The following is a 102,518-nucleotide window of genomic DNA, read 5'->3' on the forward strand; positions in this document are numbered from 1 at the left end:
ACAAATTTTTCTTCTGCTACTTACAGTCCCTCTCAGTTTCAGAGTGCTTGTGGGTTTAACAAGTGTACTTATTTTGTGACCAAGGTGATTAAAGAAAACAGTGAACAGAATAGGAATAGTACATTGTTGTTTAGACCCTCACTCAACACACTTGTTTAGACACAGAACTGTTGGTGATTACTGTCAGGGGATGGATATTCCACACGTTTTTTACTCCTCTTACTGAGACTTCACCATAGATATGCTTCCCTTGTTCACTTGTGAGAACCCCATATAGGTACTGCCCCAAGTCTTATAGTAAAGATGTTATTCTCCCACTTTTCTTCTGTCCGTAAAGCCTGTTGCTCTAACATAAGAAATCAATCAATGTTACGTGCTTTGTACAGACCTGTGTTGGCTGCTAACTCCTTTCCTTGTTATCTTCTAGATACAAACTGGTAATTTGGTTGGTAATTGGTTATCAAAGTTTTCAAGGATTTGAAGGGAATTTCGATAAGGAGTGACTGGCACATTTGCTGCTTCTGATCTTCAGGTACCTCCTTACCCTCCAGGAATTTTGGAAGGTAACTGTTAATGCTTTGTATTAATACTCTGCCGGGGCTGCTCTGCGTCCCCCGGGTTCCCCCGCAGGAGACGGCCCGAGCCGGCTCCGGCCCCGCGGGGGCGCAGCCGCCGCGGAGCTGCGGGGAGAGGCGGTGTCCCCCTGGGAACGGCGCCGGCGCGCGGGGCGGGCCGGTCACGCGCCGCCAATCGGCGCGCGGCAAGATGGCGGCCGCGGGAAGCGTGGCTCCGTGAGGCGGCCGGGCCGGGCGGTGCGGGGGCTGCGCCGGGCGTCCCGCCTCCCGCGGGGCGCTGCATGGAGCGCGGCCTCAGCCAGCTGGACCCCGGCTTCTCGCAGCAGGACACGCCTCGCCTGATCGTGGAGGACTCGCAGCCCGAGAGCGCGGGCGCGGCGGGGGACGCGGAGCAGGCCTGCCTGGGCGTGCTGGCCCACCGGCTGCCGGTGCGGCGCGGCCCGAGCCCTGTGCTGGTGAGCGCCCGGCGCGGAGGCGGCGCGGCCCGGCCCGGCCCTGACCTGATGCGGACCGTGCGTCTGTCTTGCAGGAGATCGTCCGCGGGGCTGCCGGCAGCCGGGCGGCCGCGGGGGGCGGCGCGGCTGGGGAGCGAGCCGCAGGTAAGAGCCGCGCTGTGCTTGCAGAGCCGATGGAGGGCCCTGCCCGCCCGGACCCCGCGGGCCGCCGCGCTCGGGAGATGCCGCCGCCCAGCGAGGAGAGCAGGTGCGTGGAGCGGGCCGCGGGGCCGCCTTCCCGGGCCTGGGGGGGCTCTCGCCCTGTGGAACCGCGGTTGGGCGCCGGGGACCGGCTGAGAACACGGGGCGGGGCGGGCAGCGGCCGCGCCCGTCCCGCTGCAGCGCCGGAGCCCCGCGCTGCTCGGGGCTGGGGGAAGGAGTGTAAACCCCGGAGCGATGTGAACTGGCCTTTCTCTTGCAGTGCCCTTGCTAAAGCTGGGGGCAGAGCTGAAGGTGATGCTGAGGACCGGGCTGCCTCGCCCTGTGTGGAAGGTAACGTCTCTGTTCCAAGGTTTCTTAGGGCTGTGAATCTGATCAGCTGTCTGTGTCGTTTTGCAGTTCAGCTGCCTCACTTGTCTCACTAGGCGTTGTGCCGGTTATAATGGGTCAGAGACTGGTGCCTTTTTCTGGAAGGTGATCTATATGCTTTGGTGTTTGAATAAAATAAAGAAGATGAATTCATACCGTTTTTAACAAGGATCTTGGAGGCAGGGAATGGCTGAGAAGAGACATGGATGCATCATGACCATTAGGAGATGGAGCCTTTTTATGGCAGAGTAAAGAACTCCTGGCATAGTGGTTGTTGTCGTCAAAGGACTTTCAGGCATGGGCTGCGTTATCAGGATTGTTTTCTCGTGACGGAATCCAAATCTGCTGCAGTACCTAATGGTGTTACATAAGACCTTGCTGATTAACACTGGTTTCTGAGTTAATGGCCACTGTCTCAGTTCTATTACTGTATTTTTAATTAGTATAGTTGAGATCAGAGTCTGTTAGTTTATTCAGATTTTCAGCAATGGCCTGAATACTTTTCTTGTTAGAGGGTGTATATTTTGCCCTTGTAAAGTGATAGATGGCTCTTTTATTTATTTATTCAATTTTTTTTAGGGATATATATGTTAGTTATGGGTATTTGTTGTTAGATACAGGCATGTCACAGCTGCATTTTGAAGCTCTAGAGCTCTCACAGAGCCAGGACTTGGAGAGTGACTTTGTGCCCAATGAAGGAGACACGAGGCACCAGTTTCACCCTGGAGCTGCTGTCCCTGCTTCCAGACTTGTGAAGAATGATACTAAGCATGGTAAGTGAAAATCATCTGAGCTGTCCTTTTGTTGCTCTGTCAGTTCTCTTTGGTTTCTTTAAATTATAGATGTTAAGTTTCTTTGTCAGGAAATACAGTATTAGTAGTTTTCAAAAATGAGTTCACAGCTCATTGGTAGTTGAAAATAGTTTTGCCTTCTCTTTCCTTTCTGCTAGTTTATTTATTTTCTTGTACCTGTCCAAGTGTTGTCGGTGATTCTTGCACGTCTCCTTCCTAGTTTGTTTCCAGAATATTCAGAAAATCTGATATTGAATTTTCTCCCTGATGAAAACTTCATCCTGTCCTTTTTTATTGTTGTTTTTATCATTGATAGATCAAGATTATTTTTTCCATGTACAGCTTGTGAGAGTTACAGAACTACATTTTCTTCTCTTTATATATTAATGCAGGTGGCCCAAGTAAGAACTTTTTTTTTTTTTTTTCCCCTCTTTCTTGCTAGAACCGTGTGGGGACAGCAGAGAAACTGCCTCCAGTGCAGCAGCACATGCTGCTGTGGAAGACCAGCCAGAGGAGTCTGAAAGGTAAAACAGTCCCTGTTCCTTGTAGGTCTCTTGCTGACATACTGGAAGTTATTTTGTGTCTTTTTTTTTTTTTTTTACTAGATTTTTAGGCGTAGGAGAGTTCAGGCGTCAACACAAAAGAGAAAAGTGAAGATGAAGTAGTGATGAGACCTTTTTGCAGTAGTGCTGACTAAGGAGTGTCAGACTCTTACACACAAAGATATCAATAGGTTTATTTTTAAGGGAGATTGCACTGGTTAAAGTATACTAATAATTTTCTTAAATAACTGGAATATATTAAAAGTTATAATTCAGTTTAAGTCACATAAGTGATTTCAGAATAACTTAATTACTGCAGCACAGGCTTTGGCCTCACAAGAGAAACCCAGAGGCTGAGTGGTGGCTATTCCAGGATGCTTTTGAGTATATACTATTGTAGGTTTTATAGTTTTAATTATTTTTAAATGTGAAACTTCAGTTTGTTGAAAATTCTCTATATATCTTTTATGCCAGACAGAATAATATTTAGCACATGTTGTATTGTCATATTCTGCCACAAAATAATATTAAAAAGGAGGTTAAACAAAATTCCTAGAATCCACATTGAACAGAACAGTAGAATGATCTTAATTTCCTTTAAGCATCACTTAGATATGATTCTGAAAATGTAACTTGTCAGGGATGAACATGGTGTTTTGTGAGGAGAGGTCGATCTTCATTTTAATCTTTTTTTCTTCCTGTGGTATACACAGATTAACTCCTTTCATCTGTGCCAATACATCATCTGTACAATGTTGCAGTATTACTTCCAGTTTCTCAGGTCAGTGAACGTGTCTTGCTTTTCCAGGGCTCTGCAGGAAGCAGAAGAGCGTATTGAGAAACAAATGCTTGTCTGCAACCCCACTAAAACTGAGAAATCCCTTGATTCTGACCATGAGGAGCTGGATATCTTGTCAACTCAGGAAGAGATGTTTCCTGAGAATAATGCAACAGGTAACAACAGACAAGCAGAGCCAAAATGTCCATCCCAGAGATCACCATAATCTTCATCCCTACTTGATCTTTTTAGGCATGTAGTGTTTTAGAGTGAAGAGTGCTATGAATATTTTTCACATAATTTCTGCTAAAATCAAGGGATGCTGTGCAAATGAAAGGCCATGAGCTCTTTCACTGTACCATGGAGCAATGCCTAAATGCCACTTCTTGTTAGAACAGTTACACTGGCTTGTTAAATAAATTTAATTTCCTTTCCGTCTGTGCCCACTGAAGAACAAAACAAAAACCCTTTTACCCTCTTCTGAAACTGGCAATAATAATACTTTTTGTAGAGACCCACAGTCTGAAGTGTGGTTGAACAGTGCAGGCAGATATCATTGGCTTTCTTATGCTGGGTACCTTTGGCAAAACATTCCACCTTGCTCCTCTGAACTGGCCTTCCTGTTGGGACAGGACAGGCCTCTGCAATCAAAATCTTTGTTCCACGATTTTGGTCAGTCTTATTTGTCACCTAGGTTAATGTTCCTTCCTTGTAAGAGAAGAAGTTACATGAAATAGGATCAGGATCAGGTCATCAGTGTATGTCTTGCTAGGATTATATCTCTGTCTGGTTTTAGTATCTGCAACTGAAAGGCTAATAAAGAAGTAGGTTCTTGACAATCCTAATAGTGAAAGGCCTAGAAAATACCATTTTGAAAGGTATTTTTGTCACAGTTTATCAAGCATGAGCTAAATGAAGGCTCGCTTTATGCCTAATGTTTAGTTTTAATGTGTGCACAACTGTGGCTCTACAAGTATGATCTTGTGTGTGAAGGTTGAGTAGCAGCCCCGGCTCACAGTGGGCTCTCAGAAGAAACTTCCCTGGATTTGCATTCTTGTGCTGGATCAATTGTGCTGCTACTGTAGCCATTGGGGACTTTTGTCTTAAAATTCCCAAGTAGGGAGCCTTGTACAGTTTGGCCTGATAAAAGTCTGTTTTGTAGGTACAAACTTATCTTTTCCATCTGAACTGTATTATACTCACATTTCACATCCTGAGCTTTCATGTGCTGTCCTCCAGCGTTGTGAGAAAATCAGCTTGTCCTTGCCTGCCTGAGAAGTAGCTGTGCAGTAGTGTGAATGTCATTGCTCAGAATTTTCTGATCAACTTGGTTATTGGCCACATTTCTAATCCCGTTTCCTTTTGTTCCAAACCGCTCTAGAGAGTGGCTGTGCGATAACCCGGGTGGAAGAGGGAAGTTCTCTGGCGTGCACCCCTGCCCGCAGCCTGCACCTCCTGCAGCTCTCTGGACAGGGATCCCTTGTGCAGGAGAATCATTCAACGTAAGTAAAAAATCCCCACACTGCATTTCCACCACTATTTATTAGAGGACTTGTGCTTGGTTTTAAGCAATCAGTGCTTTAACTTTGCACTATGAGGGGGTCATGGCTTTATTTTGTGATGAAATGAGCTAATGATTCCCATGGGGTCAATGGCCATTTCTCAGGTCTCTTGCTAATGGATGCGTGACACTCTCCTTTTATGAGAAGACTCATAACAAGCTGGAGCTACATTTGGGGAGAAGTTAATGCATTTTTGAATGATGTATGGTCGTCTTTTCCTTGTTCCCTTTTCTTGGTCTGCAGTGTCTCTTCAGGCCTAGTTATTTCTCCTCCTGTTGCCTTTGGATCCAGTGCTCTTGTCCCCAGCAGTCCTACTGAGCAGGAGCAAGCAAAAGGTGAAATTTTCTGCTTACTGCTCTGTGGTTGTGTTTCTGTGCTCTCTGGTTTAGTCTGAGCATGCAGCCTTTTCAAAATCTGCTAAAATTATATTTAAAGCAGGACTGAGAACACTGAAAGAGATAGGTGAAAGGAGATCTATATTTTTGACTCGGATGCTGACGTGCTGTCAATATTTCCTATGTAGCTGTCATAGTTAGTACTGTCAGCTCGCTCCCCTTCATTTGAAAGATGGGCAATACTTTGTCTGCAATACAGATTGCTACTTGCAACTGTCTTCCATTCTTAGGGACAAGCCGTGCTGGCTCCAGGCAGATATTTGTACATACTCTTAGGGCAATAGAAAGGACAGAGGAGGACTGCATCCTAACAGTTGTTCTACCTTCACTTGGATGACTTACACGGTATTTTTAAAAGCTTTTGTGTGTTATATGTGTGTATTCTAGAACATCATGCCAAAAGAGGGATTATTCTACGTGATACCTTGGTTCTTAAATGTTTTCTCTAAGCACCCGTTCACCATCAGAGGCAAGGTATCCATCCACTCAGACTTTTAGTATAATACAAAATCACAATTCCTTTCTGTGAGATTCCTCTCACAGAATGTGAAATAGTAATACTTTTAGAATAGATGTTTTGTTAGCTGGGGTCTGAATTTGGTTGCATTTTAATAAAGATGGCAAAGAAAAAAACCTCAGATAAATGCTTTCTATAAATTTCAGATACCTTTTTCTAGTTGTAGAAGTTCAAGACCTGTAGCAAAATAGTTAAGTGAGTTCCTAACAAAACACTTTCCCCCCACTTAAAGATATGGATGTTTTTGTTTATTTTTTTTTTTTTTTTTCTCCAAAAAGAATTCAGCTGGACAGAAGATTTTAGGTTCACCCATAAAAGCATGAGGAAATTGCATATGCCACTGAAGACAAGTCTTTTAATAGAACATTGGAAACTTTAGGTACAGCACAAAACTTTGCTAATGATGTATATTTTGCTCTTTGAAAGCAGCTGAGCAGATGGATCCCCCTGTCCCCCCAGAGGAAGGAGAGCTGCAGCAACAGGGGGGGGATGCGCTGGGGGAGACGACCATCCCCTGCCTCCCACCAGCACCGCTGGTCCTGCCACAGGCTTCAACCCCCATGTCCCAGAGCGCCCCAGCCTTCTCTCCTGGATTGTTACCGGTGCCGTCACAGCCGGAGTTCTCTCACGTAAGGGTTCATGTCGCTGTCTTTTCCGAGGTTTTTATGCGGCTGGTGCAGGTGTGTGTTGAGTCAGCCTCGGCTTCTGTGCTGAGCTTCCCTGCTAAGCTGGTTCTCATGAGCTTCCCTGTTCCCACAAGTCATGGTTACATATTGATCATACTGTGTGGTGGTTTATCCTGCAGAGAAAATGTGGAACAGCTTAAGAGGGCATAGTGAATTACTGTATGTATAATTTGATATCTTTTAATCTATGCTAGAAACCTTTTTTGTGCTTTTTTTTTTCCTCTCATGAAGCTGTTTTGTAATAAAGCATTTGTATTCTCCTATAAGGCTAGAATTAATTTACTGCATTTTTCAAATTGCTTATTCTTATTATCTGTTGTTATCTTTGTGCTTTCTGATTCTGGAAGTTATTACTATTCAAAGGGTTTTAACAGACAGTTGGTGGCTTTATAGCTTAAAATTACAAATTTCATCACCTTAAGGCAGAAAATAAAGATTGTGCTAGAGACTTCAATAGTCAAAGCAGGGCCTCTCCTTAGCCAGCAGTGTCATGCTAGCATCATAGATTCCTCTGGAGAATCTTTCTAGAGCCCCTGGTTATTTGACTAAAAATAGCTACTAATTTGCCGTACTTGCCCAGTACTTCATGGTTTGGTAGTGTGAGAGGGGTACCAAGGGTTGTATCTGACTTTGCCACAGAGGTGCTAAAAAGTAATAAGTGGTGATAATTTTTCTCAGCAAGAACAAGGCAATGATGACTCTCATAAATGGGGGAAAAAAAGTGTTGTGTTTTGTGGTTGTTGGTTGCTGTTCTGTTTTTGGTTTTTTTTTTGTTTGTTTTTTAATCTATAGTTTTGTGGTGAGCTTGCTCTGCTCCATAATTCAGTGTAATGCTCTAGGAATAACAAATTAACAGTCCTACTTGGGATGCCCTGATGCTCCATGTCCCGCTTTTTTTGTTTTAGGATATCTTTGTTCCAACTCAGAGCCCTGAGAAGCAGCATGAAGGAGAAGAAAAAGCTGCTGCTTTAACCCCGTTGTGCTTAGCAGGACCTAGAGATGCTTTGTCAAAGATGTCCACAGGTGACTCTGTGTCAGAGCCCTCTGAGTCCTGCCAGCTGGTGCTTTCTGCAAGCGAATGCAGCCAGGCCACAAACCCAACGGTCAGCGCAGGCTCTCTGAGTGAAACCACACAGGTAGAGATCACTCCTGAACACAAGGCCTCGGACTTGAGACTCTGTTCTGTGGAGAATGAAAACCTAAAACTCAGGCTGGTTGCAGGTGATCAAGACGTCTCTGAAAACTCTGAAAAAGCAAACAAGGAGGACTTGCAGACTGCAGGGAAGCCTGTGAGGCAGTTAGTTGGTGCAGATGTAGCAGGAGATGGGTCGTTGGCTCCTACAGCTCATCAAGAGATCGAGCATGTTTCTGGAAGTCAAGATGCTGCAGATCAATCTGCACTGCCTGGGATTCCGCCACACACTGGAGGTAGAGAAGCACAGTCTGGAGATAGTCCATTGGATGAGACTCCTGAACCTGAGGCAGTTCCCGAGACTCAGTGTGAAGAACAAGAAGAAAAACTGCAAGTAAAAGAGAAGCAAATAAATGAAGATGGGTCCCTTGCTGATACAACGCTTTCTCAGAGGTTTATTCTTGAAAATGAAGTAGAGTGTCATGAAGATATGGAAGTGGAATTTGCTGATGGTTCTTGTAAAAATAGCAAAAATTTGTCTGATCAAGAATTAGAAAAAATCAAACCAGAAATCCAGGGAAAAGAAACTTCAAAAGATTGTACTTTTGGTACTGGAGAGGCAGAGAGCCCAGATAAACTGTCCCTCAAGGCTGCTTTGGAAACCATGCCACAGCTCAGTGAGGGTCTGTCCAAGCCTCCTGCAGAGGAGTTATTGCAACAGCACAACCATTTGTTTCCAAAGTTGAAGAGAGAGGTTCCATCAGAAGCGATGTGTGCCAAAAAACATCCAGGTTGTTCGGAATTAGGACAGATAATGGTAACGGGGAATCAGCCACCACTTCAAGGGAAAGGGCTTGACATGCTGGTGACTCAGGAAGAGAATGAGGTGCCAAAGGACAGGGAGGACACTGTTAGGACAAGGGATCTGGAGCAAGAAGAGCAGATGCAGGCACAAGAGGAGGCAGCTGCTGAATCTCCCAGTCCCTGCAGTGGTAAGTGGGTTTGTGTTGGTAGTTCACAGGTGTTTATTCTGAATAATATCCAGGATAGCTGTATGTAATCTGCAGTGTTTCAGGGAGCACTGATCTGGGGTGTGTTGAACAGCATCTCTTCAGAGCAGTGCTGTAAGTGACTGTGTTACAAACATAAAGTGCCTTCATCTTCTTCCCCTTTGTCACAGTCCTGCAGGCAGGGATGGTAAGTCTTGTTCCACAGACTCTCTCTGTTTTATGACAGAAACACAGAACAGCTTTGAAAACTGAGAATGTTGTGACCTTGACAATGCTCAAGAGTTTTTGTAACTTTCTTTTGTTTCCCAGAAACAACAACAGTGGAATCTTTGAAAGGAAAGGGTGTGTGGTAGTCTGTACTTTCCCTCTTGTTCTCCTTATTGTTTTTTTTTTTTTATTTTTATTTTTTTTCATCCTCGGAGGAGAATTTTCTTTGTGGGGATGTATAGAGCTGCTTTGAGATAGAAAGGAATACAGCAAATTTGTCTTGAGATTATTTTAAAGTAGAATGGCTTTTTACTCACATGTAAGCTGTGACTCGGCAGGTATTGTCCTGATACATTGAAATCCCTTTAACATGCTATGTGGTTATACAAGAAATGTGGGATGCTATATCTGAGTTTTGTGGAACTTTTGCCTCTTAGTTGGCTTTGTTTTCAAACATAGAGTTCTGTACTCCTCAAAAGAGAAAGATAACCTTTGAATAGTATGGAACTGCCTGGTGAGAAGAAACTCAAGTTACTGAAAAATAGAATGAAGGTATTATCTTACACTATAAGATAAGAATCTATCGAGGGTTAAGATTGCAGGGTGACAATAAAACCCTGGCAGATGTATTGTTAACCCCCTCTCTCCCCTCACTTCCCCCTTTTTGCGCCTCCCTCTCCCCCCTTCCCACTCAGGACAGGCGATCGGGAGGAAAAGAAGGACAGAGAGAAGAGAGTTGGAAAAATTAACAATGTTTTACTAATGCTACTAATAAGAATAGAGAAAATAATACAAAATACACAAAACCAATCTTGAAAGTCTCAGCAACTGCAGAGCTGGCAATCAAAGTCCTGGATTAGACTCTGCAGCCAACCGGAGCTGGATTCAGTCTCTCACTAGGCCTCAGTTCACAGGGACGACTGGCAAGATCCTCTCCTAATGTCGGCCATAAGCAGAAGGAAAAAAGCAAAGGCAAAAGGGAAAAGGGCCGAGATCCTCGTGATCTCCCACTTTTATATGAAGTATTCACGTGAATGGAATGTTATACACAGTTGGTCAGTTTCTTGGTCACTGGTTTCTCGTCGCCCCTCTCGCGAGATGTCCATCCATGCTTATCAATAAGTTTGCATTCCATTGCTAGGTTTACCAAAACATGTGTCTGGTTCTCCAGGAAAATGCAGTTAATATGAAGGCTTTAGCTGACAGGCAAAATTCACTGAAAGAGAAACTTGTTTTTAACAAAACCAGGACAGAATCACAGGTAAATATTGATACCTTATTGAGAAGGTTGCCTTTTTAACATTGCCTCAGGTGTGGCGAGAGTGATGATTCTTAATCTGAAAGACTTCTGGAAGTAAAGTTGTTTCTTGTATTCTAATGGGGTCCTTTTGATATATCACAGCTAGATATGAATTACCAATGGAGAAGAATGTATGTCATCAAGCTTTTGTCATGTCTGTTAAATAGTTGTGCTAGTGAGAGCAGAGCTAAGAAAGGGCTTTTTGGAAGAGAAGGCAAAACTTAAATGGAAGACATGGGGTTCTTTGGGTGGTGGGGTTTGGGTTTTTTCCCCTCTGTTCTGCATGCACAGAAAACAGTGGCGTGCACTCCCGCTGGCCTTCTCAGGAGCTCTTGGTGTGGTGAGAGCCACGGTGTGTGTGCTGCAGCCGGTGTGCCGTGACTGGTGTGCTGCATGCCATGCAGAGGCGGTGGGTAGGAGAGAACTGGAGCAGAGGGAGCAGCGCTGGAGTGGCTCAGCGCTGCAGGCTGGCTGCCTGGACCAGGGCATCACATGCAGAGACATGGTGGGACGTCCCTGTCCCCTGGCAGAGAAGCAGTGACAGCTCTGCATCCCTCAGCCTGACACAGAGTTGGAGGCTCCTTTGTCCCTTCCATCAGGAGTGCAGTTCTGCACTGTGCTGGTGGTTGCCGTCTGTGTCGTGCTGGGACGTTCAGCTCTCCCCATGAAAATGTTACCCAAGCAAATGGAATTTTTTTTTCCTTCAGCATTAGCAAACTTGAGAGAGACAAAGTGGGCCAAAGAAAGACTTGGTCTTTTGATACTGAAAGATGGAAGATGTTATAGGATGGTGGTGGCTACCTGAACTGTATCTGTTGGCCTTCTATCTAAGGCTGTTTGATGATAAAGCATAATTCTGGGTAAGTTTTGGATTATTAATTCAGGCAACACGTAGCTCTGCTAATTCACTTCTGTCCTAACCTTCATTTCTGTTTCTGGCCTCATCTCCCTTTTCTGTGGAAAATCCTGAGCCATTCTGAAAAAAGCTGCATTCTGTAAAGTCCTATTCATTTCTGGATATTTAGTCTCACTTTTGTCTAGCACCTGGAGAAAACTGTGTCAAGTTGATCACAGCCCACATTTTCACCAAGAGATTTTTAACACAAAAGGTGAGGAAGACCAGTCAGAGCAGCTGTCCTGAAACTAGTGACTGTTCAGAGGGTTTTGTACAGGGCAGCCCCAGGGTCACGCTTTTCCCTGTTTCCATAGCACAGTGAACCTGTGTTTTTGGTATTTGGACCAAACGAGTCCCCTAAAATGACTAATCCTGGCGTGCTCTGTCTTTAGGAACCCCGTTTCATTTTCCGGTGCCAAAGGAGGGGGATGTTGTTCAGCCCTTGGCCAGCACAACGCCGCCTCTTCTGGGGCAGCTGAAGATGGGACCCCGTAGACACAGCACCCCAATTGGTGAGTTCCACCAAAGGGCTCTGGTCTGCAGTGGAAGCCTCTTTGAAAGCTTTTGATTATTGATGCAGGATCTGATGGGAAAACTCAAACCTACCTTAGCAAAAAACACTGGTATTCCTTGGGGAGGGTTCATCCCTTTTCCACACTTCCCTTGCTATGTTCTCTCCTGATTCTCTGCTGAAGGTGTTTGCTCCCTGAGTCTGGAGTGGCATGGAACATGTCTTCCTTGCACTCATCTCATTCCCACACACAACTCCATTAAAGAATGCAGAAGACCCCTCTGAGTGGTGAAAGAGCTTAGACTAAAACAATCTTGTTTCCAGTATTCATCATCCTTTAGCAAGATTTTCTCTGCTGGTTTCACAAAACAACACCCTGCCATTGCTGGATGAAAGGAAGTGTGTATTTCTGCTTGGGTAACAGTAGAATGTTCTGTTGCAAGCTGAGGATGAAACCTGTGCTACAGAACTTTGAGGCTTCAGAGCTCTAGGACTTTCCACTACTGCACTATTACTAATAACACATGCAATGGAGCGTCTTCAGAACAGAACTCCAGCAGTGTGAATGACAGCAGCTACTTTTTGTTTTCCTTTTTTTTGTTTTCCTGTCTTCAGTGGATGATAGCTGCCCAGACAGCACTATAGCGACTAGTGATGTTACAGCAGAGGGCACAATGGGGACCAGCAATGTCACTGTGGAAAGTGCGATGGTATCAGCAGATGTGTCAGGAGTGTGCGAGAAAGGAGACTCTCCGGTGGTTCCTGAGGCTGATGCAAAACTCTCTCTGCGAATGAACCTTGTTACCCCTGTGAACGATGGGAGTGAGGAGTCCCTGCCATTCAGCTTGGAAAGTAAGAGGATGAAACATGCAGGTCCTGCTAGATATCAGCCCTAGCTCAAAACCTCTTTGTGGCATTCCCCAAGATAGTCTGAGTGTTTTTAACTTTTCTCATTTTTCTTTTTGGGCAGTGTCACTTAGTTTCTCTGTTTCTGCAATGCTCTAAGCAAGGATGGAGTGAGAGGAGGTGCCTCTGTTGTGAGGGAAGTTCTTTCCAGCAGACTGAAAATTGTGATGTATAGCGGCAAAGTCACAGGATAGGAACTGAAGTTTGATTATATTGGGAGGGAAAATATTTTACAAGTAAAATCTGAACAAAAAGGTTTGTCTGTGTTTTAATCAGAACAGTCACATTTGCTCTAATAGTCTAAAACATGCAGAAACTTAGGGCCATGCTGAGAAGTTTGGTGGGGAGGCCCAGGCACCCTCTGTCTGTGTTACTCAACCTCTCTCTTCCCTGAGTTTGGGGCACGGGGAAAGGGCAGGAGAGTGACAGGTGACACTGAAATCCTTCCCTCCTGTTTCAGAGCCTGCAGCCAGCGACAAGAAAGATGGATCTTCTGCTGCTGCCGGGGCTGTTGCCAGGTAACTGGGCTTGTTGCTGTGCACACTTAATATGAAGGTCCAGGTAGATCCTTCTGCTTGTTACTAGCAGCAGGTTAAAAAAAAGAAAATGAGACACAGAAGCAGGGAACTCTTTTAACAGTAGCCACAACATTAACTCTTTGGATTTTGCACCAGTCTTTAAAGAACATGGGCAAGGTCAGTGCCACACCTGCTCTTTCACTACAGGCTTTGTGCTTCCTACTAATGTCATTTTGCCTCCTGGTTGCAATCAAAGCAGAAATTCATGTCTTCAGCAGTCTGGAATGCAATATCCACCTCTTAAATTTCAAATACATGGTTTCCTGCTTACTTTCCTCATTGTGCAGTTTTCCGCGAAGAATCGCTTGGGATCTCTGAAAGAGAATTTTGGTTTTGATATGAAGCTGATTGAAAGATAGCCATGTCACCGACACACTGAAATCACAGTTTAACATGTTGACTGAAGCAGAAGTTACTCCCTTGGTCTCTTGATTTATGTGTATCTCTCTTACCTCACATTTAAGGCCTTACTGGATTTTTAGCTGTTGGGGAGTATGGTTTGTATGGTTTGAAGCAGTGAGAAAACTTTGAAATAAGCTCAGAGTCTCTTGTCCCAGGATTGCGTGCGGGATGGAAGTCACGGCTCAGTGCTGAGGAGGGGTGGCAGCCATTCCTCACTGCTGGAGGATGAGCTGCCTTTGTAGGTACATGTTGAATTTGGTCTCTCAGGGTCTGCTTCATGACTGCCATTCCCAATACTTCGCGGTGTCATGAAAATCCTGAGAAGTAACCATAAATGTCTGTGTGCCCTGCTGGGTACCAGGGGCAGCAGGTGGTGACAGTCCTGATGCCACTGTGGTTTTCCACACTGCGTTTTCTGGAATTGTTACGTTGCTCTTGGCTGTTAGGGTGTCTGCAGAAAGGACAGAAATGCTTCTGCAGTTGCAGTTTTTTTCTTGACCTCTGAGGCTGACCACCATATTTGTTCTGTGGCTGTCTAGGTCAACAAGCTCAGTACCAGTTGTTGCATTCCCAAGGGGCTGGGGAACTCTTGTTTTGCTGTATAAGGGATTTTCTCACTCCCTGATGCTTTTTTGTTTGTTTGTTTGTTTGTTTGTTTTAAATCTGCACTGCTAGCTCCCAGAAAGCATCATCTGTGTTTAGTCGTGTCTGTGAAGTTCGTCGAGAGGATGAGGCCAGAGGTCATGCTCTTTCCGCTTCTCCATTTAGGTAACTCCTCACAGTCTTTGCCTGCCAGTCCTGGTTGGATTTATATGCACATGTGCATTTTCTACATCAAAGAAATTGCACAAAGTCATTGTCTTTGGGTGACTTAGAAGGTTGGGGACAACAGGGTAAGTATGATAAGTACTGTATGTTTGTACCTCACATGGTCATCAGACTTACCTTTTGACTGAGCAGCGATGCGATTCCAGCTGGCTAATGTGCTTCAGTAAAACCTGGGGCTTTAGAGAACTGACATCATACTTGCAGCTTTTTAAATGTATTTTCTTTCTCCTCCTTCGAGATCTTCTGAACTACTGTTTGTTATTGTTTCTGCTGTTGTATCTTTTCCAAGTCCATCAATTTTTGCTGTCTTTGCTTGCTTTGAAAAGGACTGTCCTGCTGTGTATCTTATGGTGATGAGGGTGCTGGCTGGAGGACCAGCTGTAGAAATATGCTTCTTCAGCGTTAGCCACTCTGTCTTTGGATGGGGCAGTGAGGTCCTGGTCTACGGAGAAACAGTAACCCATATTTCAGGAGCACTGAACAGTTACACTAAAGACCGTAATGAATAGGGAGTTGCAGTGCTGGGTGTTGTGCAGACAGAAGGGCACTGCAGACAGTCGCTCTCTAAGCCCAGTGTGTGCATCTAGGAAGGCTCAGCGTACGGTCCTGTGTAGTACCTGATAGCACTGCTGACCGGCCAGACAAGTTCTAGTGAAAATATTGGACAGCATTTGTGTTTATGCTCCTGCCTCTTCTTGCTAGGTGTGATTTCCAGTTTCAAGCCAGTAGTGCTTTCAGTTGAGTGGCAGCATATTGGTTGTCTTGCTTTTTTAATCAATAATTTTGATCTGTGTATAACTGGTTTGCAGGGGGAATCTCTTCGGTTTTTCTGGCACACAAGAAGGTGCCGAATTACATAAAAATCCCAGTGGTTGGCAGTACCAGCAACACAAGGCCACTGACGGCGGTGGACGCGTCGTGGTTTCTCAGAGGCCACAGCAGGACTGCGATCAACAGCCTGGTGCAGAGGATGAGGAGTCTGTGGAGACCGGTACCCTGAGCACTCAGACAGAGGAAGGGAGAAGAACGCAGAAGAAACTAAGTAAGGCTGTTAAGACTGATGAAAGCCAAGAGAGGAGGGCAAACACCAGGAATAAAGGGATCCAAACTACAGCAGACTGTCTTTTTACCCCAACAACTGTTACAACAGCAACACAAACCTCAGAAGAAACCTGTAGGCAGGTGGAAGTGGGAACCAGTATGTCTGGGCAAAGACCTGGGCGGCAAGATACTGGCGTCCAAACCGAGAGTGGGGAGAAGCTCGTGAACGCCTCTGCCGAGGACACGGACTCTCTGCACAGCCAGGTGGGGTAAAGCTGCCTGGATTTAATGTTACTTGTTTAGAATGGTAAGGTGTCCCTTCAGCCAGTACATTCACTAACAGTAGGTTCTCTCTCAAAAAAAGCCAAAAGACTACTGTAAAATGTTAATGTCGCAAGCTTTCCTGTGTCAACTGCACACAGCTGCTAAGGCAGCAATACTTAGTGGGCAGCATAAGTTTGGGAAGTAAATGTCTCCATATTTATTTTCTGGAAAAATATGACAAAGTTTGGTTCCTTGTGTTTTTGTTTTGGTTTCTTTTTGTGTCTAGATGTAGTTAATGCTGTAAAAAAAAAAAAAAAAAAATCACTTTTTGCTGGATGAGGATGGGAGTTGCAGGACATTTTGAGTGAAGAAACGTTCTAACAAGATTAATAACCTTGAATTAGTATTTCAGAAAGTATTGCATACTCTAGGAAAACTCATTGCCTTGCAGTTACAACTTGTATATTGTGAACACAAAGACCAGAAAAATAGTTTTTTCTAAACTTGAGCTAAGAATAGGGTGTCCTCGGGGAAACAGGAGATGAACAGGGCCATAAATATGCAGAGCAACATCAATGTGATATGTCTGAGTCCATTGAACGAAAGACTATCAGAAGCCGTGCTAAGCAAGTTTGCTTTTTCCTCCTTGCACTGCTGTGATTTCCCTTCCTCTACCTGTTAGCAAGTCAGCAAAATATGTTCAGTTCTCCCTTGTTTAGGTTCTCTTATGTTCTGATTTGTAACAAGATGCTGTAAGGTTCCCTACTCCAGTACTTGAATGTGTAAGGAGAAACTGTACCGCAGAGATGGCTCTACCCAGAAGTGATTTGCTTTTCTTTGTGGAATGTCTTGGTTTTAATTTGTCCTGTTTATTACAGGGAGAGGAGGAGTTTAACGTTCTTCACCCACCCAAAGGCCGAGTCCAGCATCGCCACACGCGAACTATTCGTGAAGTGCGCACTGTTGTTACGCGGGTTACAACAGATGTTTACTACATAAATGGTGTAGAGGTGGAACGGAAAGTAGTTGAGGTAGGTTCCTCCTTTCAGGGATAAATGTAATGATATGTTTGCTGAAAAATAAAGTTAATTAAATTAAAAGATTATGTGTTGCGGCTACAGAAAACAAGTGAACAAGTCAGCATGGTGTGATGACGATGCGCAAACATGCAGACCATTAGTGCATGATGAAACCTGGTGCTGTTGTGTTTCATGCTTGTTACAGGATTCTGAAAACACACTGAATATTTTTTTTTCCTTCCCAAAGAACTGGACGGAAGACTTTATTATGTGTGTCAAAATAGATATCAGAATGGGCAGAAATTCTATTAGTAAGCAAAAATCACTTCTGCCTGTAAAATTGAACTATACGAGGTAGTTTAGCCTGTGTTGTAGCTCAGTGTCATTTTAAACTATAGTCCTGTGGACCAAATTCTATAAGAGGTCTACAAAAAGCAAGTTAAAAACAAAAAACAAACAAAAAACCCGAAGTCTATTGTTAGTACACTTGTGTTGATGTATGTTCATTCATTAATTGGAAAATCTTTAGGGAATCTCAAAAGATAGCTGCCAAATGCTGATTTGATGTGCATGGTAATGATATCGTCCTGCTGGCAATAAAATGTTACTGCTATTCTATTATAAAAGTATATAACATAAGAGTCTTGTGCTGTGTTGCTATAATGAGAAATGACACAAAAGTATAAATCAGTGCAAAGCTTATACTTTCACACCTGATACTGCACATGAAACTGCTTATTGTAACATTAAAATAGAGAATTAAGTGTCCTGAAATGTGCTTACATAGGTTGTGCAGTCACAATCATATAACCATTTCCAGTTTATCTACCATCATTGGAAATCGCTATTTTGTAGATACATATTTTTATATCCATAAAACTGTAATGGCTCCAGAGGACCAGCTGTCTGAAACTGGTCTTGGACTTTAGTAACCAGAGGCTGCTGGTGTCTCCTGGAAATGTTGCACTCTCAGACTCGCGAAGGGTGGGAGTTATTCAAAGCCAGACTAATTTGACACCAACCAAGCTCTGTCCCGTTGACTGGTTTCTTAAAGTGACTTCTCTGTACAGAGCAGCAGTGAGTGCCGTGAGAGACACTGTCTGCCGTTGATCTGGCCAGACTTGGATCTGCTGGGCTGTCTTCAGTTTCACTAATGTGCTCTCACCTTGGCTGTGCTTTTCCCTCATGGCTGTAGAGCTTCCATCAAGCAAATGCGTTGGAGCTTCCATTGAGCAAATACGTCACCCTTGACAAACCTTTTATTTTATTTTTCCTTTCAAGGAAACTGAGGGGCCTGTGGTGGAGTGCCAGGAGTCTGAGACTGACACATCCTCCTCTAGAACTGCAGTGGGCTCCTCACTGACCTCTGGGGACCTCGGTGATGTCAGCTCCTTCTCATCCAAGGCCTCAAGCCTCCACCGCACGTCCAGCGGAGCCAGCAGTGGTCACTCTGCCACGCACAGCAGCAGCAGCAGCTCAGGGCGAGGAACTGGAGCTGTCAAGGGGAAAGTGTGTGGGACAGAACCTGGAGAGTTTGCTTTACCCATTGGCAGAGGCGTCTTAGGAAAATTAAGGTATGTGCAGAGCCTTGGGAAGGGAAGAACAGGTATTTTGCAGAAGTGAACAGTTGGCTTGGGCGGAGTGTGAAGCAGGGTAGACCCTAAACCAGTTCTTTTCTGGGAAGGATCTTGGCTTGACGAACAGAAATAAGGAGGTAGTCCTTGCTTTTGCATCTGTTCTTCCTAAAGAAGTACTTCGTTTCCATGTGAGGCATTGCTTTGCTTAAGCTCTTAGCGATGATGAGGCAGACTTCTTGACCAGTATTGATCACAGATAAAATGGGGGGGGATCCTAATGGCTGCCTTCTCTTTTCAGAACAATTAACTCATAAATTCTCCAGCCCTAGGAAAGGAGCTGGTCAGCCAGTGTCTCCAGTCCGCGCTAGCCAGTCAGGGGCGCTGCCCTGCGAGGAAGAGGAGGACTCTGTGCCTGGCGCTCGCCAGGGAGGCAGAGCACCCGGGACACCTCGGGGGCGAGGCAGAAGAGGCCGCCCACCATCTCGAACAGCAGCAACAAGGTACCCTGGAAAAAAGAGACTATAACTGTAGTTTATTGCTAAGAAAGAGAATGGGGAGCTGCTGTCTTCATGTGACAGAAGAAGGAGTACTGATTATTTCAGGAGCTGGGTTTTGGTGATAGCATGTAGCACGTGCAAGCATCTTGCCCAAGTATTCTTTGTTTAGTAACTGTTTTTCGTGAACTTTCTGCGAGTGCTTTTCTCTTTCTTCCTTCTGGGACTGCTTATCTCTTTTCTGCAGAGATTCAGCTGGACTGCCAGGTGTGGAGGATCTCTCAACTACACCATCAGCTGAGGAGAAATCATTTACTCATCCAGTTCGCCTGCCAGAGGGAGGGGAGAAATCTGACGCTTCTGGCTTCTGTGCCTTACGTAGTGACTCTCCAGAAATCCCATTACAAGTGGTGACTGGTCCTTCAGACGGTGCAGACTCATCCTCTGGGAACAGCTTTGTAGGCCTTAGAGTTGTAGCAAAGTGGTCCTCAAATGGGTACTTCTATTCTGGGATGATTACCCAAGATGTTGGGGCAGGAAAGTACAAGCTGCTCTTTGATGATGGATATGAATGTGATGTGCTAGGAAAAGATATTTTACTCTGTGATCCCATCCCGCTGGAGACGGAGGTGACTGCACTCTCAGAGGACGAGTACTTTAGTGCAGGTAGGAGTGGTGCCTGAGCTCCATCAAGGGTTTTCTGAGTTGCTGAATATGGTAGGAGATGGGTGCTTGTCCAGGAGGACGAGGAGCCAGAGCATAACGGGTGTTACCTGCTGTCTCATCAGGTGTGGTGAAGGGGCACCGCAAGGAGTCTGGAGAGCTGTACTATTGCATTGAGAAGGAAGGCCAGAGGAAGTGGTATAAACGAATGGCTGTTATCCTGTCTCTGGAACAAGGCAATAAGCTCCGGGAGCAGTTTGGGCTGGGTCCTTATGAACCTGTCACCCCTCTGACAAAAGCAGCTGACATCAGTCTGGGTAAGGGAGGTGCTGTTCAGCTGCTGGCTGTGCTGTTCTGCGTCCTGTGCCTTTGACATGCGTCTAGTTCCAGATACAAATTACTGATGCGTAAATCTGTCGGTATTCAACCATGCTTTTGGTACTTAACTTTGTAGTGGGATCTTTGCTTTGTGTCCTGCTCAGAGACTTAGTGGTGTTATCTGGTTTGTGGAGAGCGCTCTGCTTCTAGGACCGCAATGCTTGCTGTGCTCCTTCTCACTTGGTGCACGGCTGCTGTGGTACAAACTCTTCAGCAGCACTGGGAGGAAAAGGAACAGTCAGGGTATGGAAGGAAGATACCCAAGTGAGAGATCTGTTTTCTTGCTCTTCTCTGTCAGAGGGTGGTCGTGTGAACCTTCGCACTACTGTTCAGTTTAGCCACCTCTGTACAGATACGTAGGGTGGAAGCTTGTGAAGTTCAGTGACAGCCAGTGACTAATCTATGCATACTGTATTACAGATAATCTTGTGGAGGGGAAGCGGAAGCGACGTGGAAACCTTGGCTCTCCCAGCACTTCCAGCAGCAGCACAACTCCCACTCGCAAAGGGCACGAGAGCCCACGTGTCCCACCCGGCACACTGTCTGGGAAAAGGAAACTCGTTGCTTCTGAAGATGAGAGATCCCCAGCTAAACGTGGCCGCAAGTCAGCAACGATAAAGACTGGTGAGAACCCTTTTTTCTGCTCTTAAACTTGCATTCAGCTATTTTTTTTCTGTAATTGATCTTTCCACTTCCCATAAGCAAGAAGTAGATGAGATTGCCTGTTTGCCCTGCAGGTTTAGAGACTGATTGTCCCTGGATGCATTCAGCAGCCAGAGACATTTTTAGCATAGTTTGAGTACTTACCTGCCATCTTTTCAGTTGTACATTTTAGAAATGTTCTGACCTTAATGTTGTGATTTGCCTCTCTCTTATCTGTTTAGTCAGTCCCGAAATGTCTACCTGTTAAATGGACCCTTCACAGCCGTGGGTGGTGTTTCAGGATAGCCTGGGGAACATTGTCCCATTAGTGACTCAGAGTTTGATTTGAAGATTCTTTGCAAGCAGAAGAGTAAAAGATCCAAACCGATCCTAGTGTAATCCTAACACAATCCTGACTGCCTCCCTCTGTCTCCTCCACTGCAATAACTGAAGTTGAACGTATCCCAGATTCTACTCGTGGTCTTTGTGCTGAGCCTGACTTCTGAGACTCACGGTGCATCTGTCTCTGCAGGGGCTGTCAGAGCTGAGGAGTCTGTAAGCACCCATGAAGGTGTAGATGCTGTAGATGCCCCAGTCCTGGAGGACCAGCATGGACCCCTGCCCCACAATAAGACCCTCTTTTTGGGCTATGCCTTTCTCCTCACCATGGCAACACCCAGTGACAAATTGGTCAATCACCAGAAGCCATCAGATGGTCCTGCAGGGAGCAGTGAGGAGGAAGAAGGTGAGGCAAACCTTACCCATTGCATTTCCAAGTGGAATGCTGTGGCTTTAGGAAAAATGCTGGATGCTGTCTGATCAGGCATTCGTGTGAGTGCTTGTTTTACCGTTTTGCTCTTTGATCCTTTGCAGAAAAGACCTAAGACTCAGTCTTTGTTTTAGAGAATTTACAGTCTGAAATGTGGCAAAGATCAATGATGGTCATAGGGCAAGTTAAGAAACATATGAAAACTACTGAGAACCGTGGTGTCAGAATAGTATGAGAAGGGTGGTTTTGAGAGAGAAAGGATAGTGCTGGAAACACAGTACTTGAAAGCCTGGATGGGTTGCTCCAGTTTGCCTTTACTAGGGTCACGTTTCACGCAATGAGCTGCAGCATGAACAAGTGATAAGGTGCTCACTTGGCTTGTTTGGCCAGTGCTGCGCTTCCCTTTCTGCTGCCCCCCCCCCTTTTTCTTTTTTTTTTTTTTTTGACTCTTTCAAGGGTATTTTCTAGATATTCTTGCAAGAAAGGCTAAGATCCATTACTGGAGTGGATAAGGGCTCTGTAGACTTGAGGACCTTATGGACATAAGCAGATAAATTATAGCCAGAAAATGAACTTTCTGTTTCTGATGTAGAATTTTTAGACATGACTCCATATGACAAACATTACATAGCACGGCAGCTGCGAGCAGGAGCTGGCTATATCCTGGAAGACTTCAATGAAACCCAGGTAAGGGCTTGCTTACTAATCTAGAATGATAGTCACTGAATAGCTGAGATGGGAAAGAACTTCTGTAGCTGATTTTGTCCACCCCCTGCTGAAGGCAAGGTCAAACCGAGCAGAATGCTTAGGTCCTTGTCCAGTTGGGGTTTGAGTATCCTCAGGGATGGAAACTTCACAGCCGCTCTGGACAGCCCCATCCTGTGTTTGACCACTTCCAATTAAAAAAAAAAAATAAATAAAGGAAATAAAATGAAATGGAATTTCCTGTATATCATTTTGTACCTGTTGCTTCATGTCCGCTTAGTGGATAACACTGAGAAGAGTCTGGCTCATGTTCTGTATACTTTCCTATCATCAGGAATATGCATTGATAAGACCACCCAAGCCTTCCCTTCTGAAGCTGAAATAAGCTCAGCTCTCAGTGTCTCCACCACCTGAACATCCCAGTGGCCCTTGGCTGGGCCTGCCCCAGTGCATCGTGTGTTTGTGCTGCAAACCTGGGCTGGTTGCAGCACTGCAGACGTGCTCTCACCACAGCTCTGTGCCTGGGAACACTTAGAGGCAGAGCTCTTCACTTGCCAGCTTTAGTTGGGTAACTCATCTCATTTAGTGTCACTTTTACTTATATTTAGATTTTTGATAGAGAGGGTAAATTGTTCTTTGGGCATCTTGCCTGAGGATGCAGACTCTTCTGTGGTGACTTACTGAGTCTCAAACTAGAAGATTCACTTGTCCTTTGTCTGAACTGGAAGAGACAGTTATGATACAAAAACTACTAGACAGAGCTTTTGCCTGTGAAATGCATAGCGTGGAATAGGTGATTTTTATAGGTTCTCCTGATGTCAGAATTTACCTAATTCACCTTTCAAATAATATGGATGTGAAAGTCAGGGTGTCCGTTGTTTTCTTTAGAGTGTTTAGTAGCAGGATAACTTCTGGGTGTTTTTTCAAGCACTGTCTGCTGTTTACATGTCTTTTTCTCTCCCTCAAGTGTAATGCAGCATATCAGTGTCTCTTAATTGCGGACCAGCATTGTCGAACTCGGAAATACTTGCTGTGCCTTGCCAGAGGGATCCCTTGTGTGTCTCACGTCTGGGTCCGTGACAGCTGTCATGCTAACCAGCTTCAAAATTTTCGGAATTACCTCTTGCCAGCTGGTTATAGCCTCCAGGAGCAAAAATTGCTAGAATGGTAAGTGCCAAATAGCCGTGATCTGAGTCCACAGACCAAGGGTTTAATTGGAGACAATTTTTTACATTTGGGAGACTCTTGAATACTACAAGTACTGGAGGTGTCCCTAGTTCTGGTCCCCATGCTTTCCATTTTGTATAGGAGCAGCACTTACACTTCTTTCCTTGGATTTACAGTCACCTCTAAAGCTGAGGTACATTTGGGTGCCATATACGCAAAAAAGTCTCCTGGGAAGTAAGAAAGATGTCAGTCTCCTCATGAGGAATATGCAATTCAGGGGAGGCTTCCCACACACTTGGCTGACTTCTGTAATTGCTCAGAAATTACCTGGATAAAGGAGAGCAATACTGCTGCGATTTCCTTTTCCATTGGTACGTTGTGAGCCAGCTGCTGCATTTTCTGTGGAGTCTAGTCCAGTAGGTCTCTTCTGAGAGAACAGTTGTCAGGTCAGGCTCCCCAGGCAAGCAAGGTGAGGGGTGGACAGAAGCAGTTTGTAAATCTTTGTGGGCTCTTGGGCAGGTGCCCAATGCCTGCACACTCAGCCCTGTCCAAGTGGAGGCATTTTGGATATGCACAGAAAAGGTGGTTCAGGATTAAGGAGGAACCTAGCCTAGCTTTGGATTTAGGCTGCTGCACACACACCCCACCAGTTGTCTAGCTTTCTTTTACTATCTATAAACAGAGGATATTTGTTCCAAATATTTCAGGAGGGGTGGTAAGACAGGTCATGGTACACAAGGTATTCAAAGAACCAGTATGAGAGCTAATCAGCTGACTAGAAGTAGATAATGGTCCTCAAAGTCTCAAACTACTGGGTATTCTCAGCAGTCTGCATTTTTCTTCTTTGTTCTACAGGCACCCACGAGAAAACCCATTCTATAACCTGAAGGTTCTCCTGGTGTCAGACCAGCAGCAGAACTTCTTGGATCTGTGGTCTGAAATCCTCATGACGGGGGGAGCAGCATGTGTTAAACAGCATTGCTCAAATGCTCACAACAAAGGTACTTGCTGGCCAGTTTCTCAGGGCTAGTAGTTGGGAATCCCTTGCCCCTGTGGTCTCTAGTATGGTTTGAAACCTTTTAGGATGGCTTACTAGGTTGTATGTAAGCACAAAGGAGGGCACAGTGCAGGCACTAGCTCTGCTTGAATGTAATCGAAGATAACATCTAGAAAACCTGCTTTCCAGTGGAGATGCTGCAGCCATTCAGGACATGAGCCAGCAGCTTCCAGCCTATGTTGAAAGGGAGGAATAAGCAAGAGTTGCTCCTGGACCTTCTGTAGGCCACTAAAATTGTGCTTCCTTGTCCTCCTGAGCTCATCTGTCCCTCCCACTCCATATGATGTGGGCCCCAGGACTCACAGCCTGAGGTCTCATGGTTTCTAGTCCTACCTGTGGTGCTGGCTGCTGGTGTTCTGTTCACTTCTATCTGGACTAGAGAGAATCTTTTACTTGCAAGGTGCAGTGTTGCTGTAGAGCTCGTCTTGGCTTTTACAAAGAGAATTCACTGGCTAGGAATGAGAGGACATGAGAGATTGATAGTGGTGAAACACTGATCTGCTGCTGCAGAGAAGATGATTTTTCTTTTTCCACCTGACAGATGCCTGTCTTTCCTCCCGTGCAGATATTGCTTTGGGTGTTTATGACGTGGTGGTGACTGATTTTTCCTGCCCAGCTGGTGTCTTGAAGTGTGCAGAAGCTTTACGGCTGCCTGTTGTCTCGCAAGAGTGGGTGATCCAGAGCCTGATTGCTGGGGAGAGAGTGGGCTACAAGCAGCATCCAAAATACAAACATGACTACGTCCCCAACTGAACTGAAACTTTGCCCTGCTGTCCCACTGTTGTGCAGACTGTGTTTTAATCAGGTTTTAAATGTTTGTGTAATTGGACAGTGTGCATGGATTACTGTATATAGTTTTATCTGCTGGACTTTTATGATGAAATAAACGTTCAATCTCTTGTGGTAGCTGCTGGGACTCATTTATCTAAACTTATTCCAGGGGTGTGCCTCCAGAGGAGGGCAGAGAGAAAAAAATGCTTTCATTTCTGTGAACTGAATAGCACTAACATTCTACTTTCAGAAAGGCTGGCCTCAACACAAAGTCAATTATAAAGGAAGGGAAAAGTGTTCTCAACCAGGAGCCTGTGTTTGTGGAATACCCTGTGACCCAGCTCAGGGAAGCAGCAGCAGCAGCACTTCTGTTTGTTCTCCAGCTTGCTGTTATTTTCTATGAATTTCATCAAGATGTTGCTAAAGTGACTGGTAAGAATTTCTAGGATGAAGTGCCGTTTTGTTTTGGCTACCTTTTTTTTTTTTCTGCTGTTGTGACTATATAGGTATTGACCTGCCTTAGTGCAGACATGGGACCTGGGACAACTGAAGTGCTGGGACACTGAGGGACAGAGTACCTGAAGTGCTGAGCACCTCTGTGTAAATGTGAGGAGATAAGGGAGTAAATAATGTCCTGAGCTGCTGCATTCACAGCCAGGCACTTTATCTTAGCAGTCAACTGGTGTAAAGACCAAGCCCAGGTTTGACAGCCCCTCACTCTAACAATGCTACAGGCTGGAGGGGCCCAGGCAACAACCCAACAGCCCAGCTTCAGGCTCCTGCTGCAGAAGCATCAGTTTTTCTTGATGGGTATTTTTTCCCTCATCATTTCGTAGCTCAGTCATGTTCTGACTCTGTTGGTCTGTAAATCCCACATCCAAGCTTCAACACCCTTTCTCCAGTGTTCGAGATTTTTTTTTCATGGTCACAGGATTTTAAACTTTGTGTCAGGCACAGTCCTACCGCAAACACCTGTAGTGCACTGAAGATGCAACACCTTACACTCACTGTCTGTTGTCACTGTGCCTTTCTGAGCGAGCAGAGGATTTCCCTTTCCCCTTCCACGCTGGGATTGTAACTGTCTTGAGAGCTGCAGCTTCAGACACTGAAAACACCAACCCTTGGAGGGGAAGGCTGGTTTCCTGGCAGCCTTTGTGTTCAAACTGGAAAAGACTAAGAAATCTTAGTAACATGCAAGAAATTCCTGCCAGATACCACTCTTCACTGAAATAGGATGCTGTGCCACTCTAGTCCCTTTGCACCTGGATACAGACATTGACAATATTCCACATAATTTCATGACAAGGTGGCTTTATTTTGGTTCAGTAAAATAGTCACTAGTAGCATCTAAAGTCTTGAATGAAAACAGTACATTTAGAACTGCCATCGTAGTTAAACTTCTCCTTAGTTTTAGTTCTAACATGCTTTTCTGCCAGCAGAAGAGCTTTATATTTTGAATAGGGCAAAGCTCCTACTTCTGTCTTGATGAGCATAATTTTAGCACACAAAACCTACTAGGCTTTATATAGAAAGCATGTGATATCACTAGTGGCTCCATGACCTCTACAGCTGTGCTAGAACAGTGTGCTGTATGAAAAGAGATTCTTCAAATCTATTCCTTCTTCTCTCCCCCTTTACCTTAAACTGCTGCTGCAGGTGTTTCATTTACTTGGTGTGTATTTGAGCAGCAGACATGGTGCACTGTAGATCAGTTTACTGCACAAGTGGAACTTCTTGAATACAGTTCATAGTCCAGAAAAACAGACTGCTTCCCCCATCCTCCAGGATCATGGTTCTTATTGCTTTTCCACTTTATAGAGAGGCAGAGCTTGTTTTCCTAGAAGCATTTCAAACTATGTGCAGGGCTGCAGAAAGCACATTTTTACAGGTTCAGAAAAAATGGAGTAGCTTTCTGCCATCACCAGGCAGCCAGACAGCAGCAGCACCTCCTGCCAAGTCCTTCTGAAACGGGGTTCACCAAGCAAGAGCTACAGAGAAAAACTCAGTTCAGAGCAAACTCTCTGAGAGCACCAGTCTCTGTTGCTTCACGCACTGTTGGTCACAGCCTGAAGAAAAGGTCTTAGTGCTTAAATCCCAAAGCTGCAAGAGAAGGGTACAATATGAACCACATGTTGAAAGGAATTCCCTTTATCGACCCACATCAGCATTTTTCAGATAATATGAACTAGCAGCTAGTTCAACTTCATAACAGAGCAAACTTGAAGGGGAGAAAGCGTATGAAAACAAATTAACTCATGCTGGTTTGTTACTTTTCTGTTGTAGTATTCACCAACACTTTGCTTCTAATTATTTTGGCTTACACAATCAAGAAAAATTACTTACAATCGTTTAGATCACTTTGTACTCCAAGTACCTCAGGAAAAGGCTCCAAGCAACCCTGAAAATATTCCTACCTGCCCAAGGTTCCTCCAGCCTGGGTGTAGTATTTGTTATAATCCAAGCGTAGCAGCAGTTGAGCCAAGTCAGAGTTTATCTGATGGTTGCGAACACTAGAGAGGATCTTGAAGAGAAGTGATGACTGACGACCGAATCCCTACAAATTTGAAGAAGTGAGTTCTGGGCAGTCTCAAGAGAGAAAGAAAGAAAAAGCAAGCAAGCCTTTCATCTCTGTTCCTGCCTAAACAGTCCTTTAACGGCCTGATGAAAAGAATCACTGCAAGGGTAGTACAAGGGAAACTGTCAGCCACAAGAATTATTAGATGTCAGAGATCCAAAAGCAGAGGTAGAGGCACAGCCTGAGATCCACCTCTTTCTGTTCCAATGGAGTTATTTCTGCATACCTGTCCACATTCCTCCTTTCTGTGCACAAAGAATTTTCAACTTGAGAACAGTTGATTAATTAAAATAATTGTAAGGACTCATGTAAAAGGTCCTGGCTTAAACTCTCTGCTGTCCTACAGCTGTTAAAACCAACATGACTGCTTAAGCAAAGGTTTGCAGGGGACAAGAACAGATCTGTATAAACATAGATTCACCTTCATCAAAATACCAAGTTGTGCAGCTCCTCGTTCATCTAATGGGCCCAAATTCTGACTGACCAGAGAACAAAAACTGTGGCAAAGATCCAGAATTTCATTTAAGCAGTGGAAAACCTGCATGGGATAAAAAAATAGTAGTTTAAACAGAGCTCAAACCCAGAGAAAGTTGTTCCCAGTACCTGAAAAGCTCTAGCATTCATACACAAGATGTTGCTGGTGCCACAATTTTCAGTCAGTAAGGAAGATGTTAAAGCACCTGTAGAACTTTTGTAAGGCTTTCTATCGAAAAAGGACTTGGATGTTATGCTGCACCTTTCCCACCGCCCCCCCGCTTGCAGACATTCTGGGGAAGCAGCGATTGGCACCGGAGCTGAATGCTGGTGTCCCTGTCCCCTGCAGGACAGCGCTGCAGCTCCCAACAGAGAACAAAGAACAGCAAGAGCTGCACTTCGACGTGCTACTGTTCACAAAACCTGGAATCTCTTTAGTATCAGTTGGTCCAAGAATTGTAAATTGCATTAGAGAGTGTTAAGAAAACCCAAGTGCCTCACAGACATAACTGATGGAACACCGAAAGCTCCAGGCTGGATAATTCATATTCTGCCACATTTTGCTCTGGCCTCATAGAGTGAGCAGAATAACAACACAGACAAGACCTGTGGTCTCACTGTGTTTCATTGATACCAGCCTTCTGTGGGAGTGTGTTTGTCGACGTTACACAGTTAATAAAAAGTACTGGCACTGCTTTAACATATTTTTGACTAAAACAATAAAAAACACCCTTAAAGTCTACTTGGGAACATTTCAACTATTTTTATCCTGTAAACTATAAGACGGAATTTTTCCTAATCTAATGCATTTCAGAATGAGTCCCCCGGCAATACAGTTCCTAGCACTATGCTAATTAGTACTTCTTTAATAAAACTGCTTGTGAGAAAAATAGTGACAAAATTTAGTTAATAAGGTTAACTGAATGCTGGAATAATCTTGATTTTAAATTGCCAGGAATGCAGCATCCACACTCACCAACTGCAAATTAAGTGCTCTTAATTCAATTTTCAGTTCTAGTTTATACCTGCTATATTCCTAGAACTGTAGTGTGTGCTCTGCAGATTATCACTGATGTGGTTTAGAAGAGATGGTTTGTTGCAGCTGTTCAAAAAGGTTCTTAGGGCAGCTGGAGAATTTGTAGAAAAAGGAGAAAACAAGACCTACTTACAGGTTTTAGGAGAATGAAAGACTGAGCCAACAGATTACTCAAGAAATGATCGTGAGCCAGTCGAATACTCTCGAAATCTCGCGTGGCATTTATCTGCTGCAGCAGCTGTGAGAACTGAGACTCCAGTACATCCACCTGACAGATACGTAAAGAAATGTCATTAGTATCTTGAGGAACTGGAGTACTTCAGACCAGCCAGAAGTTTTGTGTAAGAAGTTTACGTTCCTTATTGCTACTCTTACCTTAGAGGCTGAGGATCACCCTCCCTCAGCGTCCTGAATGGGGCATTATGTATAACAGCAGTACAGAATGGGGGCAAGGGGGAAACAATTTCTGATGGCTAAGTATTGCCTAAGTAGAAAGGGAAATGGTCACTTTTTTTAACTATTGAAAAAGTATATAGCTAGCATGTAAACAAAGGCATTTGACTGTAGTCATATCTGAATTTTACATTGGCAGGTACTGTCTGGAGTCTCAGCCAGGTTGCCCGGGAGAGCCAGGCCTCCTCAGTTCAGCTCTTACGGCTGTTAGCAAAACAGTATGTAATTCTTACAAAATCATGCTACTAATAACCGGTGTTTACATTTGAAAAGTCTTGGTTTTACTTCAAATGGTCAGAACATGGCTTCTTTCAATTCTTTAAAAAAAAAAAAAAAAAAAAGCAAAAACAAGCAAAAAAACCCCACAAAACCAACCTCACAACCAAAACACAACAAACAACAACAGCAAAACAGCAACCTGTCACTGAACTCAAACTGGAGTTCACTGAAAGGGGCAAGGGAAGAGCTGGGATGGGATCTTAATGATGCCACTTAAGAGGCTTCTGTGGCTTCTCACAAATGCTTAGTAGCAATATAGAGCCAGAACTCCTGGATTTCCAGTAACACTCACTGGTTCACAAGTCAAAAAACTTTATAATTTTAGCACCAAGTCTGGGAACTCCAAGTTCTAGACTTGTTCCAAAGGAAGTTTGACCTCCTTAAAGCACAAAGCACCCAAGCCCTGAAAGACAGGACTTCAGAGCTCCCTCCGGGAACTTCTTCCAGTTCCTAATGAACTAAACAGTTGGCCTTTCTCTGTTATCCTGACCTGCAGATAATACTGAAGATTGTCCACAAGGAAAGCCATGTGATTCCTCAGCCGCCACTTGATGGCATCAGTGCTGTTGGATTTCAGGTGTTTGCGTTGCATCTGGAGAGCCCAGCAGTGCTGCAGCTCAGCCTGGACTCGTCGCACACTCAGCAGGTATTTGAACACAACATTGTACCTACAGTCAAAAAATATAAAATTGTTTAAGATTAAAATCCTCCTTGGGTGCAGGTACCAGAGAACATAATAATACAAGACTGGAAAAAGAAACAGGAGGTGACTGCCTGACAACAGGTGATGGCCCATAACAGATTATGGACCTAAAAAATAGGAGGTTAATGTTACTGCAAGCAGGCAAGAGCTGACAACGTTTGGTCCAAGTAGCACTGTTCGTAAAATCGTGCAGATCTGTCAGCATCTTGCAGGTCTTACTGACATTACAAGTACTCTCAATGTGAATATGTGGACTCATTTTTAAGATTCAAGGAGCAAGCTAAAGTATTATAGCTCTACCCTCCTCTCCATAGAGAGGAAAAAACACCCCAACACATTAGTGGGTGCCTAAGATCAGGGAACCTATAGATGAACATGCAAAGACCATACCTAGTACTTACTTCTCCAGAACAGCAGGAGTAAAGAGAATGTGCAGTGGCCACTGAACTTTGTAAGAAAGGCCCAGAGCTGCCCATCCAGATGTGGGGGCTTCACGTGGAGATAACTCCCGGGAGGGCCCTTCACGAGTCTGAGAAGTATCTGAAAACAAATGAGGGGCTGAGTTGTCTTCTCAGTCAAGACAACCATGGCGAGGAAGAAAAGGGGAAAAAGCAGAATAAGAAGAGCCAAAGCAGGCTAGGCCGTCACATAGGGCTGCAAAGGGAAAAAAGTTAATGTTTCTTTAACATCAGAGAAGCATATGTAGTAGGACTTGAAAACAAGGTCCTCATCTCCCCTCTTAACTCACTACTAAAAATGCAAGTAAATACCTTTATGCTCCTTTCCATGATACTCAATGGTTAAGTGAAGCAGAGGGAGGAGGTTGTCATCATCTAACAGCACTTTATGAGCAGACTGCTGAAATGCAACGTTGACATCTGACAAAGAGAGAACACAGATACCAGCACGAAATGATGCAGCCAATGCTAATTTTGCACTCATCAATTATTTATGCTTGGCCATAAAAGACAGCACTGACATGCTACATCCACTAATTTAATTTAATTTCAGTTTCAATCCTGGAGAGAAACCTGCCACCTGACAGTTTCCGAGGTGTTATTTTCACCCACTACGTGAGACATTCTAATTCACAAGAGCTGTTATTTCAAAACCAACAACAACATCTGGAGGATAAGGCAGAGCTCTTGTGTACTGGCTGTGGATAACCACTTTCCTTCTGGATCCCAGGGAGGACAGGCTGGTAAGTGAACAAGCAACACTCACCATGTTCAGTTACAGCTGTCGGTGGTGTTTTCAACATGTGCTGTGCAGTGTCAATGAAGGCCTGGAACAGCTCTCCTCTTCCCAAAAGGTAAAAGTCTTTTATAATCTGTGGAGTTTTTTTTTTTTAATATAAGCATATCAAAAACTGAGCAAAAATTTTAAGCATCCTACCTGATAACATCCATTTTTATTATTGTTTGGACAATTTCTGCCATTTCAAAACACAGTTGGAGAGCTATGGATTTCATCCAGGGCCTAAAAGTCTACACTACCTTTACTTCACACACCCCTCTAACTCTGTCTCTGCCCAAGTTCTATCACTCTGTGCTCATTCTTGAGACCTGGAAAATGGAAACAGCTTTTCCTAAAAGAAAGTGCAGAATCTAAGACAGTTAAGTACATAATGGGAAAGAGGAAGGGAAGAATTTAAGTTGCTTTAGCAGAAACAAGCTAGCAGTTACATTACCTTCAGTTGTCCTAGTAAATCTGATTCCTCCACCATCAGTTTCCAAAGATGCTAGTGAAGAAACGAAAAACAAAACAAAAGAAACCTCCTCTCAGTGAGAACAGTAGCTGTCTTAAAATACTTGTGAAGCATACAAAAAAGCACTTGTATGAAAGAGAACACACTAAGAATCCTGTGTGTAGACAGCCCATGCTACTAGTTAAAACACTCTTGAATGTTACCAGCAAGGAACTCTGTCCAAGAAACATAAAGACCCATGACAAAAAAAATAAGTACATTCTTATGAAATCAGTTCCAGCATAGCTTTGTTCTCACTTCTCTAACCTCCCTGTCTTCTCAGGTGTCCCTCCTGCTGCAAATTAAGATTTAAAATTGCCAAAGCAAAGAATTTGTCTAGTGAGACACCATCTGTGATAGTGAAAGCATGATGAAAAGTTCTGAAGTTTTCACATGTGAAATAAAAAAGCATATCTAAAGATTCCCTTCCCTGTCATTACACAGTATGTGTTGATGTCCTTTTGTCACTAGAAGTTGGGGTAATACTAAGCTCTGGGCCCCATACAAACATGGAAGCACAAGAGCCCCCGTCTCCTCTCAGTCGCCTCAAACCCGAATTGCTGCTCAGCCCGTACCCCAGTTATCCCACCAGGATCTCACCTCAGCAACCGTGCTCCGGATCCAGTCAACCACCGATTCAAAGTCCACCAAACTGAAGAGCGGCTGCTGCTTGAGTCGATGGAGTTCTGCTGCAAAAGTGTCCTCCTGGTTTTTTAGGATGGAGCCTGCGCAGCAATGAGATTACTATTGCAAGGACGTTTACGGTACTGACACGGCAGTGCTGTGGTATCAGTAAAACCTCAAGTATCTTCTCTGTAAATGATTGCCACTAACGGCCCTTCTCCTAGGGCTGAGCTCTGTCTTTGAACCCACAACTGTTCTGCCACATTAACCAGTCGGTTTTGCTCTCCACCTGCCGCCACGCCTTTCAGATCTACTGCTTGAACTCAGGATTTTTTTTTTAAAACTAATTAAGCTAGAAGACCAATTTCTTTTCACCTCTCTTCTACTAAGGCAAGAAAACGGTCCAATTTAATCGGTCCTTTGTTCTCTGCAATGTCGCTCAAGTTATTTGAGTACTTTTGCGTAGACAATCTCAAGATAGAGCCTCCACAACACTCCTCCCCAGTTGGTGTAGGAATGTTTCACAAAACCGTCTCCAATGTAAACTTATCGGGCTCTCAAAGAGAACCACCAGCTGGAATTCTCTCTTGCTGTCTTAAAGGCTCCATCCTGGTCATTTGTCTTCCACAGTGACCTTAGGGACCACCTTGCAATGAATCTCTTATGTTTGTGGGTGTGTTTTAATCCTGTGACACCATTCTGCAACATAGACAGAGAGCAAGATGTGCCCTCACGTCTGTCTGCACCCCTCAGGGACCGGGACACAAGCTGGAAAGAAAACCTGCCCTTTGCAATCACTTTATTTGTCCAGAGAAAATCACATGGTGACTTGTTGCTGGACACTTGGAGACTATGTTTGGAAAGTGTTACTATTTACTGATCATGTTCTTATACCGCTCCCTTGGGATCAATTGAACACTGGGACCACTGCTCTGTCCTGGCACAACCACCCACATGTTCTGAAGAACATCAACCACCAGCCAGTGACTGCTGAGGAACTCGATAATACAGCATTTTGGAAGACACTTGTCAGCCACTCATAACTGAGCAAAGGCCACAAAGATACCCCTTACCTTTTCTGGTCAGGTTAACGTTTTGATTCTCAAACATCTGTACAGATTCTCCCACAAAGAGGATTTTCTCAGCAACCCGCACAGGAATGTATGAAGGCAGCATTTCTACTCGCAGAGAAAACTGTTTCAGAGATGGAGCTAGCATGTTCTCCTCCTCAATCAAGCGCTGTCAGAGACCCCGCGGAAAAGAAAACAAGAAAAAAAAGTGTGAGAAAAACAGAGAGAAAAGGTGTCCAAAAGTGTGTGTGTCTGTGTGGGGGACAGGCAGTCTAAGGATGCTGGAAGCAGAAAGGTAGCAGAGCTCATGTGCATCATTTAAGTGAGCCTGCAAACTTGTTTGTACTTGTGGTCCGCTAGCAGATCTCCCCAGAGAAGATGTTGCTTTCACTTGTGATACACGCCAAATGTAAAGACCTCCACTAGTGAGCACGTAGGTTAGAGATCTGAAGGCTTGCTAGCATGAATTAGGCAAGTTTCTCAGTTCCTGCCAAAGGTGTTTAAAACAATACAGTAAGTTATTAACTTTTTTCCTGAATGTATTAATAAAGAACTCCAGGTACAGAGGCAAAATTTTCCTTCAGAGAAGCAATACTGATTATTTCATTTGGCTTTCTCATTGTTGGAGAATTAGGTTCATTAGTACGCAACTCAAAAAACACCATGCTAATAAATTTTTGAGAATGTTTGCCATCTACAGAGTTCTTAGTTTTAACAGGAGAGTTCAGTACAAGTGTGTACACTGATGTTAACAGCTTGGCAGTTCTTTTCTTAAGATTCTTGTGACACTTTTAGATGAGGAAATACCCAAGTATTTTATCAGTCTATCCCATCAACGCTCAGCGTTTCTTATTTTACTGTGACTGAAGAATTCCCAACACTGTTAGTCAATACTACTGAAGAAGAGAGTTAATTGGGCTCTCTTGCTCTCACCTTGTAATGCCTACGTTCTCCACCACAGATCTCGAAGACTCAATAATTTTAACATTCTTCCTATATCAGACATAGTGAAATAACAGACTTTTCACTAACTGCGTTTTAATGTTTTCCCTTGTTTTTGCCTGTGTGCAATCTGTCCTCAGCAGACACTGTACAGGGCATTAATTAACATGCACCACGAGGTGTTTCAGGGTGAGTCTCCTGCCCACTCACGCTGCACTGACACCACGGGGGCCCAGGAGATGTTCCTCACAGCAAACTGAAGTGTGAATGTATGGAGTCGCAGTCGCTCCTCATGGGTCCCTAAAGCAAACACTATGCAGATGCACGAAGTGTGTAAATTACTCCATTGAGAAAGCTCCTTTGCACAAGGGCACGCCTAGTGGTCTGCCATCTACGTGAGGAGTTACCTCCCACCTTTCACCAGTGTATTGGCAGGTCGCTCCCTTCCTTAGCTTAGCACCCTGTTCTTCGCAGCCTCTCGACTCTCACATAGCACATCTTCCCCAGTAATGTCAGGAGTATTGCCCAGTCAGGAAACACTTGCACAACAAATGGCTGTGCAAGAGAGGTACCTGACCCAGCTGCCAGGAGAAAGGGTGCAAACGAACACCCCAGCTCCCCGCACCCTCCCCTCACAGCTGCCCACACAGCCAGCAGTGTGAGGAATCAGAACAGTCAAGGCCAGGGTGTGTACAGCAGTTCCAGTTACTTGACATCAGTGTCTACAGATTCTACCATAGGGCTTTCTGCCCCAGATTATCCAGCTGTGCCAAACAATATGTCTGTGTCCTTTAAGCCTGGCTGCAACCTACTGCAGTGCTCTGTTCATCTGCCAGGTCTCAGTATATGCCTGGTCTAGCACAGCTTGCACTGGAGTGCAATTCCCGAAGGACCAAAGGATTCAGTTCCCGAAGGACCAAAGGATGCAAAGCTATGACTTGCAGTCTTACCAGGTCCTGCAGTTCTCGGAGCTGTTTTCCTGTAAGTCCCCCAATTCCTAGGTCATCATCATCTTCCTCGGGCTGGGTGGGGACATTCCCAGAAGAGGGGCCCTGTTTGATAAAGAACTCTTCATGTTGGTCAAGCAGCAATCCGTGCAGCATCCAGGCAGAGAGCTGCTTGTACATGACTCCATGACACACAGCCAGAATCCTGAGGTCGGGAGAAACAGACAGTGGGGCTTTCGCATGCAGTAATCAAAACCTCATTGTACATGATTCTGGACAGTCCAGTTAGTCAGCCAGGCAATATGGCAAGTGTGAAATGGCTACTGTGGAATTCTATATATACATATTTTTTTTAACAAGGAAAGGTGGACCCATCACTTGCAAAACTAAACTAACATAACTTCTGAATATGTGGCTTCTCCATGGAGATCTGCCAGTGTACCAGAAATACAAGTAAGTTTGCAGTGGCTTCCTGGTCCTGCTGTTTCTACTTAATTACCATTTCAGCATGAACACAAATTATCTTTTAAGTAGTCTGACTTTCTGCCCAAGGACATCCAAACCTAGCAACACTCACCCAGTCACATTTATCCTTTTGAAGGATCAAAAACCAATAGCAGGTCTACCATATGCAAACAGTTCATCTAGACCTCAAAGGAAGAAAAGACATAAGACCTGAACTTTCCTCAGCCCTAAGTCCAAAGTGTGGAGAAGGCCTTAATTCCTGCCACAAGCCCACTTTAGATAAATATTGGCGACTGTAACAGTTTTTCCTACTTTTATATCATGCAAGCCTGTTTTGCATGTACTGTTTTCACAAGTCTGACAAACACTTTGACACAAACTCCAGTTACTACAGAGCAATTAAATAATAGCTTTACTGTATGTACATACTTTTCAAGAGCACTGCGAACAGGAGGCAACCCCCCACAGCTGTGTTTGTGGACTGTCTCCAAGATCTGACATCCATGAATCTGCAGAAAGAAAACACAGTCAGACTAGGTCTGTTAATTGGATCTGTACTGACCTTTTCAGACATTTAAACAGTACACTTTTGGCTAACAAGAAAATGCCGTAACAAGCTGCAAAAGTCTTACAGAAAGAAAGATGTAACATACTCCATGTAGTGAAGAAAGATGCTGCCTATCTGTGGCTCTATACCCATGCTTCTCTCAAAAATTTCCCTTAATAAAAATTAAGCATCTCTGGATGCTGAAAACATAAGCTTCTGCCTTTAAAACAGACTCAGAAAAGAAGAAATTCCAAGCAGCAGCATCTTGTACAATGAAATGTATTGAGATTATAAAATGCAAGTCATCAAAGATCACACTGATGACGAAAACGTCAAATCCAGTGTAGATGGATTTGCAACATCGTTATTCAATACTTATAAGAGTACGAGAAATAGGACACCTATTACTGAAACCACATTCTTTCCTAGTATTAAATGTCTGGAGTGAAGGCAGGAAGAACTTTATGAGCTAAAGAGAAACTTCTAAAGACAAACTATCTACAATTTTACTGTACCTTCTGAGTCTTGATCTGTTCCACCATGACCATCACAGAGGGGAAGAGTAACTGAAACTGCAGAATAAGGAGCAAAATAGTGAATTAGTTTGCTATCCATGGGTGAGAGAAAAACTATACTTGAGTAAGTGTGGACAGCAGCTGATTACAACAATTTAATGGAACTGTCATCTGGCTTTCTCCACAAATTAGAAACATGACACGAAAATCTCCAGGAAGAAAATCCTCCCTCTGCTGGACCAAGACGCACAAAGTTATTACATCCCAGCAGCAGCTCAGGCTGAACACAGGCAGGGAGGAACATGCGAGGGGCAAGGTGGGGACCTAAGCTTTGTGTCAAAGCGCAGGAGATCCTCTGACCATGAGTAAGGGACCACAAATATAGAGACGTTGAAAAGAAACGGCACGACATGACAGACTAACCCTTATTTATCCCACCCACTTTCTTATTAGACTCAAGGAGTGCTAAGAGGAAGCAAAGATCACCATCTGTTTATTAACATGGCATACCTGGTCCAAGGAATAATTAACATGCGAGATGGAAAGATGCGGGTCAGCCAGAAACTGTAAGCACAACAAAGCAATTAATGAAAATTAAAATAAGGTAGGGATAAGTAAAAAAAGCATGTTTGGCTCTATATTCCAAACCTTTAGTTCCCACAGCTTTTCCTTCCACACAAACACTTTTTTGGACTGTGCCCCATTTTCGGCTGTAACGACCACTGGATGATGACAGTACCCAAGAAGTGACAGCTGCTGATCTGGCAGGTTCTATGATGGCATTACAGCCTTGGCGGAGAAGAGTAACTGGTGCCATCTACCTGGACTTGTGCAAAGCATTTGACACTGTCCCACAAACACTCGTCTCTAAATTGGAGAGACATGGATTTGACAGCTAGACACTTGTCAGACGAGGAACTGGCAGCATGGTCATGCTCAAAGACTTGTGGTCAATAGCTCACTGTCCCAGTGGAAATCAGTGACCAGTGGTGTTCCTCACAGATCAGTACGGGAACCAGCGCTGTTTAACATCTTTGCCAGTGACATGGACAGCGGGACTGAACGCTCTCAGAACATCTGCTGATGACACCAAGCTGTGTGGTGCGGTTGACATGCTGGAGAAAAGGGATCCATCCAGAGGGACCTTGAGAGGTGGGCCCATGTGAACCTCACAAGGTTCAAAAAGGCCACGTGCAAGGTCCTGCACCTGGATCAGGGCAACCCCAAGCACAAACACAGGCTGGGCAGAGAAGGGATGGAGAACAGCCCTGAGGAGAAGGACTTGTTGCGGAACAAGGGGTAACAGTTATAAACTGAAAGAGGGGAAGATTCAGACTAGTCACAAGGAAGAAATTCTTCCCTCAGGGTGGTGAGGCATTGGCACAGGCTGCCCAGAGCAGCTGTGGATGCCCCATCCCTGGAGTGTTCCAGGCCGGGCTGGAGCAGCCTGGGCTGATGGAAGGTGTCCCTGCCCATGGCAGGGGGTGTAACTAGACAGGCTTTAAGGTCCCTTCCAGCCCAAACCATCTTGTGATTCTATGACTAATCAAAACCTTTACAACTGAAAACAGAAGTCACAATAGTCTAAGACAGCACTGGGCTCTGAGACAGATGTGGCACTTACTGAACTGAAGGCAGACAGGATTTAATACCTATTAGAATGAAGAGTCATTTACAATGGCACCTCACAAAAATAATTTGGAAGACATTCCTAATATGGGAAGGAAAATACCTTGCCTCCTCTTTAGCTACTACTACTTAGCACATTAACTCTAGAAGTGACAGCTTCCCACAATCTGTCAGCAGCAGGACAGCCTCTGGTTCCAAGTGTCTGTCCTTACCTCTTGTTCTAGGTCAAGCAGTGCCTGTCGGTACGGCTGCAGCACTGAATCGAGACCTGTGCAGAAGGCTTGCAAATAAATGCCATGTAACCCACTCTGGTTTGGCTGAGATGGATGATGGTCCTGAAACCAAACAACAAAATCTGCATCAGCTCTCCAGCACAAGTCTAAAGAGTAATGGAATTTCTGTGCACTGTTATGCCAGCAGCCAGTGGCCCAAAAACATTGAAATGCACCTTATCCCACCAGAAAGTGCCTGGAAAAAGACCCTAGAAGTTTGTCACAGGGAATGTTCCTCGAGCAGTATGATATTCAGCTCTTCTGGGGACACATACAAGAGCTGGGAACCACTAGTAACTTCAGTACTTCTTTGTACTCATCCGCAGCTCTTGGATCTCAAAGCTCTTCACAAACCGTGAGAAGGACTCATGACAACATAAGGATGAGCATCCTGTACAGTTCACAAGCCCTGGCGAGAAATCATTACAGGATGCTTGCCCAAGAATGAGACTTTACAGTGGGCCCACGTGTCGCCGTTCTGCGCCCTCCCTTATCTGCACTGCACGGAGCCTTTCCAGAGCTCTGCCTGGGAACGCGCATCTTCTGTGCTAACGCCGCAGGAGATCCCGGCGCCTGCCGCGCTCTGCACGGGGCCCACCTGCTGCTGGACGTGTCCTGTGTACTGCTCCACGAACTCGGTGAAGCGGATGTAATCGGTGCCGAGGCGGCAGAGCCGGTTCAGGACACTCGTCTCGCTGGGGTGCAGGAACGGCAGCTCCTGGGACACCTGAGGGGGAAACAGCGCTGGGACGGGGGGCAGGGTGGCCGTGCCACGCTCTGCGGTACCTGCAGCCTGTATTTTACTGGCAGGCTGTACCGTGCCGTACCGTTGTGTACCTGCAGGCCATACCGTGCCATACCATACCAGCAGACCATTCCGTACTGTACCATTCCATTCCTGCAGGCCATACCGTACCGTTCTGTACCGCACACCAGCCCGTACCTGCACACCGTTCTGTTCCACACACCGTTCCGTACCTGCACGCTGTTCCGTACCCGCACACCGTTCCGTACCGCACACCGGCCCGTACCCGCACCCGTTCCGCTCCGGTCCGTACCTGCAGGCCGCCGCGCTTGCTCCATGTGAAAACCGCCCCCGGGTACCCGCTCAGCGCCAGCAGCAGCTCGTGGATCATCCTGCCGCGCGCCGCCGCGCGGGCTGCCGGGAACCGCGCGAGGACCGCCGGGAAGGGCGGGGGGCGGGGCCAGCGCGGAGGGGCGGCCCGGGACGCGCGGCGGGAACGGGCGGGACGGAACACGAGGGCGGGGGCTGGGCGGCTGGAACGGGCACCGGGAGCGCCCGAGCGGGGCGGGGCGGGGCGCGGCGGGAGGGAGGGGCGCTCCGGCCCCCGCCGCTGTTCGCTGCGGTGCGCGCGCTGGCCCGGAGGGGGCTCCCGGGACCGCAGAACCCGCAGGTTCTGTTGGTGTTCGGTTTGGGTGTCCCTGAACAGGTGTCCTTATCAGTTTCTCTCATCATTCATCAGTGTCTTATCAGCGCCATTCTCCATTTATTATCTATTGCTTCCTTTCACTCTCTGTCTTAGCCCAGCTAATCAAAACTGGCTACTTTCAAAATTGTGCAGTTACTTAATAAACTGTTTTTAGCAATATCCTTTTAATTTTATTTTTCCTATTTTTGGCACAGGGGTTTTTATGTGCATTTTTACACTTCATTTAGAAGAAATGAGTGTTAAGTGTCATATGATGCATGTCTGTTAACTTTCTATTTTAAACGTGTATTTGGTTCATGATTGGCTCGTCACAATGAGGTTGAAATGTAGGAAAAAGCTGCTGTTATGTTCTTAAGGGACGAATAAGCTCCTGGCAATCAGAGCAAAAAATCAATAGGGATCCAAACCTTATTACAGACATAGAGGATACGAGCAAAACTCAGCTGGGAAAAATGGGTTTAAAGGGAAAGGCTGTGACTGGCTGTCGGTGACTGAAGTAGAAAAACAGTACTAAGAAAAAACCCCTGTTAATAAGAATGGGATGGATCATCAGATGCCGTGTGCTCAGACATGTTATGGCGGTGTTAACCACAGCTGCGTGAGCTGCATGTGTGCTGCAGAGCAAGTGACGGCTGCAATCCTGATGGCAGGTCCTGCTCATCTCCAGGCTTTGTCTGGCCAGAAATGAGGGTACATGTGCACACCCGTTCAGGGGAAGGTTGTTTGAATGTGCTGTTATTTCCCAACCATTTATTGACTGCAGGACCGTACTGCTTTGGAAAGGCAGGTGTAAAAACTGCCAGTCCTGTCCTGTTTGGAGGAGGATTTGAAGAGGTTGGTGGTTCCTTGTTTCAGTGGTAGATGTGGCCAGGTTATCTTCAAGTGACTACGGAATCACAGCTTCAGAGTCTTCAGGTGTGTTAAACATGATTTTTTTTTGCAGCACCATTCACAGAAATAATCTTTCTTTTAAAGGAAGCTGCCAATAAATACCTGCAAGAGAACAGATGACAGCAATTTAAATGAAGGGCTGAGTTTTGGAGGTCCTGTTTCCCCTGGGAAGCCTGGTGACGAGGCGCTAAGGACAAGTACTTAAAGAATATTTTTTTACAGAATTGATAGCTCCAATTTTGAAACTAGAAAAAGACAGGTACGTCTGTAATGCTATTTGTAAGGCCGACTAGTGCCTATTCAACATTAAAAAGACAAGACAAGAAACAGGAGAGGCAATAAGTTAAACATAGATACACAAACCCTAACAAACAACAGTCAGCAGGGACAGTAACAAAGACCAGAAATCTTAAATCGGGAGCTATTACAGAAGCCGCTGAAATATAACCTTTGATGTGTGATAATCATATTTATTTTTCTTATCAGAATGGGTCTACAGGAGAGTAAGTTTATGAGTTTTTTTGAGGGACAATTGTGGGACTGTGCAAAAAATATGGGATTTTCAGGGGGGGAACAAAACCAGTTCCACACTCCACAAGCTATATATAAACATTATTTTTAATGTCTTCTCATCATATAACTGCAAAGTGGCCACATGTGAAGTAATGCAAATAGATGTTAATAATTAGAACCATAACCGTTTGTTACCAAACCTTTTGTTTTGTAATTTATGTCTGGCATTCACCTGTGTAGTTATTTCTGTAACTGTTGAACTGTGACATGTAACCCCTATAATCAACAAAACCAGCTTTCACTTAAACAGACCCTTTCAAAAATTATGTAAATATACTTTTCCATGGACTCCCAGAGTCACAGAGGTTGGAAGTGAGCTCTGAAGTCTCTGGTCCAGCCTCACTCCCCCAGTGCAGGGTCAGCTGGAGTGGGTTCTCCAGGGCTGTGTCTGGTTATGTTTGAAGTATCTCCAACGACAGAGACTCCACAACTTCTCTGGGCAACTTTTCCCAGTGTTTGACCACCCTCAAAGTCAAAATGGTTTTTTGGACTTTTGTGAATTTCAGTCCACTGCCCATTGCTTCTTGTCCTGTCCTCTCAGCCTCTCCTCATATGTCAGATGCTCCGAGCCCTCAATGAGCTGCTTCATGCTTCACCAAACTTGTTCCATCCCGTCCACGTCTCCCTTGTCCTGGGGCAGAACTACAGCTGTGGTTCCACCAGCGCGGGGAGGTGCAGGCTCAGCTCCCTGACCTGTGGTGAGGCTTTTCCTCACAGAGCCTTGTCTACTGAATTACTTCATTTGTGCTTATGCTGTGCCAGTAAAATTCATGGGACTAATTAAATGGACACAGGGTGGCATGTTCTATACCCTCACTCTTGAACAAGAAGTAGGCAAAGCAATAGTATTAGATGAGCTTAACACAGTGAGGAGAAGGGACCTTTCAGGACGTGGTTACGTCCTATTGCAGTGCTGCTGGATGTGGCTGTTGCACTTCACCCTGCTTCAAACTGATGACATTTCATGTGTCACCATGGGCGGCCGGCAGAGCTGTTCCATGGAAGGGCGCAGCTGCGCCCAGCAAGGCCAGGTTTTGCTGTGAGGGAGGCTGGTGCGGCAGGAAGCCTGGCAAAGGAGGGGGTCTGCCCAAGGGGCTGTGTCCCCTGCCGCAGGGCTGGCAGAGCTTGGCTGGGTGTTAGGAACGGAACTGACAGGAACGCTCACGGTCCGGGCGGGGCAGGGCCCCGTGAATGGGACCCCGGGGCGGGACACCGAGACCTGCGTGGGGCGGGCCCGGCTCTGTCGGGGCTGAGGGCCGGGCCGAGCTGGGTCGGGCGGGACAAGCCGCCGCTGCAGCAGCGGACGGAGGTGGCGGAGGCGGCGGGGCGGGGACGGGCAGCGAGCGCGGAGCAGCGGCTCCTCCCCCGCCACACCCGGCGCGGCAGGAAGAGGAACAGCCGCGCCCAAGTCCCGGCCGGGTCCGGAGCAGCGCAGCGCCATGGCGGCGGAGGAGGCGGACGGGCTGGCCATGTCCCGGCCACACTATGGCTGTGAGTATCGGCCTGCGGGGACCGCGCGGCCGCCAAGAAGCGACCTGCCCGGCGACGCCCTGCCCGGCCCGCGCAGCCCGGCCCTCCAGGGGCCGGTGCCGGAGTGGAGGCTGGGGCGCCGCAGGCCCGGGGGGCTGCGGGACCGCGGCTCTGGGACTGGTCCGAGGGGGCGGTTGGGCCGCGGCCGCTCTGCGGGGGCTGAGCGCCGTGGGCGCGGGAGCTCGTCCCGGCTCGACGTCCCTCCCCGCGCCTTAGGGAAGAGCAGGGGGCCAGGCGGTAGCCGGGCAGTGCTGGGGCGTCTCCCGGCTCTCCCGCCGTCGTCTCCCGCAGGCGGGCTCCGCGCCTCGCCCAAGATGTCCGCCGCGGGCGGGGCGGCGCGGGGCGGGGCCGCGGTCGCTGCCTCCTTCCTTCCCACGTCCTGCGGCGGCCACCCGAGACTTACCGGGCGGAACGCGCGTTGCGATCGGACTCCTCCGCCTCCCTGTCACAGACGGGCTGTGCACCGGGAGGCCGAAATGCGCGCTCGCTTGTGCTGCGGCACCACGTCAGAAATGAGCGGAGGCGGGAGAAGCGCGGAGCGGGCCGGGCGGGGCCGGGCGGGCCGGCAGGTGCGGGCGGGGCGGGGCCGGCGCGCCGCGGAGGCGCGGAAGGGTTGGGCTGGGGAGGGGGTGTTCCCGGCTCCTGGGCATGTGCCCGGCTGCGGGCGCTGCGCTGCGGTTTGGGACAGTTTCCAGCTCTTGTAGCGTTGCGAGGGGTCGGAGTGATCAGAAGTACGCGTTTGTGGGGCTCCAAGCTGATTTCTGTGTGACCCTTTGCAGTTTGAACCACGATCTGGCGTGATCCGCAGTGCTGCAGTTGACGGGTCGTCACTTGTGTGTATTTGTTGAAGGCATGTTAGGTGTAAGCTAACCTCGGATGGCATGAGACATTTCCTATTTGTCAAGTTAGTCCACAAAACCTAAAAAGTTGTTTGTTTTTTTTTCCTTACATGAGCCCATGGCTAAGGTATTGAGCTGTAAGAGTGGGAAGAGTGGGTTTTGTCACTGGGGCTTCCAACACATAGAACCTGAAAGATTTAGCCACATATCCATACACAGGTCCTCAGATTGTTCCGAAGATGACAGGCAGGTTGTGGATCTGAATTATTCCCTTCCAGATGAGGACTGCAAGTAGCATTTCCATCTTTTTTTAGAGATGGACTGTAAAGATATAGAAGGCATCACGTGATGTGAATATATACTGTTGTCTGTCTTTAATCTTTGACTGCCAAAATCAGAGGACAGATGGAGACACATGTGGCCACTGATGTGCTTTTGAGGAAAAGAAGGGCAAAGCTAGAAGATGGAAGAAGTTGGATCACAGTTAAATTGAGGAATCGGAAGGAGGGAAGATGCAAATTTATGTGACAAGACGGGAGGGATAAGGAAACAGGGTCTTTTCTGTTGCTTGTAGAGAGGAGATATATTTGTTCCTTCATTTTATGAATCACATAAAACCTGTGACAAGTTTCAGTGGGAAAGGTCAGGTCTGATTTTTGGTGTCCCTGTTCAGCTATATTCAATATTCAAACACCTGAGAATTTGTTTTGACTATTTGCAGCGGTCTTGGATAATGAGAGATTAACAGCGGAGGAAATGGACGAAAGGCGACGGCAGAATGTGGCCTATGAATACCTGTGTCATCTGGAAGAAGCAAAGAGGTAAGAATAAGTGGGTTTGAAACTGCTGGTGCTTTAATGGAGTTGTGTTTGGTAAGGGGAATAACATGGATGTCGCTTACCTCTTGCCTGTGTTTCTTAGTAGGTATATGGATTCATTTTTAAAAACAAACAAAACACAAAACAAAGGAAAAAACAAAACACAGAAAACCCACAAACAAAGAAAACTCCCATCTGACCCCTGATGTGCTTGTCTAACATGTTCTTAAAGATGTTTTGTGATAAGGACTCTGGAGCTCCAGTGCTCACAGCACTGACAGGTTCTCTGTTATCTGACTTGGTGCAGTGTTACCTCTCTACGCATCAATGGACATGAAGAACACGTTGTTCTTGTCCTCTTAACTGCAGACCTTTTACAAATTTAAATTATAACAGTGTATTTGCCTTGCACTTCTCTTCAACTGAAAACCCAATTCGTGCATATTTCTTTGTGGTCCTGTTTAATAGAGCTGTAGTGCTTTTCCCTGGGTTGTTCCGACTTCTCTGTACTCACTCCATGTCTTTCCAGAACTGTGCTGCCAAAACAGAGAAAAGTTTCCAACGGGGCATGAACGTGCCTGCTCATGGGAGCACAAGGATTATCTCGTGTACCCTGATAGATATGCTAGTGTTGTACATTATGGCATGGTATCTACGTTTTCATAATGGTATGATGTAGAGTTTTGCTGAGTTGCCACCTTTTCCTTGAAGGTCTACTGCTCAGATTGGTTCTTCATCTCGTGTTTGTACAGCCTGTTGTGTTTTCCCGAGTGTGTTACCTTTCACTTGATCTTCCTGAATTTGATTTTTCTTGACCTTTGTTTAATATATTGAAATAATTTTGATCTTATTTCTGTCCTCTAGCATGTGTGTAACTTTTTTTGTCATCTCCGTGTTTAATAAGCATGCTGTATTTCTTCATTCAGACAATTAATGAAAAGTATGATCAGAACGCAGTAGATGCTATATATCTGCTGTTAAAGGAAAAAGAAACAATATTAAAAATGAATGCATGAAGTCTTACTGTTGGTATTTTAAAAATCTTTTTGCAAACATTCAGTCCTCTGTGCTGTACGTAGAGAGTAGGAATGAGACCAGTTTGTCAGCTGCTTCCCTTCATGACAGTTGGGTCTTTTCATGCCTTTGTATAAATTGAATATTTTACTTGAAATTTAAATTTTTTTGTTGAAGCTGAGATTGAGACCAAAGACTGGTTTCCAAGAACAAAATTAAAAAGAGGTGAGGCGGTGTGCATGTTGGTGACTCCTGGGCCCCTACACTTGACAGTCAGGCTGGTGTTCCAGTTCACGTTTTGTAATGAGTCAGGAAATGGATTGTGAGCGTTTTGTAATTAGTCGGAAATAGATTGTGAGCTTAGACTTTCCTTGTTCCCACAAATATCTAGGCAAACTGGCTGATGTGTATGCCACAGAAAATAGCCTCTAGAGCAGCAGAAAAGTACGGACCATGCATAAAAACGTTCTCAATAGCCAGCAGCGTGTTTTGTCGTGGCTCACTGAGTACTTCAGTCTGCCTTTGTCCCTCAAAGATGATACAGATTAAGAGCCAGAAACCTTTCTCTTCCACTTGCTGGGTGATCAGTTTTGGGTAAGTCTGTGTAAGACTTCCCCAGCAAGACCAGACACGTTCTGCTGGAGTGATTTTAATTGGGAGCAAATGCTGAGTTTGTACAAGTTCACTCCTGGCGGAGTATAAAGGAAGACCTGATTCCAGGATTTTAATAGTTTGTGCTGCTTTACCAAGAATGTATAGTATATTTTTGAAGGGGCAGGGAGCACTGAAGTTTATGCTATAGTCTTTCAGATGCTTCATAACAATCACCTCTACCATAGAGTCACAGAGGCTGCTTAGTTACTAGCAGGTAATAATTTTCTGTCCATACAGATTTGGATGAGGTTTGAAGTAATAAGTAATGTGTCAAAATAACTCCTTCCATTTGAATCTGAAATCTTTAGGCTCAGATGCGGCGCAGCAGGAGAGGCTGGTCACTATTGCATGCTGGAAAAGAGCTGAAGATGGAATTAGTTCTATTTAGAAAACATCTGCAGTAACTTAGTCAGTAGTGTGTAATGTAGAACCAACGATCGTGTTCCTGTTATTGATGAGCTCTACAGACAGATGGGAAGCAGCCTGAGACTGCTGAATGTCTGTCTGGTTTGCTGGTGTTTTATTTCAAAAGTACAACTCCTTCTTGGAGATCCTTTATTTTCTAATTTTAGAATGAGGCCTTTTTAAAAAAAAAATAAATATCGAAGTATGATTGGATTTTTATAGTTGCAGAGTCAAGAGAGTTGTTAGTTCATTCATGAATTGCTGTATTTGGAGATGTATTTGTGTGTGAGTAGTCTCAATATCTTGATGTATAATCCAAGTCACACGATCACGGGAACCGGCATTTGGCTGAAAATGATGTGTATAATTCCCAGCAAACCTGACTTCTCTAGGTCAGGTGAGTGGGCCAGGAGGACACGCATCGACATAGCAGAACTTACTCTTATGTGTCATAAACAGGATTCCTCTTTTTATTCCAGGTTAATCAATACTTTTAAATTCATTTCGTTGTATTGCCATTTTATTTTCACTTGTAAATTGGGTCAGGTACTGATTTTTGGGTTGGTTGTTGGTTTGTGGGGGTGGGGTTGTTTTTGGTTGGTTTTGTGTGTTGTGGTGTTGCGTGTGTGGTTTTGCACTTTTTTGTTTGTTTTTCTGCTTCTGTCAGGTAGAAGTCCCATTTTAGATTGTAATCCATTAATATTCATAGGTAATGTTTTATTAGCAATAGTTGTTTGCTGACGTAGCTGCTGTTCAGCTCTCACGCCTCCGTCGGGGGTTCTCCCCAGCTCCCGTTTGGACCTGAGCAGATGTTGCTCTGCAGTTCTGGGCTGTTCGTCCATGGACTCGTGCGGCTGGCAGGGAGTGGCTGCCCGGGCTGGAAATGGTTGGAATGCACATTCAGAACTGTATTTTTCTGAGAAGTGGGTGGAGAGAGGTGGGGGAGGACAGTGCTGGAGCCCCATCAGCTTTGCCTCACTCTGAATGCTTTTTTTATGACTCACTGGAAATAGTAATGAAAGGCAGGCCAGGAGAGAAACAGCTGTTTGCATAGAATTCAGTTCGGAGACCAGGGGTTTGCTGTTGGGACAGTGGTTTCTGAAGGAATACTGTATGTGTAATGCAAGAAGAGAGCAGCCCAAAATAACCACAGTGAGTAGTTGTCACATAGCAGTTCTTGATGATCGGGTACTGGGGAGGTCTTATAACCCTTATTTGCAAGAAATCAACTTAGTTTTGAGGTATGGTAACTTTAGTGATGTTCTACCTTCCAAGCATTTAAGCCTATTTCGTTTCTAATGGTAAGTGATCACAGCAATTAGCTTTGGTAGCAGAATGGTTGAATGTGCCTTGAAAAAGATTTTTGCATATGTGCTAATTAAGTTCCTCATTTGAAAGTTCTTCAGGACTGATCTTTTTGGCAAACATGGCAAATGTGATGGGATCCCCATCAGCAAGAGGAGCTCAGGTATTGTTACCAGTTGTTGGCAGTGTTTGAAATGGAACAAAGAGGAACCTCGTATTTACTTCGAGGTGGGGGGAAGGAATATTAATATGGTCTTTGGTTCAGCTGCATGTTGCCAGGGAAAAATCTGGCCTGTGTTGCTCACTAATCATTTGCTTTCTGGTATCCTTGAGCTGAAATTGTCTCTGTGCATGAGAAGAATGTTTCCAAGACCCTGTAGCTGTGGGCAGTTCTCATTTTCCCAGCCCTTCATTTGAGACGCCTTGTCTTCCTGCACAAACTACTGAAATGCATTTAAATTTCCACCATCTTCTCTGGAGGAGAACACTCGTGATAAATTTATCTTGCTCTGTTGTTGTTTCTTCTCTGAGAGGTCTTTTATTTTCTTGGATGATTCCTTGATTTGTTCAGAGTTGGTAGGATGAGTTATTTCAGACACAGGTTTTTGTTTGGGGTTTTTGGGTGGCTGTCTAATGCCCTTGCGCAGGTGAACTGGATGAGGAGTGGACGTTGTCTGCAAGTTTTCTCTTCTGATCCTCTACGGGAATGTGCCAAGTCTGTGACTGTAACTGAACTAAAAATGTTGGAGATAGATATGTATAGGCAATGATCTGCTGGAGTGTGAGATCCCTCTTCTTTTGATAAAATGCCATGCCTGTGCTGCTGGCAGTACTGAGTAGTGCCAAAGCTTTGAAGCCATAGCTTCCTACATTCTTTTAGATGGGTTATTCAGATGCTGTCGGGAAAGAAAAAGGTGCTGCCCTTTCCCTCTGGCTGCTTTTCTCCCCTGCCATGTCCATGAGTGTTTTCCTTGTCAGCTGGTAGGGAATTACAGTGGAAGGGCTGCCTGGGTGTGGGTGGGAGCACCTGGATGTGGAGGCCCCATGTGCAGCTGTGGGATTGACACGTGTTTGAGTGCCTGGATTAGCAGCTGGTCGTTGAGACCCCAGCACGTTTGCATTCAGTCCCATGAGACACCCTTTGTAGACAGAGCACCCTGAACAAATCCCGCTGGGTCATGGGGGTGGCACAGGACAGAGACAGTGTTGCCAGCTGGAAAAGGGTGTGAAAAGGCCTGTCTGCAATCTGTAAGTCGGCCTGTGGTTGCCCACTGGGGACGAGCCTGGGAAGTGTAAGGAGAGCTGACAAGCGCTGCCCTTCACCTCCCGTGCTGGGGCAGCGGGTCCCGCGCCTGGTGCTGGTTTTTGGGCTGGGTGTGACGGCCCATTGCTGGGCGGGCAGCTGGAACATCCGCTGGTTCCTGGACAGACTCCTTGGGCACCAAATACTTTCTGATGCTTGTGAGTATGAGATTGAGCAAAATGAGTTTTGTTTTCATTTTTTATGTTAAATACAATCAGCTTCCCACTTCTGTAGTCTGGTGTGTTTTACTATGTTGTTGGGACAAGGGTCAAACTGCATTCCCTGCTTGACTGTCACCGTACAGGTTCAGTAGACACTGGCCTTAGACCTAATTTGAATGCAAGAGCTTTTCCTTTTCTGGGGCAGGTGCCAAAGATTTAAATTTCTATTTCAGCTTGTTAGATTTCTCAGAAGTATCTAAGTTGAAATTGGAATTAACAATGCTGTTTTTGATAGAGAACTAAAGAAGATAATTACAAACCAATGAACAGTCAAAATGTGCTTTAGGAAACGGATCTTTCTCCACAGAATGTTTCAAATTACAATTCTGGTTGTTTTGTGGTAGTTACTGGTGTAATTTTGATATTAATAAAGGAACGTGACTTAATACTGATTTCCGCAGGGCCCCGTGTGTTGCAGATGTCCCTCCGTGGAGGAGCTCAGGGGCTGCCCCGGCGCTGTCTCTGGGTGCTGATCGTGTGTCCCAGCTGTTGCTGTCACCGCTGTGGCAGGGACTCGCCTCTCCCCACTCCATGGATTTCCATTTGTTATCTGAAGAGTGGAATTGTGAATACTGTTCATGCGTTCCTGTAGCTCGGACACCTGCTGTCCGGAATGTGTCCCTTGGTCTGAGTTTGGGAGCCTGGTTTCTGTGGGATGTGCTGTCGGGCAGAGGATGGTTGTGCTTGAAACGGCATGTGTCAGTGCAGGACACTGGACGGGATGGGGAAAGACGGTGATTTGTCATGCAAATACCGACCTTGAGGATGAGCAAACCTGGTGGGTGTTTGGGAAAGGGAGACGGGTTTTTTTTCTTGAGATTTTGTTCTGAGCAGAATTCTTGGTGTTCTGAAAGTCTCTGCATGATGTGATTTGTCGTTTTTGCAGTGTGAACCCAATGGCTGCTCAGCAGCGTTCACCGGCTCGTTTCCAGCTCCTGGTGAGCGGTGACGCTGCGATCACTGAAACTCGGTTTGACAGAGGGCTCTGCCCTCTGCTCCCTGTGTTTTTTTTCCTATCTACCAGATTCTTGCCAAATTTTCCTGTTACAGCAGCTGCATGAATAGGATGTTTTCGCAACCTCTATTGCTTGAGGAAGATGAGATCATTCACTGCATGTCAGAAATCCTTTGAAGCAAACTGCTCTCCACTAAAATAAAAGTCCTTTTCAACACAGGGACAGGTATATTACGTTACAGGTCCTTGTTTTTCTAAATGTAGATATCCAGGAATTGTGAAACTAGCTAATTAACTGCCCAAAACTGAAGTCTGTGAACATTTTTGGGTCTCTGCTACAGCTGTTTTTCTTTTTGGCTCTGGTAGATCAGGTGCAAATTTTCCATTTATTTTCTTGTGGACAAACCTGTTATTCTAACTTTCACTTGCCCTTTGCAGTCTTTCCCCAAGAACTCCTTTAAAGTATTAAAAAAGCCTGTACATCAGCAATATACGCTGGGACAGCTTTTTTTTAATGTGACTTTTATATCAATGTTGCGACATTTGATGGAATTAGACTGTAAAGATACTCACTGCTGATTTTTTTAAGGCTCCAGATGGTGAGAGATCAGCCAAAATCTAGGTGGATCAATCACTCCAGTGGATTAAAATTTGTGTGTGTTTTCCAATAAGAGTTTTTCCTGCTTCAGCTTCTGTAGCTTCTAGCTGTTTTTCTTATTGTCGTTGTCCAGTTGGGACTCCTGCTCTCGTAAATATTCTATTTCTGTTAGTACTGATTAAGAGTGCTTAGATATTCTCTAATAGCCATTTTGCTGGCCTGGCAAAAACCGTGTGTTCTTTTCCCTGGACGGAAGGTGGGACGTTCTCTGTCTCTGTCGGGGCTGAACCGGCTGCTGGGGCAGAGGAGCCTCCAGGACACAGGGGACGCAGCTGGGACAGAGCAAGGGATTGATCTTGTGTAGCTGTGCCCGATATTGCAGCTTTTCTCTCTGTGCAGTTTTACCGTCTGTGCTCAGCCAGTTGTGCTTGTCCCTGTGTCCTGCCAGGGCGTTGCTCTGGTTGCCTCTCTCTGGTTTCCCCTCTCTAGTTTCCTTTTCCCAGTACCTCAAATTCGAGCTTGTTTTAATTTTCAACACGTTATTTAGCTGTGTCATGAGTAATAATTTTATCACTTGCTGATCGCTGCTGTCAGTTGGCCAAGAACAGTAGCTTTGATCAAGTCCTGTTCCGTATCTTCCTCAAATAAGGTTCCTCCTGAAGATTGTTTCTTTTACCCCCAGCTGGTGTAAAGCTGCTGCCTTTTCCTCTGTTTATTGCCTTCCGCAGCAGTGTGTACTGTCCTCCACTGGATTTCAGAGTGACAAGGTAGGGTGGCTGGTTTTGTGTTTGGTGTGTGGTTTTCAATGTCTTTTTTTTTAGTATGCATTCTTTGTGCAGTGCCCACCTTTGATTTTGGTTGTCTTGCATGTTTTATTGCATGTTGTGGGCTGTCTGGGGCAAGGGATGGCTTGGACAATAACCTGCTGAAGCACAAGGAATTGTTTGTGTATAAATGGGGTTTCTCTGTACCACAGTAAGTAATAATTTCCTTGTTTGACTGCCCTGGAGGACCGTTTTATGTGTCTAGTGGGTGGGAGGAATTTCAGAGAATATTCTCCGGTTGTGGTGGGTTGACCTTGCCTGGCTGCCGGGTGCCCACCAAGACACTCTCTCATTCCTCCTCAGCTGCACAGGGGAGAGACAATAAGACACATTTTGCATATTCTGGGGTTTGAAGAAACTAAGTGTATTAGGTTGGTGCAAAAGTAATTGCAGTTTTTGCATTGTTGAAATTTGCCATTTGATATTAGAATACATTCTTAAATGTGGTTATGATACACATATTTAATGCACTTCTCTCACTTTTTTTGCTACTGACATTACTTGCAGTTTATTTGATATTTTAGACTATGGAAATGATGTTAGACAAAAAAGCAAAATTGAGTTATTTTCTTATTTGAGTTCAAAATGGGTTGTAAAGCAGCAGAGACAACTCACAACATCAGCAGCGCATTTGGCGCAGGAACCGCTCATGGACGCACAGCAAAGGAGACAAGAACCTTGATGATGGGGATCACGGTGACAACGACCAAACAAGAGTGACCATCGAACTGATCCTTTTACAACTACAGGAGAAGTTGCCAAAGAACTTGACCTGGACCATTTGACAGTCGTTCGGCATTTGAAGCACATTGGGAAGGCAAAAAAGCTCAGTGAGTGCCTCGTGAGCTGACCAAAAAGCCAAAAAATTGTCGTTCTGAAATGTCATCTTCTCTTACTCTACGCAACAACAACGAACCATTTCTAGATCTGATTGTGACGTGTGACAAGCAGTGGATTTCATATGACAACCGGCGATGACCAGCTCTGTGGTTGGACCAGAAGAACGTCCAAAGCGCTTCCCAAAGCCAAACTTGCACCAGAAAAAGGTCACGGTCGCTGTTTGCTGCTCTGCTGCCGCTCTGATCCACTGCAGCTTTCTGAACCCCAGTGAAACCATCACATCTGAGACGTGCGTTCAGCAAATTGATGGGATGCACCAAAAACCACAACGCCTGCGGCATCGGGCAGCGGAAAGGGCCTGATCCTGCTCCATGACAGTGCCCAACCACACGTCACACAACCGACACCTCCAAAGCTGAACAAATGGGGCTACAGAGTTCTGCCTCATCCACCATATTCACCTGACCTCTCACCAACCAACTAACAGTACTTCAACATCATAACAACTTTTTGCAGGGAAAATGCTTCCACAACCAGCAGTATGCAGAAGATGCTTTCCAAGAGTTCATTGAATGCTGAAGCATGATTTTTACGGTACAGGAATGAACAAACTTATTTCTTGTTGGTGAAAATGTGTTAATTGTAACGGTTCATATTTTCATTAATAAAGATGTGTTCCAGCCTAATTATAATGATTTAAAAATGACAGTCTGAAACTGCAGTTACTTTTGCACCAAGCTAACAAGATGTACTTTTTGTTTATATGTGGATATAGCAATAGACAATGGGTGAATACCCATAGGATTACTTTGAAAGTGCAAAAAGATCATCTTGTTTAAAAAATTTGTACCCACAGTGTGTGAATGCACATGACGATCACATCCTGAAGATGTGTTTGAAGAATAGTTTTGGGCAATTAGCTTACCTGTTTGATGGTTATGAGGAGATGTGTAAGACAGTGTAGCTGTGTGTAAGACAGTCAAACTGTGTTAGTAGAGCGCAGGTTTAGGCAGGCTTATTTTGCTAGTTAAAATACGTTGGCATAGTATACAGTGTTATGGAGAGTGGAGGATAATGTCATATGTGCCTGGAAAGAGAATCAGGCTCTGGGCTCCTCAGGTCTCCCTCTGTGTTGTCCCAAAGCAGCGCTTGGTACCTGGTGTGCAAGCAGCTGAACACACAGTCAAGACACCGTTTTATGATGAGACCACACAATGTCGGGTACTAGGTAGTAAAACCACAAAGCTAACACAGCTTTTTCCATAACTTACATAATCTATATTTTCAATTTTGTTTAGTACCTCCCCATGTCTCCACCCTCTTTCCAGGGCCTGTTAGTAATTTACGTGTGGTTCACAATCATTTTCTTGTGCTATGCATGCTCATGGGTGAGGGTATTCAGTTGGGCAGGGATCTTCATGCCTGTGGGTGTAATTTTTAGTATCATAATGAGCTAAGTTCATCCAAAGGACACTCTGTCTGACAGTCTCAATATATATGTTAAACAAATTCAACTAATTATGCATATTCCGGGATGTACAAACTGCAAGGACAGGAGCGCCTGATCAGGAGTTCTTCAAATCACTCTCTGTGTAAGGAGCAGACTGACCTGGTGACTGGTCCACTGCTTACGTACCCTTAGGTCAGTAACTGCTGACAGGATTAGTTCTTTTAGTGTTCCTGTGGACAACTGAACTCCAGCCAACACTTGGCATTGGAACCAGAGTCTGATAGGAGTGATGCTGATTATCCCTTAGCATCCCTTGTCAGTGTTATGTACTTTATCTTCTTAGGGATCTCAAAGGCTGCAAGTACTGACGCATTGCTCTGGAGGCCAGCGCGGTGGAAGTGACCACCAGGGGCAGAACCAGAGGGTGTGTTGGACCACACTCTGGTCTCACAGTTGGAAAATGTCACTGACCGGTCTGTGTACAAAAGGAAGAGCCTTTGTCTGGAAATTCTAGGCCAGGCAAAGATTAGAAAAAGTTATTTCTGGCCTCTGCAAATAAAGAATTTTACTTTGATGTCACTACTGCTTACTGATGACCAAGAAGTGAACTTTCCTCACTGGTTGATAAAGATCACTTTTTTTTTGACTGTTAATGACTTGTGTTTTCTATGCCATGTTATTTTTTTCTTTTTGTGCTGGAACATATGGCATGGTATTCCTGTGATGGAATGAGCAGTAGTTCTTATAGGTTTTGCCCTTTTTTTTAATTGTCTGCTCTACTATTTTTCTTTATTAAATTGAGTATTCTTGCAACAACTTCTAGACAGATGGATTGCTAGTTGTTCTTCCTCAGGCTTATCTGTAATCAGTCTGAGAGGAAAAGAGAGACTTTTTTTTCTTTGCCATATTTTTTCCATAGTCTTGGGGTTAACTAGACTTTTGACATTTTTGTGAGTGTAAGAGCAAAATGTTTGCTGTGTGATCAATGTTAAGGTTCTACCATGTCTAAACTCCACGCCTGTGATACTGTTGAAAAATAACACCTATGTGTAACTCGTTTACTCTCCCTGAATACAGCAGTATCAAGGGTTGTGACCAGTTGGCAGCTGAGGTGACTGATGTTTTTTCCAGTCCTTGCTAATAGAGCAGTGTTTCCTTTGAAAATGCGAGGGCAGCATTACTTGAGATTGGCTGCCTGGCAATACCCAGTGTTGGGTTTTTACTGTGGTGTCTTCTCAGGGAAGGCCTCAATTGCAGCTGATGGCAGTAGCTGCATGTGGATATTCAAGGGTATTTTTCTAGGAAGGGGCTTCTGCATTTCATAGCTATAGGACTGACTGATGAGAAAAGTGCAATTACTACTTTAATTTGAGCTAGCTTCAGTAAAATTGGAGAGTGTCCAACATTACCTGTGCAGTCATGTAATGAAATTTGAAGAATTAATTTGGGGCTAAAAATTTATCGTTCTGTGCTGGTGAGAGGGAGTGTAGTGGAAACTGCTGAAGTAGTGAAAAATAACTGAAGGTTTCTGTCAAAAGCTTCTTGGTGGCATACTGTTCTAGTGCCTGGTGTCCAAAGCGAACAGGGTTGCTGCCCATCAACCAGGTTCCCCCACCCCTTTCCCCGCCACCACCTGAGACTTGAGAAATATTTTCTTCTTGTTCATCTGGAAATTCTACATTTCTCTCTGCCTTTAAAGAATTATGGGTGTAAATATTAGTATGTGAGGCTTTAAATGTAAAAGGGACTGCGTAATACTTTTTGAAAATGTTGCTTTGTCCTCTGGCTTAGACAGTGGTTAAGCAACTCCACAGTAAGGGCGAGCGGTATTATATGCAAATTGCCTTAGTGTTGTAGTTACAGTAACACCCACTTAGGAACCTGTTGAAACAGGTATGAGTACATTGAGGCAGCTTGTGTTGTAATTACAGGCTATTTATCTTACTTTATGGAGATGCTTAAACAGAAGTTGCTGCCTTTGTCCTTCGGTAAGGTGTTAAATGATTCGTCCGCATGTCCCTTCTACTTTCATTTTACATCTTCCTAGGTTGAACAAGGTGGGTGGGACTTTGGTTGCCCCCGTGAGGTTCTTGGGAGGGCATTACGAACCCCACTGCTAGCATTGGGACTGCTCCAGGGTCTGAGGAGCTGTGTCCCCTCAGGAGGCTGTGGTTGCAATGAGCCAGGGCACACCAGTGATTTACAGTGATTTATAATGTTTCAGTGATTTACAGAAGGCCGTGGCTGCTGCGAAGGCTGGGGAAGGGGTTGCTGGTGTGGCAGGCAGGAGCTGGACTGGATCTCAGAGGTCCTGTGAGGTGGGGTGGACCCAGCACAGGAGATGCAGCTGTGTGGGACAGGGAAGAGCATGATCTGAACAGCAGCATTTCACTTGCTTTATGGGATCTTTTGGGTAACGGTCCAGAATTTTTAAACTTATCTCATGTTTTCTAGAAGTTGAAGTTCAAGAACTAAATTTCAGAGACAAAAGTAGCAAAACCCAGGAGAATACTAGTTTGCAGAAAAATTAGTTTCTTTTGGTAGCTTGTGTGTAGAAGTTGGTCAGGTGTTCCCAGAAACCTTTTTCTTCCTGGTAAACTCCACTCCTTTTTGCTTTTCCAGGCTCCCTGTCCTGGTTTGGGCTGCAAGCCTCCTTTGTCTTGGGCTCAGGGTAATGGTGTCTCATTTGGGATTTAAAATGCTCTCCCAGTTTCACTATGATCCACAATTCTTTATTTGCAGTAGAGGCTTCTTTGAGAACATTCCATTCAAGAAGCTGTGACAACCAACTTGGTTTTTAATCCCCTTAGGAGAGTGTTTGCGTTCCTATTTATAAAACTAACCTGAGGAAATATGACAGTCTAAGTCACAAAACACTGTATTTATGTCACATTAGAAAGGAAAGTATGGTAATAAGTCCCTTACTGTAGGAGACTGTTGAGAAGCTGATGCTTTCCAGGCGAAACGAGGCTCAAATTAGCAACTTCCTGTATTTTTCCTACACTTTTTCCACTTCACATTTGTTACTTACCATTTAAGTGCACTATACCTGAAATACTAAATACAAGGTCCATGAGACTTTCTTAGATTATTAATACTGTTTCACTTGGAGTGGAAGGACTGAGCCTCCTTTGCCTTGTGGAAGCTTCTCTAGTATAGGGTGTTTTGATTTATATCTTATTTGAAACTCTTCTGACATGTATCCTGTGCCATCTGTGACTTGTATGTGTCCTGAGTTGATACCTTCTGCCCTTCCATCCCTTTACTGCATAAAATTTGCAAGCTGTTCCCATTGTATACTGAGCTCCTGTCAAAACTTGTTGAACTGGTTTGCTTTCTGTAAATTGTACTCTGACTCAGTTCCTTACTCCCTTAACATGTCCTTCGGGTTGTATTTGTTTTCTGTACCTTACAGGCTTTGCATAAACAGGTTTTCTATTGTTTTCCCAAGTTAGATGGCAAGGATCTCAAAGACAAAATGGGAAAGAATGTGTCTGTGCATCATCTGTTGTTTGGTGGATCACTGGTGACTGTCTTGTGTGTGAACAGAGGGTACAAGGGAGGGCCACAAAGATGATCTGACTGCTGGAGAAGTCGCCCTGTGAGGAAGCACTGAGGGAGCCAGGTCTTTTCATCTTGGGAAGAGAAGAGAAGAGAAGAGAAGAGAAGAGAAGAGAAGAGAAGAGAAGAGAAGAGAAGAGAAGAGAAGAGAAGAGAAGAGAAGAGAAGAGAAGAGAGAAGGGAAGGCTCAGGAGGAGCCTCATCATAGTTTTCTAGTACTTAAATGGCAGCTACAAGGAGTACAGGAGCTCTGTCTTCACCAGGATCCATGTGGAGAGGCTTAGGGGCAATAAGTGCAAGTTGCACTGGGAGAGGTTTCGTCTTGATACAAGAAATAAATTTTTTTTGCAGTAAGAACAATCAACCACTGTAACAACCTCCCCAGGAATGTGGTAGAGTCCCCACCACTGGAGATACTCAAGATGCAACTAGACAGGGTGCTGGGTAATCTCATCTGGGCTCCTTCTCCCATGGGAGGCTGGACCAGATGGTGTTTCAAGGTCTCTTCCAACTTGCACTGTTCTGTGGTTCTGTGAATAAACTGGGCAGTGGGGCTCATTACATTTCCAGTCAGCTGCTATCAAAGGGCACATAAATCAGTCCTCTGACTTCCTGCAGATTTTTAGGAAAGTGAGTAGAATCCACAGAGAGTCTGTGAGACAGAGGCTTGGAAATGTGATTTTTATATATCTTTCTGAACAGTGTTTTAGGTGCTTCTCCAAAACATGGTCTCTGCAGAGCACCCACTCTTTGGGCAGTGGGGAGGGAAGTTTTTCTGCCTGTGCCCCATCCCTATGTGGTGTTGCAGTGTCCCCTTTCAAGTACACTTTCTTCAACAGTGCGGGTCACACACCTGAGGGATGGGATCCATCCAGATGGACCTAGACAAGCTGGAGAAGTGGGACCATGTGAACCTCATGAGGTTCAGGGAGGCCACAAAGTCCTGCAGCAGGGTTGGGGCAACCCCGGTATCAGTACAGGCTGGGGACAAAGAGATGGAGAGCAGCCCCACGGAGAAAGGCTTGGGGGTGCTGGGGGATGAAAGACAGGCCACGGGCTGGCAGTGTGTGTTTGCAGCCCAGACAGTCAGTCGTGTCCTGGGCTGCATCCCCAGCCCTGTGGGCAGCAGGCTTGGCGGGAAATCTGCACCCCTGCCCTGCTCTGGTGAGACCCCCCTGCAGTGCTGGTCCAGCTCTGGGTCCCCAGCACAGGACAGACCTGGACCTGCTGGAGAGGGACCAGAGGAGCCCCAGAAATGACCCGAGGCTGGAACAGCTCTGCTGGGAGAACAGGCTGAGAGAGTTGGGGTGTTCAGCTGGAGAAGCTCTGGGGAGACCTTATTGAGGCCTTTCCGGACTTAAAAGGGGTGGATATGAAAGATGGGGACAGACTTTTGGGCGGGGCCTTTTATGACAGGACAGGGGGTCATGGTTTTAAACTGAAAGGGGGGAGATTCAGACCAGACGTGAGGAAGACATTATTGCCCCTGGGGGTGGTGAGAGTGTCTGGCCCAGGTTGCCCAGAGAGGCCCAGTCATTTTTGTGTAAAGTTTGTCTCAGCCATTCCAGCCACCTGCTCATTTGCTGATTGAAACTTTCTGCACGCAGAGCTTTTGTAATCTAGACATTCAGAGAAGAGACTATGATTGCCATGTTGCACATTTTGTAAAGAGTTTTGTGAGATGTTAGGAAATTTATTCTAGTTTTGGGGATTGGGAAGGACTAGAAGGCAGTGAGAGAGCTGGAGAATAAGAAGCCAGCAGAAGCTGGAAGAATCTGGTGTGTTGCCTTTTTCCTGCAGAAAACCACTCCCTGTTGTGGGCGGGTGTCAGCAGGAACATAAAACTGCTTGTTGCTGTTGATTTTTGTGAGCGTTAGTTCCTGAGAAACGTGTAGTTTCCGTTTTCTCTTCCGACTCCTTCCAGGATCTCCTGAAGTCTCCACTGCTGTCTCTGTTGGAGATGCTGGTTGCTGAGCTGTTTCTGTGATGTGGCAACTGCGCTGAAAAGCTTTGTTGCACCTTTGTCTTGCTTGTGTGAACTTTACAAAGGTGTCACCTCTGCTGCTGGGAGCTGTAGAGAAGCCAAATGAGGAAAAGCTTTTCCAGGGCAAAGGGGTTTGGTCTTAAAATTGAGTAGTTGTCTCCATTCAGGTGGAAGAATCAGCTGAACTGAGATTTGGGGACTGTAATAGTGGCTGATTGTAGGTACATTATGATGAGCAGCTATGGAATGTTAGTGAGTTGTTTTTTCTTTTGAAATAACTTCACATTTTTCTGTGTTATCCAGAGAGGAATGCAGGTACTGAAGACAATCCAGATAACCCATGAAACAGCAGTGAGATGAAGCTGTTTGAAAACCCCTATTAACTCATGAGTATTCTTTCAATAATGAGGCTGTCAGTAACTGTCTGCAGCACAATCCACAAATTGGAAAACAGCATCAGGGATTAGGTCTTTAAAAAAAAACTCAAACAGATGTGCAAGAGGGATGAATTAAAAATTTGAGGACTTACGCTGCATTTGCTCTACAGTGAGTTTTTAGGTGCTCTTGGCTGTAGGCATCTGAATCACTACAGCTGATTATAACTTGTGTTAATAGAAAGGCCATTTGAAGATTAGTAACAGCTGAGCTGAATAGATGTATTTGAATTACCTTGAAGCAAATGCAGAATTAGAGCAAGGAACAAAGCACTAGTGTTACACTTTTTTGTTGGTTTAAGAACACCGCCTTGTTTATCTTGACAGATGTCTACCTAATATACTATGAGACCGTGTTGTATACCAACGTTTCAAGTAAAGAGAGATGGAGAAGTAATAGATTCAGACATGAAAGCTTGAATGGCATTCCCCTTGAGTTTGGGTAGCGCAGAGGTACATTCATCTGAAATGGATGTTTTAGCAGGCATTGTGTTTATGGCGACAGACATGAAAATGGAGGAGCTGTGGCAGAGTAGCAGACTGGCCCTGTGGCAGGGCAAAAATGTAAACCTTGGCGTTTACGTTAAGAAATTTATCTGAGACTACGTATCTGCACTAGTCAAAGTTATCTTTTCTTTGACTGTTAAAATATTGCAGTCTGTGAGATTATGTTTATGATGCTTTTGTAAATAACTGTAAAGAAATCATCACATATTATTTTCTCATTATGGTCAGGAAGAACAGTCATTCCCTCTGACATCTTCTGAGATATTGCAGGTTGAATAATTTTCAGCTCTTTTTGTTGAGTCTTGCATGCTGGACTGAACATTGGTTGTTCAGAAATGGATTCGTGTGTAGTTCATATGGCCCTGCATAGACTTGGTGCTGTTGATCAGACAAGGTGGAGCTGATGTCAGCGTGTTGTCTGATTTCAGTCTGCTACCAAAGGGCTGCCCGAGCACGAAGCTGCTTCTCAGACTTGGTTTCAACAAACTGAATGTACAACTGAATGTACTCCATTGTTCAGGCTTCTCACTGTGAACTATTGACTTAACTAATAAAAAATTCTTCCCTATCCTGTTCCTGCTCTGCAGTTTGAAAAAATGCAGACCACTGAGACAAGGTCAGTGTCATCAGAGCTGTATATGAAAGAACAGTCGTGCCTGACTTTACCGTTCCCCTTCGTATACACCCCACAACAACAGTAGGTCCTAGAGCCTTAAACTTTGAGTTCATTATGTCAACTGTACTCATTACACATTTTTCTGTGTCACAATTGTCTTTTAGGATACAATTCCCAGTCTGTAGATAAGCTAGATCAATAATATTTAACCATGTCTAAAGCCTCGGTTATTTGAATAGTCCTGTTCTTACTCAAGCTGTGACCACCCGTGTGCTAATTATAGGTTACAGTTGCTGATATTGGTATTATCCTCTAATTCTTCAATTTTGTCAGCCTCAGTTTTTGTGTTTATTTAACGGAAGACTGAAAGGGGGGCATAGCATGTGTCTATGCCAGAATGCATTAGAAACAGCACCGTTCGTGAAGCCCCATGGAAACACTGCTTGGAGATGCTTGTTAGCTCTTAGTGTATATGAGCTGGTTTTTGTATGTATGTACAGTGCTTGATTTTAATCAGAATATTGTGAGGCATGGAGCCTCGTACCTCATGGATGTGGTATATCTGCAGTTTTAGTTGGTGAACAAAGCCACATATTTTTACAGGTGTGTTTTTCAGGACTATTTTCTGTGAAATTGTGTTAATTTACTGCCGTTATTAATTTAATCTGTTATCATTTGCATCAGTACAGAGTTTTCCTGTTATTTTGCTGGATTAATATGAAGCTAAATAGTTCACAGTTATGTATGCATCTGAAAGAGTGTTTAGAATACTAAAATTCTGTTCATTGGGTTCAAGCAGGATCCTGTCTTTAAGATCAGCCCCAGCAACATGGACTCATCATCCCTGTGAGCCGAATCACTGACCTTGCTTGTGTTACACTGTTAGCTCTGGTGTATAATATTGGCTACTGCTGTTCTGAGCCACTCTTGTCTGGAAGGCAAATTTCTGTGATCTTTATTGATCCACGTCTCATCCATCCCCTAAGAGCTTTCGGGTTCAGCTGCAAGTGAGGCACGATGAAAAGGAGACGCTTTAGGAGTGGCCCATGGCCCTGCAGCTCCTCTTCAGAGAAAGAGCAGCTGGGAGCACGTTGTGTGTGGGAGAAGCCGCCCAGCTGAGCTTGCAGCACCAGCACCTGGGGGCTCCGTGCAGAAGAAATGTCGGGGTGCACCTCTGTTTGAGAACAGGGACTCTTCAAAAGTATTTGCTGTTGTAACCTTTGTTTTTGTCATCAGGATCTGTGATAACATTAAATGAGATGGAAGGAAAAAAGTGAAGGGAAAATCAGGTGTTATGAGGAGAGGAATGCTTGTTCCAGTATTCTCCTGCTGTTCTTGAAATGTGTAGTAAGGTGGGAGAAAATATATAGGTCAGGAAGGGAGACTTAATGATGACATTTCAGGGCCTCTCTGAGGTCAACTGAAAGAACTTGAATAAATGGTACAAAGTCATGAAATCACTAACCAATACTTAACGAGAGCAAGGAGATGGTTGTGAGATAAGCTTGTACTCAAGGGGAAGATTTAAGTTGGTTAAAAAGACAGATTGGCCGCTGTGTCCAGACCAGTACCAGCGGTATCATGGGCTGAAGGAGAAACAAGGTGGTGAGGCGGTACCTTAATTACTTGTGAAACTCTGGCTACTGAACTCCGTACTTCTCCGTAACATTTTGTCTGGAGCGTTACTGACCAGCGTTTCAATGACACTGATTGTGTCATAGTGCTGTACCTGCTTCCCACCCCCAATGCTGAGTGAATATGCTAGAGTATGACAGTAGTAGCAGCGTGAAACTTGTTTAGCATGGGGTTGTGTTCACACCTTGGAGATATACTCACATAACCAACTTTGTTCTTCTTGCTCTTCCAGGTGGATGGAGGCCTGTCTGAATGAGGAGCTGCCTCCCACAACAGAGCTGGAAGAAGGACTGAGAAACGGAGTCTACCTGGCCAAACTGGGAAACTTCTTCTCCCCTAAAGTGGTTTCAGTGAAGAAAATATATGATAGGGAACAAACTAGATACAAGGTGAGACCTATTGGCCATAGATACTGCTTTAGGTAGACATCTAAAGTAGGAAAATGTGCACATGGAGGTACTGTGAGCAAGTAATTAGAAGGTTAGTTTATATTAGTATTACCTGAAAAACTCCACTGTCACCCTAGAACAATGGTTAATTGGGGCAGGGGAAGACTCAGCTTTGTATCTGAGCTTGTACTTATGTGAAAGAACTTTCATAAACAGGCACTATAATTGTATAGAGAAGACTTCTGTTTTCTTTTCTGTAAGGGTATTGTTTTCCCTCTCTGTGTCAATGAACTTCCCTGCTGTTCCTGGCAGCTGTGATATTTTGTTTCTTACTGTCCCCCCCACCTTGTTCCTGCCTATTTTTATTTCAGGCGACTGGTCTGCACTTCAGGCACACAGATAACGTGATCCAGTGGCTGAATGCCATGGCTGAGATTGGTCTCCCCAAGGTAATTTCTATGTTCCACGTACATCTCAGAAAATCTTTACATTCCACGGAAGCATTTGCTATTGTACAAAAATCAGCAGACTTCATCTAGTTAATTCTTCATTTACTAGATTTGCATCCCTATTGTCGCGGTTTAACTCCAGCCAGCAACTAAGCACCACACAGCTGCTCACTCACTCCATGCCACAGCAGGATGGGGGAAGGGTTAAAGTGAGAAAACTCATGGGTTGAGATAAGAACAGTTTAATAATTGGAATAAAATAGTGATGCAAATGAGAACGGTTGCTCACCACTGACTGACCGATGCTCAGACAGTCCTTGGGCAGTGGCCCCCATGCAAACCTTCCTCCTAGTTTTATTGCTGACCACAGTGTCATAAGGTCTAGAATATCCCTTTGGTCAGCTGGAGGCAGCTGTTCTGGTGTGTCTCCTGGCTCTTTGTGCACCCCCAGCCTACTCACTGGCAGGGTGATGTGAGGAGCAGGAAAGGCCTCGACTCTGTTAAGCCCTGCACAGCAGCAGCATCCTGGCTGGAACCAGCACTGGTGTGGCCAGCAGGACCAGAGCAGTGACTGCACCTGTTCTGGGCACTGGGGAGGCCAAACCTCGAATCCAGGGGGCAGTCTTGGGCCCGTCACACCAAGACACACCTTGAGGTGCTGGAGCGAATTGAGAGAAGGGAACGGAGCTGGGGAAGGGGCTGGAGCACAAGTGTGATGGGAGCGGCTGAGGGACCTGGGGGTTCAGCTGGAGAACAGGAGCTGAGGGGAGACCTTCTGATCTCTGAACTGCCTGAAAGGAGCTTGGAGCCAGGGGGGGTCAGGCTCTGCTCCCCAGGAACAAGAACCAGGACCAGAGGAAACGGCCTCAAGTTCCACCAGGGGAGGTTGAGGTTGGATCTTGGGAACAATTTCTTCCCCAAAGGGCTGTCAGGCATTGGAGCAGGCTGCCCAGGGCAGTGGTGGAGTCACCATCCCTGAAGGGGTTGAGCAGATGCGGAGATGAGGTTCTCAGGGACATGGGTTGGAGATGGACTTGACAGTGTGAGGTTAGCAATTGACTTTGATGATCTTAAAGGTCTTTTCCAACCAAAACAATTCTGTGATTTGATTATTTTGTTAGCATACATGCTTGCAAGTTGAACGGTTTATTTTTGGCAAAGTTTTTCAAATAACTTGTTGAGATTTCCTAGTGAGTATTGCTGGGATTTATGACAATCTTACTGGAACAAATTTGGGATTAGGAAATACTGATATATGCTGTTAATGTTACTAGATGAAAATAAATGAGGAGGGAGCTAGACAGAGAGAATTGCCAGGTATGAGGCAAGATTTTCAGATGTAACTGGGTTTTGAAGGAAAATAAATGTGTGAGGAGATGTTAAAGAAACTGGGCTGGAGTCCCGTACATTGACAGAGGTATTGGTACTTGAAGTATTTTCCCATGCAGGAGAGCCAGGGAACTGGCGCTGTGGAGTTGTGAGGGTCCCTGAGTTGCTCTTGCCTTTACAGAAAGAGCAATGCTATTTGTGCTCATAGGCAATCGCAAGGAACCTTCTGATAACTGGAATGTAACGGCCCTTCACCTCTCAGCTTCTGTTGAAGTCCTCGCTAATAGCTCATGAACCAGTGTCTTGGTGGGCACACAAAAGAACGGGTGTACTCATCCACGGGTGTAGAATGTGCACAGGAGAAGGGGAGCCCTGGTATGGGTGGTAGAACCAAAGAACTGGCACTTCAAGCAGGAGAAATGTTGGGACAGGGCAGAGAAGCTCGAAGAGTTTTGTTCTGTGGGCTGTTTCATTAGTGTACTGCAGAAGAGTCAGGCTTGTCGCAGTTATGTGATGTGGCTATATAGTGTGAGTAAAATTCAGAATGCTAATTTTTTTTACCTTTAGATATTCTACCCAGAAACTACAGACATCTATGATCGCAAGAACATGCCACGCTGTATCTATTGTATACACGCACTCAGGTAAGGCTCGCTAGGCAGAAATCTGTTTCTGAAATCTTTCTGCAAGGCTGAAAAGTGAGAGGGCTGAATGAGGATGAATTTTCTAGCAGAACAATCTTACCAGGTCAGAGCAAAGATGCATGAAGCCAGTATTTTGCCTTGGGCAGTGGCCAAATCAGATGCTTAAAGAAAAAGAACCAGTCAGGTATGTTGTGATTGCTGCCTTCCGATCCCAGTTCTCACCCTCCCTCTCTGCTCTCTGAGCAGAGCTGAACATTTTGGAGCTTAAAGGAACACCTGAAAAATTCTGTTTAGATTTATAAAGATTGGAGATTTAGATTTGATATGTTAAGGTCATGTGAAAGGGTGGAATTGCTTACCCCTCTATTTTCTACTCACATTAAAACTGAGTTTACCAGAGTAATGGGTATTTGCTTCAGTGATTGTTTATTTTTAATATTCCTGTATAATGGTGTATTTTAATACAGAGTACATGATCTGTGCTGAGCTGGCACGACAGGCAGAAAGGAAAGGAGTTGCTTCTCTTCCCCCAGTCTCGTTTGTCCTTGGGTGTATGGGTTATGGATTAACCTCTCCTCTGCAGCAGTTCCGTTTCTCGGCAGCTCCAAGTGAAGGCGTTAGCACTATTGCAGTAACCCAGATCAGCTCGGTGGATCCTGGGGAGGTCACACCCGCAGTGCTGGGGCCAGTTCTGGGCTCCCAGCATAAGAGACACAGACGTGCTGAGAGGGCTGGAGGGAGGTCACCGAGGTGGCTGCTGCACTGGAGCATCTCCTGTGAGGAGGGGCTGAGGAACTGGCGCTGTGGGCCTGGGGAAGGGCCGGCCTGGGATCCCAGCAGGTGTGCAGCTCTCTGGGGTGGCTGCCATGGAGATGGAGCCGGGCTCTTTGCAGCTGTGCCCAGTGGCAGGACACAAGGCAGCTGGCACAAACCAAACCCCAGGAGAGTCCCTCTGAACATCAGGAAATGCCATGTTTGCTCTGAGGGTCACCAGGGAACGGTATGAGTTGCCCAGAGAGGTTGTGGAGTCTCTACCCTTGGAGATATTAAAAAGCCATCTGGACATGATCCTGAGCAACCTGGTCCTATGTGACCTTGTTTGAGGAGGGATCTTGAACAAAACAAACTTGAGAGCGCCCTCCTAGCCTCAACCATCCTGTAATTCTGTGAAGACTTGAGAGTGATGGACAGTTATGTGTAGCTGAGGACAGAGAGGAGTCTGCTCAGCCTCTTGGTGATTATGAGCTGTTACATTAGCTTACCCGAGTGGCTTCTTAAGTCCCGATCTCCTAAATGATCTATGTCCTTGTCAGAACCACAAGGAAAAATTACTGTTTCTAATTACTTATTTTCTTTTCTAGCCTGTACCTGTTCAAGCTGGGTCTTGCCCCCCAGATTCAGGATTTATATGGGAAGGTGGACTTCACAGGTAAAAAAAAAGGAAAATAGTGCTGATATGTGTGCTGCCATATTTCCTACCCTCCTAGACATTGTATAAATCAATTAAAGGGTTGTTACTGTTGATATCCTAAAAGCAAATTAAATTAAAAGTTAATGTCTGTGAAGAGTTCTAGTAATTTAAGAAAATGGTTTGATTTGGGTACTTCTGAGCCAGGCTGTTAAATAGCTATTAGTTTGCTAATCATTACTTTTGCAGATAACAGCCCCTTAACTTTTTTTCCACTGTTGTAAGATGCTCAAACCTCACCTCCATCCCCCTGGGAGAGGTTTTGATTTGAAACTCAGTAAATGGTTCTGACTTCCCTTGACAGTTTAAAGTAGAGGTGCTGTCAGCTGAGGAAAGGTTTGCCAGCTGATATGCTGCAGATTTCAGCACAAAGTCTCATGTCGACTTGCCTCCTTGAGGTTCCTTGATTTTTGCAAAAGTGTCAAATTCTGTGTTTTGCGTTAGTGAGGTTCTTGCCTGAGGGCACACATCTGATTTTAAAGGTATATAAACTTTATTTTTCTTCAAAAGAGTTATTGAGTGTACCTATAAAATGCTAAACTAACAACTCTCTTTTTGAGTTGTATGGTATTTGGCAGCAGCCTGTCTCAATATCCTCCATTCACTTTTCTCACCATGGGCTCTCTATGGGGGAACAGGAATGCCAAAATACTGCCCGTGCATTTCCTGACCTGTTGGCAGCTACAGTTGAGGCTCCTCAGAATGATGGAGTCTGTTCCCAGCTCCTCATGAGAGTCATGTGTTGTTTCTAGTGAGAAAGGCTACAGAATATTCCCATATGAGTTTCTGGGAGAAATGTAGATATTTATGAAAGGTGTGCAAAATGTCTGTCAGTTTTCATTTATTTTGTTTCACTTACTGAGTTATGTTCAAAATATTATTTAAACAGTAGTTGTAATTTATTGTAGTTATCCTAATTTTTTTCATAGCAGCAATTGGTGTAGCAGTGCTGATTCCTGATGTGTTCAATCCTGTGTAACAGTGTTTTTATGTATGTTTCAGAGGAGGAAATCAGTAACATGAGGCTTGAACTGGAGAAGTATGGCATTCAGATGCCTGCCTTCAGCAAGATTGGAGGAATTCTTGCAAATGAACTTTCTGTGGATGAAGCAGCATGTAAGGAAAAATGGAGTTGTGTTTTATGCGATTATTCTAATCAGCAGATTAGATTTCCTTTTTCTGTTTAGTGTTGATTTTAACACCACCTCTTGTAAGATAGTACAATGCTTTTGATACGCCTTTTGGAACCCTGCAAAAAGGGTTTTCTTCTTTCCCTTTTTCTTTTGTTTCTGGAACATGATGATTTGACTAGCTAGGGTATCGTACTGGGAAGTAGGCTGCCATTTCTTGTCAATAACACAAAGCTGTGGTGGATTGAGAGGTACTTCAATAATTCTTTTGCTTTCCAGTTAATTTCCAGATAATTCTTCTGCTCTTTCCAGTTAAGTTCTCAGTTTTTAATGGAGCTATTGTGTTTGACACTAACTGGCAGGCTGTGACTTATTTTTCAGTACATGCTGCTGTCATTGCCATTAACGAAGCAATCGACCATCAGGTTCCAGCTGACACTCTTATGGCAATGAAGAACCCTAACGCCATGCTAATAAATCTTGATGATCAACTGGAATCCACTTACCAAGACACACTCTACCGAGCAAAGCAAGACAAGATGGAGAATGCTAAAAATAGGGTAGATTAATTATTCTTTCAAACCACCTATTTGCATGCACTGCAGTTTTGTCTTGCAATGTGAACTGTGGGGAATTCACAGAATGTGTGTTCCAGTCCCGTACATATGCTGTTAGGCAGCTTCACTCCTGGGGTGTTCTCATGTGTTCCCCAGTAACCTGTTGCTGTAAAGACGGCAGCAGTTTGCTGTGTTCTTCTTTTTAGCTGTCTGAAATATGGACTGCATAGAGAATTCATGTCAGCCTGTATATGCTGGGAATGCTATCCCTCTACTTTCATATGACATAGTTACATTTTCTTAACAATGAAATGATGAGCAAAACTGACTGATGCTCTCAGAAGGGGTTGGTTTTGGTTTAGGACGTTATATATCAGATGCCTAGCAATGTGTACTGCTTTTTATGTTTGGGAGCTCTACTGTGTGTTCATATAGAGCCATTACATTGAAATAAGGTGTTTCTAGGCTGTTTCAGAGTGTGAGTATTACTTACTTTATATGTGTTTACTTTTAGGGCTTCATTTTGCATGCGTAGAGGTAGCCTGTCTGTTACAGCTCTATATCGACAGTTAACCTCTCTGACCTCTTCATTGAGAAGATCTATGAGGGCAAAGGTAACTGTAGAAACACTGATTCATTTTTGTTTCATCTTCAGATTGCCTCAGAAAATTCAGAGAGAGAGAGAGATGTGTATGAAGAACTTTTGACTCAAGCTGAGATTCAGGGAAACATCAATAAAGTGAACAGTAGGTGTCATGCTAAATAATAGTCTTGTTTAAAAGAGCACTTAAAAACGATACCTGTGCTCCTCCTCACTTTCTGCAATGCTAACGAAAGTGAGAGGCAGCTCCCCTGGTTTTGGGGGATTTTTTGTTGGTGTTTTGTTCGTGGTATTTTCCTTTTGCTCATTATTAGTACATAGTTGTAAGCTCCTGTTGCCCTTCCCTTAGGAAATGGATTGTCCATATCACTGTCCTCCCCCGTCTTCCCCCCCCTAGTTCTTCATCTTGAGTAATGCATGCTATTTCCAACCTTCAGCCTCTTTTTCGAGTACTAATTTGCAATTGACTTTGGAAGTCTTCCATTCAGATTACATACCTAACCTGGTATCCACCAGGTCTAAGAGTGTTTTTTTCTGAGCAGTATGTCACATACATAAGCCATGGGACTTCCTCATCGAACGTTTCTGTCAAACCTCTACTTTGTTGTTCCTAGCACATGCAGCCATATCAAAGATAGACCTGGCTTTGGAACAAGGAGATGTGTTAGCAATGTATGAAGCTTTGGCAACACCAGCCCTGGGACTCCGAGGATTGCTACGAGAAAATTGTGACTGGTATTTCAAGCAGTTTTTGAGTGACAGACAGCAGAAACAGGAGGTATGGAAAAGTCAAGATGACCCTAATTCACAAGGTTTTCCCCCTTTCACCATACCCCCACTTACAGTACAGTTTAAAGTTGGTTTGAAAAATTTAACACTGAGAGAAGCATACAGAAAGCATATTTATCATTTAGTTTTCACATCTGCATATGAAAGGCCAGTATAATGTTTGTATGTATATAATTAAAATACTTTCGCTAAATCTTAAAATACTAACTTACATGTGTATAGAACCATTATAATATAGGTGAATCTTCCTTCTCATTTCACTATTGTCAGTGCCCAAATAATGTGGATATTTATGTTTTATAAATACCTATCAGTTCAGCATATACTGCTTTCACTGTGGAGAGTCCTGCCATATGCCATTTGTAGATGTGGCACTTAGGGACATGGTTTAATGGTGGACTTCGCAGTGTTAGGTTTACAGTTGGACTCTATGATCTTAAAGGTCTTTTCCAATGTAAATTATTTTATGATTCTAAAATTAGGGCTAACCTTAGTTTCTCCTTTCAAGCCAAGTCTTCAGTGGATTCTGTGTATGTTAATAGGGGAAAAATATGCTTATGCAAAGATGATTATTGCTATTTCATCTCTTTAATGATTTTTTTTAAAGCTGCAGCAAGGTAGACAAGATATTGCATGTGTTTGGATCCAGGAAAAATGTAGACAAGTCAGTTACACAGTTACAACAAAACAGATATTGAGCACTGGAGGATGCATGGGTGCTTGTTATGTAATTGTGGTCTGTTGGTGCTTTTGGAGAATTATCATCTTTACTGTGTGAACTACACAAAAAGTTGTGACCTGTATGGCTACTACTGCAGTTATTTGGGCCCTCCTGCTCCTCAGTCACTCAGCCTCATTTTCTGTTTGTATTCATGTGGTACCATATAGTTCTAGAAGCATGTATGTGTAAGCCAGAACTGCATGTTGTCCATTTTTGATGTTATTCTAATTCTTTCATTGCTCAGAGGTAAAATGGAACATGAATTAACGTGTCACTTCGTGGCAAACTGCACAAGTACTAATTTCATTCCAGCATGCAGCTCATGTATAGGGATCATTTTACCACAGAATTGTCACCTATATCTTAAATGTTTTATAATTTTGGAAGCTGGATGTTGCCTTAGATTGCTGTGTTCATGGGACTGCACTTCTAATACTGTAAAAAGGATCAGGTTGCACACATATGGTTTTTCAACATATGAACTGAGAATCTGGTGAGTAATTTCCGTCTTCCTCACATATGTAGCATTCTTTGTTTGCAGAAACTATGTGGCATTAGTGTTTCAAGGAAAAGCTGTTGTTTTGTTTTGTTTTTTTCTTCTTATTGAGCTATTCAAAGCAAGTAAGCTGACATTGGTTTCTTTCTTTTTGCAGGCTGGCCTTACAGGGCCTCTGCAGAAGGAAGAGTTGCAGTTGGGAGTGGATGCTGCTAACAGGGCAGCACAGCAGTATCAGCAAAGTAAGGATCAGCAGAAATTATTGCAGCAAAGTGACCATGGATGTGGTCAAAAGGATGAAAGCAAAACATTTGGGTCTGTGTGGAGATATGTGAGGTCTCTCTCAAACTGTTAGGAAAGTTCTTTAAGTACTTCATGAACGCTAAGAACATTAAAGAGAGGTTGTTGCCCAATTATTTGTAGTGTCTCTTATCCAGCTGTCAGAATGCTGCTGGAGATAATGACATACGATTTGAAATATTAAACACGGAACTTTTGTGTCCACCTTAAGTAACCTCTTTTTCCAGAATGCTTGTATGGGTTTGTGTGCTGTGGATCTGTGAAAGAAATGTGGATTGCTCCATGAGGTGTCAAACTAAATCACCTTCTGACCATTGACATAAACCTTACTTGGTTTGAGCTACTGAACCTTTAACTGTTCCTAAATATCAGGTGGCAAATAGAATGGCTGATTGTTTTTTGATTGATGCTTCTGACAACATGCAGAGCTATTTTCTGGAGAAGAATATTCAGTTCCGCCCATGCAGAAGCGATTAGTTCAATTTGTGATAGGCAGAGATCTGGGGGGAGAGGGTTTAGAATGCAAGAGGAAAATAGCAAATGTCTGACAACTGGGAAGCCACCTTTGAAGTACGTCACTTGCAGCATGGAGCCTGGCATTTGTTTGCCTGCTTATGCTATTTTGGTGTTAGCCAAGGTGTACCCACCGTCGAGTGCCTGTCACTGCCCTGAGCAGGACAGACCCAGGATAGATGTCCACAGGAAAAATAATGTTACCAATCATCCATGCAAAAATTTGCAATTATGAGGCTTCTTACTATCAGAAGACTGAAATGGTGAAACAATCCTTTGATAATGGACAAAAAGGTTAACTGGTTTTAAACATGAGCTTTATTTTAAGGAAGGCATTATGTATTTTAGCTGTCTGCAGTAATAGAAGACTAACTGGGATCAGAAAGCCTCAACTATTCCCTGCAGCTGAGGGAATTGTTCTTTTTCTTGTTAGGTATCTGATTATTGAGTAGAATAAAAGTGCTATTATTAATAGACACTCAACTGTCTGCCTTCCTGGTTCTTTGTGCTGCCTCTTTGAACTCTAGGGCTGGCGGCAGTAGCCAGAATTAATTCTGCAATTCGAATGGGTGATGCCAAGAAGACTGTGGCAGAAATGATGAATCCAGAGGCCCAGTTACCAGAGGTTTATGCGTTTGCTGCAGATCTTTACCAAAGGGAGCTGGCCACCTTGCAGCAACAGAGCCCTGAAGTAAGTACCACATTTTCTCTTATTTCTGGAAGTTGATATGGATCACTGGATATACATTGGCTGTTTTGTTAAGCTCAATCTCTCTAACAAACCTGTCTCACGTCTTTGTAGAACTGCTCTGGTGTTCAGTCTTTTCTGATGTCAAGTTTGATCCCTAAATCTTGAGCTACTTGGCCCTGTAAGATTCTGCTTTGATCTCTTACTTGATGTTGTAGCTTTGTATATGATACTCATCTTTCTCCTGTGTCATGAGGGTTTCCCCTTTGCTTTGTTATGTGTCTGTTCTGACAACTACTCTATTCTGTGTTCTATATGCAGCAATAGTTTGTAAAAAGCGAGTGGAGTTAATTTGTTGTCCTCTTTGTATGCAGGGTAACCTCACCCATCCAGAGTTATCTGTTGCTGTTGAAATGCTGTCTTCTGTGGCCCTGATTAATAGGGCTTTGGATTCAGGGGATGTGAATACAGTGTGGAAACAACTGAGCAGTCCTGTCACAGGCCTTACAAACATTGAGGATGAGAACTCTCAGAGGTGGATATTTCAAGCAATTATGTCTGTCTTTGATGTTCCTTGTATTCTGTGACTTTTTGAATTTCCTGCCCCCCAATTCTTTGTGTTCCTTCTGTGTTGTTTATTATGGTATTGATTTAATCTCTGTTGGCTCTTGCATCTTGTTTTAGCAATTACTGTTTCTTACTGGTCTAAGTTCTGTGCTGTCTCAGTGCTTTCTCATGGATTTCAGGCTGAAGCGTGTTGTGGTACCATCAGGTTGTCAGTAACGCTGTGCTCGCTCACCCACTGTGTTCTTTGCCCTGGACCCTCATTCAGTGCTTTAGTGCTTTTGGCGATTATTTCACATTTGGGCTGACCATCCTGTATGCAGCCTTTCCTCTTTCTGTTCTTCCCACTTTTCATATTTGTTCCAGTTAAAACCCTCATGTTACTCCTTCCACTTTGTGTACAATTCTCATGCTGTGTTGTGTGTTCCCTGGCCTGCCTGTTGCAATGTGATGTTTGTTGGGTTTGGTTTTTGTTCTTTGACAGATACATCGATGATTTGATGAAGCTGAAAGCTCAAACACGTGCAGAAGGAAATGAATTTATTACGTGGAATGATATCCAGTCATGTGTTGATCATGTGAACATGGTTGTGCATGAAGAACACGAAAGTAAGTTTTCTGTACAATTCATGCTAGACTGATCCTAGCTCATAAGGAGTGCTACGTTATATTGTACACTGAGACAAACAGATGTCTTGTTGCATAGTTGGTGAGTTGTGTTTCACCTTGAAAAGTCTTCATACTCTAGAGAGGGTTAAATTTTGATTTAAGAGCCTGCTATCTTGATTGACTTGTTTCCTGGATCTCCAAATAGACGCTGGGTTTCCTGTTTGGAAACCACACAAACACAGACCTGTAGGTGCACACAATGAGATGTTACTTTCATAGTAGGTTTTCTATGTAAGAGGTCACAGCACAAGTCTGAAAGTTTGTCTAGTCCCAACACCCTGTTTCTTATAACACTCCTTACCTGTAAAAAAAGTGCAGAAAACTGTTCTCACAGGGAATTACTTAATTCTTTGGTTTGCTTCATATATGCCCACATGGAAGGACACTTTTCTTCTGTCTATGAGTAAGTTAAATTAGTTTGAGAAGGCCCTCAAGGCATACAAACCATATATCTTTCATTTCCACTGTCCTTGTAAATAGTTTCAAATTTTCAAATGGTTTCTACTGAGGAGCCACAACATGGCTGTGCCATGGAGTAGTCTTGTTATGCCCATATTAGCAAACTAATCAGAGAGAATTACTGTTTATATTGCATGCTCTTTCCTAAGTGAAATAGTGACCATATCTGCTTTTTGATGGAAACCATGCCATGCTTTTAGTGATCCTGGTTCTTGTAGTGTCCTTAACATATATTTTTCCCTAATCTCTGCTCCATCCAAATACCCCTCTTCCCTGGCATGTTCTGGTTTTCATATACAATTGTGGTTTGTGATCGTCTTCTTGTATAGAAGAAAAAGTCACAATCTTTGGATACATTAATCGAAGTTGGAAATCCCCACACTGAGTCCCTTGCTTTCTTTTGTCTAAAAGATCTCTTTGTTCTGCACTGATCAAACCCTAATTTGCATTGATCCTTCTTTAAGAGGGAATTGAATCAGATGACCTCTAGGGTCCACCTCAACCTGGCCTACGTTGTGATTCACAGGAGATAGCTGCTGTGGGTAGGACATGTATGATGTAGACTCTGTTCATATTTAGCTAACCATAAGGTATTTATTTTTGTTTATTTCTGTATATCTGAATGGTAAATTTTAGTGTGCATGAATAGCATCCACATCTCTGATAATACAGCTGATACTACATATGTTAAATACAAGAGTTTTCTGAAATATGAAGTTACTTTAGCTTCATGTGAAGATTTCTTTCTAGGGAAGAGAGCGCCTTGGAAAACTGTAACCTATGAACTTTGGCCATTTGGGCTTTGATAATTCTCTTCTAGAGAGTTGGATGTGCGAAGACTCAGTTCTGTCCTTGCGTGTGGTCTTCCTGAGGGATTTTTTTTTTTCTAATTTCTTATTTTTTATTGCAGTGCCCAGGCATTGTGACTGCTTTAAGGTGGAGAAATAGTCTTGCTTTCCTCACTAGTAAAGGAAGCTTTCTGTTAAAAATATTGCAGTTCTCAGCCTGGTTTAGGAAGGACTAACTCCACTTTTCTTCTGAAACAATGCTTATGTTTATTGTTGATCAAAAATGGAACTTTATATTTCTCCCCCATGCCTTCCTTCTTAGGGATTTTGGCAATTGGTCTTATCAATGAAGCTCTGGATGAAGGGGACACCAAAAAGACTCTTCAAGCCTTACAGATTCCTGCAGCAAAACTGGAGGGTGTAGCCCCAAAGGTAGCACAGCATTACCAGGATACACTGCTTCGAGCCAAAAGAGAGAAAGCACAGGTGAGTGCAATAGATGCACCTCATGATAAACCTTTACATCTGTGTAATGGGCTTATTACTGGTCCTGAAAACCAGGAATCAAAACTGGACGTGGAGAGCGGGGCATTCTGCATACCATCCCCTGATCTCATCCGGGCAGTTTGCATCTTTCTGTACTAGAGAAAGAGATTTGCAGCCAGACTGTATGAATCTTCATGAGCTACAAAGATGGGTACAAGAATATTTACTGCATGAGATGTCTTGCTACAGCTAACATGAGATGTGTATCTCTTGGGGAGAAATAATATGTCTCATCTGTTTTTACAATGACACCATGTTCATTCTAGGAGTTCTGAGCTTCTGAATGCAAGTGTCTTGCAAGCTTAAGTATTTTCTTTTAGTATTGTTAATTGTAGTCATAGACACAGTTATATATGGCAAAAAGAAAGTTTCTGAAAGTGGAAAAATCTGTTAAGTGGTAACTTAGAAAAAAATAAATGAAGCAAAATGCATGCTACTAGAAAAATGTATACCAGTGCCTGTTGTTCACCTGGTGACACTCACTGGTAATGATTTTGTGAGTGGTAGTTGTCTTATTAGGCAGGGGCTTCTACCTACTTGTCCATAGTTGCCACTTTCAGTAATTGACCAAATGTGAAGATGGGGAGAGGAAGGGTCTCATTTTATGGGTGAGGATCAGTGTGTGTGTGGGTGTGTGTATGCAGCTGATTTTTGAGCAGTGTGGATTACATACCGACTTTTTTTTTTTTTCCCCTAATCTATTTACAAAGTATCAGCAGACATCTCTGCTTTTAGTGGCTTGAGGGTGTTTGCTCTACCACCAATGCAGAATTTTGCATGGGGACTAAAATCTAGATTGTGTTGAACACTGATTTTTTTAATTTATTTTTCAAATTTTTTAACTGAAGATAAACCCATGTGATGGCAATAGCTGAAAAGTGTGTGCATTTCTGATGAAAATCATTAGCAGCTTCCCCAAGGGCCCTGAAAGAGTTAATGTTGCTTAGGAACCTGGTTTGTGCTGCAGCATTTCCTCCGGCTGAGTCAGAGTGAAATAATGAACTCTTTTTAGTGTGCACTGACGCTTGTGCCAGGCCCTGCTGGTAACTTCTCAGTTGGCGTGAAATTACCTTATTTAGGCATATGTTCAGTTTAGGGCTCCTCTCAGCAGCATGCCAGTAATTTCAGAAACTGACAGATCATACTATAAAGTAACATTGTGGGGAAAACAGTCACTATGTGAAGTGCACTGTTACTGACTGGTGATTCTGTGCCGCGGGACTGGGAGGGACTGTGGTTCATTGCAGCTGTGCAGTCTGTGACTGGCCAGACAGCCTGGATAGTGTACGTGTCTCATGTAACGAGAGAGAAGAACAGTGGACCTGGTGCCATGGAACACGTGTGTACCCGCTGGAAAGCCTGCAGCAGTGAATCTGTAGGGAAGCACAGGTGGTTTCAGTGATCTGTGGCTTGATTTCTGCTGGTAGAGGTCACAGTAGAGGAAGCTGTTCCTTCAGTTGTTCTCTCCCGCTCCACGGACAGGAATTTTGCTGTTGCTGGTCCTCTTGTAGGTCTGTGGGCTTTCAGATGAAATCTACCTGTGAAAGACACGTTTGTCCCTTGAACGATAACTCATTAAGCATATCAGGTTTGGACCGGCCAAAACAGGGAAAAATGTGAAGGGCATGTAAAGAAACTTCTTTTTTTCAGTCTGGCCCCAGAGTTCTTGAACACTGTAAATAGTGGCTCTTTTGTGCAGTGTGAATATTATTCCATACCAGAAGTAAATGTTTCCTGTGTTCTGTGGACTTGTCAAGGAGGGGTGGCTGTTGCATCTCAGCGTTTCTTCCCGTAGTTACCTACAGGAAGCGACAGTGGGTGTGGAGAAGCTGCGCTTGGCAACTGCTGCATCATTGTTCTTATTGTATATTTTGGGACTTGCTGAACACTTGGCTCATTGCTCTTCTCCAATTTCTGCATGTAACATCAGTTGACTGGATTTCTTCAAATCCCAGCCAAAATACAGGATACTCTGTGATCACCACCCCTTGATGAGCCATGTGTTAAAGACTGAAAACGTGGCTCAGGCTGTGTGTGTACACCCAGCCACAACATGTACAATGCGTTTTGGTTTGCTAGTCTGTACAGGCTAGTGAACTTCTGTGGGCATGGACAAGGACAGCCTGATGTGGCATTAGTTACCCGAGGGCTTCTACCTGCCGCACACAGACGTGCTTTGGCTGCTTTTTGTTCTGGGAATTCTTTGTAGCCGTGTTCTGTCGAAGGACTGACTTGTGTTCCTGGAAAGTCTCATCCTCTAAGCAAGTATGGCTGTAGGACTAACCGCTGGTGAGCCCCTGGCCTTGTGTTCTCTTTGCTTATCAGAGTGATTCCCACTGATAGAATTTCTTCTTCGTTCTGTTTCCAGAACAGATTTTTTGCCTGGGAGGAGGTGTTAATTTGGTAGTGCCACAGCAGTCTCTGGTGGTCACAAATGCACAGGGTGTCCTTGTGTTGGAGGGAACTAGAAACAATGAACTGCTTCTCATTCCCTCTGATACGGAAACCTGCTGTACTGGCTGTTGTTGATATGGGTTATTTTACTTTGCAAAAATAGTGATACTTTTCTCTTCACGCTGTGTATATTTTTCTCATCATACTCCCCTCAGGACACACAGGATGAAACAGCTGTGCTTTGGCTCGATGAAATTCAGGATGGGATTCATAGGGCTAACAAGGACACGGAGGAGTCAGAGAGATGTGAGTACTGTCACACAATATTGCAATTAATCCTCATTATTGACCGAGTAGTGGTTGCTTAAGGAAAGGCTGGGAGCTAGAAACGTCATGTAAATGTGGCAAAGGAAATCAAATGCCCTTATGTGCTTCTCATGTAGTGCTTGGTTTTGAAGAGTGAGTGTCAGATTCTTCATATACTGTATTTCTTATCTTTTGGAGAGATACGCCATTTTTCCAGTTTTGCATGTGACCATGTTACCTCATTGGGCAAATCTCTATTGAGTTGCTTGTCATTTGCATTGTGTGTGCCCGTGGGCGGTTATTTAGGTATGAGAAAGTCACATGCACAATTTAAATGCTGTTTTCTGGTGTGCATTTTGTCTTGTTTGCGTGGCATACTGTTGTCTTGTCTCAGTTCTATAAAGTTTTTCTAGACTGCCTCACATCTTTTTCAAATACAGACAATAACACACATCAGTGATAACCCCCTTTGCCCCTTAGCGCAGCTTGTAGGTGAACTGGCCCAACCATCTTTACATCCAAGTCTTTGCATGGGTGTAATTTCTGTCTCCTGAAACAATGAAGTAATTACTACTGTTTGCTTGGTTTTGTTTGTTTGTGTTGGTTAGATTTTTTTGGTGGTGTTTTTTTGGGTGTTTTTTTTGTTTTTTTTGTTTGTTTTGTTTGAGGTGTTTCGTTGTTTTGTTTTCTTTCTTTGGGATTTTTTCCTGACAGAAAGTTTAACAAAACGTGAGAGTTTTTATAGTTGTCTTATATATTCTAATATCCTGTTCTCTGTATATGCTGTTTGTTTGCTGGGTACCGCATGCTTCAGAGAGCTTGTTTTTATACATTAAAAAGTAATATGATATTGTTCTATTTGCATTTACTCTCTCTAATTTCCTGTTGCATTCAACAGTTGCACCCGTCTGCTTGTTTTGCACAGTATTAGTAAACTGATTGTTTTCTCTCTTTAGAGTCACCTTGTATTTTTCTTTATTCTGTTTCTTCATCTCCATTGTGCTGACAAAATATCTTACTTTCAACTTCCAAAACTTCTGATTTCATGTTAGCCTGATACTTAAAGTTATCCAAAGATGCACAGTCAGTCCCTTCTGATTTTGCTTTGAATAGGCAGCTGTACTGGAAAGTGAAGAGTTTTTGAGTCTGGAATCTCTCTGGTGCCTTCTGAAACAAGTTGTCTAAAGACACTGTGGAATCTCTGTCCTTTGAGGTTTTCCAGACTTGGTTAAACAAGGCCCTGAAGTTCTCCCAGCTTTGAGAATGGGGCTGGACTGGATTACCATCAAAATGAGTTCTTAATGCATCTGTGAGAGATGTCAGAGTAGAGCTAAAACATTGTGTGTTGTTGGGAAATATTGGTGGTAGATCAGCACACACTGGGACTTGGGGCGCAGCAGGTACGTGCTGTCAGGTGCACTACATGTGTGCTTGGACACTGTACTGAAGAGGCCTCTCTACTGCAAGTTTTCCGATTTTTATTTACATTCTATATTTATATACATTTAAATGTTTGTGTATATTCACACCCCAACTGTGTGTGTTTGTGTTGCCTTTCTCCGTTCTGTTGTCCTGTGTTTGCTGTGAGTCGCTGAGCCCCTGGATGCCAAGGTAACCTGCTCCCTTGTGTTATCAAAGTCTCCTTAGGAATTCTGGCCATTAATGAAGCAGTGGACCGTGGTGACATTGGCCAGACCCTGAGTGCCTTGCGTTCGCCAGACGTTGGGCTGTATGGAGTCACTCCGGAATGTGCCGAGACATACCAGCGAGAGCTGTCAGAAGTCAAGAAAAGAAAAGTGGCAGCAGGTGAACCTTGAGTAGCTAACTGTTAGTGAAGTAAATTCAATATTATTGCATGTGGAATTGGAACCAGAGGTAAAAAAGCCTCTGGGGATAAGTCTTGTGTTACAGGTGGCAATTGTGGATGCTTTGCGATCTAAGGTTTAAAAAAAAAATGAACAGTAGAATAGCCTCCGGTTGTAGCATGTGTTATGTGTAGGTAGTTCTTGTATGAGGTCATTAGGGACTCAGAAACATTCCTTCTCTCACTGAAGATAGAAGCATCTGTGTATGTGGATTTCCTAGTTCTGACATTTGTATGCAGGAAAGCTAAGACACTTGTCTGTTTTTGTGACTTACACAGCAGTTTCTGTTCCTAGGGGGCAATGGCAGTGAATGGGTGAAGCACTGGGTGAGAGGAGGCTATCATTATTATCATAACCTGCGGACCAGAGAGGGAGGATGGGATGAACCAGCGGAATTTGTGCCGAATGACACACAGCTGTCACGGGAGGAGATACAGGTAGGGTAGAAAACATAAATCTTTTCTCTGAAAAGCTGACATTCCTACCGTTCCTACTGTTAGGGCATCTCTAAGAGAGAACACTTTAACGTTGTATTCATGTTAACAAGCTTAGTAACTCATTTATTTCACTGGCCATCATCAGATGGGGTGTCAAAACCCCTTGTCCCATTTCAGACAAAAATGTCCTGTTGGTAAAAGGGTACAGGACGATGATGTTGCTGTTCACTGAAAGGCAACCTGGAAGTTTCTTGTTAGCACAATATGGAAAGCTGATGTAACATCCTCTTTTTCTGGCTTTTCTTCATACCATAACCTCGATGCAGAGCACCATATCTGGAGTCACTGCGGCGTACAACCGAGAGCAGCTGTGGCTGGCCAATGAGAACCTTATTACCAAACTTCAGGCTTGCTGTCGAGGTTATCTTGTTCGCCAGGAATTCAACTCAAGAATGAATTTTTTGAAGAAACAAGTCCCAGCAATCACTTGCATTCAGGTAGTTATATCCTTTAAATGCATTTGAAACTTGTACTCTGCAGTTGTTTTCTTTGTGCAAGCTTATTGACTGTTTTTATTCAGTTCAGTTACAACACACAACTTTCTTCACCTCATTTTGCAAATTAGCTAAAGGCATTTCCTTCTCTCAAGAATTTGGCATATTATTTACTTTTCTATGTCATATCTAGTCAATAAAGTCTTATCAGGCAGAACTGGAAAGAGAAGAACTTACATGAGGAAGCTTTACCTGTCATTTTATTGTCAGATTCAGTATTTAGGGAATAGGGCAACATGAAGTGTGTTGTATGTTTTTATGTTGATAACACTATGTGATGAAATTACTACTGTGATTCTCCATGAACTGAAGAGAAACAAGATGGTTTTCAGTTTTCCCAAATAAGATTCTTCCTCTCTTCAAATTTGTCCAGGGATTTGAAGGATTAAGGACCTGAAAGAGATAGTGGGATAATTCAGCGCGAGGTTGGGTGCACTTACAGGAGAACAGTGAAATAAATCTTTCTCTGGTGTTGTAACTGAAATGTGTGCAAGTGAAATAGATGCTTTATACCCTATTACCACTTTATTATTTGAGCAGCACATGTGTGTTTGTTTCTGCCTAACTAGGACATGCTCTGTGTGTATATTTGGAAAATAAAAACAAACCAAACCCACACAACGACCCCCCAAACCACTCCCAGCTAATTAAAATACCACTCTCTGCCTTTAAGTGTAGTCCAACTCCTCACCTATCTTCCGTTCCACATATCAGTAGCAGACAGTCTGTTCTGCAGGTTTATAACATTACATCACTGTTTTTGCCAGCAGCAGCATCTAATGCACGATCCTCATGTCACATTGACTCTTTAGTTATATCCTTGATCTTAAGCTGTGCTTGAGAAGGTCCAGGCTCTCCATGGGGTAATTCCAGTCTCTTGTGATTCCAGTTGGTGAAGTAGTTAATGCTTCATACTGTGTATCTCTTGGTAGCATAAGCATGTCTGCCTCACGTTCTGCTTCGCTGAAATGGAAGTTTGAAGCTGAGGAGCAGAAAGAAGCTGAGATTGGTAATTACTTCTCTTTAATTAGAAGAGTAAAGTCAGTGTGCCTGTTTTCTGTTTTCAGTCCCAGTGGCGTGGCTACAAGCAGAGGAAGGCCTATCAAACCCGGTTGGATTACCTGCGAGCACAAAAGGACCAGGTGGTGAAGGTAGGGAAGGCTGCCTGCTGACTCTTTTGGTAAACCTTTTGGCTAGTGAATTTTGTGGGAAAGGTTTTTATGTGAGTATTTTGGTTACCCTTCTATAGATTCAATCAATGACCAGGATGTATCAAGCCAGAAGACGTTACAGAGATCGTCTGCAGTATTTCAGAAACCATGTAAGAGGCTATCTTGTTAAGTGAATTCGGTACCTGGCGTTTGTACTCTTTCCAGAATGAGGTCGAGTGCTTTATTTGTTTTTTAATCCTAGATAAATGATGTTATAAAAATTCAAGCCTTTATCCGCGCAAACAAAGCACGGGAAGACTACAAAACCCTCAGTAAGTATTGCCAAGAGGATAAAACAGATGTGTCTTAAATCTCTATTTGCAAGGGATGCTGCTGGTGTGATCTATAACATCAGGATAGTTTTAAAGAGTGATTGGGATGAAGTTGGCAGGGCAGTGTGAAGAGTGGGGTAGCTCTTTAGACTGAAGGAATACTTGATTCCAGCCATTGCTTTTGCTGCTGAAAGATAGAACCAGAGCTTTGCAGTTAACTTTGGCTGTGTGAGTTACTCTAGGCTGATATTGACTGTTGGCTGGACATGAGGGAAAAATTCTTCACCCAGAGGGTGCTGGACACTGGAACAGGCTCCCCAGGGAGGTGTCCCGGCCCCAAGCCTGACAGTGTTCAAGAAGAGACTGGACAACGTCCTCAGACACACGGTGTGACCTGTGGGGTTGTCCTGTGCAGGGACAGGAGTTAGACTCCATGATCCTGGTGGGTCCTTTCCAACTCAGGACATTCTATGATTCTGTGACTTCATTCTTTACTGTTTGCTTCTCTTGTGATTAACTCAAAATAATAAATTCAGAATGTCACAAGCTGTTTAGACATGGTGGTGCTAATCTTATCCTGGCTGCTCCTTGATATGCTGTTTAAACATAGATAAGGCATGTATCTGCTTCTGTTTCTCATCCCTGATGTTTTCTTGCCTATTTTAGTTAATGCTAAAAACCCACCTATGGCTGTCGTTCGGAAATTTGTCCATTTGCTTGATCAGAGTGACCAAGATTTTCAGGAGGAGCTTGAGCTAATGAAACTACGTGAGGAAGTTGTAACCTTGATCCGATCCAATCAGCAACTGGAAAATGACCTCAACCTCATGGACATAAAAATTGGGCTGCTAGTGAAAAACAAAATCACATTGCAGGTAGGAAACATGCTCATGGGAAACCAGCTGCAGACTGAACTGAGACCAGCAATAGCTGGCATGGAGAGCTTCTGGCCTTGCGCACCAATTGCTCAGGCCCAGCATAAAATGTTGTTGCTTCAGACTTGCAGATTTTACTCCCAGTACATTTTTACTCCATTCTGCTAATTTAGTAAGCTGTAGGAGTAAAAGAAGCAAGGCCTGAAGCTAAAACAATCAAACAAACACCAGGCTATCTAGACCTAATGAATTAAACAGCTTGTGTGTTTCAAGGCTTTGAGAACTCCTGTGGTTTGCTCCCTTGTGGTTTAACAAGTGATAGGCCACAACCTTGTGGTGGGTGGGGGGTAGCTGTGACCTAGGAGGCAGGAGACATGCTCATGGCTCTTGGTGTTTGTTGGTTAAAGGAGGCCCTCTCTGTCAGCTGACGTGATTGATTTCACAGAAGCAGCTCTTGCTGATAGAGCATTGACTTTTCTTCAGGCTGAAGTTCTGGTCAGCCTTTCATTGGGTCCTGGGAGGCATGGCACGAGGCTCCTCCTGGTGTAAAACCTCAGCCAGTGTAGTGAAATGAGTCTGGGAGGAGCCTGCGGCTTTTGAACTGGTGTCTGCAGCGAAAAGTGCCATTGATGTCAGATTGTGTGGAGATACCGAGCCAGCTGAGCATGAAGCAGGATTTTTTAGGTTTTAAGCCCAATTCAGAAAGAAAAGCATTTTCAAGCATCTTCAGGATGCTACTGGCTCTGATAGTAATTGCTGCCAAGAGTGACGGACCCTTCCATGTTTTCAGACAAATTCAGGAAGTCAAGGACAAAGCAGAACGTGCACTTCCAGTCAGAGGAATTGCTGCCATAGCAAATAATGCTTCAGTTTAACAGCGCTAGGCACACCTTGACCCTGCCTTTCCATGTACAAGAGAACTGGGCTCTCAGATGCAACTGTTTTCTAACATTGCCTGTTATAAAATACTTAGAGTGGAATATGTCCCTGTTCGTTCTTTCCAGGATGTTGTTTCTCATAGCAAAAAACTTACCAAGAAAAACAAGGAACAGCTCTCTGACATGATGATGCTGAACAAACAAAGGGGAGGTTTGAAAGCTTTGAGCAAAGAGAAGAGAGAAAAGCTGGAAGCCTATCAGCATCTATTCTACTTACTTCAGGTAAGCAGCTTCCAATGCTGCTTGGTGACCTCTTGTTGTAGGCTTATGTGTCTTGGCACAGTCTTTGCTTGTGCACTGTGGTTTTGAGCCATCATAGTTCTTAGTGACACTGGCCTGTGTGGATATGCACACTAAGTAATTTTTCTTGTTGTAGACTAACCCAACCTACTTGGCCAAGCTGATTTTTCAGATGCCACAAAACAAATCCACAAAGTTCATGGATTCTGTCATCTTCACACTGTATAACTATGCATCCAATCAAAGAGAGGAATACCTGTTGTTACGGCTTTTCCAAACAGCATTGCAGGAAGAGATCAAGTATGTGGTAATATATGGCACATTCTAGCTGTTGAGTGAGTTGGGCAATTTCTTGAATTGAGGCAGTTTTCATGGTGTGTCTCATGCTAATATGCAGATAATGCTGAACTGTCCCTTCATTGTTGTCTTCCGGTTTCATATCTGTCCTTAAGTAAGTCTGTAAAGGAGGTATGTCCATTGAGGATGAGGGGTTTTTGCGTCAGTCAACATTTCACTGTTTAACGCGGTTCCTACTTCTAGTCAGATGCAAAGACATCCTAAATTTCAGTCTGATCTCAGTTCTCCAGTGTTTGGCTATAAACACCTCCAACAAACTGCAAACTCGGGCTTTACAAGCCCGGGAGAGAGCTAAGTTCTCTGGATTTCCGAAACCTGATGGGGAGGCTAAAACTGAGAGGCTTTCTTGTTTGGCGTTCCTGTTTCTGTCAGTGCTGGGGCTGACGGAGCAGCTGTCCTCAGTCATGTTCTTGATCGGTTGGGCCTCAGGAGCTCAGTGTTTCACGACTTCAGTTCTTTACAGTGCAGAGCTGCACAACTTCCTGGGAAGAAGAATGTGCAATAAAATGTTTGAGGAATTACTCTTTCAGCATTCTTCGGAATGCTTTTTAAACATGAAGACGGTGTATGCCCTAAACCAAATAACTTCTAAAAGAGTTGGTTTTTTTTTTCCCCCCTTAAATTCATACTTGAAACCAGGGGCATGTAAACAAAGGAATGCAGATGCTTTGTTCTCTACTGCTGTATTTCACATAGCAGTATATTAGGAGTGGCTTTTGTAGTAGATTTCCTTGTTTTCTTATTTTAAATACTGGAAGAAACCTACTGTTCTTTCTCTACTCTACATAAAACATGCTTCATTTCCTTTGTATTTTTGAATTGTGCTCTCATATAGAATGTACAGTTGGATTGGCATTAATTGTTGTTGAGATGACTACTGGCAAGTTGCATTGAATTCCCAAATAGACAGAATAGAGGTTTCTTCCCTCATCTGTCTTGGGAAGTATTCCAGTGTTGTTCTTGTACGGTGTTGTAGTTTATTGCCATATCGAGATTTTTAGCACAAATCCATTATCTGTTTTGTGACAGTGATGCTCTTTAACAGTTGTTTTTAAGCTGAGAAATGTATCTGCCACCTGACAGAATTATGTCTACCTCATGTTTCATGTTTATTCTTTCTTCTTCAGATCAAAAGTAGACCAAATACAAGAAATTGTGACTGGGAATCCTACTGTTATTAAAATGGTAGTGAGTTTCAACCGTGGTGCCCGCGGTCAGAATGCCCTGAGGCAGATCCTGGCACCGGTTGTAAAAGAAATAATCGATGATAAATCACTCAATATCAAAACTGATCCAGTGGATATTTACAAGTCTTGGGTTAACCAGATGGAGTCTCAAACTGGCGAGGCCAGGTATGGGAAATGTTACTACTGTGTTTTTCTAAACATTGCTTGGTTGTTTTGCACTGCTCAGTTAATCGTTCCAGACCATCCTTGGCTTCACTGCATGCATCTGTCCAAGACACCAGCTTTTCCATCTCCTTGAGACATCTTTCATCTGAGATTCTAAAGATATTCTGGCGATGGTGCTGAGTGTATTGAAAGGGAATCTCATGAGGAGTTGGAAGAAGGAATGTTCTTTGGTGTTTTATCATCCTTATGTTCAAATGCATAGCTTGCATTTTCACCAGTTTATTTGCAGCCTGAAGAACTGCTCCATGGCACAGATGGCACTTTGTTGCCTAGTGTGCATGCTGTAAAAAAGATACTGTTTTGAGTTAGCTGGGCCTTTTCTCACAGTGGCCATTGCAAGAGAGAGTCGAGGAAGCTAAAGCAAGAGGTCTTCATCTCTTCCAGTGCCCGAAAGGTTAACTCAAGACCGTGCACAGCTCTCAGCAGCTATGTGGATACAAGCTTGCTAATGTGTCAAGGTAGAAATTCCTGAAATATGCTGGCCTGAGGAATATTCACCTTCACGTGTTTGACTTTTTCAAACAGCAAACTGCCGTATGATGTTACACCTGAACAAGCTCTAAGTCATGAAGAGGTGAGGACGCGCCTGGATGCCTCGATCAGAAACATGAGGACAGTGACAGACAAGTTCCTGTCTGCCATCGTTAGTTCAGTGGACAAAATCCCGTGAGTCTGTTGCACCACAGTGTTATCCCTGAGAGGCTGTTGGTGGTTTGTGCTTGCAGCAGTCTCATTTGCCCCTTTCTTTCTCTTGAAGTTATGGAATGCGTTTCATTGCCAAGGTACTAAAGGACTCACTGCATGAGAAGTTTCCTGATGCTGGTGAGGATGAGCTGCTGAAGGTGAGGATCTGAACACCTTTGTGAATAATTGTCATCCACATTAGCTGTGGCAAGCACATCTCATTCTTCTCCTTTGTTGGGTGTATGTGTGGAGAGGATAGCATGTAAACCTATATAAAGCTTATTTATTTACTTCTGAGCGTAGAAAATGTTTCACATGGGACTTTTGATTGTTAGCTTCATATACATTGCCTCAGATGTAATGTATTGTTTGGAAGGAGGTTTTCTGTTGCATCTGCTTTGCTTTTAATATCTTTGGCATTTGGTCCTTTATATGCCTTGACTTGGGGTACTCTTGCTCCTAGAAAGTAAACCTTGGTTTTGCTGGTGTCATCACAGCCAGATGCTTTTTTCTTAAAGAGACAATGTCAAGTTAAAAAGTATATGCAAAAGTCTGATATTCCTAATTCCCCTATCTGTAACACTCTGGGATGTTTTGGTAGCAACATGTAGAGAGTCACTTTCCATAATGTCTAGTCGGTTTTGTATTTTGCATTTCAGTAGGTCTGGAGAACTAAAACGATCCTAATAATAGTCGCTCTCCGATGAGTATAGCTTTGGAGTTTTCATTGAAGTTTCTTTGGTTTTATGGCTTTGGGTAATTGTGAAGGCTGTATGTTCATGAATGCTTTGCTTGTTAATCTTAGATCTTAGAATACTTGATAACGTCTCTTTAAACTTCTCTGCCTCTGCTTCGTTACAAAATAATTACCAATCTGAATGCTGTTTTCTTCTCTCTTCTAGTTCTGTGCTTTCCCATTCTGAGACATCGATTCTTTCTATGCAGGTGAATTAATTTCTTCCATCTGTAAATTTAGGTGGAAAGCTGCGGCTTTTGTTAATCCTCATGGAACCAAATAACTGTCCACATGAAAGTCAAAACTGCAGTTGTGTACCATGACTACTTGTAGATTTATTTTTTTTTAGCAACCAAAGCTACCCATATAACACACTGTTCTTCTCCCCCTGCAAGTCTGAAAGTTATTAATACGATTTCTTTCACAGATGTGTTTTCTTGTTACTGGTAGTAAACAGCTCTGACTGTTGTCAGCCCCTGACACAGTCTGTGAGAGTACAGCAGGGACTTGCATGAAACAGTTGTCACAAACGTGACCTCACTGAAAGGTTAACAATTTCTGGGGCTGCTCAGCAAGGGCTGTATTTTTTTCTCTCTGTTTTCAGCTGTCTGTTCAGACCCCGATCTCTTCCATGCATTTAAGTCCCGTGCCAAGCAGGTGTAGCCAAGGTCAGGTGGCCTGGCCCTCTGGAAATGTCTGTGAACCACCAGAAATACTAGAGCATGCGGTGTGAGAACTATCGCTTTACATCAACATGTTGGGTTAATTCCTTTTCATTGCCAGAATTACTTTTGGCAAAATATCAAGTACAGGTTAGAAGTATATCTGTGAGCATATAGATGATGTGACATCTTTATTTTTGGTTCCTTGGAGTTTATTGCTGCTCACATTTGACTAGGTAAATTGGATTTCGGAGCGTCAAATGCCATTCATCTTCTGTACTTCTGATTTTCTTACCTCTGGATTAAATGGTTTCTCAGTTACTCTTGCTAACTTTGAACAGGAGGTCTGTGTCTTTTGTAGTTTTGTGCTGACTTATCAAAGAATGATTCTGAAAGAGAAAAGGGCTTTGGAGGAGGAATGGAAAGTTGTTTTCCTCAGTTTAACTCCTTAGTGCGCCGTGCTTCCTCACCATTTTTGCTGTGTCAGAGATGGTGGCTATTTCTGCACGCTTCTCTAAGAATTAGCTCTTGTTCCATATTGGAACTGCATCACCGGGTTTCTCTATACCGTGATCGTTCTTCCCTCTACTAGACTAACACGATTATGTTTAATTCTCCTGACACTGTCTCATGCTCGGATGAGCAGTCCATTGGTAACTTGTAGTATCTCCTGTCCATACATTTTTATAAGTTAAAGTTTTAAATCTTTATGCATATGAATATCTGGTGGTGTATTGTCCTGTGACTGGTAGTGCTCAGTCTTCCTCTTTGTGTTGACCGTCCTATTGTGTGTTAATTTCCCCACATACACACTGTAGGTTCTTTGGGACAGTATGTGCTTGTACGCATCAGCACAGCAGAACCTTTATCTTGGAAGGGGCCTCTGGCTTACAAGAAAATAATTTATTAAAGTGCAGTCAAAGTAGTTTGAATAAAATTAAATTGGGTCCTAAACCATGGTTCCTTGACATGTTTCTTCTCAACTTTTTCTAGATTGTCGGCAACTTACTCTATTATCGCTACATGAATCCAGCCATTGTTGCACCAGATGCGTTTGACATCATCGATCTTTCAGCTGGAGGTCAGTTGACCACGGACCAACGCAGAAACCTGGGCTCCATTGCGAAGATGCTGCAGCATGCTGCATCCAATAAGATGTTCATGGGAGACAACGCGCACCTGAGCATCATTAATGAATACCTGTCGCACTCATACCAGAAATTCAGGTAGAAGACCTTTAGCTGATGAAGTTGGGAAGTCTGGCAGAGGGTAACTTTGCAAGTAAAAAGGGATAATGACACATTTTAAATACAATAAATTCTATCTCTGTCAAATATGCTGTCTGTTGAAAATAGGAGATTGCACTCCAGACTACCATAAGCATCAATGACAGTGTTAGATAAAATGCGTGCCTGGAATTTATGAGCAATATACTGTCTGTTAATGAGATTGCAAAGTCAAGTATTTTGACATGGGAGTTTCCAAAACAAAGGTTGCTTTTGCATATGTTTATTGTGATACTTTGGACATGGACAGCTAGAATGGTCATATACTCTTCTGTCCCGTAAGAGCCCTGGCTCCACATGGAAGCCCAGTGGTGCTCAGGATCAAAGTATTTAGCTGTTCGTATGGTTCAAGTACGCTTTTGTTCAAGAATCGTCGTCTTATACTTCTCATGTTTTGGAAGAAAGAAAACCAGAGATTGCTGGAAGCAAGGGGCGTTACTACAGTGGTCACCAGAGCTACAGACCAGGCCTGCAAATGCTGAAAATGAGCCAGTGTCAAACCGCTAATACCAATACTTGATTTTACTAGTTACTTCTGGCGCGTTTAACTAAAGCTGACGAACTGTAGTATGCTTAAACGTACCGTAGTTTAAAGAAGAGAGAGACTACACTTGGGATTGTCATGGGGAATTACTGCTCATGATACACAGTGTGACTCTCAGAGTCATTCTGACTCATCTTTTCTCCTTTTTTCTGAAGACGATTTTTTCAGGCTGCATGTGAGGTTCCCGAATTGCAGGATAAATTTAATATTGATGAATATTCTGACTTGGTGACTCTCACTAAACCAGTTATTTATATTTCTATTGGTGAAATCATCAATACACACACTGTAAGTATACATCAGTCATACTTGCTCCTTATCTGCAGTGCTTACAAAGAAAATGCTGCTTCTGGCTGAAACACAGATTTACCAAATACACGGCTGAAAGTTGTCTTTGGTTGTAGTTTGCAAGAGCTTGTTGGCTTGTAGAATTAAGTAATTTGCTTGTGACCTCTCTGAGTTTCTTTTGAAAATATTTGAGTGTGTGATAATGGCACAGCTTTGAATGTTGATGTTGCTGCTTTGGACTCAAATGACTTAAGATCTTTTTCAAAAATACACCAGTTCAAAGTAATATAATTTTACTGTCTAGAAAAGGTTGTACGATTAACAACATAAATGTTCTTTCTGTTCATCTAGTTGCTCTTAGACCATCAAGATGCGATTGCTCCTGAGCACAATGATCCGATTCATGAGATGCTGGACGATCTTGGAGAGGTTCCTACAATTGAGTCCTTAATAGGTGGTTTAGTTTATTGTACTTAAGAAATATGCGATATTACCTTAAATGATTTGAAGTATGGTAAACAAACTTAAGGAATCATCATGGGTCGTCTGGGAGGATGTGCTCTAAAAAGCATCAGCAGATTTGTTCCTCTGTGTTCTTTCTGACTGCAGAATTCGTTCCCCTGAAAAAAATGGGTTCTTTCTCTTCTCCTGTGTGCATTGTACTGGTGTGGTTAGTATGTCAGAGTTTAATCTTTTTGCAGCCCTTTAAAAGGGGGGGACAGGAGGGGAAGCATCCTGACAACTGTTGTGATGGAAGTTTGGACACAATTTGAGCAAAAGTAGGATAGATTACTGTGTTTAATAGAAGACTACAAGCTCAGTTGCCAGCAAGGGCTTCGCTTTTAGCTTGGAAATTTCATTCTAACGAGGACACAGACATAGAGGCATGGTTTTATTTATAGAGTATTTCTGGCAGGTCAGCTACTCTTCTCAGTAGAGAGAGATGCTGAGATACAGTGTGGAATACACATACATCTTTAAGGAATACAAACTAGTGATTTTGTGGTGCCTTTCTGGCTGGTGCATTCTCTCAGCTTTGTGAAGGAAAAGTGTGTAACATATTCAAGATGATGATTTTAAAAGCTGGTTTTGGCTTTTGAAGTGTCCTTTTGACAGCATAGGAAACAGTGTAGTTTTTCTGTGGTCTATTACGCACGGAAAAATCACAAAGCTCTGGCAGTCAAGAATGTAAAGAACACAATTTGATCTATAAACTCTTTCTGCTTGGCAGGGGAAGGGTCTGGCAATGTTAATGACCCCAACAGGGAGATGCTAGCAAAAACTGAGGTTTCTCTCACGCTCGCTAATAAATTTGACGTTCCTGGTGATGAGAATGCAGAGATGGATGCGAGGCAGATTCTGCTGAAGTAAGTGGACGGTAACTATCTGGTGTGTTTCTCAAGAGAATGAGGAACCTGAATTTTCATAGCTAATATTCGTTTGAAAATAAGAAAATCAAAGTGTAATTTAAACAAATGTGGGACTGTTACTCCAAATACACTGAGCTTGTACCCATGTCCTTTCAATGCTGTGGCTATTAAATTTGTTCTTGTTAGTTCTTTGTCACTGTTGAACTTGTTGTTCTTTAAAAGTCTGTATTGGGTGGCTGTTGCAGCTGCCTGCTTTACCCTTCCCCTTTGAAATGCCGCTTTTGTGGCCGTATGGCAGTACTAGGGCTGCCTTGGAATACATGCGGGGACATTCTTGCTGTTTGAGGGGGTACAGCAGAGCAAATCCTGTGTACTACGTGGGTGAACCTTTCAGGCAACTGGTTTCTGAGGACGCTGTCAAAATAGTAAAGTGCTTCTTAGGGTTCTGGTCTGGTCTAACTATGACTACCTAAGCACGCATCCAGTGATAATCTGACTTCAGATAAATCAGTAATGTTGCTGTTATTGCAGAATAGAACAGTGTTGAAGGTCTTTCAGTTTAATTTTTTTTTCTCCTATTCTTCTTGATTTCTTTGCAGCACAAAACGTTTAATTGTTGATGTAATCCGCTTCCAACCAGGGGAGACGCTGACTGAAATCTTGGAAACTCCAGCTACCTCAGAGCAAGTATGAAGTTGTTTACTAACATTCTTTTTAGACTAGGAAATTGTCATCTGTCTAGATACATGTGGGTGTACTTGGGAATCCTCATTTATGAATTGCAGTGAAGCAATCTCCACTCATGTTGGAACACTGTGTAGCAATTATAAGGAGGGAATATAATGGAAATAAATTGTATGTGTGAATCTTACTCCTCTGGTAGTTGCTATAAACTATCTAGAGGACCATTCTGAATGGCAGGTAGGCTTCTGCTGGTTCCCACACATGGAACATGTTCATCAAACATGGATTCACTGGAGTCAGTACAGGAATGACCAAGCAAAACTCTGTCCTGTGTTATGCCAGAGGTCAGACAATCTGTTTCTCGTTCTTTGTCACCTTAAAATGGATCTGCTGATGAACTTGTAATTTTTGGTTTTCTTTGTCTAGGAAGCGGAGCATCAAAGAGCAATGCAGAAACGAGCCATTCGTGATGCTAAAACTCCCGATAAGATGAAAAAATCTGTGTCTGTAAAGGAAGATGGCAACTTAAATCTTCAAGAAAAAAAAGATAAAATCAAGACAGGCCTGAAGAAGTTGACAGAACTGGGGACAGTGAATGCAGAAAATAAATACCAGGAACTAATCAATGACATCGCAAAGGTAGGCCAGTCGTGTTTTCCTAGTGATCATAGTGGAGTTGTCCCAGAGCCTGCAGCATTGTGAAACTGGCATGAGTTTAAAGTTTTGTAGTAGCTAATTTACAGAGGTTAAGCCTCCTTTTGTTGCAGCGTTTCTACCTCTTGGCATGGCACTTCAAGGAAAAGCGTTATAATTTGGGGGGGCTGTCCTGGTGTGTGATCTTTTTTCCTGCTCCTTTTTACTAATTTCAGTAGCACCTCTACAAACCTGGTCACATGAGAAAGTTTTGCCCATAATTTAAAAACATCCTAACCATTTTCATTCAAATGCACCCATTCAAGAATACCAAAATGGTAAAGGGGGAAGCCGAGAAAGACTTGCAAAAGCGATCTAATACTGTTGTACATTGCTATACAGTGACAATGTATTTTATATCATGTGTTTACTGATAAACTACTTTGGTAATGTTATGTATATAAAGTGAATAAATAATCACCTTTAGAATCAGATTAGAATTAGTTGTACAGTCATTAATATGTATCAGAAAAGAAAATAGAAGTTGACTTGAATGTGATATTTTTGTTCGGGTATTAAGGTAACATATGCTTAAAGATGGCTGACGAAGAAACAAGGACAAGGAAGTTGTGCTGCTGGGTTTGCAGTTCTTGATTTGTAAGATACCTTTCCTACCCAGTCGTGGCAAGAATTGCTGCCTTATTTTAGATCACTTACTGTCAGTGCCCACTCTGGTCATTGCAACTAGGACAGCGTTGGAAGTTTGAGAGAGCAACAAAAGGTTCAAATGAGCCGCTGCGTAGAGTTGGTTAGTTCCAAAAGCTCCATCACAGAGAGGAGGTGGTGACACTTAAAATGGGGCGAGTGCAGCTGAGGGGTCCAGCTTGGAGCATGAAGCAAGACTGAGCAGAATCCAGTGGTGTGTTTCAAATGCTCTGTGCTTTGGGCTTGAGAACTGGAGAGCTCAAATGACTGTGAAATCTCTGCCCGTCCTTTCTCTGCGGTGTAGGATATCCGAAATCAGCGCAGATACCGTCAGAGAAGAAAGGCAGAGCTTGTGAAGCTGCAGCAGACATACACTGCCTTGAACTCCAAAGCTACTTTTTATGGGGAACAAGTGGATTACTACAAAAGCTACATCAAAACCTGCTTGGATAACCTGGCCAGCAAGGGCAAGTAAGTATCTCAGAACCGTGCCGTGGCCCTAGAAGTGCATCTTACAGAAAACGTGTAGTTTGCTGCCAAGAACAATCATAATGCCATCTGCTCAAAGCTCTTCAGCCAAGCTCTTTACCACAGTGATAGTTCTCGGGAAAGGGTCTCAGCAGTGGTGGGGAAATGTGAGGAGAGGACAGTGACCCGAATGGGGTCAGAAACACATACCTGAAAGAAACTGGGTTCCTCTGGGAGAGGGGAGTGCAGAGAGACCAGTGGATATGAAGCAGGTTGCCCAGATAATGCATGTGCTGCTCTGGCAGTCTGTCCTGTCATTCTGTCTAGGAGCAGAGAATGAAAATAACAGTTACCTACATGGAAAGCATTGATCACGAATTGCCCTCTTTTTATCCTGAGAGGAGTCAGTTGTTGTAGTGCAAGATAATTCAGATGTTCTTGAAAAAAAAATTGTCTTCCTCCCCAGGGCGGTGTGGGAAGAGCAACTACCAGTGAAAACGGGGGCAAGGAGGTTGTTGAGTAGTCTCAGCCTTCCCATGTCCATTCTCACCAGACCATTTCTGCCTAAAGACAAGTGGTGCTGCTTTCTGTGAACCACCATGTGGTTATGTTTGTTTGCTTTTATTGTTATTGTATTTTTCTTCACCTGTAGTGTAAGAGTTATTGGTAAGCAGCTGAAAATCAAAGATCTGATCTGAGCTACAAGTGCTTTGTAGATAAACTTACTAGTAGAAATACATTCTTTCTCAGCTGTGTTAGTCAGAGCTGATTAGCTATACTGGTCATGTCACCTCATCTAACCAGGATTCAGTGTTTGCTGTCTGAAATCTCTTTACTCATTTGACTGATCATCTTGTTTGGTGTGTGTTGTGGGGTTGTTTTGTTGTTTGGGGTTTTTTTGTTGTTGTTTGTTGTTGTTGGTTAGTGTGGTTTTGTTTATGGTTGTTGGTTTTTTTTTGTCTCTTCAGAGTATCTAAGAAACCTCGGGAAATGAAAGGCAAAAACAGTAAAAAGATTTCTCTAAAATATACAGCAGCTCGACTACATGAGAAGGGAGTGCTTTTAGAGATTGAGGACCTGCAAAGTAACCAGTGAGTATCTTTTAAAAATTCTTTAGAGCTAAATAACCTTCTTGGAGGAAAATGGGTAAGTTGAATTATTGTCTCTTTTTGTAAACTAGTCCAGGTGTTGGCAGTTGAGGAACAGAAGCTCTTGAGATTTCTTTTGGGATCGTGACAGATTGTCTTCTGGGTTTGTTCTTGGAATTTAGCATTGTTTGTAGACTTAGGTATTAAAGCTGAATAAATTGTTTTGGCAACCTAGGCTGGCGTGCCAGGGCCAAGAAACCTTGCATAGTGATCACTTCTCAGTTCCTTTCTTTTTTGGTCTGGTTGAAGTGAAGCAGGTCTTTAATGGAGCAGTGTAACAGGATTTAAACATGACATTCTCCTCCCCCCTCCCCTGCCACCCCTGCAGTCATGGAACAGTGGGCACCCCTTCAGGTGAATTGCTACTGTGCTTAATGGCTCTCACCGTTCAAAAAAATCAAATTAATGCTAGCTTGAGTTTGTCCCCCTGCCCTTTGTTAGCCTTGAGAACTTGGTGTGTCTTCTGTGGAATATAGAGAAGCTGCCTGTTGCTAGAATTTTTTTTCAACTCTGAATCATGTTTTGTACTTTGTGCGCTGAAGGCGGCACAGATGTGCAACACTAAAGCATGGGCTGTTACCATGTTTCCTAATACACTTGTGTGAAGGTGCAGCCTGTTGGACATAGAATCCATTAGGCTTCCATTCAATGTTGTGTTGAGCCTGGTAGGCTTTTACAGTCTTATTCTAAATGGGGATATAGAATAAAGAGTTGAGAATAGAATTCTTAGAAATTTACCTTCAGATTTCATGTCATATTCTCTCCCTGTTTCAGTAGAAATTGCATGTTTTGTAATGAACTGTGGTGTTTAATTTCTTAAATTCCATAGGTTTAAAAATGTGATATTTGAAATCAGCCCAACAGAAGAAGTAGGAGATTTTGAGGTTAAAGCAAAATTCATGGGGGTACAGATGGAAACCTTTATGTTACATTATCAGGTAAGAACTGTCCTAGTTAATAGTGGCATGTAAGGTCCATTTGCCAGACTCTGTCTGCCACCCCACACTCACCATTGCTTTAGCCGTACTGTTCCTGGGAGTCCTCGGCCTGGGCTTGGGCCAGGCTGCCGGAGCAGAAATACTGACTGACCATTCCCCAGACGGTTCCCTGTTCTTCTTCCCATACCAGCACTGTCACACCCAGTGTCTCTGTCCCCTTCTTCCACTGCTGTCTCTGCCCACCTCCCACCCAACTTGGGCGTCGTTGGGTTTGTTAATTGTGGATGCCTCAGGGGTCTTGAAACAGGTTGTGTGCAGGAGCCCCTTGCATTGCGATGTCTGTGCCACCTCAGTGGCTGCGGGGAGAGCTGCCCTGCGCAGGCTGCTCGTGCTCTGAGGACTCCCCTGGTTCATTCCAGCCCTAATTCATCAGAGCTGGTCACAAACTCATTGGTTCATGGGGCTGCCCGGGGGCACTGGCTCCTCAGGCACGTGCTGCTAGAGCACCGAGCCTTTGTAGTGCTGCTTTGCTGGAAAATTAGATGTTCTGAGAGCACAGCAACAGGGAACTGCTGTGGGTCATCCAACTCTAGCATTAACAGTGGCATCATTTAAAAACGTTTGCATTGCCATTGCCAAATTTTTTGCAGAAAGCAGCAGAAATAGCTTTATGATTATTCACTTCGCTGTTGCCCAGGCTCAACAGCTGCAGGAGCTGGATTCAGATTTTGGCTCATGCACATTTCCCTGCAGTAACACTACCTGAACACCCTCTCCAGTTGTTCGGGAGTGGGCTTGCTGCAAGACGTGAATTGGTGAGCTAAGTGGGTCACATTGCTCTGTCAGGTGTGTCACTGACGGGAGCAAAGTGTAACTAGAAATGCTGCTTGATGAAACAGCGAGAGACTGAATCGGCACCATGCATGTCATCCTCCGAGAGATGCCGTTTCTTTCTCTGCAGTTTAGCTGTGCTCTAAACCACCTCACTATGACCCGTGGCAACTAAGATTTTTAGAAAATGATGCTGTGGGCTATTGTACTGTTCCATGGGTACATAATATAATTAGGCACATAGGAGACCTGTGCTAAATGTTGCAATTCCTTTATGACTCCCGTGCAAATGAAAGGCCTGCAGATGGCTAGAGCTGAAATTTGGCTTTCTTAGAATGGTGTTCTATAATATTGCTGCCCTCTTTTGTAATATATTTTTATAAACACAGATTAAAAAACTAACATCTTAAAGGCCTCAGACCGACTGTTTTTCATGCAGTAGGAGCAGATTGTTAATGACTGTTGTTTTTCTATCTTATGTCATGTACTTTGTGATAGATATTCCTCAAAAACCTGGTGTACCACCAGGTCTTGTATAATATTCTCTATAGGATCTCAAGGCTTCCTCTCTTCTAAAGGTATTCTCTTTGGCAGGATCTTTTGCAGCTGCAGTATGAAGGCGTTGCAGTCATGAAGTTGTTCGACAGAGCAAAAGTGAATGTCAACCTTCTGATCTTTCTTCTGAATAAGAAGTTTTATGGGAAGTAATCAACCTCTGCCAGCAAGCCTGTGAAAGGGGAGTTTGAATAGGAACTTGCACATACAACTTTTAATGCTGTAGCTATGTGTTAGTGTATGCCTGTGCTGTGCTAAAGTATATCAAATATATCGTGAAGGAGGACTTAGAACCTCTTGTGAATTGACAGCCCTGATTGAGTCTGCAGGGAGTTGGTTCTTTGTTTATTTATGAACTTTGATGGTCCCCTGAAAAGCAGTTAATTTAGAATGTATTTTTACATGGCTCTGGGGATTAAACTAATATTAGAGTATACTTAGGGCATCTGGATGCTTTTATTTGCCTAATTATGTGCTTCTTGAGGATTGAATTCTTGTTGCCTGTGCGAAGAGGGCGTGTACAGCAGCCAGTATTCCTCTTCCTGAAAGCAAAAAAGGGTTGCAGATTGTATTCGGACTCCAGTTATTCTCTAAGAGCAATGACCAAAATAAAAAAAGGCAGAGATCCAGGTTACCCATTTGCTTGCGCTGGTGGTGGCAGCAGCAGCCGATTCCCAGGGTAGAACTGCTGTCCTCTGGGGAATGAGCGTCACAAACGGTTGCTGACCTGATCATGATTTTGTACTATAGCCACATAGAAATGCTTTAGTGTCTCATTTATCTTGATTTGTTTCTGTTTGTCACGCTGTAATAATTTACTGATGGTCTCTTTAAACAGAGACACCATGGAATGTATTTACTAGTGCTTATGGTTGAAAAGAGGCCTTTAGGGGAAGGGGAGAGAAACTTTAAAAAATTCTTTAATGTTGCTTACATAGCATTTGAAATCTAAAAATAACACTTTTTCCAGATTAGAGCAATGTTCTTTATATCTGTATCTGATGCAAGAAATGTTAGGCTCTACCTGCAGACTTGGCAAAGGAAGAAGACTATCTTAAATAGGTTAGCTTTTAAAAAGTTAAATTTTTTGTACCCATACTCAAATTCCCGTTTCTTTTACTACTTTGTTGTGGTTTTGGTTTTTTCCCACCTCGGTGGTGGTGCTGGCTGTTCTGCTACATCCAATAAAAATGCAGAGACTCTTTAAAAAAAAATCTGACATTTAAATTCATCGGTTGCTCCAGCTCTCCAATTTTATCTTCACATTTTCACTTTTTAAAGAAAGGGATATATCTCTTAATGGCAAATTTCAAATTATTCGTAGGTCACTTGTTGTTCCTTCAGGTTACTGAGTTTAATTGAACTGCTTTATCTCCGATCTACTCTGAGCTGGTTATTTCAGCTTATTTTTTTCTCATGAAAGACGCTCCTAGTGTTTGAAATGGCTACGTCACTGAGGACAGCGTTTCTGCACTCCTCGTGGTGGCAAATATTTATTTCAGCCTGCTGGTGTTTTGACAGTATTTAAACATATTTTAGTGCTGGTGCATGTTCAGTCCGACCCAATAACACAAGTTACTTGCCAAACCCAAGGAAGATCTTTATGGTCCAGATCATAGGAAATGGAGATACCGCAGGCCTGGGTTTCCACTGATATCTGACAAACTGGTCTGGAATGGGTTAAAGGTCTTGCCTTGTTTTTTGTGTTTGGATTTTTTTTGGTCTTGTTTTTTGGTTTAGTTTGATTTTTTTTTTTTTTTTTTTTCTCCTGTCTCTGAATTTGCTGCATCCCAGAAGGACTTAAAACATTGAATCCTTTGATTAGGGGATGATGAGAATAATGGTAGGACATGATAAAATGATTGTTAGGAAAATGCAGCTGTGTTCTGCAAGCTCTCGAGCCACAGGTATTTATAATTCCCCCCCTTTTTTAAGTGAATATTTTTAATACTTTTCAATGTGTGCCAAATAAATTTAAACTATCACCCAGCTGGGATTTAGGGACAAGCTGATGAGGTTTTAGAGAGCCGTGTAGTACCCGAAGGGAAAGAGTCCTTACTCCAGGACGTAACAATAATTCTCTTGTTGCCTACACCTATTGAAAAAAACAGGGTTTTGGCAAAAATTGAAAAAACAACAAAAAAAACAACTCAGTTCTTTGAAAAATGGGAATCTACTCATTTTAGCTGAGCAACAGTATGGAACTGTAGAGGGCTTTTTAAAGGAAAACTCTCTATTAAAAGAGCCACTCTCACCACTTGTATTTTATAATTTACCAGTGGTTTAGCTTTGCTTACTCCATTACACCACTGTATTTACCACGGGAATAGCTACAAGTACAAAGTCTGTCTTCTTTTCTAGTAAAATCTGCCTTTGTAACTCATGTCTACGTAAAAGTCATTTGTCCCCATGGGTTTGTGTTCAGTCCGGGCTGCAGGCAGCAGCCGCCCCCGCGCGGCTGGAACCACCACCCAGGGCCTCCCGTCACCTGCGCGTCCTCCAGGCCGTTCTCGTGCCGGGGGGGCACAACAGAGCTGGTGCAGGCGTGGAACAACACCCACAGCGACATGCGTCTCCCAGCCTCCCAGAACCTTCACGCCCCATCCTCGTAGGACAAGCCGCAGTCCTTGGTGGCATCTCATTCTCAACTGACAGAAATGTCTTTTGCTTCAGCTAGGGTCAACAGTAAGGCCTTTGGATGACAGATGCTCCTGCAACCTGCATGGCCTCCCACAAGCCTCACACGGCACGGACAGTTGTTGCCATTTGCTCTGCAGTGTCCTCAGAGCCCCCAGCACGTACTGCCCTGAAACTCCGGCCACTCGACCTTGCCCCAGAGCCCTCCCAGCCTGCCCCGGGGCCCCGAAACACCCCAAACCCTGCCTCGGGGCCTCCAGTGCCCACTGCCAAACATGCCCAAATTCTCCCCCCAGGGCCATGAACCTCCTGAAACCCTTTGCCACAGCTGATACCCGTGCTCAAACCGCCCTTGCCCTGGGACTGGCACCAGTGGGCTGTCAGCACGCTGCCTGCAGACCTCCGGGGTGCCTGCACCCCCAAACCACCCGCTGTCTCCCCCCCGCACTCTGTCCTCCCCGCTCTCTCACTTCTCTGCACCCCAGCCCCACGGCAGCTGTTGTACCTGGGAATTTGTA

At 44.0% G+C, this 102,518-nt stretch overlaps 3 protein-coding genes across 3 annotated transcripts; 2 read left to right on the forward strand and 1 right to left on the reverse strand.

The window, feature by feature from the left end:
* The first annotated feature begins 764 nt into the window (after positions 1–764).
* TP53BP1 (tumor protein p53 binding protein 1) lies at positions 765–25,319 on the forward strand. The gene is made up of 26 exons (XM_082061461.1): positions 765–1,030; positions 1,105–1,277; positions 1,491–1,561; positions 2,212–2,370; positions 2,831–2,912; positions 3,739–3,884; positions 5,090–5,210; positions 5,514–5,605; positions 6,612–6,811; positions 7,774–8,992; positions 11,805–11,924; positions 12,539–12,775; positions 13,290–13,347; positions 14,485–14,577; positions 15,447–15,942; positions 16,821–16,973; positions 18,243–18,535; positions 18,862–19,038; positions 19,280–19,698; positions 19,821–20,012; positions 20,494–20,697; positions 21,248–21,460; positions 22,077–22,171; positions 23,157–23,356; positions 24,212–24,357; positions 24,979–25,319. The coding sequence occupies exons 1-26, from the start codon at positions 857–859 to the stop codon at positions 25,164–25,166; spliced, it is 5,721 nt and encodes a 1,906-aa protein (XP_081917587.1). The 5' UTR covers positions 765–856; the 3' UTR covers positions 25,167–25,319.
* A 1,165-nt stretch (positions 25,320–26,484) lies between these two features.
* On the reverse strand, positions 26,485–40,623 carry TUBGCP4 (tubulin gamma complex component 4). The gene is made up of 18 exons (XM_082060724.1): positions 40,521–40,623; positions 40,061–40,189; positions 39,403–39,525; positions 38,072–38,125; positions 37,562–37,618; positions 36,929–37,008; positions 36,038–36,239; positions 34,149–34,314; positions 33,052–33,176; positions 32,395–32,445; positions 31,929–32,034; positions 31,475–31,582; positions 31,106–31,244; positions 30,492–30,669; positions 29,403–29,537; positions 28,181–28,297; positions 27,599–27,738; positions 26,485–27,284 (listed from the first exon to the last, which is right to left on the reverse strand). The coding sequence occupies exons 1-18, from the start codon at positions 40,596–40,598 to the stop codon at positions 27,272–27,274; spliced, it is 2,001 nt and encodes a 666-aa protein (XP_081916850.1). The 5' UTR covers positions 40,599–40,623; the 3' UTR covers positions 26,485–27,271.
* Positions 40,624–43,728: 3,105 nt separating this feature from the next.
* IQGAP1 (IQ motif containing GTPase activating protein 1) lies at positions 43,729–101,746 on the forward strand. Its single transcript, XM_082060684.1, has 38 exons — positions 43,729–43,868; positions 45,468–45,567; positions 64,103–64,259; positions 64,631–64,708; positions 66,605–66,681; positions 68,043–68,110; positions 69,152–69,265; positions 69,661–69,839; positions 70,492–70,582; positions 71,052–71,215; positions 72,601–72,685; positions 73,784–73,947; positions 74,319–74,479; positions 74,993–75,117; positions 76,747–76,910; positions 79,580–79,670; positions 81,309–81,476; positions 81,830–81,972; positions 82,299–82,469; positions 83,594–83,677; positions 83,776–83,847; positions 83,940–84,009; positions 84,676–84,884; positions 85,889–86,044; positions 86,199–86,362; positions 87,547–87,771; positions 88,357–88,497; positions 88,589–88,673; positions 90,907–91,139; positions 91,899–92,031; positions 92,383–92,485; positions 93,263–93,398; positions 94,001–94,088; positions 94,512–94,724; positions 95,728–95,894; positions 96,860–96,982; positions 97,869–97,977; positions 99,403–101,746. Exons 1-38 carry the CDS (start codon positions 43,817–43,819, stop codon positions 99,514–99,516), a joined length of 4,977 nt encoding a protein of 1,658 aa, XP_081916810.1. The 5' UTR covers positions 43,729–43,816; the 3' UTR covers positions 99,517–101,746.
* Positions 101,747–102,518: the final 772 nt, after the last annotated feature.

Source organism: Streptopelia decaocto (assembly GCF_964273445.1).
Source record: "Streptopelia decaocto genome assembly, chromosome: 9".
NCBI classification, from domain to species: domain Eukaryota; kingdom Metazoa; phylum Chordata; class Aves; order Columbiformes; family Columbidae; genus Streptopelia; species Streptopelia decaocto.

Coding starts and splice junctions, on each gene's coding strand:
- TP53BP1 (XM_082061461.1), top strand. CDS start 857: ATGGAGCGCGGCCTCAGCCAGCTGGACCCCGGCTTCTCGCAGCAGGAC. Junction 8,993..11,804: donor ATCTCCCAGTCCCTGCAGTG/GTAAGTGGGTTT, acceptor CTCTGTCTTTAG/GAACCCCGTTTCATTTTCCG. Junction 18,536..18,861: donor GGCGTCTTAGGAAAATTAAG/GTATGTGCAGAG, acceptor TAAATTCTCCAG/CCCTAGGAAAGGAGCTGGTC.
- TUBGCP4 (XM_082060724.1), bottom strand. CDS start 40,598: ATGATCCACGAGCTGCTGCTGGCGCTGAGCGGGTACCCGGGGGCGGTT. Junction 33,177..34,148: donor CGTTAACCTGACCAGAAAAG/GTAAGGGGTATC, acceptor ATTGCTGCGCAG/GCTCCATCCTAAAAAACCAG. Junction 29,538..30,491: donor ATCTTCAGTATTATCTGCAG/GTCAGGATAACA, acceptor CGTATCTGTCAG/GTGGATGTACTGGAGTCTCA.
- IQGAP1 (XM_082060684.1), top strand. CDS start 43,817: ATGGCGGCGGAGGAGGCGGACGGGCTGGCCATGTCCCGGCCACACTAT. Junction 66,682..68,042: donor TATTGTATACACGCACTCAG/GTAAGGCTCGCT, acceptor TTTCTTTTCTAG/CCTGTACCTGTTCAAGCTGG. Junction 92,486..93,262: donor TACAATTGAGTCCTTAATAG/GTGGTTTAGTTT, acceptor TCTGCTTGGCAG/GGGAAGGGTCTGGCAATGTT.